Below are 127,584 nucleotides of genomic sequence, written 5' to 3'. Positions count from 1 at the left end.
CATGACTTGCCCAAAGTGATGTCCTCAAATTTCCTATTTTCCACATTATTTCCAACCAATTCTACTGATTTAATTATCCAATCTACAGGATAAATAGAATTCCAAAATTGGGCTAAATTTCACTCTTCTCTCCTCACTTCTGCTCTGCTTGAGAGGTTAAACTAGTGCTGAAGAAAACCTGTCCTAAGGCTTGCAGGCTGACTCTGAAGGTTTCTGTTCCATGTGAGGCTTTTAACTTACATGATCACACAGTTCAATTAAATGATATTTATGTATTCACTCAAATATTTATTGGGTACCTACTAATGGTTGTCACGGGTAGGTCCTGGGGATACTGTGATAAACAATTCCTGCCCTCATGGAGCTAATGACAAAAACAGAAATGAATTCATTAACCAATAACACGCTAATAGATAAACAAAAGCTGTAATTGCTCCAAGAAAAAGAACAGTGTTGTTGTAGGAACTTCATCTTGTTGGGGGTTGGGGAGGAAAGGCTCCTCTGGGGTTTCAATCTAAGATCTGAAAGTTAGGTAGAAATCAACCAGGAAAAGAGCTGCGGAAAGAGTGTTCCAGGCGAGGAAACAGCATGTGCAAAACCCTGAGGATTAAACCAGAAATATCCATTTCATTCATTCCCTCTGAATATATTTACTGCCTCTCAAATGCTTCTGAAGCGATGCCCAGAGTTTATTTAATTAATTTTATTTTTATTGTTAATATAAAAATAATTTATAATTTTAAATTGCTGTGGCTGTATTCGGCCTACGTCCCATTAGGATAAAAAAAAAACTTTTAGTCTTTAGCTCAATTGCAGCTTCAGGTTGTCACCGGCGCCCTACGTAAAGCGTTTCGTCATGACGTAGAGCCTGACCCTCCCTCCTCCCAGAGACGTATCCCACGAGCTCAGCCAATCACAGTGTCGAACCCTCAACTTGACACCACCCACCACCAATCGCAGGGCGCCTGCTCCCTGCCAACGACAGGCGGCCGAGAAAAAGCCCCGCCCACCGCGGGAATATCAATAGGGGAGCCATGGGAGCAATGGAAGCCTCGGCTCTCGCGAGGATGCTCCCGGAGCTCCCCTCTTCCCGAGGAGGACCGTCACGTGACTCGGCCTCACCCAATCCGCGCGGGGGCCGCGGGGGTCGCCGCGGTTCCCGCCAAATACGAGCGCGGCGGCCGCGGCAGTAGCGGCGCGGGCGGGAGGGCGAGCAGCAGCGGCCGCCTGAGCGGAGCCCGCGCCTCCGCCGCCTGAGGGGAGCTCGAGACGCCGCCGGAGCAATGCTGGAGGAGCCGGAGTGCGGGGCGCCGGGCGCCCGCGGAGCGGCCGCAGGTCGGTTCCGGCCCACGCCGAGGGGAAGGGGGGTCGCGGCGCGCGGCCTGTGCGGACTGAGGCGGCGGTTTGGGGGCGGACGGGCCTCCCGGCCCCGGGCCCGCTCCTCCCCGCCTGGCGTTCGGTCCGTGGAGCCGTTAACAATCCCGAGGAAGGGCCTTGCAGTCCGAAGGGCATCCTCCTTGACGTTATTGTTGCAGCCGCAACCATTTTTTTTCCGGCACTTTTGCGTCAATTTGTCCTTCCAGAGCGCTTTGCGGTGACGGGTGTGCGTGTAGCCAGGAGGGGAAGCTGAGGCCCAGGGAGGCGAAAGGGACGGGTTTGCAGGTTACCGAGTGCGTTTGTGTCCCCTGGACAAGTTGAACCGTGCAGCGGCCCTGTGGCCGGGTGGGGAAACTGAGGTCCGGGGTCACACGGGCTCGGGGACCAGAACAACTGCGTCTGCGGGTCAGGGCCAGCCCAGGTAAGCGGCCCGGATGGTAGGGGTCTCGGGTTCTTGATGCTGCCGGATATGCATGGTGAAGACCTGTCTTTCTGCTTCCTGTGTCTTGGGAGGGGGCTTTCTGGCGCCTGGCAGGCCCCCAAAACGTGGGGTGGTGAACCAAGGAAGACCAAACGGCTTGTCTCCCCTGCTTGACTCCCATTTTACCACCAGCACTTGGCACAATGCCTGGTACATAGTAGGTGCCCAATAAAGATGGGTTGGCTGAATGAATTAAGTGTTGGTAGGGACATCAACTAGTCTAGTTCAGGGTTTTTCAACCTCAGCATTACTGACATTTGGGGCCATCCTGTATGCTGTAGGGGGTCGAGCAGCATCCCTGACCTCCACCCATTAGATCTCAGTAGCAACCTCTTCTTCCCAGTTGCGACAACCAAAAGTGTATCCGAGGCATTGTCAAGGGGCCCCCTAGCTGAGAACCACTGTGCTAATTGTTTCCAGACTTCGGGATCTCAAAGAGACATAGAATTCATATAAATAAAGTTGGGACTGATTGTCATTTGACCCATTAAGCATGTTTAATTTAAAAGTTTTAAAAGCACCATCTGTTTTGACCATGCACCATAAAAGGGAAAGATGTTTTAATGCCAACTAAAATTAGGAGGGATATAATCTCAGGATAAAGAGCAGTGGTAAGTTTATACAGAAGTATTTGTTAATTTGTATGTGTACCTTTGAACAATCTGAATCCCTGGATGGGATCCCTTTTTATGTCGACCTGAGGTTGTTTCTGGGCCCCGGGTCACCTCTGTTCCACTTGCATCAAAGCTGGTGACTCAGGGCCATGCCAATAAGTCCTTGTGGTTGTCCTAAAAATAAATTTAAGTGGCTAAAGATTATGTGTCCTTCAGCTAATGGGGGGAAATCCATGTTTTTGGTAACTGAAAACTTGAGAATGATATCTTTAAATGGGTAGAAAGGAAATGTGAGTCTCTGAGTACTTTTCTTATATTCCAAGCTTGGAAGTGGGGAGAGCAGCTTCATCTAAGGGCAGCTGAGTTTTTTAAAAGGCCCTGATCTGCTTTTAAAAAATGCTCAGTTGGGGCTTCCCTGGTGGCGCAGTGGTTGAGAGTCCGCCTGCCGAGGCAGGGGACACGGGTTCGTGCTCCGGTCTGGGAAGATCCCACATGCCGCGGAAAGGCTGGGCCCGTGAGCCATGGCCGCTGAGCCTGCGCGTCGGGAGTCTGTGCTCTGCAACGGGAGAGGCCACAACAGTGAGAGGCCCGCGTACCGCAAAAAAAAACACAAAAAAACTCACTTGTATGTATCTTTTAAAAAAAAAAAAAATGTAGATTGGCCAAAATAACTGAACTAGACTTTTCCAAGCCAGATCTAGCGGGTGTCAGCTTCTAAACTTATTCTAGCCATTTGAAGTTATTTATCCAAAGATTTGGTTCTATTTATAGTCATTTCTGCATCAGCTTTGATATCGTTATGCTTTTTTTGAGATTTTTTGTGTGCGTGCAGGAAAACATTCTCCCTTATCACTTCTTGACAGCACTTGAGCTCCAGCTTGGCAAGCTTGAAATGCTTTAAGATGTATTACCTTTTATAAACTCTGTTTTGAAAGAAAATAAGCCCTATTCTAATTTTACAGGTATGTTGGTGGGGAGGGGTTGGTTTGGAGGAGGATGATTTGGGCTCATATGAATGGTGAAATCAGTGATACAATGTTTTCTCTCATCTCTACTTTTACTCAGTCTTCTTTTCATTGTCCCTGTTACTGTGTTCATTGGTTTCCCACTATGTGCCAGGCCCTGAGCCCATGCCACAGGTACAGTGTGGAACAAGTTTCCCTGCTGTCATAAAGCTGGCGTTCTGATGGTGGGGGGAGACATAAACACAGAAGTCTCAGAGTGATAAGTGCTCAAGGAAAATAAAACGAGCTGTGACGGTGTCCAGGGCAGAATTTCTCAACTCATTAACATTTTGGGGCCAGATAATCCTCTGTCGTGGGGCGCAGTCCTGTGTGTTGCAGGATATTTAGCAGTATCCCTGTCCCCTACCCACTAGATGCTGTTTGCGCCCTCTCTCCAGTCATGACACCAGAAATGTCCTTAGATGTCACCAAATGTTCCTGGGGAGGTGGGATTAGGGGCAAAATCAGCCACACTGGACAACCACTTTGTACACAGTAGGTACTGCATGTGTGTTTGCTACTTCATTATTTCCAGCACTTAATAACTTATCCTCTGACACTTATTCACAGCCATGGATTGCAAAGACAGACCAGCTTTTCCAGTCAAGAAGTTAATACAAGGTAACTTTCTGGGAATGGGTTAAATATTTGTTCCTGGTTTATATCCTTCATTGTCCTCTCAATTATATTTTCCATTCCCCTTGAGCAGAGGCCATCTCTTGGGGTCCCCAGCAGAAGCCTCCAAGGGGCTGAAGGGGAGAAAACAGTTGCATCTTACAACTGGAAGCTGGGAAACCCGTTTCATTACACTGCTGTTGGCCAGGAGCATATCCAGAGGTTGCCGCCCTTACAGTTGGATTTCTCTACTCCAGCACTATTGACATTTTGTAATGTTTTTGTCATGGGGGGCTGTCCTGTATACTGTGGAGAGTTTAGCAGCATTCCTAGCCTCATCTCCCAAGTCGTGACGTTTAATGTCTCCAGACATGGCAGGCACAGCTGCCCCTGGTTGAACAGCGTTTTACAGGAAGTGTCCCCAAATCTTTTCGCGTAAAAAGGGGGGTGGATTTACCCTTAGGCCAGGTTAGTGGCTGGACTGTATAAAAAAGGATGGTTTCTGGTTTTCAAAGCTTGGTTATCTGGTTCCCCTGTAGCAGTTTGCCTTCTCCTGTGTCAACTGATAGCAGGTTTGGTGTTGGTGGGAAACACAAGAAGGGCAACCGTCTTCTGAGGTTAAAGAATTAGGGGCAAACTGTAGAATCCAAGGGCATGATAATTTTATATACTGACCAAAACCAGGCTTGTTTGTTGAGTCTATTATATTAGAAAATAGTTAATAAGATGTTTGGGCATTTGAGTACATGTGGACTTCTTGGGAAGTCACTCACCTGAACTTCCTCACTCTCTTGAGGTGTAACTTCCTCACTCTCTTGAGGTGTTGCTGTGTATCTTTTGGGACCAGCCAGAAGGCTGGCATGCAGTGGGAGGGTACTTGTTTCATTGGCAAGAAGAGCTAACAGCTTGGGATGCTGGGAGCAGAACGAAGTCTTTCCTCAAATGGATCTATCTCTTTCGCTTTTCAGAGCCAGATGCACTTATCTTCAAACGAGATTTCCACCCATAATAAATAACTTTGGAATTTGAGCTGAATCTCAAACAGATCAGAAAGTGTCTTCTCCTTTGAAATTCTTGCAGTGTCCCTGCTATGAAAGCTTGTCAGTTTTTTGTTTGTTTGTTTGTTGCTTTTGCTTTTAATTAGGATGTTGGAAAAGTACATAATGAGAAGATAACCCCTTTTTAAACTTTAGAAATTCCCCCCACCCCCAAGCACAGCAAGGTCGATTACTCATTGAGCATGTGGAATATTAAAGCATTGATTGTCACTCTTCACACTCTCACTCAACAGACGGCCTCCTTCTCTTTTGGTTTCAGCTCGTCTGCCGTTCAAGCGCCTGAATCTTGTCTCAAAGGAGAAGACCGACGACGGGTTGGACGACATGGGGGGCGCTCAGGGTGCTCCTGTGCAGGGTCATGTCCCTGGTTTAGAGACCTCTTTGGACCACTTGGAGGACAGCTGTCACATGGGCTCCGACATAGATTTTAGGCCGAAACTTGTCAACGGGAAGGGCCCCTTAGATAACTTTTTAAGAAGTCAAGTCGAAACCAGTATTGGCCAGACTGTGGTCATAATCGATTTGACGGAGGACTCGAGTGACCCACCGGACGGCACCATGGGACACGATAAGCTAAATTCTGCAGCCTCTCCCTCCCAGGAGAATGTAAACGGGGTCACAGACGAAGCTGGAGATGACAGGGGGCTGCCAATGGTCAGTCAGAAGGACGAGCTGGCGTTTCCCGAAGAGGCCCTTTCAGACCTCCCGTGCAAAACGGAGGTGGGGGGTGCTGACTCGGGGGGCACAGAGAGGAGGGGACTTTCACAGAAGGGCTCGCCCCAAAGCTGCCCTGAGCTGACCGGTGGCCTGAGAACGTGCTCAGAGAAGGACCAGGACGGCTGGAGCGGGGCCAGGGGCATCCTGTTCAAAGGGAAGGTGCCTGTGGTTGTCCTACAGGATATCCTGGCTGCCAGACCCCGAGCCAAGTCTCCTCCTGCCACACCTCCGGGCCAGGCTGTGCCCTCCGAGAGCGAGGCACTGGAGTCCAGCCCCGAAGAGGACTCTGTCCTGAGCCATTCGTCCCTGAGCTCCTCCTCTCCCACCAGCTCACCCGAGGGGCAGTCTGCACCCGCCAAGCAGCACAGCAGCCCTAGCCCCCTCCCCGCCTCCACACCCGTCCGCAGAGTGAGTATCTCCCCCGAATCAGTGCCGTCGGAATCCAGAGGCTCCTGGGTACGGCCCCTCCCTCTTCACCCAGGGGCGCTGTGTCCCCCAGATGGCTCGTGGCCGAGCAAGTGGCGCCAGAGACCAAGTCCTGTGACTTTCCGGCATCAAAAGCCATTGGGGTGTTTGGTTGTGTGTACGTTGCGATGTGCTGATGGTTCCGTGAGTCGCCGGTGTGTCGGCGCCATCCTGGTAGCGCTGTTCACACCTAATTAACGGTGCTGGTCATCTCAGCCACTTTAGTGACTAACGGGTGTAAGCGGGCGGCTGTGACCCTTGACTCACCCTTTAGCTTCAGCTCCCTGCGCGCTTCCTGTTCCAACACAGACTCGTAGGGCCGTGGCTGTCAGTAAGCAGTCAGTAAGCGTTGGTGGAGAGACCCCAAGATGGCAGGAGAATAAAACAGGGGCATTCTTTAGGGTCAGCTCTTGTCAGCGCGACCTGCCCATCTTAAAAACCTCACCCAGAATGGCGAGGAGAGTCCTGGCACCATGTTTAAGGACCTGGACGGGTGACTTTGGAAATGCCTGTTTCTGTTACTGCCTTCCGAGTGGCACAGTGGCCGATGTCTCTCTTCTCACCTGTCCTTGAGGTCCTGTGGGTAAAACTGATAGAATCAGTCAAGAATACCAAAGCATGTTGAACAGTGTTCTTTGGGTTTTTTTGGTTTTGTAGCACTTGTGTTTGTTCACATCAGGCTTTCACATAAGATTGGATCCTGGGGTGGGTTATTCATTTGCTAACTGTACCTGCTTAATCTGACCATAAACCACCAACCTTGATTGCTTTCTAAAATTTGATCTCTAAGGGGCTAGTTATTTTTCTAGATGGTTTCATTTCTTGTCTTTTACCTCCTTGAGGAGATTGGAGAATGGGAAAAATGGCTTCCTCTTTAGGTACACAAAATATCAATCAAGAGCGGGGTCATCTTTTTTCCTTCTAAGTTTCTAAATGTGGCAGACTGACATACTCATTTTTTAAACTTCCATCTGAGCTTTTACCCAGACTCTCAAAATCCGAGTTTGAGTTTCTTGCCGTCAGCCATCTTGTTCTGTTCTGTCCATCCAGTTGCTCAGAATCCTTCCAGACTGCTGCTTCTGCTTTGCAGAGCTACTTTGTCACATGACTCATGACAGCCAGTGAACCTGGAGAGCAGGACATGTACACATGTTTCCATTCTCCTTAATAGCTTCATTTTTTTTTAAGTTTGTTTTTATGCCCATAGCCAAGCCTGAGGACTGGGGAGCCATGCAATTAGGCCTTGTCACAGAAGAGTGTTACTTCCTGTCCGCTGGCTTGAGTGGCCATGCAACATCTGAGCACATGAAACCAAGTGGGCTGCGTGTAGGAAATCCTGCCTCTGAGACACTCAATCTGGGTCTGAACACAGGCTTGGAGTTTTGAGATGTTCTAGAAGACAGTGTTACCGCACAGCTTTGCAGATAATTCATACTGCAGGTGGCGAAGGCTTCAGGCCCCCACCCCACCCCCGCCACCCAGCCTGTGGCAGGAAATCGCCCCCGTCACCCATAGGATGGGAGTAGAGCTCCGTGACTTTGGGTGACAACACAGGTATGAGAGCAAAATGGAATGATCACCAGGAGGTGCCTGAGAGCCTGGCGGAGACAGCCCACCCCGAGCCTCACACACTCAGCTTTCCAGTTTAGCTCCTCACCTTCCGCGAGTGCTGGATTTCCTGGTTGGTTGGTTGGTTTCATGGTTGGTACCTGACTTTCACACCTTTCCCTGCTGTGGGCCCAAGTTTTTCCTGACCCCTGTGACTGTGGGGAATACTATTATTCTTCCGTTTTCCCTCTCTGTCTCCTCCTCCTCCTCTCCAGACTGTAGGCAGACACTTGTTGAAGGCTTACAGGTTGTTTCCTATTACCATGTCACATGTGTGGTTTTTACTGGGCTCCGTTAGTTCTGGACTTGGAATCGTAAAATCTCTGCATTTGGAACCCCTAAGCATTTGCTGGTCCTCTATTTGTGTGTGTGTGTGTGTGTGTGTGTGTGTGTGTGTGTGTCCTGAGAGAGCTTTGTTTCGTTTTTGTTTTTTAATATATTTATTTATTTTTGGCTGCGTTGGGTTTTCGTTGCTGCGCGCGGGCTTTCTCTCTTTGTGGCGAGCGGGCTTCTCATCGCGGTGGCTTCTCTTGTTGCGGAGCACAGGCTCTAGGTGCGCGGGCTTCAGTAGTTGCAGCACGCGGGCTCAGTAGTTATGGCTCGTGGGCTCTGGAGTGCAGGCTCAGTAGTTGTGGCACACGGGCTTAGTTGCTCCGTGGCATGTGGAATCTTCCCAGACCAGGGATCAAACCTGTGTCCTCTGCATTGACGGGCGGATTCTTAGCCATTGTGCCACCAGGGAAGTCCCTGTTTTGTTTTTTAAAGTACTCACAGGTATCTAGAGTCCGACTTTGAAAAACAATTTAGGAACACCTTTTTGAGATAATCCAGGGTCTCTTGATTAGCCGGAACGTGGCTATTTGTCATCAGAGCTTTTTACCACCTAGGATAGAACCATTTCTCCAGTTTGTTTGCAGTTAGATGTGTAATTCAGCCTACATTATTGATGACTCAAGATTATTGTTCCATAAAGGATTGTGTGGATATGGTGGTGTTATTGGAATCTGTGGCTTGCCTCTGTACAGACGCTGGAACTGTTTCCCAGGTAATTTAAATTATACAAGTATTAAATTCTCCATGTTTAAAAAAGATCACTGAAACATTGCAGCCCCCTTTGGCTTTTTTCTGTCCCCCAGGCTGCCCCTATCTTCATCTTATATTTCTCTGTGTGGTGTGTGTGTGAGAGATCCCTAAGAATAAACAGTATCATTTTTGTTTCTTTACATGGGCCGTATAGTGTAAATATGTTTCTTTTTCATTCCAGGGTGTCTTAGCAATTTTTTTACATTGGGATGGAAAGATCTCTTTTTAACTGCTGTATCATACGCTGATGGTCCCGTGATGGTGTGGATAAACTGCAGTTTGCATAGTCATTCTCCTTGATGGATATTTCTGTTGTCTCTAATTCTTGGCCTTGACAAACAATAATTGTCATGAGCTTCCCTGAGTTGTTAAGTGGAACTGCAGGCTCACAGGAACGGGCGTGTCAGTTTTTGCCTGCTCTCAGTCCCCACATGCCTGGACCAGTTAGGGTTGTGTCTCCCCTCTGCCTGCTGTCCCTCCCCTGCTGTCAGGTTTCTAGCTGCTGCGGGGCCTGTCCACAGCCACCTCTCCTCCGCTCACTTACTGCTGCTTACTTGCTCTGGGCCTAGAAATTAGACCTCCTTATGTATCACATCAGAGTGAGTGGGCCCTAGGATTCTCCCGAATAAAGTGCAGGAATTTTACCTCACAGACGTGGTTATATCTGCCTTGACTCTTTGGGGTAGTTGATGTGTGTGTTTCAACCTCATTGTGGAATCCTGGATCTTGTTTTTTGGTAACTGAGTTCCAGGTCGGTAAAATGTGTGGCCTATATTTTGAGAGAGTTTTATAAATACTTGGGCCAAAGGTCAAGATTAAAATTATATCTGTTCAGTAAGGTCTATCCGAGTGCCTGGTACAGCAATAGAGATACTAGTTTTAAATAAAATCGTAACTGCTCTGGTTGTTGGATATTGTTAAGCCAGCTCTTGGTAGTCACGTCAACTCTCTCATTCCTGGACTCACAGCAAAGGGGACAATTGTGAAAGGCACTGATTCCGCAGCTGAAATTCAACAAGTATGGGCAAGACCGAACAGATGCGTCTTGCTCCCCAAACACCCTCATATAGCGGTCTGGCAGTCACGTTTGGTGCTACCATCTTTGAACACAAAGGACAACGATATAGACACAGCACCTTTACAAGTCCTGCTGTTAAATCCTTTCTTGTGGGGCTCAAGTCCGCAGGCTTGGCAGGCCAAGTGGATGCTGGAGAGGCAGATACTTTTTCTTAAGCCCTTGGTAAGACGGCTTTGGCGTTTCTGTGCGCGCCTGCGCAGTGAGGTGGGATTGCGCGCTCTCCCAATCACATGGCTTTCACATGACGGTGCGCGGCCCTCTCCTGAGGGAAGGCTTAGTCCGGAAAGGACTCAGTGCGTCCTGAGTAAGAAGGATGTCTTAATCTGTAGTTTTCTTCGGTAGGAAGTCTTAGGGCAAGGCTTTCCCAGATAGAGGAAGCACTGTTTTTACATAGTTTTGTTGGCATGTCAGACAATTTCAAGAGAAGTGGGCTTTCGGTTTTTCACCTCGTCTCATTTTCTGGCTGCCTCCTCAAGTCTAAAATGAGCCCGGGTGGGTATTTCTTTCCAGTCTGAACTCTCCCCATTGGTCTTCCATGCAATGAATGGTCTGTTCGCCAGGATTCCCTGCTCTGGAGGTAGCTTAGGCCAGTAGCCTGGACTCCTTGTGCGTATTCCTACCTGGGACCATTTAGCCAGCACGGTGAGGGAGTCCAGCCGTGCGTCTTGGTCAGTCCTTGTAGCCCATGCTCAATTTGAAGCAGGATGATAGAGCATGCTGTGCTCTAGAACACAGGGGTTCTAGACGAGATTGCCACCTCTGGCCAGCTGACTTCTCTTCCTGGGCGTTTACTTTGTGTTCTAAGAAGCAGGGCTGTGCTGGGCAGGGGGTACAAACATGGGAATCCAGCCTGTAAACGTGTCTTACTTGACTCACGGGGTGTTGATTTGTAGACATTACAGCAGACCTTGGAGATAATGCAGGTTTGGTTCCAGACCCCCACAGTAAAGCGAGTATTACAATAAAGAGAGTCGCGTGGATCTGTTGGTTGCCCGGTGCATATAAAAGTTATGTTTACACTGTACTGTAGTCTATTTAGTGTGCAGTAGCATTATGTCTGAAAAAAGAACATACCTTAATTAAAAAATACTTCACTGCAAATAACGCTGTTGTCTGAGCCTTCAGCAAGTCGTTATCTTTGCAATGGTAACATCAAAGATCACTGACCACAGATCACCATAACAAGTATAATAATGATGAAAAAGTTTGAAATGTGAGAATTACCTAAATGTGACACAGAGCCACAAAGGGAGCAAATGCTGTTGGGAAAATGGCATTGTGTTGGTGTGCCTGTATTCACACAGGAAATTTCCACTGTCAGCCTCTCCTGGGAGAAGCAGAAGGGGCAGCAGCAGTGCTGGGCTGCATGCCTGTAAGACTCCGTCCTCTGTGGCCAGGGCGCCTCCTCTCCAGGTGCCTACAGACCTACCACTCTGTGTCTCCCTGACACCAAGGCCCCTGGTTGTGGCTTCTTATTTCCAGCTTAGCCTCCTACGTTTTTTGGTTATCTGCCTCCCAGTCTCCCCTTTTATCCCCACATGCGTTGGAGTTTGTGACCCAGCTAAGAAGTTTTGGTTCTGTTTGCTGGAACTGGTACCCGGAAAGGTTTTCACTGTTGTTGTTTTACATTGTTTTCTCCTTGCCCTCCCCAAGGACTGTGCGGTATGTTAAACGTGTTAAAGTGATTGAAGCAACCCTTGTTTACAGATCAATGTCTTTCCTTTCAGATAAGTAAGAAATTGGTCAGAGGCTCTGCAGAGAAGAACAAGATGAGACCGCAAAGAGTAAGACATGTCCCCTGAAATAGAAAGTTCCCTGGGTGCGCTTTTTGCAGTAAATAGGAAGCAAAGCCCTTTGCCCTTCTCTGGCCCCGTTTTCACTCTCCCCTGCTTGTTCTGAGCATTATTTTGATTCTTGCTTCATTTTGCATAACTGGGCCTCGTGCTTATGGGTTGCATCAGTTTTAGGTTTGTTGAATCCTAAGGTTTTGCACGTAGGCTTTTCTAAGCTCTTATTATAATTAGTTCTGAGTGTCGTAATAGTTGAGCAGCCCCACTGTAGTTTAAAATTGCCTTAAAAAGAACCCAGTGGCTCTCCCTGCACCCCAGCCTCCTACGCACGTAGATTGAAGTTCCATCCCTTCCCAGGCGCTGTACCATGGTGGCCCCTACATCAGATGGGTGATTACTGTTTAGCGGTTCCCTGCTGAGTCTTCCATTCTGTTACCTGGAGGTCACCACGTTTCACACCCAGCAGTGCAGGGGCCTTCTTCCTTACTGGATGAATTGCAGTGAAGGCCGTGGCCTTCTTCCCCGACCAGCTCACGGAAGGGGCGTTGATGACAGTTGGCTGTGCACTCACCAGGCACTTCCTGTGCCGTCTGCCTCATGGCTGTGTTTGATTTTAGAGTTTATCTCATTCTTCATTGTAGTTTCAGAGATGGGCACCTGTGGGGCGGGAGTGGGGAGGGCCTGATTCCAGAAGCCTCCTGTCCTCATAGTTAGCCGGGGGAGACTCCTCCTCACCACCCGGCACTCGTGGCTGGTCTCGTTATTTACTCAGTTACTCGATCCAGACCAGCCCCTTCTTCAGGTATCCCACGGGTCACGTGCGGGGGGTACCTGGCAGGGACTTTCTCAGATCTCTACCAGCATGCCTCCATGGCTCTTGTGAAGCGAGCAAAGGTTGATCAGGGCAGAGGGTAGGATATTCTCTAGGGACGAGGGCATGATCATAGGCCCATACCAAAAGCTGAGTTGTCGGGCTTCTGCCAAAGGTGAGAAGCCCATCTTTGGTGGTTCCTGTCCTTGAGAATTACCCTGCGCTATGTTAGAAGGTAATGCCCTTCAGTCTGGGAGGTGAAACTTGTTTAATACAAAATCAAAATTATATAATAGCCCAGCGCCCCAGGCCACATATGAATTCTTTGGAATGAGGAACTAATGTGATTAAAGATGTTCCCGCTTTAAAGAATATCCAAGAAACTAGCTGTTTCCTCCTGCTGGTGATGAAATGGCACTGCCATAGTCATAGAGATCACTCTGGGTCCTTTCTTAACATCTGACCTTTTCAGATCCCAAGAAATGTTTGTTCGTTTGGTTTTTTGAGAAATGGTTTTAAAGATAAAAAGAATTTTTTCTTTTGAGAAATGGCTGTAAAGATTAAAAAAATTTTTTTTTAAATTTTTTAATGTGTTCTCATCTGTTCCCCACTGTTGTTTTTTGTTTTTGTTGTTTTAATATTTAATTAATTAGTTTATTTATTTGGTTGCGCCAGGTCTTAGTTGCAGCAGGCGGGCTCCTTAGCTGTGGCATGTGAACTCTTAGTTGCGGCATGCATGTGGGATCTAATTCCCTGACCAGGGATTGAATCCGGGTCCCCTGCATCGGGAGCGCGGAGTCTTATACACTGCGCCACCAGGGAAGTCTCAGTTCCCCCCCTGTTTTTAAGACTTGCTCGTCAGGTTCCCCCTCCTTGTCTCATCCCACTCTCCCACTTCAAGAGAAAGAAAAGAAACCCTATTGTCTGGAATAGTTTTGGGGGGACGGGAAGGAAAATGTTTTTGTTTTGAAGGTAGGGAGGCAAAACCTGTGGGTGTTTTTGTGTCTTTATTTCACCACAGCTTTCTGAGCAGAAATGCAGTTCAGATCCAACAGCAGGTACCCGGCGTAGGCAGCCTAGAGGTGCTTACTTAGTCTTTTTTAATTAAGTAAAAATTGACCCTCATCCCACGTTTGAAGACGGTGTCTTAAACGCATCTTACTTTGAATTGCCCAGAAGGTCCTGTGGCAGTCGGCTAACCCTCATCGCCTTTCTCATGACAGAAGGAAATGTAATGGACTGAAAAGCCCCCTCTTTGTAAGGACGCTGACCAGCAGGCTGCTCCCGGGGCTGGTTCCTTTGTGCCTCCCCTCCGCTTGCGCACTGCCGCCCCCGGACGCTGGCGCGGCCCTTGTGGCATCCGTGGGGCTGAGCTGTGGACCGTCTCCCGTGCAGGATAAGGAGCGCCTGGGCAAGCAGCTGAAGCTCCGGGCCGAGAAGGAGGAGAAGGAGAAGCTGAGGGAGGAGGCCAGGCGGGCCAAGGAGGAGGCCAGAAAGAAGAGGGAGGAGGAGAAGGAGCTGAAGGAGAAGGAGCGGCGCGAGAAGCGGGAGAAGGATGAGAAGGAGAAGGCAGAGAAGCAGCGGCGCAAGGAGGAGCGGCGCAAGGAGCGCCAGGAGGCCCTGGAGTGCGTGCCCCGCCCCCCTTCTCCCTCCCCTCCCCCTCCCCCTCCCCCTCCCCATGCCTGGCCTCGGGACGATTGCCGGGTGTGGGCCGGGCCTGTGCTGGTTGGTGAAACTGAGTTTGATGTCTCTTAGGGCTAAGCTGGAGGAGAAGCGGAAAAAGGAAGAGGAGAAACGGTTGAGAGAAGAAGAAAAGGTAGCATGTTCTCCCAGAACTTGCATCTTCCTGTGTGTTTGAGAAGCGGGGTCTTTTGCCTGACTACTGCTGAATATCGGATATCATCCTGGAGGTAGTGGGAAGCGGGGTGGGGGGCCCAGGGACTGACACGTGCCTGCTGGCTTGACATCCCGGTCCTTCTGTAGCTCTGACCTTTTGAGACTGCCTGGTACCCGCTTGTGGGTTTTGAGAGCTAACATCAAAATAATGCTTTCAACCTAAAAATGCTTGGGGTTCAGTTCTAGGGGCTTTTGCATGTTTTAGAACAGTTTCTCTTCATTTCTTCCTCATCCTCCTCTTCTCTTACATTGCAGCGCATTAAAGCCGAGAAGGCGGAAATCACGAGGTTCTTTCAGAAACCAAAGACTCCACAGGCCCCCAAGGTGAGCAACTGGCTTCCTTTGGCTTTACTTTTGGCCTTTGTCAGGCTGTTCCTTTTGAAAAATAAAAAGACGTCTTCTGACCCACTGGCTCTGCTTTCATCAAGAGGAGCCTCTGCTTGCCCAGGGAGCTTTGATCTCTGGTAGGATCTGGAGGTTCGATATCTTGTCATTCACTGTGTGCTCAAAAAGGCAAAAAGTGGCACGTTTGCTAAAACTGCCAAGCGTTTAGAGGTTGCTTCGTCAACAGTTTTGTGCTGGGAGCCGTGTGGGAAGGTGTAAGGGAGGAAGACCCGGTCCTCACCCTCGGAGATTTTCTGCTCAACATAGGAGACAAGGTTGAACATAAAACATGTGGGATTCAGCACAGGATTCTGCTTCCCCATCTGCCATCCGGTCACCTTCTAGACCATCCTCTGCCTGTGGAGACCCCAGACCTCCGTCCCCCGCATCCCTCCATGCTCCAGAGGTGTGACCCACCCCCTCTGATACAAGGGTGTCCTTCCAGATCTTTCTCTGGGCGCGTGCATCCCTTCGTATATTTGTGTATTTATGTAGGTAACAAATCATGAATTTATTATGTTACCGCTTTGTTCGCTTAGCCCTATCTTGGATTCTTGCCATGTTGGCCTCTCTTCATTCTTTTTCGTTGCTGCATAAAGTGTGGTGTGGGTGGCATCATCGTTGATATCCCCCTCCCCTGTTGATCCCCCCCAAGCAGTGCATGGATGTCACCAGCACACCTCTCAGGATGCGGACTTGCCACTATGTCCTGGGGACACAACGTTGACAGAGTTGTATTTGTTATTGTCCAAGTGCCCTCCCAGCAGGAAATGCTGATGGACAGTCTCCCGTCCCCACAGTGTGTCAAAATATGTCCTCTCCGCCTACTTACTGCCAGCACTGGGTGTGACGAATTTTCTTATAACTGCCGACCTGATGGGTGAAAAATACGTATCTTTGTTTCACTTCGTTTTTCCTTGATTCTCAGTGCAGTTGAACATCTTTTCATGTTTGCTTGCCATTTTATTTCTTTTTCTGTGACTTGCCAGTTCCTGTTTCTTGCCCATGTTTCTATAGGATAGGCTTTTTCCCCTATCTCTGGTTCTTTATAGTCTGGGTTTTCATTCTTGGTGGGGTACACTGCACATACTTCCTTCAGTCCATTCCTTCCCCCTTGACTTGTTGATGGTGTCTCGTTGTACAGAAATTTTTCGTTTTAATGTGAACATTTTTATTCTTTTATCGTAATTGGCTTTTGCTTCGAAAGCCTTATGTATCCTGTGGTTATAGACACGTTTTAATTTTTTCCAGTTTTTTTTTTTTTTTTTTTTTAGCTTAAGTTTTGTTTTTTTATGTTTATTTAGTTCCTTAGCTTAGCTGGAATTCTTTGTGCCCGTGGATTGGGGCGTGGCCCTAATGTTTCCCCGTACGGATACCCGATGTTCCCAGCAGCTGTTAGTGAGGAGAACAGTCTGCTGGTTCTTGGCCTCGGCTGTGTGTTGGACTCACCAGGGAGCTTTAAAAAATCACTGGAGCCTGGGGCTTCCCTGGTGGCGCAGTGGTTGAGAGTCCACCTGGCGATGCGGGCGACACGGGTTCGTGCCCCGGTCCGGGAGGATCCCGCGTGCCACGGAGCGGCTAGGCCCGTGAGCCATGGCCGCTGAGCCTGCGTGTCTGGAGCCTGAGCTCCGTGACGGTGAGAGGCCCGCGTACCGCAAAAAAGAAAAAAAAAATCACTGGAGCCTGGATCCCATCCCCGAGAACCTGATGGGCCTGGCTTGGGCATCAGGATCTTAAACAGTTCCTGGGTGACCCTACCATGCGACCCACAGCGAGGGTGCTGGCCTCAGCTGTTGTTTTCTTGCTGGGGTGAAAGGCTGGCCTTCTTATACCCAACCTCAGAGACGTACAGGCTCCTCCTGACCCCCATGTTGTCCTCACTTGCTGCCACCCTCAGGATCCGCTGACACAGACATTCATGATGCTGAAGGAGCTCTAAGAAGGGAACTCAAACCTACCAGGGTTGGGAATTTCTGGAGGTCCAGTAGTTAACACTCTGTGCTCCCATTGCAGGGGACACAGGTTCCATCCCTGGTCAGGGAACTAAGATCCCACATACTGCCCGGCACAGCCAAAAAAAAAAAAAAAACCTACCAGGGTTTACTGAGGAGGATTCTTAGGATACAGACACCCATGTTTCAGGTTCACATCAGGCTTCAGCTCTGTTTCGAGTCATCTTGTAACAGTGTGGCGGGTCACTCTCCTAGGTCTCTGTTTGCTCATCAAGGTCTAATTATCCTTAAAAAAAAAAAAAATCCAGTGAGATCCGTCCTTTTCAGGAGTACTGATCAGCAAGTCCTGACGATGTACAGGGCCCTGCAGCCACCTCCGTCATCAAGATGTAGAGGATTTCCGTCCCCCGAGACGGCTCCTTCCTTCCACCTCAGCCCTGGCGGCTGCCGACACAGTCTCTGGCCCTGTAGTTTCGCCTTTTCCAGAAACCCACGTAAATGCCATCAAGCAGCGTGTGGCCTGTGTACGCGTCTCCTCTGACCTCCCAACCTGGACGACTCGAAAGCACCAGGCCTCACTTCCGGCGGCTCCTCCTCGCCGCTGCTGTGTGTGGGTCTGTCACAGTAGAGGTGCCATCATGCCCCTTCTCCATTTCAGACCCTGGCCGGTTCCTGTGGGAAGTTTGCCCCTTTTGAAATCAAAGAGCACATGGTCCTCGCCCCTCGCTGTCGGACCGCCTTCGACCAAGACCTCTGTGACCAGTTAGACCAGCTCCTCCAGCAGCAGAGCGGCGAATTCTCCTTCCTGAAAGATCTGAAAAGCCGGCGGCCCCTCAGGTCCGGACCCACCGTGGTTTGTAACCAGAACACAGAGCTTTTTAACAGGTTAGTGCAGGCAGAGACTGCCGTTTGCCCATTGGTGATGTCAGAGAGCCCTGAGCGGCCCGGGCAGACCCCTGCGTTCTGGTCGCTCCTGTGTCCCGTGGCCTTGGCCGGTCCTCTCCCTCCCGGGCCTCAGGCCCCAGACTCGGCTGCTTCCCCAGACCTCTCTCTTCCGGCTTCCCCTGAGCCTCCAGAGTCTCCCGGGTGTGATGGCTTCGCAGAAAGCCCTGCTTTGGAGGGCAGGCTGTGTGTGCCGGCCTCCCGGCAGGGCAGGAACATTCCCCACTCTTGCCAGCTTACCCGTCACACGCCGCCTTGGTGCGCACTGTGGGGCAGCTGCTGGACAGTCGGGCTCCTCCCTCTCCTCGCGCCACGCCCCTGGAGTAAATGCTAGCCTGCCTCGGGGCAGGTGATGCCTCTGCTTTGGGGCTGCCTGTCACCGCCTGCTGCCCTGGGGGGAAGGCCGTTGGTGGTGGGTGCGCGAGCCACAGAAGGGCCTCTGAGCGGGGGTGTCTCCCCTCAGCGACGTGGTGATCTTGGAGAGTAGCAAAGTGGACGGCGTCCCCGAAAGGAGGAGGTTTGGCAGGATGAAGCTGCTGCAGTTTTCCGAGAACCACCGGCCGGCCTACTGGGGGACGTGGAACAGGAAGACGACGGTCATCCACCCGAGGGACCCCTGGGCCCAGGACCGGGTGAGCGTGCGGGCAGCTGCTCCCGACCCTCTGCGCTTCGTTCCCAGTGTGCCCTTGTCACTGGGCTCTGGGAACTCCCTGAGTGTTCTAGCCTTCGTGCTCTGCCTTCCCCTTCCACCCTGAGGACGACAGTGACCACCGCGTGTTTGCCCCCTCAGAGCCTCCTTGACTACGAGGTGGACAGCGACGAGGAGTGGGAGGAGGACGAGCCAGGGGAGTCCCTCTCCCACAGCGAAGGGGTGAGCGCGGCCGGGCTGCTTACGGCTTCCGGGCCGGGCTCCCTCACACACAGCATCCGGGTTTACGGCTGTTCTGGGAAAACCTTACTGGGTGGCAGTAACCTGCCTGGCGGTGGACGGGCCCGTCTGCTCGCTGCCTCACCGAGGGGCCCACCACTCCCGGTGCTTTACGTCTGGGCCGTGCTTATCTGTGTCCTGCCTGACCCCCACCCCCGCTGGAGCACAATGGGGGAGGGGGCTGGGTAATGGGATTTTGGCTGATCCTCAGGGTGTGCACAGCAATGAGACTGGAAGCAGTAGGAGGCTTTTTCTTTCTTAGATGTTCACAGGTTGAAATTTTACGTGAAGCATGTGTTGTTTCCACACATGAACGTACTTTTTTCTCTTCTTGAGGATGACGACGATGAGGTGGGAGAGGATGAGGATGAGGACGATGGTTTCTTCGTGCCCCATGGGTACCTGTCTGAGGATGAAGGAGTAACCGAGGTGAGGGGTGAACGGGGAGGGGATGGGTCCGGAGCTTGGTGGCCGCCGACCTGGGGGTGGTGACATAGGTCTCAGCCCACCCCCACGGCCGATTCCGCGTAGACCTCGCTCCCCACAGCCTCAGAGGCTCAGCACTCCCGCCCACCCCAGCTTTCTCAGTTCTGCCAGATGGTGGGACTGTTGAGGGAGCCATTTCTAGGGCTCTGAAGGCCTGCCAGGTAGTGGTGTCTGGGTAGTGGGGAAGCTGACAGGGCTGATGCCACTGTGGGAGTGACTTGTCTCAGAGCCAGACTTGCGGGGCCTGTGTTCTTCGTACGTTCCCAGCCAACGAGGCAGACAGGTCTCGTTGGGCCCGCAGTGTATCTGCCTTAGACAGTGGCACCAGTCTGGGGTGGGAGAGGGCCGGGCATGGTGATTTCAGCTTCAGGATCACATGTTAATCAGAAAACCCACAGTGGCGTTAAGAGGCTACTGGCGAGGTAATAAAAAATACCTGTGACTACCCAGGGATGGCCAGAGGGGGCAGACGCACCTAAGGCACCAAATGGGGGAAAGTGCCAGTTATCATTCAATCCGAAAATACTCTCTGCCTGTTTCATCACCTGTCGCGGGGTGGAAGCTGGGTGGGCGCCGTTCCTCACCGGCCCGCCCCTGCACGTGCCGTCACTGCCCCAGAGGCTGGGACCACAGGTGCCGGGGAGGGGGACCCTGAGCAAGTGTCTGCTCCTCTCTAACCTGCAAGGAGTGTGCCGACCCAGAGAACCACAAGGTTCGCCAGAAACTGAAGGCCAAGGAGTGGGACGAGTTTCTGGCCAAGGGGAAGAGGTTCCGCATCCTCCAGCCCGTGAAGATCGGCTGTGTCTGGGCGGCCGACAGGGACAGTGGAGCTGACCTGAAGGTGCTGCAGCAGTTCACGGCCTGCCTGCTGGAAACCGCGCCCCCCGAGGAGGAGCAGATGCCCAAGGCCTCCAAGAGAGAGAAGAAGGACCAGCAGAGTGAGTGCCGGGGATGGGTGGGGACGGAGGACTCGGGCTCCCACCTCCTCCAGGCCCAGGGAGTTCCAGGCCCGGGGCAGGCAGGAGACTTCCTAGGCACGTGGCATGGTAATTCAGAAGTTCTTCAAAAAAATAGCCAAAGCCAGCGCTTGTTGAGCGCGTGTGTCATTTCTGTGACACTCACGGGAGCAGCACAGGGCAGCCACTTCAGTCGGCCTGTTTGCCCAACCAGCACACACATCCCTAGCTCTTCAAAGCTGGGGAGGGCCCGCCACTCAGAAGCAGAACGTGAGGACTGTTACTAAGGAAACAGGTGCATGAAGTGAAACATGACAGTTTATCGCAACGAGTCCTGCCTCCTGGGGCTTGGGCCTCTCAGAATCTCTTCTGGAGCAAGTTCATGTGTCTTAAGTCCACCCATAAAAAGCCACCCGCACTAAACCTATCGTGGTTGGTCATTTTGTGATGTCAGTAAGCATTTTGCTGCTCACCTTAAACTTACACAGTGCTGTGTGTTGATTACATCTCAATAAAGCCAGAAGGGAAAAAAAGGCCACCCGAAGCTGACCGTGTTTCTCGGCCTCGGTGACAGGTTGGGGAACCCGGGTGCCACGTTTATCCCATCCCGCCCCGAGTCTCATCCACGTGTCCCCCTCTCCCTGCCAGTCTTGGCCCAGCTGCTCCCGCTGCTGCACGGGAACGTGAATGGCAGCAAAGTGATCATCCGGGAGTTCCAGGAGTGCTGCCGCCGAGGACTGCTCAGCAAGGACGCCGGCAGCCCTGAGCTCAGCACCGCCAGCCCCCCGAGCCCTGGCCATTCCCGCCCACAGACCCCCACCACCGGCGAGGACACCGCCGTCCCCTCCAAGGCCAGGCTTAAGCGGATTATTTCTGAGAACTCAGTGTATGAGAAGAGACCCGACTACAGGATGTGCTGGTACGTCCACCCACAGGTGCTAAAGAGCTTTGCCCAGGAGCACCTGCCCGTGCCCTGCCAGTGGAGTTACGTCACCACAGTGCCCTCGGCCACCAGGGAGGACAGTGGCAGCGTCCCCGCCGCAGGGCCCAGCCAGGGGACGCCTGTCTCGCTCAAGAGGAAGTCGGTGGGCAGCATGTGCATCACCCAGTTCATGAAGAAGCGCCGGCATGATGGGCAGGTGAGACCCCGCAGCGGCTTTGTTATCTTTAACAATCTTTCTTTTTAGAGCAGTTTTCGATTTACAGCAAAATTGAGGTGACAAAACTAACCAAAATTGAGGGGAAGGTACAGAGATTTCCCGTGTGCCCCCTGTCCCAGCCACGCACAGCCTCCCCCAGTGTCAGTGTCCCCAGCCAGAGCTGTGTAGCAGTTGCAACTGATGAACCTACGTGGACACGTCACTGTCACCCAGACTTTGTGGTTTACTAGCGTTCACTCTTGGTGCTGTGCATCCTTTGGGTTTGGACAGATGTATGAGGACTTGTATCCAGCATTACCGTGTCATACAGAATAGCGTCACTGCCCTAAAAACCCCCATGATCCGCCTATTCATCCCTCCCTCCCTCCACCCCTGGCAGCCACTCATCTGTTTAGTGTTTCCATGGGCTTCTTTCACTTAGTCGTGTGCCTTTAAACTTCTTCCCTGTGTTGTCATGGCTTGAGAACTCATTTCTTTTTAGTGCTGAATAACGTTCCACGTCGTGGCTTTTATTTAGTTTTTGCACTCATTTAACACAGTTATTAAGCACTTGCTCTGCACTAGGTACCCTGCTAGGCCTTGTAGACAGTGGTGAGCAAAACACCATCTAATGGGAGACAGAGATGGGCGTCGGTGGAGTGGAAAGCCAGCCACGTGATTGCAGCCTGACAGCGCGTGGAAGAGGAAGCGCGTGGCCCCGTGGGGACACGTGTTGCGAGAGGCCTGCCCTCGCCTGGTGGTGGGCGGGCTTCCTGAGAGACGCTGGTCCCCAGAGTGAAGTCTCCAGTGCTGCCTGGACACCCAGAGGCTGGGGCCCGAGCCTCGGCCTGGGTCCACGTTTGATTGTTCTTTCTCTTACTGGAATGTGGGCGTGAATGAGTCTCATCTTGTAGCTACTCTTACTGGAAACCTTGTGGTGTGAGCACTGGGTCCTCACTTTTTTCTTTTCTAAAGATAGATTTTATCCCTTATATTTTATTTACTTTTGGCTGCGTTGGGTCTTCGTGGCTGCACGCGGGCTTTCTCTAGTTGCGGCGAGCGGGGACTACTCTTCGTTGCGGTGGGCAGGCTTCTTAGTGTGGTGGCTCCTCTTGTTGTGGAGCACAGGCTCTAGGCACGCGGCCTCAGTAGTTGTGGCACACGGGCTCTAGAGCACAAGCTCAGTAGTTGTGGCTCACGGGCTTAGTTGCTCCGCAGCATGTGGGATCTTCCTGGACCAGGGCTCAAACCTGTGCCCCCTGCATTGGCAGGTGGATTCCTAACCACTGCGCCATCAGGGAAGCCTCTAATTTTTAAAAAATCTTATTTATTTTTGGCTGTGTTTTGGGTCTTTGTTGCTGCACATGGGCTTTCTCTAGTCGTGGTGAGCGGGGGGCTGCTCTTTGTTGCGGCACGAGGGCTTCTCATTGCGGTGGCTTCTCTTGTTACAGAGCACGGGCATGCACGCTGCAGTAGTTGTGGCACGCAGGCTCAGTAGTTGTGGTTCGCGGGCTCTAGAGTGCAGGCTTAGTAGTTGTGGCGCACGGGCTTAGTTGCTCCGCGGCATGTGGGATCTTCCCGGACCAGGGCTCGAACCCATGTCCCCTGCATTGGCAGGCAGATTCTTAAGCACTGCACCACCAGGGAAGCCCACCGGGTCCTCGCTTGAAGCAGGCGTCTCACAGACCTAGAGATGTGGGGAGACTTGATTTTACGAGGAGGAGCTGGGTCTTCCGCTCACATCCCGGGCTCTCCTCGGGGGCGCTGCCACTCCAGGAGCTGCTGCTGAAGGCTGGGTGGTGACGGAGACAGAGGGGAGCCGGTGTGCGCCCCACCCCTGCCCCCACCCCGCCCCTGCTCCTGTGCTGTTAGTGTGTGGCCATCGGGGTGAGGAGGCCGGGGGCAGGGCCGGGGGGCAACGGCTCCTGGAGTGATGTTTAGCCTTCTCCCTGCAGCCCACAGACCAATGAGGTCTCGGGTGCGACGTAAACCTGCTTCCTAAACTGTCACAGCAAGAGGGACCGTCAGAACTGTCTGGTGTGGTCATGCCGGCTGTTCCTGCCACTCCCCAGCCCCTGTCCCTGTGAGGCCTGTGGACACGGCTTGGTACTGGGGGAGCCCACCTGGTGAGGAGTTGGGGGCCCCAGCCCCACAAACACTTCCCTCCCTGGGCCTTGACCCAAAACAATCCGTTATGTGTTCAAGCTGTGTTCAAGCCGCAGAGCCTTTTCACGGTCGATGTCATTAGCCAGACAACCTTAGCAGGACCGCGAGTGTGGCTGCTCTGGCTGAAACTGGCCAGAGAGCCCGTTTGAAAGCGGCTGGGTCTGGAAGGCCTCCTTAGTGTCCTTATCCAAGCAGTGTTCGTGGGCTCCTGCCCCCATCAGCCCTCCCTTAGATTCTCGCAAGAGACACAGCTATCTTCCTGAGCCCCTCTCTGCTCTTCCTCTCCTGGTGTGGCAGTCCCCACGCGTGTTCATTGCCTGTGTGTGTTTACGTGGAAAACGACTGTTTAGCCCTTATCACTCCTCACGCCAGGCACTTGACGTGGATTCTTACGTTTCATTGGTGCTTCGTTGTTTACTGAGCTACCAGGAACGAGAAGATGCTCCCACATAAACTGGGTGCCCCTCCTCAGGTGAGAGGGGTTGATTCATGAGAGTCAGTGACGCCTTTCATCCCACGAGACACACGTGAACAGCAGTCAGTGCGGCTTCTCCCCGTTCACAGGCCTTGAAGAGGCTCTGCGGTGTGGCGGGGACACACGGAAGGCTACACAGCCGGTGGTTCTGGGTGTGCTGGCCCCAGCGGTTCTGATTCAGTGGGTGTGGGGTAGGTGCTAAAGTCTGCAGTTTAAAAGCCCCTTCTCAGGGAATCCCGTGGGAAGGCCCCAGGACCACAGCGTGGGCCAGCACAATGGGTGCATCTCAGGAAGGGAAGCTCAGAGCACCGGCTCTTCAGGGTGGTGGGGAGTCATCCCAGCTGCTCCTCTGAGTGCTCAAGGTGGGACACCCTGCTTGTGACAGCACTTGGTCCCCTGGGACTGTGCAGGCCTCAGGGATAAAGCCCCCTGCATCACCTTAAACTCATGGGAGTTTGTCTCCAGCAACAAGAAGTCCCAAGCTTGTGAACGTTGTCGTCCAGGGCCAAGCACCTCCTGTCGCACTCCCTCCTGCTTTAGTTTGTGGCCTTGTCTTCATGGTGGCAGAACGGCTGCTGCATCTCTAGCCAGCAAGACGAGGATGGCCAAGCCCACCCTGGGGAGGATTCCCGTTTGGCTGGAGGGGAGGCAGACTTCCACCTTATCTTTCTGGCTGGAATGCTCTGGCATAGCCACCCCAGCTGCAAGAGAGGCTGGTTCAATGAGACCTTGACCGACAAAATGCTGGTTGATTTGGAAGGGCGGGTGGGAGGATAGCTCTGGGTGTGCGTTGAGCAGGGCCTGTGCTGCACGGCGCCAGCATAAAGTGGGAGCCACGGGTGGAAGTTTCTGAGGTCGGGATTGGAGGAGGCCTGGGAGCATGCGGAATGCTTCCCTTTGTGTTTTGGTAAAGTCACTAACTGATCCTTCCACACGCTTGGGGGTAATTGTTGCTAAACTATAAATGCATATGAATAGTTTAGCTTGGGTTGGGCTTTTTCAATTTGTGGGAATTCTAAACTCTTTTCATTTAGAGTTCAAAGTAGCCATGCTGCCTTATGGGTTTACAAGGTACCATGATCTAGTGAATCGAGCAGGCTGAGGTCAGGTGCCAGTTCTGCCACCAAGTGTGTGTGTGGCCCCACGGCAGCTCAACCCTTCGGCCTTGGTCTTATTTTTACATGGGCAGGGGCTGCATTTGCCCTTTCCAGTCTCCATGCTTTGTGGTTCAGTGTCTTCCTACTCCGGAGGCTCACTTTCCGGCGCTACACCCTCCCCTGCAGTAGTGACAGCAGCGTGGCGAGCTGTCCCATGGCCCTCAGCGCAGCAGTACTCGGGGCGCCGTCCTGAACCCTCACTTCAGAGGCTTGAAACCTGTCGCGTGCCTGCAGGGCAGTGGGCGGTGGTTCCTCCGAGAATTCCTCATTTGTCTGCCCTTGGCTTCCTGTCTGGAGGGCCCAGGGGCTGGGGAGAGCTCCAAGAGACACATCTGTCCCATCGCTCACCCGACCCAAACCAGTGCCTCCAGGGCAGCGCGGGGGAGAGCTGCGCTGTCTGTTCGTCTTGGCCAGTCAGCTCTCTTGAAACAGGTAGCTGGAAACTGCCCACAGCATCCCCAGTGGTGCCCCTGCCTGCCTGGGGCCATTCCTGCCTCGGTGGCTCCCAGCCCGAGGAGCCCAGCGTGGAGCTTCTACACTAGCATTGAGGGGGCTGCGAGCTTGAGCCCCCTCTGCCGGCCAGACTGGGGGACCGTGGGCAAGGCAGACAGCCCCGGTGTGCTGTCGTCCCTTTTCCAGGCAAACGGAGACTTCTGTAGCAGAGGAACTCCAGGAGTGTTTTGAGAAATAGCCTCCCCGCGGAAGTAGCCCCAACTCCACCGCCTCTGCTGGCTCTTTGTTCATGTACAGAGTGTGAGCCGCGTGTGGATGGGTGATGTATAAAGTCGGTCCTGTTACTTTCCACAGTCTGTCTCTCTGTCCCCTCTGGTGGAAGCCAGTGAAAACAGCCTGGGAATCTCACTGTAAATCCCACCCTCCGTAGAGCCTTCCCACCCCTCCCAACCCCTGTCCACAGGGTGCAGATGGTGTCCTCACGGGCAGAACTGGTCGGAGCCTCAATCAGAGGGAGAGGTACCAAGCATCAGGCAGACGGGGTGAAGCTGTTGGGCAGAGAAGAAAACACTGACCAACTAATTTCTCAGCCACTTAGTCCAAATCACAATTCAGAGAAAGTGTGTGCTTTATCCATCTCTCTTTCAAACCAAACCGGAAACCCAGAGTTCTAATTCAAAAACAATAAACAAATTATTTTTGTAATCAGGTAAATAACGATTGGGGTAGTTTTCAGAAATCTGAACATAATTAGTTCATTTGAGAGAACTCCCCCAAAGTTTCCTTGGATCATAACCCATCAAACAGACTCCTCAAATTTTGTTGCCAAGATGGGCAGAGGAGGTCAGGAGTAGGGAAGTGGATGGCGGGAGGGCTCACACTGTCCCTGTCTGCTGCTGCTGCTGCTGCTGACGGCCGTGCACCTTGTCTGTTCAGGTCGGAGCTGGGGACCTGGATGGCTTCCAGGCGGACACAGAGGAGGAGGAGGAGGAGGAAGGTGACTGTGTGATCATGGACATCTCGGATGTTGGGGGTGAGAAGGGTCCCAAACCCTCCTCTTTTCCTTCAGGCTGGCAGGAAAGGGGAGAACGGTTACGGTCACTCTCCCGCTTGCCTCTTGTGACTAACGGGGACTGAGTGAGGAGGCCCTGGAAGGCGCTGGGCGGGCCGGTCTGATGGTGGTGCGGGCAGTAGGCGCCAGCCCAGGCCCTGGGCCGCCTGCCCTGGTCTGAAAGCTGCATTTAGGAAACCAGAGACCTGAAGGTTGGTGGTGATGAGCCATGTCAGGGAGGGAGGGTCCGGGGTAGGGCACCGGCACTGGTGAGGGGCAGCCTCTGAACCAAGCTTCCCAGGGGCAGTGAGCCCCAGGCCAGCCATCCTCGGCAGCATGAGCTCCAGCAAGCCACTGGGCCTTGCTGCCCACTTTCCTCATCTTTGCCACGGGCTTCCCCTGCTCAGGAGGGTCAAGGGTAAAGCCGCTGGAAAGTGCCACGGAAGCACACGGGCTCGAGGTGGACGCGGCCGAAGCTCTAGTGAGGAGCGGGCAGCCTGCCCGGCCCCACAGCAGACACGGCGGCTGAAGCTCCTCCCTCTCTTGCTTTGCAGACATCCAGGCCCCGTGTGGAACAACTCCTGGAGCTGGGGGGTCTGTGGGAATGAACACCAGTGAGAGCCTCGTGGCCTCCAGCTCGCTCGGCCCCTCCTGAGCGCCCCGACTGGCCCTTGTATGTACGTAGAATGGTTAGGGTATTTTCAATGCCACTCAGATACTTGAAAGTCCCGATTCCTGTGTAAAGAGCACTTTGTCCTGCTTTGCAGACCTCCCTGGAAGGTTGGAAAGTTTTATATAGGATGCTTGATTAGTTCTTTTTGATATTTGTAAAAATTTCCCCCCCAAAGCTGCATATTATTCTGTCCCTTAATAAAGCATTATTGTGATGTGATGACCTGCACGGGGAAAGCCTGGTTGTGCTCTCCAGACCCCTGGCAGGCACTGTGATGAGATGCTTGTAAATGGATTGAAGCCCCTTGGGTGCGGCGTGGCACCCGGACCTGACATGGATGTGTATAAACTATCGTCTAGACTGACCTAGCATGTCTGTCGTCTTTTCAAACACGTCACTTCTGTGAGTGGTGCGTCCGTTGCCCTGGGCCCAAGCCCGGCGCTCTGTGCCGTCGGGTGTCCACTCCCCACCCCGCTGCCCCGTCCCTGCCACGCATAGACCTGTGGCATGTCTATAAAGCTTTACGGTTTGCAAAAGCGCTGTCCCACCTCTTTGTTGTGAAATCCTCAACCTCCCCACTGACCTAGTTCAAGGTGAGGGCTTCTCGGCAGGTGGTTTACGCCGGTTAATCCCTCCTGCCCCTCGGATAGGCGAGCAGAGGTATTCCCAACCTCCAGGAGCTGAATCCTGGCTTCCAGAACCGACCTCTGGGTCAGGCCACCCCTCAGGAGTGTTGAAGCTGAGCAGCGTGGAGCCAGCCACGGCGCCTGCTGAGCCCTGGCCTCCGAGGCCCTGGAGCAGCCCTCGGACGGGGCTGTGATAGGCCCTGCAGAGGCGTTCGAGCACGCTCTGAGGGCCTGGGGCAGCTGAGATTTTGGCAGAATTCACAGACTCCATCGGAACCGGGCTCCTGTCTGCCGGCCCTTAACATCATGCTGTCTTTGTTGCCGCTGTTCCCGAGAGAGAAGAGTCGGCTGGCATCTCATTGTGAAGAATGGTTCAGTGTTGACTGTGGATGCACCCGAGACAGGGCGACACGACCCCAGCGACGGGGAGCTCGCCATGTGGTGGCCAGGTCCCTGCCGGGCCTACCTCTCCTGGCAGCACCCCAATCCTCCCGGAGGGGTCCCATTCCTCTCCAGCTCTGCACGGGTGGGGCTGACAAGCACCCCAGTTGTGGGGTGAGGACCCTGGCCCCATCCAGGACGAGATGCTGCACGTGGGGTGCAGCTGAGTGCCGGCACAGGGAAAGGACGCAGGTGTGACTCCACCTGTGATGTGACTACCTGCAGCGGTCACGTCGCCTTAAACCGTTTTAGTTGCCACCTGACAATTTGCAGTCGACTCCTAGTGGGAGTCGAGAGCAGGGTATCAAGCCGAGGCAGTGCTGGGTTCCGGAGATGAGGCGGCAAAGGAGGATGGGCCTAGGTCCTGCCCGCACGTGGGAACAGAGCTGCCGGCGGCCCAGGTGGGAGACAAAGCACGTGTGGCTGACGGCGTTACCAGGGAATTTTGTTTTAATCACATCTGGGGCCTAGATGCTTTAATCTCACAGTGGCCAGAGAACTAGCCACCACTGGCCTCTGTGAAGGCAAGGGTCCAGTAGGGGCCACAGCCCGGGGCCAGGCTGCGGGTGAGAGGGAGGGGACGATCCAGATGAGCAGTCAGGAGCAGGGGCTCAGGTGTCTCCCGGCAGAGGTGTGACCGGGGGCGAGTGCCCACACCCTCCAGGCCTTGGTCCCCCTGTCTGCGTTGGCTCCCCACGGCTGCTGCAACAAACCGCCAGACTTGTTCTACCGGCAGTTCTGGGGGGCGGAAGTCCGACAAGGGCCTCACTGGCTCAGAATCAGGTGTCAGCAGGGCTGGTTCCCACTGGAAGCTCTAGAGGGAATCTGTTTCTGTCCCTCTTCCAGCTGTTGGAGGCCAACCCGAATCCTTGGCACGTGGCCCCTTCCTCCACATCTCCCCATCCCTTCTGTTTTCCTCCACGCATTAGAACTCACCAGGTTAACCCAGGGCCACCTCCCATCTCATCCTCAATCACAGGCCAAGTCCCTGTGTCACATAAAGTAACGCATTCACAGGTCCAGGGAGGAGGATGTGGACATCTGGGGGAGCTTGCCCTGTGGGGCCTGCAAGGCTCCGGGGCCCTGGGAAGCGCTCAGCAGGGCTGGCTCATCAGGCCGGTGGGGACGACAATTAGGAAGGTGCAGGAAGTGAAGAGCGCCTCGGACATGAGGGGCTCCTGGGTGCCCAGGTGGCCACAGGGTGTCCGCCCGGCCCCACTTCACCGGGAGCCACGGCCGGGCCTCACCTGCTGGTGGCTCTGCAGAGCTGCCACCCTACACCGCCTCCCACGGCCTCAACTCACCACCGGGAAACTTTATTCAGGTTTAGAATTTTACACACCATGTCTTGACAGGCCCAGTGTCTCGTTCTTGTGCCAGTCACCTCAGGGCTAGCCACAGCCACCGAGGCCACAGCACATGGGGACTGGGCCCGGGCTTCTCTAAGCAGGCTACTAGAGGCTGCCCCATCCAGGTGGCGGTCTCGGCACGCATCCACGGGCCAACCAGCACCCCTCTCCATGCCTGTGGTGCCCGTGGGCAGGAGGAGGTTCTGGAGGAGGCTGGGAGGCCCCGGAGTGGTGGGGGGACTGGGGACGAGGGGAATGTGTAGGAAGCAGGGAGAGAGCATGAGACAGACCCACAGGGGCTGAAGCCAACCTTGCTTTTATTTCATTAGAGCTTCTTGATGGCCGACAGGAGCTCGGGTTTCAGGACAGATGAGTCTGGCTGGGCCCCCGCAGCCCTGATGTCTGCTAGCACGGCTGCATCCCACGAGAAGGTCAGGAGGGCCGAGGGGACCTGCAGTGGGGTAAGAAGCCTCAGCCTCGCTCTGGCCTTTATGTGACAGAGCTCCCGCTTCACGTTCAAATCTTCCTGCTGGAGCCGGGACTGCTCCCCGCCGCTGACGGCACACCCATGCACTCAGTCCATTCTCATATAACAGGGACTTCTCTGATGATGACCCGGGCTCGGGGACGCCCCCTGGCCTGGCTGAAGCCAACCCAACATCGGGCAGCAGTCAGGACTACCTGTCCAGGCCTCCCTGAATCAGGGTCTGACCACCCTCCAGCCCCCTCCTACACCCTCCCCAGTAATTCCTTGCATTTTGAATGCCACCTTGGCTCTGCACCACAGAGGACTCTTACACACTGGGCACATTCCCATTTTGTAGACACAGAGAAGTTACTCAAGATCACATGGCAAGGAAGTGGAAAGGTGGGACTCACACCCAGGGAGCCTGGCCCCAGGACCCCTTCCCCTAATGCCACCTCCACCTGAAGAGCATCCCCCTCCTCGGAGGTTTGTGCTGATTCACCAAGAACCCAGAAAACCCAGTTCCGCTGTGCGAGGAGCCCGTCGTCACTCACCAGCCCGCACTCATTGAAGGCCAGGTTCTCGTCCTCCAACAACTTCTGCCCTCCCAAGGCCAGCAGCTCAAAAGGCAGCCAGTCGATCAGCAAGGCCTCCCGGACGAATGCGTACAGTGCTGCCACCCGCTCCCGGGCGTAGAAGGTCCCTGGCGGGGGGACAAGTGTGGCGCTGGAGCTCGCGGGAGCCCCCCTGAGCCCTCGGCCTCCTCCCCCGGGACGAGCTCAGACCAGAGCAGCCTGCTCCTGCCGGCGCACAGCAGACCCAAGGCAGCATCGCCAGCACCCAGCACGCACCCTGGAGGAGGCAGCCGTCGGGGAAGCGCACGCGCAGCAGCGTGTACGTGTACTTGCGCATCTCCCTCTGCTCCTCCCGCTCGCGCATTGCCTTGGTCCGCAGCACGCTCAGCCGCTCCACGGCCTCTGACCGCAGCCGCTGCTCTCGCTTGAGCTCCTCCGCCGTGAGGCTGAAGAAGTCCGCAGGCAGGTCGAAATGGGAGGCCAGGGGCGAGGGCCGGAAGACCAGGCGCTGGCGGGCCAGTGTGGCCCGCACGGGCTCGGCGCGCAGCAGCTGCTCCTTGTGCTGCTCCAGGCTCTGGGGCTCGGCCAGGGCGGCCTCGCTCAGCACGTAGAACTCCTCGGGGCCCTCTGGGACACGTGGGCATGTCACTCTGCCGTGGCAGGGAGACCCCCCCCCGAGCCGGGCCCCTCCCACCCCTGCCCCTGGGCTCAGCCACGGCCCTTCTCTTTTTCTCTTACCCTGGTCGGGGATCGGAAGCAGCACCTTCTGGAAGCCGATGGCCTCAAAAAACTCGTGGGTCCCTTCCAGGCAGTTAATGCGCTCCTGAGAGCGGAGCCAGAGGTCATGAGGGACCCTTGAGGCCTCCTCGTGCCCCACCGGCCTCACTGCCCACCCCGCCCTTCTGGCCCAGAGTCCCCAGTCTCAGAGCGGCCGCTGCCCCTGGACAGGATGAACCCCAAAAGCTGTCTGCAGGGGTGAGCTCACAGAGGGCCTGGGATCCCAAAAGGTCAACACCAGGGTGAAGGAGGCTGAAGAGCCAAAGGACAGCGGAGGCTGGGAGTCCCCAGAAGCGGGGGAGGCAGGCCCTGGGATGCTGGATGTGGGTGGGGACCCCCAGGAGAGAGCGGGGCCCCGCCAGCTGCACGGGTACCACGAGCCAGAGTGCTAGGACCCTGCGATTTCTCCACAGAAACCAGAAGTCTGCGTTTGCGTGAAAAATCTCCCCAGCGCCGGTGTGTTCCCAGCTGATTCAAAGAAAAGTCGAGTCACGCCGTGGGTTGGTGGCGAGAGCAGACAGTGTACGCGTACTGTGCCGCTCACGAAGCCCTCCCTCCCTGCCTGGCACCTTCTGCCCACCTCAACTCCCAAGCCCTGCAGGGGCCCTTCTGCAGCCGGCTCTGGCCGCCACTGGCTGGCTGCAGCCCAGCTGCTCCCACCGCCAGCCTGGGTCCTGGGTGGCCTCACAGGCCCGGCCACGCCGGCCACCCCAGGCTAAGTCACTCTGGTGGCAGCCTTCACCTGGAACACCTTGTTCTGAAGCTTGATCTTCCGGTACTTCTCCTCCTCGGGATGCAGGTGGATGTTGTCCAGGTACCTGGGCGGACAGGGGAGAGCAGCTCAGAGCCACACCGGCTCGTGCTAAGAGTGACCCCCCGGGAGGGCTGCCATCATACCCTGTACACCCCATAGAGCCCAACCCCTGGTGCCCCCGACACTGGGCCTCCTCCTTGGTCCTGCCTCCCCCTGAGGGCACCAAGGAGCCACCGTGGTGGGGGTGGAGCAGGCAGAGCCAGAGCTGATGGGTCCCCAGAGCCGGCTTGGGGGTTGCTGAGCAACAGACTTCTGGCCCCGCCCCCGACCTGCTCCCATCAGAGGAGCTGTCGGCGGGTGAGACCCTGCCTGCTTCACATTCTTCTGATGATCCCAAAGGGAAGCCAGGGTTGGAAACGCCCGATTCAGTAAACCTCTTCATTCTAAACACTGGTAAACTGAAGCTCAGAGAGGCCAAGGCCCTTCCCCAAGGGCGAGGGGGAGTGAAGGGTGGGGCCTGGCCTCACTCCCAGGGCCGTGCTCCCTCTGGGGCCCCTCAGCCGATCGCGATGGAGGCCCAGGAGCTGGCACCCCAGTGGGAGGGGGCCACCCACTCACCTGGCGATGGTGTCCACGCCCAGCTTCACCCGGTCCCGGTCCTTGTTGAACGTGTGGATCTTCATGATGGAGGCGGCCACTGGGTCGGTGGAAAAGTGCTGGGAGGAGGGAGGAAAGCTGAGTCAGAAAGCGTCCACCTCAGGGCCTGGAGGCCATGCCAGCCAAGCAGCCAGGTCTCAGCACTCAGGTGGCAGCAGTGACACCGGTGACAACAGTAAGAACTGTCTCACAGTAGGCCCTAGCGTGGGACGGAAGCAAACTCAACAGCAGAAAAAGGAAGAGGAAAGCCCTTTTGATGACTCCAGCCTGGGGCCTCAGCCCTGCCCTCACGTCTAGGGAAAAGGGGGCGATGGCAGCCCGTGTTACGCCACCCCTTGTGTCCGCGTGACACAGACCTTTGCCTACCGCTCTGGCTTTGGTGCCCAACGCCAGCACTGAGCGCCACCAAGGGCGCAGCAGCTGAGTGCCCGGGACCCGCCAGCCACCGCGGACCTGCCGTCCCTCCTCATCCCCCATCCCTACAAGGGACGTTCTAGAAACAGACGGAGGTGGCAGAGACAGGACGCAAAAGAGGTCTGTGACCTGTGGCTGCCTGATCACTCCTGGGGGAGGCAAGATAGTGGAGACATCACTGACCAGTCCCCATGGGACCCTGCGAACAGCACCCCAGCGAGGAGAGGCTAAGAATGGAAAACTAAGGCGAGGGGCAAGACTGGGCACCAGATCTGCTCACGCTCTGGACAGCCACTGCACACAGCCACACCGTATGGTGGTGTTTCTCTGCAGCCCCAGAAAGTCACTAGTTACATGGCGAGTGGGGCTGGCACCCGCGTCAGCCCCAAAGTCATTTGCTCTGCCTGGATAATGGTGGGGGTGGGGCCTCCCTGGCGGTCCAGTGGTTAAGACTCTGCGCTTCCACTGCAGGGGCCACGGGTTTGATCCCTGGTCGGGGAAGTTCCACATGCCGCAAGGTGTGGCCAAAAAGAAAAAAAAATGGTGGGGGTGAACAGCTGGGTCACCAGAGGTGATGAATCAAGAGCACAGAAGACCTGGCCCCCTCAGATCTACCCCTGGGCAGCCCTGCAGAAGCCCAGCCACAGCTCCTGGAAGGCAGCTGTGGGGCTTCCACCCTGCCCCAGCTACCTTCCCTCAGCTACACTGGGGTGAGCCTTCAGCAGCCACACTGTGTCACTTAGTTGTCTGATCTGAACTGGGCCAGCTCTCCTGGGAACTTCAAATTGGGACCCAGCCCAGTCTGCCAGTAAGTTGCCAGGGTAGGACAAAAATACGTGGAAGGGCAGAGAAATCGGGTCTGCAGAGAAGCAGCAGTAAGATGGGGGGCATTCTCAGGACAAGGCTGAGCCAGGCTGACCGCCCCCTACTCCAGCCTCCTCAGGACAAGCACACCCACCCACCCAGGGAAGAGCTGCAGCTCCAAATGCTGTTCTCAGATGTTCCCAGGCAGCCTGCAGCCTCGTTTAAATTAGGACCAGGGTGCACGAACGGACAAGGGGACAAAAGAACAGACACATCCAGAAAGGAACCGAATCCATGTAGGGATTTACTTTGTGATAATGGCAGATTTCACGGTGGCCAAAAGACAGGTGTTTCAATAAGGATTGGGGAAAACTGGATAACGATCCGGAAAAAAAAAAGGAATAACACTAGCTCCATGTGTCCTATTCTACACAGGTATAATTCTAGTGGGATCAAAGCTTTAAACATTAAACAAAGCAAACAACAAAAGGCAAAACAGAAAAGCACTAGAAAAACCATGGAAGAGTTGTTTTAATCCTGAAGTGGGGAAGGCCTTCCTAAGTAGGTCACAAAACCCAGAAGTCATAAAATGAGACTGACACATTGAATTACATAGAGATTAGAAATTTCTACATGGCCATATGACCATAAGCCAACTCTAAAAAGTAAACAACTGGAGAAAAATATTCACAACTCAGATCCTAGGCAAAAGGCTAGTTTTTCCTAATATGTAAAGAGTGCCTACAAATCAATAAGAAAAAAAACACACCACCCAACACAAAAATGGGCAAAGGATGCATTCTCATATGAAAACACAGCCAGCCTAAGCCTAAAAAAGGAAATGCAAACTAAAACTATGCTGAGATGTTATTTTTACCAATCAGTTTTGGTAAAGACAAAAAATGTTTGGTAACCCACAGTGACAACGGGGGACAGGGAAATGGGTATTTTCTCACACACTGCTGGGCGAGTGTGAATCAGGACAACCCACATGGAGGTTCATCTGGTGACAACTCTCCAAAGCCCTACACGCTGTCCTCTGTCCCAGCAACTCTGCTTCTGGAATGGAGCCTACAGCTCAAAGTGATGTACAGACAAGGTTTTCATCATAAATATTGTCCTCACTAGCAAAAGACTGGGAACTTCCTATGCGCTTATCAACACCAACACGGGGTTGGTTAAAGAGTCAGGGAACAGTTTGCCGTGAGTCATCACGCAGTCACTGTGGAGAATGCAGGCTTTCGAACTGCTCAGAAAAAAACAGAGAGGCGTGACAGAGCCAATGGGGTAAAAATGTTAGCAACTGGCAAATGTGAGTAAGGTGGGCAGAATGACATACATATTTGTGACCTGATCCCTGGAACCTGGGAGTATGTTATGGGTCAGGGGGTGTGGAGGTGACAGATGGAGTTAAGGCTGCTGATCAGTGGACCTTAAAATAGGGAGATTAGAGATTAGCTTGGATTAGCCAGGTGAGCCCAATGGAATCACAAGGGCCCTTAAAAGGGGGAAGAGAGAGCCAGAGAGAGAAGCAGAGAGATGGCAGCTGGGAAAGACCTGGCCTGGCACCGCTGGCTGTGAAGACAGAGAAGGAGCCATGGAGTACAGACAGCCTGACTCCCCCTAGGGCTCCCAGAAGGCACACTGCCCTGCGGCCAACTTGACTGTGGCCCCGTGAGACCCAAGTCCCACTTCTAATTTCCAGAATTACAAGAGGCATGCTGTCTGGAGGCACCAAGTTCGTAGTAATCTGTCAGAACAGTAAGAGGACACTCCCACCCTGATTAAAGGATGTTCACGTGTTCTTTTTGTTCTCCTTGCGATTTTTCTTTAGGTTTGAAATTATTTCCAAATACAGAGTTTTAAGGGGAAAAAAAATGTGGAAGTTCTTTCTGCACTGATATACCTCGCAGTTTCCACATCAGGCGCGAACGGTACATTACCTTTTACGTAAAACAAACACACAGCACGTGTGGCAGATATAGATGTATCGGTAGTTTGTACATATTTGGAGCATCTCTGAAAAGGGGCCTAGACTACTTACAGCTGCTGCCTCAGGGAGAATGGCCGCGAGGTGAGTGGGAGGCGGCTTTTCCCCGCCTACCCTTCTGTATCTTGAATTCTGTCCCTCAGGTAAGTATTCCCTCTTTAGAGAGGTTAGAACAGAACCACAGCATATGCTCTGTGCCACCCGGGCTCCCGGGGGGCGGCTCTTGCACCGGGGCCGGCACTCACCGAGAGAATGGCCTCTCTGATGCAGGCGTCCCGCTGGTCCTTCCTCAGGATGGCCCCTGTGAGCGGGCAGGTGAAGTACACTCCGGGCACTGCCAGGTGGGTCGAGCCCTCCTCTTTGGGCTTGGGCACCTGGGAGGATGGGTGAGGGTGTCTGAGCCTAGACTGTGGACAGAGGCCACCCCGAGCCGCCCGAGTGCCACAGTCCTGAGAGCGTGGCCCTGGGAGCCAGACATCCTGGTCCCAATGCTGTCCCCTCTACCTATTAGCCATGGGACCCCGTGGCCCAGTGGCCAAGCCCCTCTGAGCCTGTCTTCTGGTCTGTAAGATGTCCTTGAGGGACCACCTCAGAATTCAACAAGGTAAGGAACGGAAAGTGTGGAGCAGCTCCGGACACGGTGTAAGTGCTGAATTGATCGTTCCTGCTCTTCCCGCCCCCCTACCTGGTGAGGGAGGGGCTTTGGTGGGAGAGTGAGGAGTCACGGTGCCCTGGATGAGTCCCAGCCTTGCTCTGGGCTTCAATTCCTAGGTAATATCCAGGGTCCGTTCCATTCCGAAATTCAGTGAGGCCTCACAGGTGGTGCTGCTCAGAACACCCTTTCTGCCAAGTTCTCCTTTGAGGCCTGCCTCCTCCAGGAAGGCCTCCCTGACTACACCAGTCTCCATGGTGCCCTCCTGTATCCGAGGAAGGCATCAGAGGGCAGTGCTAAGGCTAAGGGCTTTGGACTCAGACAGACTGGGGTTCCAGTCCTGCCCCTGCTGGTTTCGAAGTGCATGACCAAGGGCACCAGGCCTCACCTCTCTGAACCTGTTTTCTCTTCTGAAAAGTGGGAACTGTAACAGCACCTACCTTCATGGGGTTACAGGGGAGGGAGGGGACTTAACGGAGGTGCAGTCCCTCCCCCAGGGCCTGGGCCTGGTGTCATTAGATGCCAAGCACACAGGTCCCAGATGACACCGCCCTAAACCACGGGGATCCCCAGCGTCCTGAGGCCAGAGATGACCTCGATCCACCCCGATGTCCTTTCTGCATCTCTCCAGCACCAGATGCTTACCGCCCGGGGCTGGGCACCAATCAGACCAAACACAGAAGAGAGCCCAAGCGGGCATTCTAAGGGCTCCCAGCTCCCCTGCCCGCCCCAGGCCACCCCTTTGGTGTCATGCTGCCATCGTGATGCTTTTACCGGGTTGGTCCCTGGGGCCTCCGGGCTCCCACTGACAGTCGCTTCAGCTTGAAGTTCCTTTCTCACTGGAGGGAGAGGCAGGGACGGGTCAGTGTGTGAGCCAGGCACACCATTCCCCGGCATGGACCCTCGTGTGGGTCAAATTCTAGTCCTTCCAGCTGAAGGTCCTCCCAGCCCGCCAACCTCTCCATGCCCCCAGGCTGCGCCAGGCCACCGTGCTCCCCCCCCCCCCGAGTCCCAACCCTCCCCTCCGCAACCTCCCTGACATCTGTGCCACCCAGACCACAGCAGCCCCCCTCGGCCTTTCCACCTGCATGGCCCCTTTGTGGACTGGCTCACAGCTGTGATTTAAACCCTCCTCCCACCCCGAGTCACTGGCTATGAAATTATTTTCAGCCAGAGCCAAGCACAGGACCTGGAACGCATGAAAAGTCAAGGATCAGCCTCGAGGACAGAAGGGCAGAGGCCCGCTCCACCGCCCCCCGTACCCAACCCCGTGGCCCAAGGACGGCCGAGGCTCACCCTGGCTCCGGATGGACTCATGTGACGTGGGACCCCGCGCCCTGGGCTGCTTCTGCTCGAGCCGGGCCAGGGCCGCCGCGGCCGCCATCTGTGCCTCATTGGTAGGTCCCTGGCGGGGCTGCCGGAGCGCCGGCTTGCTGGGCTTTTCTTTGGGGGCTTTCTCCCTAAGGAGATGTGGAGGGACCGTGAGGTGACGTGGGGGCAGACAGAAGAGCTTTTGTCCCTCTCCCACTTCTGCTCCTGCCCCAGCAGACAGACATGGGCCTCTGCCCCAGGGGCCACCACGGCCACCAGACGGGTCTAACGCAGACGGAGGAGCCTTGGGAGGCAGACGGTGACTCTGCTCCCTGCCCTGCCTGCTACTTGGGACAAATCCTGCACCGGCCTGGGCCTCGGAGTCATCATCTGTCAGGCGAGGTAAAAGCGCACCTACCGTCCACAGGGGCTGATGCTCTTCACCCCCTTCCCTGCACGAGAGGCTCCACCCTTACTGTCTACCAGGGCGAGACACGGAGGCTTCATCTACCGAGCACCTACTGTGTGCCAGACAGCGCACCAGGAGCTAGCTGTCGCTCAGCTCATCTATTACGCATGGCAACGTGCCTCCCAGCGAGAGCGCCAGACGCCCTTTCACAAGCCCCAGAGGGTCACGGAAGCTTGGGCAGCGGGCCAGGCCGCACGCAGGCCCTGCATGGAGTGTGTTACAAGGGTCTGGTTTAGGGACTTCCCTGGTGGTCCCGTTGTTAGGACTCGGTGCTGTCACTGCCTTGGGCTCGGGTTTGATCCCTGGTCAGGGAACTAAGATCCGGCATGCTGTGCAGCAAGGCCAAAAAAAAACCCCAAACAAAGATCTGGTTAATCTCCCCTCCACCCTGGGAAGTAGGCAGGGTGATCATCCCACAGGATGGGCAGCTTCCTAACCCATCCTAGCTCGAGAACGACCTGGCCTTGACGTTCCAGCAGACATGGCCTTCTTCCCACCAGGGTCTGACTCACCTGCCTCACCCTTCTCCTTTCCTCAGGACCCTCTCCCGATGCCAGTAGTTGGAATCATCTGTGCTATATCTGTAGAACCTTCTCAGGAGCCAAGGCTCTGAGTTCATGGCCCTCATGCTTCCCGCTCTGCTCAGACACCCGGGCAGCCCTCTTTTCTTGTCCCCAGGCCTCTGGGAGCTTCCTGCCCATCCCGGCCCCTCTCTCCAGCCCTCCCAACAGCTGAGAGTTTCAGGTCGAAGAAAAGACAAGTCACGTAGTGCCACCCTAGCCCCATCTTTCCATAAAAACGCCATTTTTCCAAGACCCCTCACTCACCCGCTTCATGGCTCCTCTGGGCAGCCAGAGGGATCCTTCTAAAACCCAGTCACTCCTCTGCACAAAGCCCTATCATCCCATGCAGGACAGAATCCTGCAGCCTCCGCACGCTACAGGCCAGGACCTTCACAACCTGCCCCTTTCCCTTGTTCACTCCTATCTAAACTCCCTCCTGTTCTTCACACAGACCCAACCTCCTATGACAGGACCTTTGCATATTCTGTGCCTTCTGCCTGGAGTGTTCTGCCTGGGACGGACAGGCACCGCTTCAACTGTGTGTGTGTGTATGTGTGTGTGACAGAGACAGAGAGACGGGTTGATTTCCACACGGCTGAGTCTCACCTCATCCAGCTCTCGCTCAAAAGTCGCCTTCTCAGAGAGGCATTCCCAGACCACCTAACAGTCACCCACATGGCTCACTCTCTGGACCCTGTTTATTTTTCTTCAGGGCTGATCTTTCATCGTTTATGTATTGTTCTACTTGTCCACCTCTCCCCACTACAACGTGAGCCCTGAGAGGGCACGGATTTTCATGTCGTAACAGTGCTGGACACACACCCTCGCACGCACCCTGAGTCTCCAGTCCGGCTCCAGGCACATCACAGAAGCTTGGATCTCCATGTGACTCCCCTCTCCTGTCCTCCCAGGCCTCCAGTCTGACACAGCCATCAGCCCCCACCTCCTTCCTGTCACACACAGTCCAGCTGCACCAGCCCCCCACCTCCACCCACTACTTGATGAACAAATGAATGGACCCCCTTGTCTGGCCCACGGCTCTCCCTGGGCCCCTCTTAAGGTGGCCTCCTCTCCCTGTCACCGCCCCAGGCTCCCAGGACCTGCACTTCCCTCCCGTACTCATGGATCTGACCCTCATGGGCCTCGTTTGTCCCACTACTCCTTTGTCCCCTCCCAAGAACCCCAGGGGCCCCCAATCCTCGTGACAGATGCCCTGATGTCCTTGCCACGCACCCACTCTCCCTCACCCACCCCCACTACCTCATGATGCCCTCACCACCCCTTCCTGCCTCCCTGCCTCTCCTCTGACCCCCTCCCAGCCCCGACCTCTTCACAATCCCTTCCATTATGCCTCACACAACCCTCCCCAGGCTGACCTCTTTCTTCAGTCACTCCCCATCCTAAACCCCCTCGGGTCCCCCAGCCCCCTCTGTAGCTCCTGGTAGCAGCCCCAGCCCCTCCTGAACTCCCTCTTCTCATCCCATCCCCCCCAGTGGAGCCTCCTTCTCAGCCCACCGGCCCTCAGTCTGGCATCCTCACCTGCTCCGGCTCTTCACTATCCTCTGCACAGCACTGGCCCCTCACACCTGCCCATGGAGTCTCCAGTGTGGCCCCAGGCCCTTCTCTTCTCCAAGTCCTCCCCAGATAAGTCACAGAGGCCTGGAAATGCAGGCCACCTCCCCTCCCCTCCCAGGTCACCCTCGGAACCTCCAGGCCACTCAGCCATCACCCACGAGGCCCCCCACCTCCTTCCGGTAGCAGACTCCCCCAGCTCCCCATCTCCACCCACCTGCCTCCCTTCTCCTCCCAGACCTTGCTCAGCTCCTCGCAGCACCCACCACCCACCCAGTTCACCCGCACCTCCCAAGTCCCTGACCACCCTTCCAACAACACCTCAGGCTCCCTGGCCTTCCAGATCCTCAACCCGTCCTCCCTCCTGCTCCAGAACCAAGGCCCAGACCCCTATCGCCACAGAATCTAAGCCTCACGACTTTTTGCGACCCCAGCTCTACCTGTTTCTCCAGGCTCAGTCCCCAATCTCTGGTCACCAAGATTCCCCCAAACCCTATGCGATGCCTCTTCTGGGCCCCTTCTCCGCATCCCCGACCTCTCCCTTACCGCCCGCCCTAACCCCCTAGGGTCTCTCCAGGGACCCCCCCATCACTTCCTGCAGCCCCGCCCCCTCCTGCCCCGCCCCCGGAGGCCTCCCCTCTCCCCTACTCCCACTCCCTCCCTCTTGCCCCGCCCCCCGAGGTTTCTCCCCACGCTCTGACTCTCTGCAGCCCTCCCCGCCTCTCGTCTTCACTGGCCTCCCCGCCCCTCCCCCTCCGCTGATCTCCGCCCCCGGGCCTCAAGCCTCAGCGCCTGTCACGCACCCCACCGACTCCGTGAGCTTCTGCCCGGGCCCCGCACTCTTGAACTTGACGTCGGCCTTGATCTCTTGGAAGAATTTCTTCATGGTAGCGGCGGGCCCGGCGGCGGGGGCCGCGGGGGGAGGGGGGCGCAGGGGCCAGTAAGGGAGGGGCCGGTAGGAGCCAACAACCGGAAAGAAAATACTGGGCCGCCGGAAGTCCCGCCTTCCCGTGGGCAGCCCACGTGACAATCGGTCAGGCTCCGCTTTCTAGATCTCCGAGCCTTGCTGGCCCGGAGTGCGCGCTCTGCACTGTCGGGCCGCGTCTCGGTGGTTCCCCTGGACTCTGTTGCCAGGGGCAACGAGGGCGCTTCCAGCGGGAGGCTGTGATTGGGCGCCTTCCACCGCGTTCCCCAAGGAGTGAGTGACAGGAGAGGGAGGGACAGACCTACGACCCCACGGAGAAAGCGCTGGCCTTGTCCGTTTCCCTCCTCAAGAACCATCCCTGGCTCCCCGGCGGTTACGTGGTAAGGTTCCAACTCAATGTGGGGGCATTCAAGGTCCCCACAAGCCAACCCGGTGGTCCGCCCTAGTAGTCCCCCACGCACACAGTGTGGGAGAGAATGAAGAGAATGCACAGAGCTGGGGCTTGGGGACCCACGATGGCGGACCCCAAGGGGTTTAAATTAAGCAGATCGGGAGATTATCCTCAGAGCATTGACGAAGTTTAAGGAAGAATGGAAGAACCTGGTGCCGCCCAAACTTTAACCTTCCTGAATTTCAGTTTCCTATCTATGAAATGGGGATAAGAATAGCACCTGCTGGACTTCCCTGGCGGCGCAGTGGTTAAGAATCCGCCTGCCAATGCAGGGGACACGGGTTCCAGCCCTGGTCTGGGAAGATCCCACATGCCGTGGAGCAACTAAGCCCGTGTGCCACAACTACTGAGCCTGCGCTCTAGAGCCCATGAGGCACAACTACTGAGCTCGCATGCCTACAACTACTGCAGCCTGCATGCCTAGAGCCTGTGCTCCGCAGCAAAGAGAAGCCACCGCAGTGAGAAGGCCGCACACCGCAACAAAGAGTAGCCCTCGCTTGCCGCAACTAGAGAAAGCCCGCGCACAGCAACAAAGACCCAATGCAGCCAATAAATAAATAAAGAAAGAAAGAAAACAAAAAGAATCCGCCTGCCAATGCAGAGACACAGGTTCGATCCCTGGTCTGGGAAGATCCCACATGCCGCAGAGCAACTAAGCCCATGCACCACAACTACTGAAGCCCGTGCACCAAGAGCCCATGCTCTGCAACAAGAGAAGCCACCACAATGAGAAGCTTGGGCACCGCAACGAAGAGTAGCTCCTGCTCGCTGCAACTAGAGAAAGCCCGTGTGCAGCAACGAAGACCCAATGCAGCCAAAAAAATAAATAAATAAAAATTAAAAAAATAATGTGAATGCCGGGAGGCGGAGATCACTGGGGTCCAGGTTGAAGGCTGCCCACCACACTAGAGCACTGAGTAAAGCTGCAATAGATGAGACACTGCCCACTGATTTACAGTAGGTAGAAAGCATGCTATGGAAAAACAAGGCAGGGAAGAAGGGCAAAACTCTAACACTGGTTATTTGGGTTGGGGGGATTACAGAGGATTTTTCTCCTTTTTTCCCCCTAGTTTCCAAGTTTTCTTTAATGGGTTTCTATGACTTTTATGATAGAAAATAATATTTTAAAATACAAGACGAATGGGACTTCCCTGTCAGTCCAATAATTAAGACTCCGTGCTTCCACTGCAGGGTGTGTGTGTTCTACCCCTGGTCTGGGAACTAAGATCCCATATGCCTCGCAGTGCAGCCAAAAAAAATTAAGAATAAAATAAGGACTTCCCTGGTAGTCCAGTGGTTAAGACTCCACGCTTCCAATGCAGGGGCATGGGTTTGATTCCTGGGCGGGGATGTTCCGCATTAGTTTCCACTAATAGAAGAAAAAAATAAATAAATAAAATAAACTATAAGACAGTTGAGGGACTTCCATGGTGGCACAGTGGTTAAGAATCTGCCTGCCAATGCAGGGGACACAGGTTCGAGCCCTTTTCCGGGAAGATCCCACATGCCTCAGAGCAACTAAGCCTGTGCACCACAACTACTGAGCCTGTGCTCTAGAGCCCATGAGCCACAACTGCTGAGCCCACGGGCCGCAACTACTAAAGCCAGCACACTTAGAGCCCGTGCTCTACAACAAGAGAAACCGCCGCAATGAGAAGCCGGCACCACCGCAAGGATAAGTAGCCCCTGCTCGCCGCAACTAGAGAAAGCCCACGCGCAGCAACAAAGACCCAACACAGCCAAAAAAAAAAAAAAAAAAGACAATTGAATTAAGCCTCTAGGTCTAATTTATGGGAATTACAAGGGATAGACAAAGAATAAAACAGCCTCACAAGGGAATTCCCTGGCGGTCCAGTGGTTAGGACTTGGGACTTTCACTGCTGAGGGCCCGGGTTCAATCCCTGGTCGGGAAAATAAGATCCCACAAGCCGAGTGGCATGCCCCGTCCCCCGCCAAAGAAAAGAAAAAAAAAAAACCAGCCTCATGAGGAGATAGACAAATCCAGACTGTGAGACATCCTCCAAGCCGACTGACCTGTTTGCTCTAGAACATCAACGTTGTGAAAAATAAACAAGATTCTAATTAAAAGGGATTAGAAGAATACAATCTTTACTTGTAGTGCAAGAACCTTGATTTGATCCCTGTTAAGAAAGAAAGCTGCAAAAACTTCTTAGAACAATGAAGAAAATTAGAAATGGACTGAATATTAAATAATATCTTGGCATAAGTATGAATTTTCTTTGCTGTGATAAAAGTATCGCACTTATGTAATAAAACGTCCCTATTCTTAGGAAATGCTGAAGTATTTAGGGGTGAAGGGTCATGATGGATGTATGAAACTTTCAAATGTTTAAAAACAAATACGTATATATTCACACACATATATAAAGCACATACGGAAAAATGTTAACAATTGTTGAATATAGGTGTAAGGTTGTGGTGCTTTTAAAATATGTCCATAAAATCTTTGATGCTCCTACTTTCCAAAGGTGGAGACTAATTCCCCTCCCCTTGAATGTGGGCTGGACTTGGTGACTCACTTTTTTTTTTTTTTTTTTTTTTTTTTTGTGAATGGCAAAGAGGGTTGCTCTTTATTTGACTTTCTCAAAGGCTCCAGTATGCTCAGTGACGTTTCAGCTCATTCTGGGATGGAAGGAAAGGAACAGTGCGGACTAAATGTAGCATAATGTGACAAATATGACATAATGCTTGTTCAGTGGTATCCTTTGTTTTCATGGCTTGACATAGAGAAAACTAATTAAGTGGCTGAATTTGGACAGGAATCCAGGTCTCTTAACTCTCCATCAAGAAAATAGTCTTTTTTTCCCTCACTATACAATACTATTTGGACAACAGAGAAAAAAGTTTTTTCCCAAGCCACGGAGACTTAAGTTTGGCAATGCGCCAAAATCACGATCCGATGTTAGATCTCAAAGCTGGAAGTAAGTTTTTGTTTTTTAGCTCTTTAATTTCTGAAATGGCAAGTTACCTTTACAGGTTGGGACAGTATGCAACTTCCCTTCTTTAACTTGTCTCTCCAAAGGCCGAGCTATTGCCACACGCTGCACTTTATAAGAATTAAGATCCCGTTTGTAGGTCATACCAAGATCAATCTCCCCCTGCTTTGGTTTATATTCTTCTGGTGCATGGCGAGGCTGTTTGACTATTTCCTAAGGACGATCATCCGACTTAAATGTTGTTATTCCTTCCATTTTACCACGATATGCTCGAAATTCTTGCTTGGGCTTCAGACTCTGAGGTGGAAGAACATTGCCATACATAGGATATGTTTCCAAATATTCAGCCGCAGGTACAAATCTGACACAGACACCAGGTCCTCATGCTCCCGGCTCGCGGGGTTGGCTCCACAGCTCCTGCGCACCCGCAGCTTCTGCGACTCCACCGCGCCTGCCTCAGTCGAGGCAACCTCGGGGGCCCGGGGCGCCGCCGTCGGGGCAAAGGTCGTGCGTCCCCAGGTGACTCACTTTTAACAAATGGAATTGGGCCGAAGTGATAGCGTGCAGCTTCTAGACTAGATCATAAAAGACACTGCGTCTTCCTCCTTGCTCTTGCATTTGAATGACTCAGTCTGGGGGAAGCCAGCTGCCATGTGGTGAGGATGTCCAAGCAGTGATGTGAGGAGGTCCATGCTATGAGGAGCTGAGGCCTGCAGCCCATAGCCATGGGAGGGAGCTGACACGGAAGTGGCTCCTCCAGCCCCCGTTGAGCTTTCAGATGACGTAGCCTTGGCTGATATCTTTACTGCAGTCTCATAAAAGACCCTGAGCCAGAACCCCCCAGATCCCTGACCCTCTGAATCTGCATGACATAATAAATGTTTGTTTGTTTGTTTTTTTGTTTTGGCTGCACAGCATGGCATGTGGGATCTTAGTTCCCCAACCAGGGATCGAACCCACGCCCCCTGTGTTGGAAGCGCAGAGTCTTAACCACTGGACTGCCAGGGAAGTCCCAAAGGTTTGTTGTTTCAAGCAACTAAATTTTGAGGTAATTTGTTTGGCAGCAGTAGCTAACGAATAGAAGAACGTACTGTGTTCATTGTGCTACCCTTTTCATCTATTCTAAATGTTTGAAATATTGAAAATTAAAGTTTAGTACTGTGAAATAAAGGATCATATCCCTTATATTCTCAAATGAAGATAACAGACTAACCCAAAATCACACAGCCAGACAATGGCAGAGACCCACCACCCCTTTCCCTGAGAGTAAAGTGCTATCAGACTACTCTGTCTGGCATTCAATATCAGGAGGCTCCTGAGGGTCTAAGAAGCCTCATCTCTTGTCACCACCCACTTTGCCCTCTCTGCCTTAGCTACCTGGCACTATTCATTGCTTATTACCTCCAGACCTTTGTCCAGGCAGTCACCTCTGCTGGAAGAGACCTGTCCCCAATCTGTCCAAAGTAGTCCTCTTCCTCCAGGTAGGCCTCCCTGACTACTTTCCTCATGCTGGATGTAGTCTACTCTGAGCTCCCAAAGCACCTCCCTCTTATAGCAATCATTGGTAATATTTGCCGAGTGCTCTTAGTGCTCTTTACGTGCCCGTATTCTGTATGTCATCTTCATAATCTTCACAGCAGCTCTGTTTATAAATCTAACAGTGTTAGGACTCCCATTTTACAGATGAGTAAACTAAGTTCTGGAGAAATCAAATTGCTTGCTCAAGGTCACCCAGCTTTTACACGGCTTTTGATTTTTGTGTTCCAAGATATCCCGCAGTTGCAGAAAAAACTTCTCCTATATTTTCTTCAAAAAGCTTTGTAGTGGAATTCCCTGGCGGTCCAGTGGTTAGGACTCCGCACTCTCACTGCCAAGGGCCCAGGTTCGATCCCTGGTCAGGGAACTAAAATTCCAGTAGCCGTGTGGCTCGGCCAAAAATTTTTTTAAAATAATAATTTAAAAAAGCTTTGCAGTTTAATTTTTACATTTAGGTATGTGATTAACTTTAAGATTTCTTTCTGTGCGTGTGTATGATATAAGGTAGGGGTCAAGGTTGTTTTTATGTATTCATGTGGCTGTTTAGTTGTCCTAGAGAAATAGGACTTCAACTCTATAGGGTCCTTTTTTTTTTTTTTTTTTTTTTTTTTTGCGGTACGCGGGCCTCTCACTGTTGTGGCCTCTCCCATTGCAGAGCACAGGCTCCGGACGCGCAGGCGCAGCAGCCATGGCTCACAGGCCCAGCCGCTCCGCGGCGTGTGGGATCTTCCCGGACTGGGCCACGAACCCGTGTCCCCTGCATCGGCAGGCGGACTCTCAACCACTGTGCCACCAGGGAAGCCCCTTTATTATTTTTTTTAAGATTTTTTTTTTGATGTGGACCATTTTTAAAGTCTGTATTGAATTTGTTATAATATTGCTTCTGTTTTATGTTTTGGTTTTTTGGCCCTGAGGCATGTGGGATCTTAGCTCCCTGACCAGGGATCGAACCTGCACCCCTTGCATTGGAAGGAGAAGTCTCAACATCTGGACCGCCAGGGAAGTCCCTATAGGGCCCATACTTTTAATCCCTGTGGTCAGCGGAATAGTGCTCCCTAAAAATGACCATGCCTTAATCCTGAGAACCTGTGAATATGGTGACATTTGCGGCAAAAGAGATGCTGCAGATGTCACTAAATCAAGGACCTTGAGATGCGGACATCATCCTGGATTCTTTGGATGGGCCCCACGAAGTCACAGGGTCCTTATAAGAAGGAGGCAGGAGGGTCAGAGAAGATGCAATGACCACAACAGTATGAGAGGGACGTGATTTGCTATTGCAGCTTTGAAGATGGAGGAAGAAGCCACAAGCCAAGGAACACAGGCGGCTTCTAGGAACTGGAAAAGGCAAAGAGACTGATTCTCCCCTCAAGCCTCCAGAAGGAGTGCAATTCTGCCTATATTTGGATTTTAGCCCAGTGAGACCCATTTGGGTCTTCTGACCTCCAGAATGGTCAAAATAGATTTGCATTAAGCCACTAAGTTTGTAGTAATCTGTTACAAAAGCAATAGGAAATTAATACAACCCCTAGACTAAATAACCCTAGGAAACAAGTACCGATATTTCTCACCAATTTATAGGGGAGGTTGCAAAGTTCTGGATGGACTTGTTCATATCCCCGCAGCTTGCAGAGGGATGATTCAAACCCAAGACCATCAGACCCCAATCACACTTCAGTGGGTGCTTCTTGAACCATAATGCAAACTCAAATCCCATGGGGAGCTTGTTTATGTATTTTTAAAAATATTTATTTATTTTATTAACTTATTTTGGCTGCGCTGGGTCTTAGTTGCAGCACGTGGGATCCTTGTTGCGGCATGTGGGATCTTTAGTCGGAGCATGAGGGCTTCTTAGTTGGGACATGCGGACTTCTTAGTTGCAGGATCGAACCCAGGCCCCCTGCTTTGGGAGCACGAAGTCTTACCCAGTGGACCACCAGGCAAGTCCTGGGAGCTTATTTAAAGGCAGATTTTGTTGCCTCTGGTCTTGAGAGGGGCTGCGATTCTGAATTTCTGACAATACCCTCCTGGGGAGAATGAATGAGGCAGGAATGAATGAATGAATGTTACCCTCACAGCTCAGGTAAGGAGAAGCTCTGGGTCAAATGTCCAACACTCCCAGATTCCAATCCCCCGGTGCTATCCCTCTGCCTCAGTTTCCTTATCTGGAAAGCAGGGGTGAAAAATAACAACTGACGTGGGAATGAAATTAACCATGTTAAATGTTTACTATATGTGACTTGGAACATAGTAGCTGCTCAATAAATCTTAGTTATTATTCTACTTGGGTAAGTGGGCAGTAAATGTTTGTTAATCAGAGGATTGAGGGACTTCCCTGGTGGTCCAGTGGTTAAGACTCTGCACTCCCAATGCAGGGGGCCCAGGTTCGATCCCTGGTCGGGGAAGTAGATCTCACATGCCACAACTAAGACGCAGCACAGCCTAAATAAATAAGTAAATATTTTTTTAAAAAATGATAGGATTGAAAGCTGATGGCCCAGGCTGTAAACTGGAGATCAAGCCTGCAGCACACAGTAGGTGCTCAGGTCACCTGCTGATTAGAAGGAGACGTTCCATGCAGTTCTTGGCGCAGGGCAGCACCTTCCCCACCTTGTCTCCTCCGGCCAGGTGCCAGGCACCATCTCTCAGGGAACAGGAAGCAAAGTCACCTCCCCAGGTGATGACTAATGGCCCAGCCGTTGGCTTCAGTGGCCTCTGATTTGGCGGGAAGGCATGGCTCCTCTCCCAGCTCAGGCTGCCACTTTGGGGGAGTCCTCCTAACCCTCTTGGGGAACTCTGCCCTCTGGCTTCCATCAGAGCCTGGTCTTTTTTCAGCTGCTTGACATAGCTCAGTCTCTGGTTTTCTGCACTGGCTCAAGGTCTGGGGGAGAAGTTTGCACTGAATCAGGAGGGCCCTGGAGGTGGGAACCCAGAGAAGTGGCATTCTTGCCCTCAGAAGGACTGGATGTATGACCTCAGGCAAGGCATGCCCCTCTCTGGGCCTCAGTATCCCCATCTGTACCCTGGCCTAGGCCAGACCCCTCTGCACCAAGTTCCTCATTTATTGTGCAACTTCTACCTCATGTGAGGGTGCCAGATTTAGCAAATAAAAATACGGAATGCCCAGTTAGATCTGTATTTCAGATACAAATACTTTATTGTTTTATATATATAATTTAAATTTACAGGGAATTCCATGGCAGTCCAGTGGCTAGGACTTGGCGCTTTCACTGCTGGGGCCCGGGTTCAATCCCTGGTCAGGAAACTAAGATCCTGCATGCCCAGTGGCTCGGCCAAAAAAAAAAAAAAAAAAAAAAATTACAAACTTAACCATTTGGAAAAGAACTATGTATCAGATATTGTTATTTCATGATATATGCATTATTATTTATTTTTATTGTGATAAAACATGTATAACACGTTAACCATTTAAACTATTTTTAAGTGCACAGCTCAGTAGCATTAAGTACATTCACACTGTTGGGCAACCATCCCCACCATCATTTCCAGAACTTTCTCATCTTCCCAAACGGAAACTCTGTCCCCATGAAACACTGACCCCCAAGCCCCTCCCCCAGCCCCTGGTCCCACCATTCTACTTCCTGTCTCTATGAATTTAACTCCTCTGGTGACCTCCTGTAAGTGGACTCATACAGTATTTGTCCTTTTGTGACTAGTCTATTTCACTGAGCATAATGGCCTCAGGGTTCATCCATGTTGTAGAATGTGTAATAAATACTTTTTTAGTATAGGTATGTCACAAATATTGCATGGAACATACTTACCCTAAAAAAGTATTTGTTGCATATCTACAATTCAGATTTAACTGGTAATCCTGAATTTTATCTGGCAATGTTGCCTACAGCCTTTCTTCACACAGCAGCCTAAGGAATCTTTTTTATTTTTATTTTACTTATTTTTAAAAATAAATTTATTTATTGTATTTATTTTATTTTTGGCTGCATTGGGTCTTTGTTGCTGCGTGCGGGCTTCCCCTAGTTGCCACAAGTGAGGGATACTCGTCGTTGGGGTGCGCGGGCTTCTCATTTTGATCGCTTCTCTTGTTGTGGAGGACAGGCTCTAGGCGCGCAGGCTTCAGTAGTTGTGGCTCGCGGGCTCTAGAGCACAGGCTCAGTAATTGTGGCGCACGGGCTTAGTTGCTCCGCGGCATGTGCGATCTTCCCGGACCAGGGCTCGAACCCATGTCCCCTTCATTGGCAGGCGGATTCTTAACCACTGAGCCATCAGGGAAGCCCCAGGAATCTTTTTAAAAACAGCTTTATAGATATATCATTTACATATCCTAAAATTCACCTTTTTTAAGTGTACAATTCAATGAATTTTACTATATATTTACAGAGCTCTAGGACCATCACCACAATCTAGTTTTAGAACATAGGGTGATTTTCCATCACCTAAAGAAACCTCATACTCCTTTGCAGCCACTCTAGATTCCTACCTTCAGCTCAAAGCAAATACTGATCTACTTTCTGTCTTGAAAATTTTGCCTTTTTTGGACATTCTATCAAATGTCATATGATGTTGGAATCATAGAGTATGTGATCTTATGTCTGGCTTTTTTCACCGAGTATAATGTTTTGGAAGTTAATCCCTGTTGTAGTGTGTATCGGTCCTTCGTTTCTTTCTCTTGCTGAAGAGTCAGCAGTAAAATTCATCATCAGGATATACCACATTTCGTTTATCCATTTATCCATAGATGGCCATTTGGGTTATTTCCCCTTTTTGGTTTTTGTGAATAATGCTGTTATGACTATTAGTTGTATAAGTTTTGGTGTGGATGTTTGTTTTCATTTCTCTTGGGTAGATACATAGAGTTGGAATTACTGGTTCATATGGTAAGTCTTTGTTTAACTTTGTAAAAAAACCCCAAAAAAACAAAAACAAAAAAACCCCTGCCTTTTTGAGATGTATTTCACATGCATAAGGATGTTTCTTGAGATTAAAGTATTATCGCTGTACCCTGTGATCAAATCCCTCCAGGTTTTTTTTCCCCAAGAAGTTAAAATAAAACCCAAGCGTGTTACTGATATTCACAAGGCATATGATAGGTCCTTAACGGACCCTTTTGCTATCCGCTCTGCCCTAAATGCCCTCCCAGCGCCCACCTCCCTACCTGGACCTATTTCTAGTCTTCTTTGAACTCTCTGGTTAAACTACTATCTCCTCCAGAAAATACTTCTGTTCCCCCATGATAGACGAAGTCTCTGGCATTACTCAGCTTTTTTTTTTTCTTTTTCCTTTTTTTAAAAAATTGAAGTATAGTTGATTGACAATGTTGTGTTAATTTCTGCTGTACAACAAAGTGATTCAGTTATACATATACATACATTATTTTTTATGTTCTTTTCCGTTATGGTTCATCACAGGATGTTGAATATACTTCCCCGTGCTATAAAAGTAGGACCTTGTTGTTTTATTCAGCTCGCTCTTCTTTTTTTTTAAAAATAAATTTATTTATTTAATTTATTTATTATTTCTGGCTGCGTTGGGTCTTCGTTGCTACTCTACGTTGCGCTGCATGGGCTCCTCACTGCAGTGCCTTCTCTTGTTGCGGAGCATGGGCTCTAGGCACACGGGCTTCAGTAGTTGTGGCACGCTGGCTCAGTAGTTGTGGAGCCCAGGCTTATTTGCTCCGCTGCATGTGGGATCTTCGCGGACCACGGCTCGAACCCGTGTTCCCTGTATTGGTAGGCGGATTCTTAACCACTGCACCACCAGGGAAGCCCAATTCAGCTCTTTCTTAAGCATCCTATTTTACTCAGAGTTCCTTCCCTGGGTCTTAATTACAAAGAAATTAACATTTCTTTGCCCTGCAGACGTTGGATACTTCAGGAACCGGAGTAACAGCACCTAAGTACTTCCAGTATTTCCTGCTGCCAGGCACAGTTTCCAGCGCCTTAGGGGCGGTGATGTCATTTAATCCTTACTCCCCTATAAGATCTGTACCATTCATTATGAGTCCCGTTTTACAGGTTGGGAGACTGAGGCAGAGGTTACCTAACTTGGCCAGGCAGTGCTCAATACATTTTTCTCGACTGAATAAGTATGTATATTGGGTATTTTGTGGCTCTGGCATATGGTGCTCAATGGTGTCATGAGTGAAGAAATAAGTGTTTTGTGAATTTTTTGGCTGTTTATCCTCAGACCCCCACATGACCAGTCCCTACCCCTAAGCCCCGCCCCCTCGAGCAGGCAACGGCGCGTCCCTATTTTGAGTTGAACCTTGTCTCTTGCGATATCCAATGGCGGACAGCCGCTTAAGCCTTTCCTCCTGTGATAGCTAATGCCGGTTCTCTACCTTGAGCCGCTCCTCTCGTGGTACCCAATGCCCTTCAGCTCTATATTATGCCCCTCCTCACTGGAGCGGGAGGCTATCAATGACGCGCCCCCTACAGTGACGCGCCCCCTACAGTGATTGGGCCTTCTTTCCTGTGGTAATCCAATAGCATGTTTCCTACTTAAGGCCCCTCCTCCTGTGGCGTTCTATGGCCCGCCCCTCTACCCTAAGCCCGGCCCCGAAGGAGCCTGGCTGCCTGCCTCTTCTCTCCCAGAGCGCCTGTTTCTCTCCTCCTACCTTTCCTCTTTCACCTCCCTTAACCTCCGTCCCCTCCCGTTAGGCTTCTGGGTCACGCCCCCTTGGCTCTATCCGTTATCCAATCCCGTTAACGTGCTCTGCTCCAACCCCTCTTCTCATTGGTCCCCCTGCTCCTCTATCCCCCGCACGTGGTCCTGAGCGACGGCGTCGCCCGCCCGTGACGGCCGGAAGGCGGGACTTCCGGCGAGGGGCAGGCCAATAAACACGCTCCGACCCGCTACCTAGGCCGTCGCCCCCGCCCCCTCGGCGCCCTGTTCCCGCCCCCGGCTTCGCCTCCCCTTGCCGCCGCTGCTGCCGCCGCCGCCGCTGCCCGTGCCGCTGCCGCTTCCCGCGGCCTGGGTCTCCCGCCGCCAGCATGCCGCACGCCTTCAAGCCCGGGGACTTGGTGTTCGCCAAGATGAAGGGCTACCCGCACTGGCCGGCCCGGGTGAGGCCGCGAGGGAGATGGGCCAGGCGACGGGGGGTTGGGGGTGGGGTGGGGCAGTAGGGGCCCCGGGCCTGAGGGACCCGCGCTCCCGGGGTCTGGGGGACTCCGGGCCCGAGGAACCCGCGCGCCGGGGGTCTGGGGGGACCCGGGCCTGGGGGACTCGCGTGCCTGGGGGTCTGGCGGTCCTCGGCCTGAGGAACCCTCGCGCGGGGATTGTGCGGGAACCTGGGCCAGGAGCGGTCCCGGGCCTGAGCAACCCGCGCGCCGGAGGTGCGGGGGGCCCCGAGCCTGGGGGACCCGCTCTGGGGGTCCCAGAGCCGAGGGGTATGGGGTTGAGGGACCTGGGGCCTGAGGAGCCAGGGTTCAAATCGGAAGGAGTTTGGTGGGTGTGAGGGGAGCTGAGGAATCTGGTATTTGAGAAGAGGGTTCAAACGAATGGGAAGGAGGTTCTCCGGGCTGAAGGACCTCTTTATGGGGGGCATCAAGAAGCCAAGTTCTGAGGGGCTGGGGGTCCTCAGCCACGTATGAAGGGGGCCTAGGGATAAGGGCTCCAGTAAGGGAGAATGGTTGAGGGTCAAGGTTGAGAGGTGCTCAGCAGGACCAGGGCTGGAAATAGGGCTGGGTGCTGTGCTTACAAGGTCGCTGGAGCGGAGGGGACTGGATCTGAAAATGTGGGGCATCAGAGACCGGAGATTGAAATAAGACTTGTTTGGGGGACCCTGGGGACTGGTGCCGCCCGTCCCCCAGGACTCCCCCGCCAGACCCTGGTGGAGGAAGCTGGTGGGGGCACAGGGTGGAGGGAGGGCTTGGGGTGGGTGGAGGCATGCTTGAATCAGAGGCCAGCCACGGGGACTCAAGCTGGAAAGAGAGAGCCCCTGAGGGAGGGGGCTGGGCCCAGGGGACTTTAGGGATCCCCTCTGGAGGAAGCTGGGATCCAGACAACCCAGATGATTCGAGGGGTCCAGTTCTGAAGGGAGTCTTGAGCGTGAGTCTCAGAACTGCAGAGTGGAGTTTCAGGCACTGTCTGTGGGGCAGGCCAGTGTGGAGGAGGGACCAGGAGGTTGTTGCCATCCCCAGGTCTAAGTCGCCCCAGGACTGAGGTTGGTGGAATATGCATGTTAGGACTGAAGGAATTTGGAGGGGGAGGCAGTAGAAGTATGAAGCTGAAGGCTCGGCTGGAACACAAGGAGCTCAGGAGTTGCCTGGGCAGTATTGTGGGGTGCCTGGAGATTTCATCCTCGTTCCCTGCCAGACCCTCCCTCCCTCTGGGTGGAAGTAAGCAGGAGGGCATCACACAGAGCTGGGCGTTTGGTTGCAGAGAAGCCGCCACAGGATGCCAGGAGTGGGCTCAGGGACTGCTAACTAGGCAGCCCTGAGCGTGCTCCTTAACAGGTGCTGCCGCTGAGATGTCTGTGCCTCAGGCTCAGAGGCGGGTCCTGGGTGAGGTCAGAGCAGAAGCGGGCCTGGAAGGCATGGCCGGCTGGTCGTCAGGGTGATGGAGTTTGGGGATGCGTCTGTGCAGGAGCGGGATGCTTGGGATGGGTGTTTGGGGCCCAGGGCCCAAGGACTTTGAAAAGTAGCCCAGAGAACTGAGGAAGGAAGCTGGGTGAGGGGGGCAGGGAAGGTTCCAGCAGCTCCCAGGCTTTGAAGAGGACGGGAAGGAATTAATGGGGACCAGAGAACCCACCCTAACCTGATTTGCTCGGGCTTACTTTCTTGGAAGCACCAGAGTGATAAAACTTTACGGGCACTTCCCTTCCTCCCAGAGTACCAGCTTCTCCCTCTCCTCCGCGCCCCCCTCCAGCTGGCTCTCTTAAGCCCAGAATGCTTCCAAGCACCTGATTGGAAGGGAAGGGGCTGCTAGCCTCCTGTGGGGAGATGACTGACAGCTGCTGGAGCCCATGGGCCTATAGGGAGAGGGTGGGACTTCCTGGATGCTCGGGGCCTGTCTCCTGCAGCCCACCCCCCACCCTCTGCATCCTTGGAGCTGCCAGCTGCAGCCTCTGGTAGACTGATCACCGATTGCCTCTTTGCGGGAGGGGGTCCCGTGGGAGGGTCCTGGGAGTTCACGGAAGCTGGGCTTGGTCCCAGCCCCTGGCTGCTCAGAGGACCGTATTTGGCTTTGCCCAGGTGAAATACCTACCTTGGGGGAAGAGAGAGCACCCTGGGGGGAGCGGACAGGTATACAATTGGGGGGGGCACGTTGCACAGAAGAAGGCAGATGCCTAATTGGAAGGTGATGCGTCTTCCTCTGTTGAAGGCTCCCCTCCTCCCAGCGTGCTTTCCCCCAAGTAACTTGGCTGTTTTCCTGGTCACTTCCTGGGTCAGTGGGTGAAGCTGTCCCCCACCCCCCAGCCACCCCCTGACTGGCCTATCACTGCAGATCGATGACATCGCCGACGGTGCCGTGAAGCCCCCGCCCAACAAGTACCCCATCTTCTTCTTTGGTACCCACGAAACGTAAGTGTCCCCCGCTGGGGGTGGATTTTTCCCAGCTGTTGCCTCCCGGGGTGGCCTGGCTCACCTGGGCTCGGCCCGTGGTTCTTTTCTCCAGAGCCTTCCTGGGACCCAAGGACCTGTTTCCCTACGACAAATGTAAAGATAAGTACGGGAAACCCAACAAGAGGAAAGGCTTCAATGAGGGCCTGTGGGAGATCCAGAACAACCCCCATGCCAGCTACAGTGCTCCTCTGGTGAGTCGGTGCCGGGGGTGGGAGGCTGGCGGGGGTCAGCGGAGCCCAGGTCAAGCAGGCACTCGAGCACGCTGGGGACCAGAGGTGGTCTTAGCTTGTCCCACAGAGAAAGGAGAGGCCTCTGGGACAGGGCTCCTCCTGCTGGGCGCCGCTGTTGTTTGGGGCCTCATCATTCTCCGTGAGGGCGGTCCTGGGCACTGTCGGGGTTGGAGCAGCATCCCTGGCCCCACCCACTCGATGCCAGGAGCTCCTTCTTTACCCAGTTGTGACAACCAAACACGTCTGCAGACATTGCCGAGTGTCGGGTGGAGGGGTGCAGGATCCCCCCTGGTGAGACCCACTGCTCTAGGATTAGCCTGAATGTGAAACAGCATCGTTAGAGCTCCTAAGAAACCTTTTGTTTTCTAAGGAGAAAAATTTTTTTCCTTTCAGTAACACCCTTTCCTTCCCCCATTACTGCCAGATTTCAGACTCAGAAAAAGGCTGTAGTTAGTAGACGTGAGAGCTCTTGCTCAGGTGGGAAAGAAGTGCTAAGAGTCACAGAGATGACATTCTCAGTGGCAAATCAGTGTTTGGAAACATTCAGGGAAAAAAGGGAATTTAGAGAAGTTGAAGTTAAATTCGTAAAAAAGCCGTGGAAAGCTGAGGAAGGATGGCAGAGGGGTGCCTTGCTCTGGGTGTTTTGGGGCGAGGTGCAGACAAGGGGAGTCGCGGGGAGGTGGAGTAGCCTGGCCTCAGCAGGGGTGGGCTCCAGGTGGGCCGGGAGACCTGGCGAATTGACTGCAGAGCTTGGAGCTCTGCTGTTAGGGAAGAAACGGACTTGCCGCGTGGTCTGTGGGCGGGGAAGCGGGAGTCGGAGAGGGTCTGGTTTGTGTGAGAGAAGGACCGAGTAGTTTTGTAGCATCTGGTCCTGCTTGAGAACTCGGGGTCTCGAGATGGTCTGGGTGTGCCTCTCCTGTGCCTTCCATCTACCCACCGACCCGGCAAACACTCCTGTGTAGACCCCGGCCGCACACATGCCATGTGCTGCACTAGGGACCAGGAATCCTAGGTGATGCAGACACGCCTCTTGCCTTCTGGGAGCTCACGATCTAGAACCTGGGGTCCGTTCGAGAGCTCTCTCCAGTGCTGAGGGTTTGGCAGCCTCTTCTCAGGGGTCCAGGCCCACGTTTCATGTGTGTGGTGTCTTTTACCTCCCGTGATGGGTCTGGGAGATGGACGTTCCCCCTGCTTTGGTCCCCACCGTCTCTCCAGGCTTTGCACATTCTCCACTTGGGTAAACGGATCGGAAGTTGCTGAAGGTAGCTGAGTTTCATGAGACCGTATTCTGGCCCCAGCTCAAGTGCTGGTTAGTCTCGTCCTAAGCTTATTGCCTCCTGGTGAATCATCACACCATTTAATGTTTATTACTCACCCTCAGCCTGTGAAGTACCATGTAGATGCCTGCCCTCAAGGAAATGAACTCAAAAATGGTGTAACCTTGACATTAAACCCGCCCCATACAGACTCCCCAGGTTGAGAAGTAGGTATAGGTGTGAGAGCATATTACTGCTGTTTGGTTCTCTGACCCATCTGTGCCTCCAAAAGAACATTGGGTTAAAAATGCAGATCCCTGGGCCCCACCCCGAGAGGTTTAGGTGTGGTAGTTTAGGGCTGAGGCCTGGGCACCTTGAGGTGGTTCATCCCCCGAGTTATCTAGATGCTTCTGATGGAGCCAGTCCACAACAGGCTTTTGGAAGCACCGCTTGGAGTGTGCCCGGACAGTCTGTCTTTTCATCCTATAAGGTTTTACTTTAGTTTTACGTTTCGAGTGGGAGTACAGACTCCTGGTACAAGACTGAAAAGTACAAAAGGGCATACGGTGAGGGATCAGCCCTGCCTCGCGGCCATTCTGTTTAAGTTTCCTCTCAAGGTAGCCCTAGCTACCAGTTCCTTGTGTGTCCTTCCAAGATTCTTTGTTCATGTAAAACCCTACATAGCTTGCTTTTTTGAAGCATGTAATGCTCCGCTTGGCTTTATTCCCCCAATTGGTCTCCCTCGTCTGTGCAGAGAACAGCTTCATTCTTTTTGACAGCCTTAGCTCACTGTGCTCCCACCAGGAGTGTACGGCAGGGCCTGTTCCCGCACCCTCCTGCCAAGCCAGGAGGTGGAAAAACGGTATCTCAGTGCGGTTCCAGCTATATCCAGTAATCCCAAGATGGGCTGGGTAGGTGGAATCTTTTCCGTCTTACAGCTGAGCACGCTGAGGCCCGGAGTGTTTGCTTGATTGCCGGGAAGGACCCAGCTAGAACGTGAGGCCTCAGAGACCTGGACCAGGGTTTTTCAACTTCTCTCCCTCTCCGTGGGGCGTCCTAGGCACTGTGGGCTGTTGAGCAGCATCCCTGGCCCCGCCCACTCGATGCCAAGACACCCCCCCCCCCCAGCATCTTGAAAATTTGAATGTCTCTAGACATTGCTAAATGCCCCCTCGGGGAAAGAATCATCCCTTGTTGAGAAGGATTGACCTAGAAGGATCCCAGTTGATACATCCTCGTGACCTGATAGAGGAGGTAAAGGGACCTGTCCCGGTAGCTGGTTCGAGCTGAGCTGGAACTAAAACCCAGGCCTCCCGTCTCCCAGGCTGAAGTTCTTTTCTGGTCGGTACAAGCCAGGTGGGGTCCTGGAGGGGCAGGTGGGCACAGAGAAGTACCTCTACACATGGATCCTGGGGTAAGAGCCCTGCTGTGTGGATGCGTGGACCTGGGTTCGAGGCCTGGCTCTTCCTCCTGTTCACCGTGTTCTTTGGGGTTTGATTGACGTCACCTCTCGGAGCCTCAGTTTCCTCATCTAAAACAGAGGCTCAGGGTACGACAAGCTCTCATGGGGCTGTCGGGGGAACACGGTGAGCCAGTGCACATCAGGCACCCGGCACAGGGGTGCAAGGTGTTGGGGACCGAGGAGGCCAGGCTGGGCCTGACCTTCCCTTTCCACCTCTGTCACCCTCCCGACCCATTAAGACAGTGAGAGGGGGCTTCCCTGGGGCTCCAGGGGTTAAGACTCTGCACTCCCAATGTAGGGGACACGGGTTCGATCCCTGGTCGGGGAACTAAGATCCCGCATGCCGCGCCGTGAGGCCAAAAAAAAAAAAAAGAGAGAGACAGTGAAAGAGACCAACACTCATCACTCATCTCACTCAACCAGTGGGTCTCGGGATGGTTGCAGGTCAGCTGGCTCTTGGCCTTTATTTCCTGGTTCCTCTCCGAGCCACCAGTGTTCCTGGCCTCCAGACGTCTCCATGGGGATCGGATTTCCCAAAACTTTTGCTGGCAGGTAGTTAGGTCTCATGGGCCGAGCCCAGGAGATACAGAGTTCCTGGCTTTATCCCCAAAGCACAGTGCGGGGCAAGTCACTTACCTTCCCGGAGACCTTGTTTCCCCACTTAGGGAACATGCCCACTCGTCCCAGTCGCCTCCCCAGCTGTCGAGGTGCACATCCGGCCACAGTTGGTTGAGCGCTTAGCAGAAGCAAGCCGGGGTTTGTAACAGGCAGTAGCTGTGTCCAGTGGGCCAGGCTTCAGGGCCCAGCAGAGCTGGCTTGCACCCCAGCTCTGTCGCTTAGTCGCCGTGTGATCTGGCTCCATCACGCCGCCTTTTGCCTCGTCTGCAGAGTGAGAATGACAGCTCCCCACATGTTACATGGAGAGAGATGATTCCTCGTGTCTGCTAGCTCTCACTGCCACGAGGCTGACTCCGTTCCTCCCGCAGACGATCAGCAGGGTCCTGGACCCTCCATTTAGTCATTCACACTCCAAGCTGCTGTTTCCCCCGTGAAGAACCGGGGACGTCCTTTCCCTTCTCCACTCACCAGGGGTGCCCCAGAGAAAAGTGACGCCCCGGAGGAGAGGCGTGAGGGAAATCCACCTGACAGTCTGATGGTTCTCTCTCAGTGTTTCAGGTTTGGGGCTTCACCTACTTCGTGTGGCACTTTTTACCCTTTTTTTTTTTTTAATTTTTGGCTGTGCCACACGGCATGCCAGATCTTAGTTCCCCAACCAGAGATTGAACCCATGCCCCCTGCAGTGGAAGCATGGAGTCTTAACCACTGGACCAGCAGGGAATTTCCCTGTGTCATATTTTAGATCCCACATATAAGTGATATTGTACGGTATTTGTCTTTCTCTTCCTGACTTACTTTGCTTAGTATGATCATCTCTAGGTCCATCCATGTTGCTGCAGATGGCATTATTTCATTCTGTTTTACGGCTGAGTAATAGTCCAATGTGTATACGCACCACATCTTCTTTATCCATTCATCTGTTGATGGACATTTAGGTTGTTTCCGTGTCTCGATTATGGTAAATAGTGCTACTGTGAACATAGAGGTGCGTGGATCTTTTCGAATTATAGTTTTCTCTGGACATATGCCCAGGAGTGGGATTGCTGGATCATGTGGTAGCTCTATTCTTAGTTTTTTGAGGAACCGCCATATTGTTTTCCATGGTGGCTGCAACCACTTTACATTCCCCCCCCACCACAGTGTAGGAGGGTTCCATTTCCTCCACACCCCCTCAACTCTGGTCTGCTCACATGGCCGTGGTCGGTCTCCCACTAGATTGTAAGCTCCCCAGGGGCAGGGCCACGTCTGGGCGCTCCCACCTCCCTAGCACAGTGCCTGGCACCTGGCTGCTGCTCACAGACGGCAACTGAGTGTGCAGACAAGACCGGCACGCGGCTAGCACCGAAGAAGTGCCATCTACGTGTCTGCTATTTTTGCGGCTGTTAGCGCCTGAGCAGGCATTGTGGCTAAAACAGAAACAGAAGTGCCTGGAAGTTCGCGCCCAGAGGTCCTGTCCTAGGTCATTTTCCTCCTCATTAGTAATTGCAATAATAATCATGTTTACAAAAAGCAAACCTCGATGGACCTCCTGCCAGTCTGGGCACTGTCCTCAGTACATGCCAGTTCTGTCTCACCCTCGCCACAGCCCTGTGAGGCCAAGGTGGTGTCAGCCCCATTGCTCAGATGGGGGATGAGGCACACAGGGGCTTAAGTCACTGGCCCAGGGTCTGCCCTCAGATCCTGCAGTGCTTGAATCCTAGTGGCTAGCCCACACGTGCCCATCTCGCCCTGCCGCATCAGTCCTCAGAGCTTTCTGTTTTGTTTTGTTTTTTAATATTGTTTGGCCGTGCCGCACGGCGTATGGGATCTTAGTTCCCCTACCAGGGGTTGAACCCACGCCCCCTGCATTGGGAACACAGTGTCTTAACCACTGGACCGCCAGGGAAGTCCCCCTTGGAGCTCTCTGAGCCTCAGTTCCTGCATTTGGAGAGCGAGCAGGCCAGACCCTGACACTTGAGACCCGGCCAGTGGCTGCTGCCCTGTGGGCCATGCCTGGTGGTGACCTGCTGTCTCTGTCCCCACCCCCAGCCGGTGAGCTCCTCCGACAGTGAGGCCCCTGAAGCCGATCCGGCAGTTGGCAGTGAGGACGACGAGGACCGGGGGGTCATGGCGGTCACAGCCGTGACCGCTGCAGCCGCCAGCGACAGGATGGAGAGTGACTCGGACTCGGACAAGAGCAGTGACAACAGCGGCCTCAAGCGGAAGGCGGTGGCCTTGAAGGTAGGGGCGCGGGGGTGGGGCGGGCACAGCCGGCCTGTGGGGGGCTCCCTGCTCCCTCCACAGGTTCCGTCTGGCCGTCTGCTCTTCTCCTTCTCCGGCCTTTGCTTCTTTCAGTTTTTAGTACATTCACAAAGTTGTGCCAGCATCCCCTCTGTCAGTTCTAGAACTTTCCATCACCCCAAAAAGAAACCCCGTCCTCACTGGCAGTCCCCCCACATCCCCACCCTCATTCCCTAGTACCCAGGAATCTGCCTCTGTGGAACTTGTCTGTTCTGGATGTTTCCCATCAGTGGAATCACACACTGTGTGTCCTTCTGTGCTGGCTTCTGTCACTGAGCATCGTGTCCTCAGGGTCCATCCACGTGGTAGCGAGTGTCAGGGCTTCTCTCCTTTTCATGGCTGAGCGATATTCCCGGGTATGGCCCGACCACACTTTGTTTATCTGTCATCCGTTTATGGACGTTCGGGTTGTTTCCACTTTGGGGCCATCACAAATAACGCTGCTGGGAACATTCGTGTACAAGTTTTTGTGTGGATGTGAGTTTTAAGTTCTCTTGGAGAGATTCTCTTTCCTGCCTTTTTTCCCCTCTCGTCTGCCTTTTGACTGCTTCCGAATATTTCGGTGCAGAATGAAAGGACCGGGACCTAGCAGCAAATTCTTTTTATAGAGTAAGGCATTGTTTCTATGATTTTTAAAAATAACATTTGCTTTTGGTTCCATTTATAACAATAAGCCATGCTCATCGTAGATAAGTTAGAAGATGTGAAAAGCATAAAGAAGCCGGTGAAAAATGCCCGAACTATCTGAGGGGGTTTCTGCGCCAAGGACTAGAAACATCCTGATGTGTTTCTCTGTGATCTTGTGTGTGCCTCACGGGCGGGGTGGGTATGTAAAGTATGGAATTGGCAATCACGCACGTAATGTGTCTTGCTGTTTTTCCACCTAATAGATGAGCATTTCCTTGTCCTTAAACGTTATGATTATTTTTTAATATTTTATTTATTTATTTATTTGGCTGTGTCGGGTCTTAGTTGTGGCACGCGGGCTCTTCGTTGTGGCGTGCAGACTTCTCTGTAGTTGTGGCACGTGGGTTCAGTAGTTGCAGCACGTGGGCTCTCTAGTTGTGGCGTGTGCCGGCTCTAGAGCGTGCAGGCTTAGTTGCCCCGCAGCATGTGGCGTCTTACTTCCCCGACCAGGGGTTGCACCCCCGTCCCCTGCATTGGAAGGAGGATTCTTTTTTTTTTCTTCTTCTTCTTTTTTCTTTTTTCCTTTAACATCTTTATTGGAGTATAATTGCTTTACAATGTTGTGTTAGTTTCTGCTGTATAACAAAGTGAATCAGCTATATGCACACGTATATCCCCATATCCCCTCCCTCTTGCGTCTCCCTCCCACTCTCCTTATCCCCCCCCTCTAGGTGGTCACAAAGCACCGAGCTGATCTCCCTGTGCTATGCGGCTGCTTCCCACTAGCTGTTTTACATTTGGTAGTGTATATAAGTCCATGCTACTCCCTCACTTCGTCCCAGCTTACCCGTCCCACTCCCCGTGTCCTTAAGTCCATTCTCTACGTCTGTGTCTTTATTCCTGTCCTGCCCCTAGGTTCTTCAGAACCTTTTTTTTTTTTTTTAGATTCCATATATATGTTAGCATACGGTATTTGTTTTTCTCTTTCTGACTTACTTCACTCTGTATGACCGATTCTAGGTCCATCCACCTCACTACAAATAACTCAGTTTTGTTTCTTTTCATGGCTTATTCCATTGTATATATATGCCACATCTTCTTTATCCATTCATCTGTCAATGGACACTTAGGTTGCTAGAAGGCAGATTCTTAGCCACTGGACCACGAGGGAAGTCCCTGGCATCGTTTAGAAGTCCCTGTTGTTTCTGCTTACAGCTACTGAAGGAGTTAGACAGAAATATCTTGAAAATAAATGGCCCCCCCATCCTACCTCTTAGGTATTAACCACTACTTGTAGGTCAGTATGTATTCAGGTTTTGTTTTTTTGGGTTTTTTGGCCAACTTTGCGTTAAATGAATATAAGTCATTATTACAACACCTTTCCCCCACACTAGGGAGGCATTTAGATGACCTCTTCCCTCGTAACCCAGCACCCTAGCTGGGAACACACCTATTGGTGTTCCTTTCCCCATTTTGGGGGGTGTGGCTATGGCTTTCTGCCAGGTCAGCTTTGTGCTCTCTCTCTCTAGTTAACGTTCTTTTGTCACTGTTTTTCTGTGTGTCCACCATCTCTTCACGTGGTCTCCTTCTGTGCATTTCTGTGTCCTAATCTCCTCTTCTTATAAGGACCCCAGTCATATTGGGTCAGGGCCACCCTAATACCTCATTTTACTTTAATTATCTCTTCAAAGACCCATCTCCAAATAGTCACATTCTGGGGTCCTGGGGGTCAGGTCTTCATTGTATGCGTTTTGGGGGAACACAGTGCAGCCCATCGTACCCTGGCCTTGGTCAGGCCCCGGAGGAGGTGAGATGCTCTCAGTAAGTGCTTGTGACGAGAACCAGCGAGTCTGGGCTGTAACGGGACAGAGGCAGAGGTGCATCGTACCTAAACCCACACCCTGACGGGGAGGACCAGGCGTCAGTGGGCTGAGATCTGTGTCCAAAGCTCAGTCCTCTTTGCCTCCTCAGTTCTTCCTTTATACAGTTTCTTAAATTGGCTTCTTTGAGTGAGCATCTGGGAGTCTGTGAACCCCTGAAACCGAATTCAGAATTGTATGTATGTGTGTGTTTAAAAAATCTTTCTTATTGAGGTGAAATTCACATAAAAAAATTAACGGTTCTGAAACGTACAACTCAGTGGCATTTAACAGAAGTGGTACAACCACCACCTCTATCTAGTTACAAAACATATGTGTATGTGTTTTTCTGGGGGAAGGATTCCTGGTTTGTATTCTTTATTTTTTTTAATTGTAGTAAAATACACACAACATGAAATTCACCATCTTAACCATTTTTAAGCGCACAGTTCAGTAGCATTTTACATTCACATCGCTGGGCAACCATCCCTACCATCCATCTCCAGAACTTTCTCATCTTCCCAAACTGAAACTCTGTCCCCATGAAACCCTGACTCCCCCTCCCCCTCCCCCCAGCCCCCACCATCTACTTCCTGTCTCTGTGGCTCTGACTCTCTAGGGATCTCCTGTGAGTGGGATCACAAAGTATTTGTCCTTCTGTGTCTGGCTTCTTTCACTGAGCATCATGTCTTCTAGGATCAGTATCCCTGGTTTTTATCAGATTCTCAAAAGGGTCCCTGCCCTCCTCCCCGCAAAGTTTCCCGAGCACACGGGCTTTCTCAGTTCCTGATGTGTCCGGGCTGCTCCCCTTCCAGATGTCGGTCTCAAAACGAGCTCGAAAGGCCTCCAGTGACCTGGATCAAGCCAGCATGTCTCCATCCGAGGAGGAGAACTCGGAAAGCTCCTCCGAGTCAGAGAAGACCAGTGACCAGGTGAGCAGCTGGCCGGACCCTGGGCAGGCGCCCAGGGGGAGGGATGCACGGGGGGGGGGCGGGGGGGGGGCGAGGGGTGGCCGGCTGGTGGGCAGCACGTCCAGCTCCCTTCTCTCTGCCCAGGACTTCACCCCCGAGAAGAAAGCCGTGGTCCGGGCCCCACGGCGGGGTCCCCTTCCAGGACGGAAGAAAAAGGTACGGGTGTTTTATTTTGTTCCCACACACCGGCCGGTGGAAGCTCCTCAAGCATCTCCCCACGGTCACCAGCCACCGTCTGAGGTCGGGGTCAGTCCGTTTTGGAGGAGGGGAGGCTGTAGGCCCCAGGGAGACCCCGGGGCCCGCTGACATCCGCCTCCACCTTCACTCATGGCTTTGGCCCATGGTTTCCAAGCGCCGTGTGCGCGGAGCACCTCCCCGGAGCAGGAGGCCGCTGCTGCCCCCGAGAGGGCCTTAGAGGCCGGTTTGGAAAACGGGATGCTGGCATCGGAGGGGGGCAAAGCACTCTGAGGGGCCCCATGAGAGAGAGAATGCACGCGTGCGCACACCCGTGTGCAAGTGTGATGTATGTGCGTGTGTGTTGTGCGCAGGCAGGCATGTATGAGCGTGTACAAGTGTGTTGTGTGTATTGTGTGTACACAAGTATGTGTGCATGAGCGTGTGAGTGTGGGGTGTGTGTGTGTGTCTGGGGTTCTGGGCCAGAACGAAGGGTTGTGGGTTTGGGCGGGGTGGGGCGCTGCAGGCACGCCTGGGGTCGCCCTCGCCCTGGCTGCTCTCACCTCCCCGGGCCTCCCCCAGAAGGCGCCGTCAGCCTCCGACTCGGACTCCAAAGCAGAATCAGACGGGGCCAAGGCTGAGCCTGCGGCCGTGGCGAGGTCGGCGTCCTCCTCCTCCTGCTCGTCCTCCTCCGACTCGGACGCGTCCGTAAAGAAGCCTCCTCGGGGCAGGAAGCCAGGTAGGCCGGCTGGGGGGTGCTGCCCTGGGCCTGCGCCTGGCCTGGCGGTGGGGGGGGAACTCCCACCGAGAGACGCGGGAGAGGCCACCCCGCCCCCGCTCTTCCATAGCCGAGAAGCCTCCCCCCAAGCCCCGTGGGCGGAAACCGAAGGCTGAGCGGCCACCGACCACCTCGAGCAGCGACAGGTGGGTGCGGGGCCCTCGGGGCGGGGGCGCGGGCAGGCCAGGACGGGAGCCCTAACCGGTCCTCACCCTCAGCGACAGCGACGAGGTGGACCGCATCAGCGAGTGGAAGCGCCGGGACGAGGAGCGGCGCCGCGAGCTGGAGGCGCGGCGGCGCAGGGAGCAGGAGGAGGAGCTGCGGCGGCTGCGTGAGCGCGAGAAGGAGGAGAAGGAGCGGCGGCGCGGGCGGGAGCGCGGGGAGGCGGCGCGGGCGGGCAGCGCCGGAAGCAGCGGCGACGAGCTCAAGGACGATGACGAGCCCGTCAAGAAGCGCGGCCGGAAGGGCCGGGGCCGGGGCCCCCAGTCCTCCTCCGACTCGGAGCCCGAGGCTGAGCTGGACAGAGAGGTGCGTCCGGCGGCGTCCGTGCAGCAGCCGTTGTGTGCGGGGCGCCAAGCGGTCAGGGAGACACAGAGAGCCCGCTGTTAAGGAGCTGACACTTGAGGGAGGGGGACAGGCAGCGGACCACCTGAGGATGGTGTGTGGTGCCAAGGAGATGGAAGCCAGGGCGGGGTGTGAGCTGCGGGGGCGAGAGGGTTTCCATCGCAAAGAGGGCAGACCTCAGAGGCTTCAGGCGGGCAGCCGACCTTAAGTAAGGATCTGAATGAAGTGAGAAGATATCTTGGGGAGAGGCATTCCTGGCCGAGCGCACGGCCCGTGCAAAGGCCCTGGGGCAGGACCGTGCCTGGTGTGTTGGAGGAACAGCCAGGAGGCCCGTGTGTCTGGAGCAGAGTGAGCGAGGGGGAGAGAGTGAGGAGGGGAGGGCAGGGAGGGGAAGGGGTAGGTCGTACAGGGCCTTGTGGAGGACTTGGGCTGTTACCCCAAGGGAGGTAGGTGGGACCCTGGAAGGCTGTGGGCAGAGGAGGGGTGGGTGCTCACAGGTGCCCTCTGGCTGCTGCGGGGGAACGGCTTGTGGGGTAAGCATGGGAGCAGTTCGGCCTCTGGTGCATGTTGGTGGTGACCCTTAGCACCGTGTGTGACCGCAGGGCGTCAGCTCCCTGTCCTCCTGGCTCTCACAGGCCAGTCTGAGTCCAGGAATCCGAGCCCCCCGGGCCCATCACCTTCTGGTCCGAGCCCAGGATCCCACTCGATAGGGGTGGGGGAGCCGAACAATGCCCTGTTCTCTCTCCACTGCTCTCCATTTTGTCACAAAAGGGGGACCAAGTTCCCTGGCACAGGTGGTGTGTTGCTCGGCAAGAGGAATGCAGTGGGGCTGCCCCACTGTTGGGTGATCCTTTCAGACCCTGAGAAGCTGCTGCCCGGGGATGGACTGGACACGGGATCCATCCTGCCCAGTCTATCAGCTCCCATCAGGCGAAGGTGATAGCAGGGAATGTCACACTGTGTCTCTAAGGGAACAGCTCAGGGGTCTGGGGCAGCCCCACGCCGCCTGCCGCTCCAGCCCCTCCCTTTCTCTGGTTGCTACAGGTGAAGAAATCAGTGAAGAAGTTGCACCTGCAAAGCACAGAGCCCGCGCGGAGACCCAGCCAGAAGGAGAAGAGAGGGCGCCCCGAGGAGAAGCCCCGGGCCAGGTCCGTTCCTGCACTGCCACTCCTCCCATAGCCCCCTGGGGGTCCCCACATCTCAAGGGAGGGCCCCAGCTTCTGAATCTAGTCTTTGAGACTGAATCCAGTTGAAGTGTCTGGTTCTTGGGGCCCCATCAGGTTATGTAGGAGTCACTGCCAAGGTCTGTGGTCCTTCCCCAGGGCAGGCCTCTCCCCCCAGGGTGACCCTGCTCCCAGGGGACACCAGGCAGTGTCCTGGGACATCTGTGGTGGTCACGTGGGGGCGGTTCCTGGGATCCAGTGGGTGGAGCCAGGGAGGCTGCCCCTCTCCCCACAGTGCCCAGGATGGAGCCCCACAGAGGATGACCCGGCCCCCGTGTCGCCAGTGCTCAGGGGGCGAGACTGTCCCCAGACCAGTGGTTCTCAGGCATTTTAAAGTCCAAGGCCCACTGAGGTGGGAGCACAGAGCCCATCTCCCTGCCCACTTTCTATGTGGAATCCCAGCCATCAGTAAACAAACCTGCCCCGTGGGAATATGGCAGCCAGGCTGCCGAGCAGGATGTAGAATCGAAGGCTCGGTGACATGCCAGCTGCCGTTTCCCAGCATCATATCAGAGTAACTCATGTGCTGGGGTCTACGTAACTAGCCACTCACCCTTAACCACCTGTTAAAAAAAAAAAAAAAAAATTCTGGGCTTTCACATTATTTACTTCCTAGAGGAAGGGTTATGTCTTGGGTCCCCTCGGGTGCTGCCCTAGACCAGGTCAGGCGGGCCTTGAGCCTCCTCCTCCCAGCCTCCCGGGCCTCCTGATGGTTTCCTTCTGCAGCGGCCATGGGTCCCCCCACAGGCCCCCGGCCCTCAGTGGGGGCATTGGTCAGGGGCCTTCTAAGGGTGCGACTCTCCACAGGCCCGCGAAAATGGAACGGACCCGGAAGCGGTCGGAAGGGTTCCCACCAGACCGGAAGGTTGAGAAGAAGAAAGGTGAGGGGCCAGCTGCCCAGCCCTGGTTGCAGCCTGAGGTCGCCGAACGGGAGGAGGGACGGCCCTGGAGGAGCCGGCTCCCATCACCAGGGACCCCGCTCAGGCCTGGGCGCTGCCTTCTCTCTTGGCCACAGAACCTTCCGTGGAGGAGAAGCTTCAGAAGCTGCACAGCGAGATCAAGTTCGCCCTGAAGGTTGACAATCCGGTGAGACCTTCCTCGGGGTGCAGAGGTCATGTCTCAGTTCCCCTGCCCCCTCATCGCTCGAGCTCCCTTAGAAGTCTGGGGACGCTGAGGCAAAGCCAGGCCGCACGCGCAGGGCAGGGTCCTTGTTCACATGGGCGCCCACCAGATAAGGGCCCAGCTTGGCCTCCTGGGTGCAGTGCTCTGCGTTCCCACCAGGTGGTGCCACACGAGGCCCCAAGACCCCTCGAGTTCTGGGTGCTTCACCACTGTCCCCGGGGCTCCCTGTTGCTCAGCCCAGGGTGTCCTTCTCTGCCCTCTTGGGCCCCCTAGAACCCCCGCAGCTAGGCGCTGGCCCTCCTCACTGCCCTTGCTGCCCTGCAGGATGTGAAGAGGTGTCTGAACGCATTAGAGGAACTAGGGACCCTGCAGGTGACCTCACAGATCCTCCAGAAGAACACGGACGTGGTGGCCACATTGAAGAAGGTGTGGCGGGAGCCCAGGGGTTGAAGGGGCTGGTGGTGGGGCTACGGGTCTGCTCGGGGCGCTGGGCTTCCGGCCACGGCCGCCTGTGGTCAGCGAGGAGGAAGCCATGAGCATGGGAGGCGCTGCGGGGTGCGGTGATGGGGGAGGGTCTCGGGCGGGGGGTGAGGAGGCTGCGCCCCCTGAGCCAGGCCTCTTGGTGGGCCAGATCCGCCGCTACAAGGCCAACAAGGAGGTGATGGAGAAAGCTGCGGAGGTCTACGCCCGGCTCAAGTCTCGGGTCCTGGGACCAAAGATCGAGGCTATCCAGAAGGCGACCAGAACTGGGCCGGAGAAGGCCGAGGAGATACTGGCCGGAGAGGAGGCCCCTGCGGAGAGGGCGGAGGACGAGGCGAGCACTGGTGAGGAGCTGGCAGGAGGGGTGCCGAGCAGACTGCCCAGGTGGCGCCATCTGTTGGCACTCGCTGCGCAGGCTGGCTGTGTCCCCAAGGCAGCTGGTGTCTGGGCCACACGCCCCTGTGCTGCTCATAGGCTCCATCCAGACCCTCAGAGCCAGGTAGCAGGGGAGGCTGTGTGTGTGTGGCCAGGTGCGCGAGCGTTTCTGGGACGGGCGGTCGCAGAGGTCTGGGAGGGGAGGGCCACAGGTGGGCTGAGAGGAGCAAGGGCGTCTGTGGCAGGGACAGTGGCTGCGGGGACAGGAGAGCGTTCTTTCCTGCTGGGGTCATGCGGTCCTGGTGAGACATGTTTGGAGCAGCCCTTAAGACCAGCACCGAGAGGGCTTAGCCGAAGCCGAGGCTGCCCGGGGGAGAGCACAGAGGGGGCGTCTCTCCTTACGTCTGTTTGGACACGGCCGTGGCAGGCTTTTCCCCAGTGTTGCCCACGGCCATTCGTTTACTGGCCCCTCCCATCTCCAGGCCGCGTGGACGGGCCAGGGGCCGGCTGGAGGAAGAGCCCCACGCGGCCGCGGCCCCCGTGTGTCCGGTGGCTCGGAGGTGCGGGTGAATTCAGGTGCACAGGCGGGTGCTTGCACGCTGCTCGCTCTCTGCAGGCAGGTTGCCCCACAGCGTCCCACGAGCCTCTCTCCCCACAGATCTCTCGGCCCCTGTGAACGGCGAGGCGACGTCCCAGAAGGGGGAGAGCATGGAGGACAAGGAGCCGGAGGAAGGACAGAACTCAGAAGAGGGGCCAGGGGGCGGCTCCTCTGAAGATCCATCACACAACGAGTAAGTGTCGCTGGGGCCGCAGAGGCGACTTCCGGAGAAGGCAGCCCGGTGTCTGAGCTGCTCCCAGTTGGGTAAGGCCCGAGGGACATCAGTCTCCCGCACGCTGACTGACCCCCAGGCCCCTCGGAGGGAGCTCGGGGCCAGCTGGCCTGGGCCTGAGCTGTCGGAGGGTGGCTCCCTCCTGACACCCGCCACGGGAGCCGGGGCTGCAGGCAGGCAGGGGGAGGTTGGGGGCGAGGGCTGTTGGTCTCTGTAGGTGGAAGGAAGGAGACAGACGGCGAGGGGCCTGCTCACCCCTGCCCGCCCGTGCTGTCCTCCACCAGCAGCGCGCGGGAGGGCCCCGACCTGGACGGGCCTGGGAAGGAGCGGCAGGAGCGAGAGAGGCTGCGGGTGGACTCGGAGTCCCTGGACGACGAGGACAGCTGAGCCGGGTGGCCAGTGGCCGGGCCCCGCCGCCACTCGCAGCTGCCCCGAGGCCTGCCTGGCTCCTTCCCGGCACCCAGGGAACAGAGAACTGTTGGGGAGACGCTGTGTTGTTCGTATTTGTCCCCCTGGGGTTTTTTTCTGCCTAATTTCTGTGATTTCCAACGGACATGAAATGACTATAAAGGGTTTTTTTAATGAAAAAAGTTGCTTTTATTGGCTTGGTTTTCTAGCATCACTGGTTTGCAGTTGTCAAGGGGCCATCCAGGGACAGAGGGTTTTAAGCCATAGGGTCACCGTGAGCGGCGAATATATTTTGGTTCTGACGGTGCTCCAGGCCCTGCAGGGCTGACGGGGGCAGTGAGCAAGGCCTTTCCAAAAGTACCAGGAGGGATGCTGAGGGCTGTCTGTTGTCGTCGATGTGCACAGGGCGTGGGTGTTGGGGGCAGGCCTCGCTGTGTGACCTGGGCCGAGTGACGCCCCACACTCTGGGCTTCTCTGTGCTCACCTGTCGCTTGGATTCAGATGGGGGATGTGTGTGTGTGGCGCCCAGCCAGGCACCTGCACATGGCGGTTGCTGGTTAAACGGTGGCCTCGACCGTGTGTCCCCTGTCCTGCCGGTGGCTGAGCCCCTCTGTCCCGGCTGAGAGAGAGGCGTGGTGTGGTTTTGCTCCCTGGGCCTGGCGTACCGCCCCCGCCCCCTGCCCTTGCCCCGTTTGGTTTGGTCTGGTTTGGTTGGATTGGAGGCTGTCGCTGAGCTCGGTTTCCATGAACGACTGTTTCCAGTGTCACCCCCTCCGATGGCTGTCCGTGATGGGGAGTGAGGAAGGAAAGGCTCGGGGAAGTTCCCGGACTGGTCCCCGTGTCTTGCCTCGGCCAGCTCCTGTGGCGCAGGGCCCCTTGTGGCCCCTGGCAGCCGTGGTGACCCTCTGGGGAGAGCTGGCCCATCCGTCCCGGGGCTTGGGGCACCTGGTGATTTCTGAGAAGCAGGGCCGCTTCGCTTCCTCCGTCAAGGAGGCGGCCAGATAGGGGGGGCTGCAGGCGTGGAAAGGGGGGGCTTGACAAGCCTCGGGCCGCTGGACTTCTGACGCAGCAGCTCCCTCAGCATCTCCCGGGGAACAGGGGGACGGGCCCGCTGTTGTCCCACTTTCCCATGTGCAGCCCACCTCGCAGGGCGCCCCAAGGATCCAGGGAGAGCACGGCAGGAAGGAAGGGGCCCTTGTCCAGGGGCTGCTTGTCTCCGGCCTGGAGCACGTGACTGAGACCTGAACGTGTGTTGAGCACGTTTTTCTGTGTTTTTTTTTTTTGGCCGCGCCTTGTGGTTTGTGGGATCTTAGTTCTCCAACCAGGGATCCAACCCGCACCCTCGGCCGTGAAAGCACAGAGTCCTTACCACTGGACCACCTGGAGTCCCTCGAGCAGATTTTGTCACGTGCTCCCTAGGGCCCCATCCCGTGTGAGGGAGCCCCTTTATTCCTTCATCGGCAGCCTCTGGGCCCAGGGACCTGAGAACATCATCTGTGGGGGTCCTTGTGATCACCCAGGACCAGGGGGCGCTGCCGGGTGAGTGGGCTGCAGCAGGAAGGGACGTGTACTCACCCCACCCCGCCCGGACAGTCCGGTCCTCAGCTGTCAGTGGCTGCTGCGGCTTTGCCTTCATGAAGCCCCTGGGCCAGGCCGGGGGTCGGCAGAAGCGGTGGGGGCCTACCTGCCTCAGGATGATGGTGGCGTTCTGGTACCTTCGGGCATGTGCTGTTTGCTGAGGGGCGTGGGCTTTCAGAGCGAGGACGGAGCTGCCTGGAGCCCAGGATGGAGGAGCGGGGCCGCCTGCCAAGCTGGTATAGCTAGAGGGCCCAGGCTGGGGTGGAAGACCCCCCCCCCCCCAGAGGTAAAAGATAAAAGGGCCCTACTGGAGGTGCTGAGTGGAGAACCTTCATGACAGGCACAACTCCCCTTCTTGTTCCTAAATGAAGCGCTTGCTTGAGATCTTCAGGAGAAGCCTGGGCCCCCCCGCCGCTGTCGAGGGTCTTAGCCGCCCCGGGCTCCTCGGCCAGGAGAAGGGCCAGCCGTGCTCAGGGAGAAAGGTGGGGTGCCAGCTGGCAGGGCCCGGAGCTTCCGGGGATTGGGGCTGGTTTCGGGTGGGGGAGGGGCTCCTACAGCTGCTGCCCATTGGGGTGCAGGGTGAAGGGCCCCACCAGCCAGCTGAGCGGAGGGCTGTGCTGCACGCTCTCCAGCAGCTGCTCCAGCCCCTGCCACGCCTGGCGTACGCCCTGGCGGCTCTGGGCCAGGCGCTCGGCCGGCAGCTCTGCCACGGAGGCGGCAGAGGAGACAACGCTGTGGAGCTCGCAGAGGCTGTGCCGCGCCTGCCTGAGCTGCCACCGGAGCTCGGCGGGGAGGCCCTGGAGGCCGGAGGCCAGGCTGCTGTAGGCCACATGGAGCTGCTGGACAAGGCTGCAGACCCTGGACAGAGCCCCGGCGGCTGGCACCTGTGGGCGGAAGGAGGGAGGTGAGCGGGGCTGGAGGGGAGGGGCAGGAGCGCCGGCCCCCTGGTACGCACCTCTCGGGCGCCGGCTTGGCTGCTCAGATCCTGGTCCGGCCACGGCTGCCAGTCTGGAGCCTGCTGGGCCTTCTCAATCTGGAAAGAGCCCAGCAGAGACATGAGGCCTTCTTGGCAGGGACCTCCCCGATACTCCCCCGGGGGCGGCATTCCCAGGCCTGGCCTGGAGCTTCGTGTCTACCTTTCCTGTGGCGTGGTGGAAAGGTTTAGGGCCAGCTGCACCAGGATGGTTCACGTAAAGAGGCAATAATCCAAATTTCTCATGAGGTTGTCAGGGAGCTCAGCAGAACGGCAGGGGCACCATGTCGCACCCCAGCTCAAAATCCTCCCACGTCTCCCAGTGAGTGGCCTTTGGACCGAATCCAGTTCCTCACCATGGCCTGTGTGGCCTGCTCAGGACACTTGCAACCTCACCTCCTGCTGACATCCCGCTGTGCTCTCTGCTCAGGCCACGCTGGCTTCCTTTTGTCCCTTGAGCACGTCAAGCATGTTATTGCCTCAGGGCCTTTGCACGTGCTGCCCACTCAGCCTGAAACATGCTTCCTCTGGCCCAGTACGGTGGCCCCCCCAGGCCCTCCCTGCCAGATCTCTGTCTCTCCTCAGAGGCCTATCACTGTCGAGTTACCGTGAGTTTCTTTGTTGTTTATCTCCCACCCTTGGGTGGGAGCTCTGTCAGGACCTTTTTCTCCTTGCTTTTTGGGTCCCTAGCACATAGGAACCCCCCCACCCCCATTGACTAATCTTCCTTTGTCCTCCTGAGAGCTCAGCAAGTGGACCAAATGTTGACTCCAACTTTCCATCACCCTCCCAGCTCTTAACCGCGGCGACTCCATCAGGGGGCCTACTAGTCATCTCCAGGTTACCCTGTCCAAGACCAAGCCTTAAGGTTCACCACCCACCCACCCAGGGCATTTCTAGGTGTCCCCTGCTAAAAGTCCCCAAGGCCTCATAGGGTCTTTTCTCTCTCTCACGTCTCACACCTAAGCTGGTAGGTCTGCTTTGGAAACACATCCAGAACCCAACTGCCTCTTGCCACCGCCGACGCTACTCCCAAGGCCCCCCTCAGCATTTGCCAGGATTTTTTCAGAAACCTCACTCATTTCCTGGCTCTGGCCCTTGACCCTGGTGGCCTGTCCTCCCCACAGTAGCCAGAGGGATCCCCTTAAATAAAATGTCTGTTGCATCAGGCCAACCCTCAGCCCCCAGTCCTGGGCGCTGCGGGGTGTGGAGCAGCCTCCCTGCTCCCACCCACTCAATGCCAGGAGCCCGCCCGCCCCCCCCCACCCCCGCTGGGTGACCACCACAGACATCCCCAGGCATGGCCCAGTGTCCCCTGGGGGCACGACTGCCCCGTTGAGACCCTCTGGGTTGGAGCAGTGGTCCTCAAATTGCGGCTCACCACAGACCCCTGGGGCACTGATGGAAAACACAGATGCCTGAGCGCATCCCAGGGATCCCCACTCAGGCAGCATGGCTGGGTTCCTCGCCACCTGTGTGGATGGGGCTGTTCGACACTGACGACCCGTGACCTTGAGGACCTAGAGGTGCTCAGACCTGGGGGTCCATCACCGTCTGCATCAGCCATAGACGGGAGGCCACTAAACTTCCTACCGCAGGCAGGTCAGCCCCAGCACCCACAAGGAGCCAGCGTGGGTGTCAGTGGTGCTGCAGGGGGAGAAAGCCTGGGGCGGAGGCGTGAGTGGGGCTGGCGAGAGGGCATGACCCCGCTGGCTCGGTGCTTGTCCCCACGGTGCTGTTCAAGTCACCTTCCGCTGGGCCCTTCCTTGCATCACTGAACCCCACCCAGATCGCATCGGTTCCCCCTACCCTGTCAGCGCCTTCACTTTACCCTCCCCTGCCGCTGGCCGCCCTTCTGCTCCTTGGAACACACCTAGCTTGTTCTCAGGCCACTGTCTGTCCTTGCGGTCCCCACTTTCCACACGACTTGGCTCAAACAGACACGCTCCTGCCCTGCCCCTCTCTGCACGACTGTCTTGTTTCCCTCTCTGCAACCCCGTTGGTGGCAAGTATTGGGTCTTGTGTCCATCTTCCTCCCTGGAATACAAGCTCCTTGAGAGCAGACCCGTGACTGAGTGGCCGACGGCCATTGTCTACTAGGTGCTCAGTATGTGTCTGTCGAGTCCCCCCCGTGTGGCTGAGGAAGGCACTGGTGGAAGGGAGGGCTCTTACCAGCCAAAACGCGTCCTCGAGCTGGGCCAGCACGTCCAGGGCCTGGAACTGGCCTTGCTGCAGGTGGCTCAAGGCGTGCTCGAAAGCCCGCTGGCGGAAGCTGGGGTCCAAGTCGCCCAGACGCACGAAGTAGCTGCTTTGGTCGGCCGTGGCCTCCCTCAACCGGGGCTGGGAGGCAGCCAGCTGAGCTGAAAGGGAAGACAGGGTCGCTCGACCCGAGAGGCCCCTCGGGCGTCAGGGGCATGTGTTGGACAGACGACCGGGCCCCTGGGAGCTGGGACCAGCCTGTCTTGTTCTCACCTTGCTCCTCGGCGCTCATGGGCTGGAAGATCTCCCCCAGCTCCTCCAGTGCGTCCCGGAGTGTTGCAAAGCCCCGGGCTCCTTCCTGGCCGCAAGTGGTGGCCCCAGGCCCTACGTCATCCTTCTTGCCCAGGGCGGCCTCTGGGGTGAAAGTCACCTCAGCTGACACGAGGCCCTTGGTATTAGTGGTGGCTTTCCCAGCAAGGTCTAGGCGTGCACACAGAGTGTCCGGGGGCCTGGAGACCCCACAGGACTGAGCCTCATGAGGGTTCAGGATGGTTTGTTCTCCTTCATCTGGGGCTCCGGAAGTGGCGAGTCCACCAGAGGCAGCATCCTGGGAAACAGGTAACCAGTTCTGGATGGTTCCGAGACCAGTCTGCACACCTCCTCGGGCCACGTTCCCTACCCTGGTGAGCCCAGTGGACATGGCGTCTTTGGTGCCGGTGAGGACAGCCTTCGAGGTGTCCAGACCCCACTGAGCAGCAGCATTGGCCACATTCACGGCACCAGCCATGCCACTGGAGATGGTGTTCCTTGTGCCAGCTGAAACATTTGGGGTTGTATTCAGCCCAGTTTGCACAGCCCCTGTAGCCACAGTCACTGCCCCAGTGAGTCCTGTGGACACTGCATCTTTGGTGCCTGTCAGGACGGTATTGGTGGTGTCCATGCCAGTCTGGACGGCCCCCTTGGCCACGCCCATTGCTCCAGTGAGGCCAGCGGACACTGCATCTTTGGTGCCTGTCAGGACGGTCTTGGTGGTGTCCATGCCAGTTTGGACGGTGCCCTTGGCCATGTTCACTGCCCCAGTGAGCCCAGTGGACACTGCATCTTTGGTGCCTGTTAGGACAGTCTTGGTGGTGTCCAAGCCCGTCTGGACGGCCCCCTTGGCCATGCCCATTGCTTCAGTGAGGCCAGCGGACACTGCATCTTTGGTGCCTGTCAGGACAGTCTTGGTGGTGTCGACGCCGGTCTGGACGGTTCCTTTGGCCACGCCCATTGCGCCAGTGAGGCCAGTGGACATTGCATCTTTGGTGCCTGTCAGGACAGTCTTGGTGGTGTCCATGCCCATCTGGACGGTTCCTTTGGCCACACCCATTGCCCCAGTGAGCCCAGTGGACACTGCATCTTTGGTGCCTGTCAGGACGGTCTTGGTGGTGTCCACGCCCGTCTGGACGGTTCCTTTGGCCACACCCATTGCTCCAGTGAGCCCAGCGGACATTGCATCTTTGGTGCCTGTCAGGACGGTCTTGGTGGTGTCCACGCCCATCTGGACGGTTCCTTTGGCCACACCCATTGCTCCAGTGAGCCCAGTGGACACTGCATCTTTGGTGCCTGTCAGGACGGTCTTGGTGGTGTCCACGCCCATCTGGACGGTTCCTTTGGCCACACCCATTGCTCCAGTGAGCCCAGCGGACATTGCATCTTTGGTGCCTGTCAGGACAGTCTTGGTGGTGTCCACGCCCATCTGGACGGTTCCTTTGGCCACGCCCATTGCTCCAGTGAGTCCAGCGGACATTGCATCTTTGGTCCCTGTGAGGACAGTCTTGGTGGTGTCCACGCCCGTCTGGACGGTTCCTTTGGCCACACCCATTGCTCCAGTGAGTCCAGCGGACATTGCATCTTTGGTCCCTGTGAGGACAGTCTTGGTGGTGTCCACGCCCATCTGGACGGTTCCTTTGGCCACGCCCATTGCTCCAGTGAGTCCAGCGGACATTGCATCTTTGGTGCCTGTCAGGACAGTCTTGGTGGTGTCCACGCCCATCTGGACGGTTCCTTTGGCCATACCCATTGCTCCAGTGAGCCCAGTGGACACTGCATCTTTGGTGCCTGTCAGGACGGTCTTGGTGGTGTCGACGCCGGTCTGGACGGTTCCTTTGGCCACGCCCATTGCCCCAGTGAGTCCAGCGGACATTGCATCTTTGGTGCCTGTGAGGACGGTCTTGGTGGTGTCCATGCCCATCTGGACGGTTCCTTTGGCCACACCCATTGCCCCATGGAGTCCAGTGGACACTGCATCTTTGGTGCCTGTGAGGACAGTCTTGGTGGTGTCCACGCCCATCTGGACGGTGCCCTTGGCCATGTTCACTGCCCCAGTGAGCCCAGTGGACACTGCATCTTTGGTGCCTGTCAGGACGGTCTTGGTGGTGTCCACGCCCATCTGGACGGTTCCTTTGGCCACACCCATTGCTCCAGTGAGTCCAGTGGACATCGCATCTTTGGTCCCTGTGAGGACGGTCTTGGTGGTGTCCATGCCAGTTTGGACGGTGCCCTTGGCCATGTTCATTGCCCCAGTGAGCCCAGTGGACACTGCATCTTTGGTGCCTGTCAGGACGGTCTTGGTGGTGTCCACGCCCATCTGGACGGTTCCTTTGGCCACACCCATTGCCCCATGGAGTCCAGCGGACATTGCATCTTTGGTACCTGTGAGGACGGTCTTGGTGGTGTCCACGCCCGTCTGGACGGTGCCCTTGGCCATGTTCACTGCCCCAGTGAGCCCAGTGGACACTGCATCTTTGGTGCCTGTTAGGACAGTCTTGGTGGTGTCCATGCCCATCTGGACGGCCCCCTTGGCCACACCCATTGCTCCAGTGAGGCCAGCAGACACTGCATCTTTGGAGCCTATCAGGACGGTCTTGGTGGTGTCCATGCCAGTTTGGACGGTGCCCTTAGCCATGTTCACTGCCCCAGTGAGCCCAGTGGACACTGCATCTTTGGTGCCTGTGAGGACGGTCTTGGTGGTATCCATGCCAGTTTGGACAGTGCCCTTGGCCATGTTCACTGCCCCAGTGAGTCCAGCGGACATTGCATCTTTGGTGCCTGTTAGGACAGTCTTGGTGGTGTCCACGCCCGTCTGGACGGCCCCCTTGGCCACACCCATTGCTCCAGTGAGCCCAGTGGACACTGCATCTTTGGTGCCTATCAGGACAGTCTTGGTGGTGTCCATGCCAGTCTGGGCAGTGCCCTTGGCCATGTTCACTGCCCCAGTGAGCCCAGTGGACACTGCATCTTTGGTGCCTGTCAGGACGGTCTTGGTGGTGTCCACGCCCATCTGGACGGTTCCTTTGGCCACGCCCATTGCTCCAGTGAGCCCAGTGGACACTGCATCTTTGGTGCCTGTTAGGACGGTCTTGGTGGTGTCCATGCCAGTTTGGATGGTGCCCTTGGCCATGTTCACTGACCCAGTGAGCCCAGTGGACACTGCATCTTTGGTGCCTGTGAGGACAGTCCTGGTGGTGTCCACACTCATCTGGATGGTTCCTTTGGCCACGCCCATTGCTCCAGTGAGCCCAGTGGACATTGCATCTTTGGTGCCTGTCAGGACAGTCTTGGTGGTGTCCATGCCCGTTTGGACGGTGCCCTTGGCCATGTTCACTGCCCCAGTGAGCCCAGCGGACACTGCATCTTTGGTGCCTGTGAGGACTGTCTTGGTGGTGTCCACGCCCGTCTGGACGGTGCCCTTGGCCATGTTCACTGCCCCAGTGAGCCCAGTGGACACTGCATCTTTGGTGCCTGTCAGGACGGTCTTGGTGGTGTCCACGCCCGTCTGGACGGCCCCCTTGGCCACACCCATTGCTCCAGTGAGCCCACTGGACACTGCATCTTTGGTGCCTGTCAGGACAGTCTTGGTGGTGTCCATGCCCATCTGGACGGTGCCCTTGGCCATGTTCACTGCCCCTGTGAGTCCAGTGGACACTGCATCCTTGGTGCCTGTGAGTGTGGACTGGGTCATGCCCAGGCCTCCTTGGACCACGCCTTTAGCTGTGTCTACGACGTTGGCCATCCCACACGAGAAGGCATCCTTGGTCCTGGTCATCTTGGACCACACTAGGTCATTTGTCCTGGAGATGACCTGATGAGGAAGGACATTCGTGATCAAGCAGAGAGTGCTAGACACCTCACTCCCCACCCTTCCCCAGATCTCCACCTCATCCCTAACATGCCCCGGGGAGTGGGACCTTCCTCCCAGAGGCCCAGCCTGCTCACCTCCCACCCCGACATACCTCCCTCCCTGGCTTCCAGGATACAGCCTACTGAGCTCTGTCACAGCGCCACATGGTTCCCCTGACACAATAGATCCCCCACTGCTGACAGCTCTTCCCTAGCACCTCTGGGACCCTCCTTGCTCAATATCCCTTAGCCTTGTGCTCAGTAAGCCATTGACTTACATGTTTTCTTCATCTTGCCTAATCCCTATGGCAATTTTGAGACAGGTTTCCCCATCATGGGGAGAAATTTGAGGAGGCCAAATGCTTGTTAGCACGAACGTATTCAAGTAAGAGAAGGGGATCTGGGTATCTATGTTTAGAAAAGTAATAACTGGAAAAGTACAGGGCCAAGTATTGGGTTTGAGCCATAGGAAACTGTCGATAACTCGGTAGGTCAAAAATGAGGGCAGTTTCCCTCTTGTTCATCCAAACTGCTGAAGGGCTGTGATGGCCTCAGGGTTGCCACCACCCAGGTTCAACCAGCAGTTTCCTATTTCCAATTCAGGGGTTCTTAACCCAGGGTTAGGGGTGACCCAGGGTGATCCTGCCCCCCTCCCCTCCAGGGGACACTGGGCGATGTCTGGGGACATCTGTGACAATCACAACTTCAGGGAAGAGGGTGCTCTTGGCATTGAGTGAGTGAGTGAGTGAGTGGGGTCAGGGATGCTGCTCAGCAACCCCCAGTGCCCAGGACGGCCCCACACAGAGGATGACCCGGCCCTGAGTGGGCAAGACGACTGAAGTTGAGAAGCCCTGAAATGTTATTCTCACCACCTGCCTCCTGCCCAGCATCGTCTCAAGTGGGCATCTTGCCCACAGAGACCTGGGTTCAGCTCTTTCCCACACTTGCTGTGTTACCTCAGGCAAGCCACATCCCCTCTCTGAGCCTCATTTGAAGAGTGGCAATTAAAACAGCACCTCCTGGACTTCCCTGGTAGTGCAGTGGTTAAGAATCCGCCTGCCAACGCAGGGAACATGGGTTCGAGCCCTGGTGCGGGAAGATTCCACATGCCACGGAGCAACTAAGCCCGTGCGCCACAACTACTGAGCCTACACTCTAGCGCCTGCGAGCCACACCTACTGAAGCCCGCGTGCCTAGAGCCCGTGCTCCACAAGAGAAGCCACCAAAATGAGAAGCCTGCGCACCGCCACGAAGAGTAGCTCCCGCTCGCCACAACTAGAGAAAGCCCATGCACAGCAACGAAGACCCAACGCAGCCAAAAATAAATAAATAAATAAATAAATAAAATAATCCCCTCCCAGCCATTTAAAAAAACAAATAAACAAAAACAATAAAAACAGCACCTCCTTCAAAGATTGGCAGAGAAAACTGAGTCAAGGTGCCTGAAGCACTTTGCAGGGAACAGGTGCTCCATTAATGCAAGTGAAGAGGGGTGGAGGGGGAGGAGTGAAAAAGTGGGGAGGGGGGCCCTCAGCTGCCGGGGTCCATTTTAATTTGTGCCACAGGGTGAGCCCGGTGGTTCTTTGCCCTCTGAGATGCTCAGCTCTGGCCGAGCTCAGGGCAGAGCGGAGTCGAGGAAGACTCCAGTGTGGGGTGTGTGCTGGGCGGAAGGGTTGTATCAGGGCTCTGTCATCCTGCTATGGCCCTCAGCAGTCTTACATCAGCCACTCGGCTTGCCCTGGCCCTGGGGACGTGGTTATATGGGCGGTCCCCGGTCATCCAGGACCGACGGTGGATGCATCGTTGGCCACTGTTCAGCCTCTGACTGCCCAAGGTTCAAATCCCATGCTACAATGTCTTGCTGTGTGACCTGCGGCAGGTGGCTTGGCTTCTCTGTGCTTCAGCTTTTGTGTGGGGTTCTATTGCTCCCTTCCTCGCAGGATGGTTGGGAGGCTTAACTATTAAGCAGCACATGTAAACACTGAGCCCAGAGCCTGACACAGGGTGAGTGAGTTACCACTGTTTGGGTCGTAATGTGCTAGGCACAGAACTGGAGTGGGGGTGGCGGGTGTCTGTAGACCGGATGGAGCCTCATGGTGCCAGGCAGTAAGGCAGTACTGCACCCATTTCACAGATGTAGAAACAGAGGCTCAGAGGGGAAGACTGGCCTGGAATCCCACTGGGGTGTCTGCCTGCTCCTTGGCCTATGACAACCCCCAGACGGCAGGAACTGAAACATCCCAGGAGGAGGTACCCAAGGGGAGGCGGAGGCCATTAGACCAGACCAGGCTCTACCAGCCCCTCTCACCCTGTCTGAAAGCGGCAGCGTCTTCTCAACGCCCCTGGTCGTCTGATCCGGGTCGGTGGCCACTGTGGGGACAAAAGACAATCAGGCAACCCAGGGAGGGACACGCGCTGGCATCAGCCACCCTGAAGCCCATTGCACAATCAGTGGGCACAGCCCAAAAGGTCAGGAATGTCCCAGCTGCCCTGCCAGGGACGGCAGAAGGTGACATCCACGGCCATGGGTCTGGCTCCCTTAATCCCCAGGGGTGGTCTCCTGGAGCAGGGGTTCTCTAGAGTTTTCTCTGCCTGGGTCCTGGGTGCTGGACGCCCACCCAGGGTGATGCAGGGAGAGGACGTGGGGCCCCGCCCTGCCCCACTCCACCACAGCTGGCAGCCGCCTACCGGGCCTGGGTATGTGGAGCAGAAGTCAGCTGCCTCCGGCTCCGGGCCCAGAGCGGCCGCCCTAGCCTGAGCTCCCCTGCACCAGCCCCGCTTCAGGACTTGGAGCTAGGGCTGCCCCAAGCACCCCAGCTGAGCAGGCTGTGTGGCGCCAGGGAAGCTGCTGCCCCTCTCTGGAACCAGGATCAAAATCTTTGATGAGCTTAGACATGCAGAACGCCCAGCCCCTGGTCCACAGGGCGTCAGAAATGGGGTGATGGAAGGTGGACGGGGGGGTTGAGAATGTGGGGGGCATTGCTGGCTGTGCCCCCTTGGGCCACTTATATTTATGCCTCAGGTCCCCATCTGGAGCTAAATGAGCACGCCAGCTGCGTGGGGTCTGTTGAGGTGACGCAGGCACCTATGAAGCACCCCCAAGATGGGCAGAAGTCCCTGCAGGGGTCCATCTCCAGAGCTCCCGCCTCCATGGAGCTGTCCACTCACCCTCAGCCTGGGGCTGGGCAGTCTCGGCGGCTGGAGCACTTGTGGGATGGGCGACCGGCTGGGCCTCTCTCGCTGAGCTGTGGGCGTGGGCCACCGGGTTCTGGGCAGAACTGAAGCCAGGCAGGGACCCAAAGAAGCTGCCCAGGGTCTACATGGGGTGGGGGGCAGCATGAGCAGAGCCAGGCCGTGGTGGCGGTGGGGTGAGGGGAGCATCAGAGAGCCCTGGGTTCCCAAACCACCTCAGGCCTTGCTCCTGGATGACCTCGGCCACTCTGAGCCTCAGTCTCCTTGCCTGAGCAATGGGCAGGTTCAGCCTGCCTCCCATGGACAGAGAGAAAGTTCATCCTCTAGGTCTCTCTCCTTTTCCTTCCGTGGCCCACATTTCTCAGCTGGGGAAACTGAGGCTCAGAGAGGGGCCGAGGCTAGCACAGGGTAACACAGCAAGGAAAGAACTGAGGCTTGAGTGCATCCTCCCACCCCCCACCCTCCAGCTTGGGACCGGAGGGAAGATTGGCACTGTGGCCTTCAGAGCCCTCCCTCCCCCACACACCCCCAGGAAGCCCCTCCAGACCCCAGGACTGTGGAGGTCACCTTTCCAAGGTTCTGGGGTCTCTCCAGGCCCCAGTTGTGATCTTTCCCTCCCACGCCTGCCCTCACCTTGCCCTTGGGTTTGGGGGGATCCCGGCGTCCTTCATCTTGAGCAGACATGGTAATTCTCTAAGCAGCTGGAAGGGCAGAGAGGGGGCATGAATGGCGGGTCCCGGGCCTCCTGCCCCACACCCATAACCCTGAGAAGTCCCCCGATACCCGCCCGGAGGCCAGCCTCACCCTGGCATTGCTTACCTGGGTCGTGTGAGGGTCCCCTGGAGTGACAGGCAGCACAGCTCTGCTCTCAGCTCCCAGGCCTTATAGGGTCTGGGGTGGTGCAGGCCTGGCCGGCAGAGGCAGGCGGCCAGTGGGCCAAGGGAGGGCCCTGGATAGTCACGTGCCTGCCCGCTCCAGCGTGGGCCCCGGGCCCAGCACCTTTCCCCTGCTCTCAGCACTGGGCAGCCTCTGCCTGTGGCACCCACCCCCACCAGGCTGAGTGATTCACGGGCCGTCCTGTACCCTCAAGGCACAGCCTGCACACTCTCGGCCTCTGATTTCCATCTGTGTGATGGGCATGGTTCAAGTCGCTCTGCTGGGCCACCTTGGCCAGTTACCATCCTTGTGCTTCAGTTGCCCCCTCCAGACTCCTCACCGTGGCCCACAAGGTCTTACCTTCCTCCCTGCCCTCATCTCCCTCCCTCTCTGCCCCCCTCACTCACCATGCTTCAGCCACACAGGCCTCCTCTCTGTTCCTCCAAATCTCCAGGCATGGCCCTGCCCCAGGACCTTTGCACCTGTTATTCCCTCTGCCTGGAGCATCTTCCCCAGACACCCACACAGCTTCTTCCCTCACCTCCACCAGGCCTGTCTTTTGTTCACTGCTGTGTCCCCTGCAGTAGAACAATACTTGGCACACAGTTGGCAACTTAATAAATGTTCAGCTAAACGGACCAACCCATAGGGTAGTTGTGAGCGTGAAATGAGGTCACGCATGTAACCTGTTAACCCCAGTGCCTGGTACCTAGCAGGTGCTCAACAAACATCAGCTTAGCATTGTCCAGGCAGAAAGAGAGGAGCAGGGTCTGTCCTGAGCAGTGAGGGGACATGTCACTCTCCAGAAGGGACTTCCCTTGAGAAAGGGCCTAAATACAGACCAAGACAGGACACCAACAGAACTGGAGGTGCCCTAGAAGTGAGATCCAGGCCTGGTGGGCTTGGGCCAGCCGAGGGTGGATTCCTGGAAGAGGCATCCTTTACCTGAGGCCACAGAGCTGGGAAGTGGCAGAGACGGGATTTGAACCCAGATCCAGAGCCTATATGCCAGCAGGCTGTCTGTGGGTGGGTGTGCAGGCAGAGAAATGACTGCTACGCCCTCCTTGAATGCCCCCTGCCCGCCCCTGGGACAGGGATCCCAGCTGTGTCCAGTTGATGACTCTGGGTGCTAAGCTGGGAGGAGGGAAGGTCCAGCCACTGGGCCTGATGACCCCCAGGTCGTTTCCTTGGAGCCATCACTGTGTTTGCCAAACAGTTGGGGAACAAAACAGGGGTGTCTCCCAAACTCCTCAGCCAATGCTTCCCAAAGGTGGTGGCAAAGGGGGGTGGGAAACCCAGGGTGTGCCTCTCCCCTCCCCTCCCCTCTCCGCAGGGCTGCCACAGCATAGCAAAGGGGGAGAAACCCAGCAAAAATAACAAAAATCATAAACACCGAGTCAGGTCCCTTCCCTCCTCTGCCCACAGCCCTCCAGGGCTCCCACCACCCTCAGGGTAAAAGCCAAAGTCCTTCCTGTGGCCCACAAGACCCACCCTGTCCCCTCCCTGCCCTCCCCTCCTCCCTCTCTTCCCCTCGCTCACTCTGCTCCAGACACACGGGCCTCCCGGCTGTTCCTCCAACACACCAGGCCCGGTCCTGTCCCAAGACCTTTGCACCAGCTGCCCTTTGTGAGGAATGCTCATCCATCTTTGCACATATGTCACCTTTTCAGAAAGGTCTTCCTGGACCCCTCCTCTCCTATTTTAAAAAATATCGCCCTCCTAGAGGGCAGAATTTTTCTGCATTTTCCTCACTGCCGTGCCCGCAGGGTGCAAGACTATCTGGCACACAGCAGGCGCTATTTAATAACTATTTGTTAAATGAACCAACGAATGAGTGAATGAACGATAGCTTCCACCGGTGAACGGCCTACTAGGATTGAGAGCTGCTACCTTACTCCTACTTTCATACCTGTTTCAGAGGAGAAAACTGAGGTCTGGAGAGGAGCAGTGGCTTACCCATCCATTTGTAGGCAAGGGAGGGACTCAACCTCAGGGCCTTAACTACTGCTCCCTCCCCCCAAATTCCAGGACTTACCTCAAGCTCTTTCCCTCCCCTCAGGGCTGGTCATACTGATTCTCCACTGCCATGCCTTTGCCTGAGCCGATCCCTCTGTCACCTGCCCCTTCTGTGTGTCATTCAGCTCATCCTCACCAAGCCTGGCCCTCCAGGAGCCCCCAGCCTTGTGAGGGAAGAGAAGGCAAGGCTGCCTGTGGTTTATGTCCAGGTAGAAAGCAACTTGGAGCCCCAAGAAGGTGGGCTGCAGAGGGTTGGAGCTATCCCACCAGGGGAGAGTCAGGGAAGGCTTCCTGGAGGAGGTGTCATTGGGGCTGGACTTAAGAATGGATGAGATGTAGCTGAGAGATGGGGGGAGTGGGGGAGGCATTCCAGGCACAGCCTGAACAAAGGCCCTGAGGTGGGGGAATGTGCACAATTCAGTGGGACTGCAGCAGTGTCTCTGTCAGCCCAAGGATGAAACCAGAAGTCCTCAAGTGCCAGGGTGAGGAGCGTGGACGTTTGGTCTGAGGGCAAAGGGAGCCACAGACATTCCCGAGGAGGGGCAGGGAAGTGAATCTAACTGGTGGGAAGTGGTTGGGACTCCCAGAGCCACCCCTGGACCAGGTCCCAAGGAAGCCAGGGAACACCCTGACCTCACCACATCAGACTGTGCTTTCCCAACACCCTGCCCGGCCACAGGGGAGTTTAAGGGACAGCGAAGAACACGGTCAGAGGACAGGGGGCCCCCACGAGACTGGCCTGTGCCCCTTACCCTGCGTTTGTGTCCCCCATCCTGACCAGTGCAGCCAGAGAAGCCACAGCAAGTTCAGCTCCTACAGGTCCAGTGAGGAGGGCATAGGAGGGGCTGCTCCCCCTCAGCCCCCTCCTCTTGATCCTTTGCAGTTTCCAAGAAATTCATTAAAGTGGGAACAGCTTCCATTCCAGGAACCTACATCTGAATGCTTAACCCGGGTGGGTGGGGCACTAACCGTGGAACTCCGGACAAGATGTCAAGTTGGTCAGGGACGCATCACTCCTTTCAAATTTCGAACCCTAGCTTGTGCCATACGGCCGCACACCTCTGAGGCCCCCAGCACCCCGCCACTGAGACCCACCTCGGCTGGAACAGAGGCCACTGGCCTTTGCGCAACACGAAGCACCTTTATTCTGGAGAGCAAAACCCCAAACAGCAAAGCAAGTGGGTGTGGCAGGTCCAGCTGTTGAAGCATCTTTGGGGACCCCTCAGTCCAGGATAGACAAGCTGGGGGAGGAAGGGGACACTCACTTTTCAAAACCCCAAACAGAAGCGTGTGCTTCTATCTGGGCAAAACGTGCGACTCTCTGGGGAGTTTTGATCAGCTTCTTGGGGTGGGGCAATGCGGGACCACAGCCAGTGAATGCAGCTTGGGGCTAGTCAGACCTGAGTTAGGTTCAAGTCCTCATATGTCCAAGGGAAAGACTGGGGAGGGTCTAGTATCAGTGAAGCTGGTCTAGGATTCAGAGTTAGGTCCCCAGCCCCCAACTCTGCCTGGGCCAAGGCCAAGGCATCGTCTAGTAATGCTGATGCATGGCCGCTAGGGGGCAGCAGGGATCTCGGGGTGCAGGACGGCCTCCAGCTGCCTTCGCTGCCCAACGGCCCCATCGGGTCAGAAGTCCAGTTCTGGCATCAGGGTGTGCTTGCGGCGGCTGGGGGCCTCAGGCTTCTCCTCGGGAATGTCCCCGGGGAGGCCCATCCCGTCCCCGTACTGGGCTTGCCAGGCTCTCTGCTGGGCCGGCCAGTTCAGGTGTGCCCAGCGGGGGTCGGGGCCCCCCACGACCTCATCCACCAGGGCCTCCAGGTCGGGCGGGGGCCCGGGCCGCTCCACGAGGATGGGCGCGAAGGGCCCGACCAGCCAGGGCAGGGGCACGGCCTGCGCCACCAGCTCCAGCAGCTCCTCCACGCACGTGTAGGCCCGGGCCACGCTGCCCCGGCCCTCGGCCAGCACGGCCGCCGGCACATCCTCGAAGCAGCTGGCGTCGGCGAAGGCGGCCTGCAGGGCGTCCACGCTGCGCCGCACCTCGGCCACCTTCTCCTGGGCGCTGGGGGGCAGGCCCCGCACGCTGGTCTCCAGCGCGTCCACGGTGCTCTGCAGCTCCCGCATCAGGCTGCGGGACAGCATCAGGGTCTCCAGCTCTGCCTGCGGGGGACAGGGTGGCGGGGGGAGAAGGGGGAGTAGGGAGAGTAGGGAGAGTAGGGAGAGAAGGGAGAGAAGGGAGAGAAGGGAGAGAAGGGAGAGAAGGGAGGGGAGGGGCCTGGGTGTCCCGGATGGACCCCCAACAGGACCCCCGCCCTGCCTCAGTTTCCCCACGGACTCTCCAACCAGCTGACCTCAGTACTTGGTTGGAGCTGGCTGGAGCCCCGCCCCTGGCAACCCCTAGCAGATCCAGAACCCCTCCCACGCCCCCCCAACCCCCCTTCTCCACGCCATCTTACCTGACTGCGGCGGCCGTTCTCTGGGGAGTGCTGGCTCCAGCCCTCCCACAGCTCATGCACCTTCCCAGGGTGGGCTGGGGTGATGGGCGTCACCCCGCACTGCATGTGGTCAATCTGTGGGGACAGGGACCATAGTAGTCAGAACTGGAGGATTTGGAGTGTTGGGGGAACCAGGACCCTAGCGTGGATCTGGCCTCAATAGGCACTTACAGAACATCCACTGTATGTAAACCTTCCGTGCCTACTGATCCAGCCTGGCTGATCTGCCCATTTTCTCCCCTGCCCATGGCCAGACCTGAGACCTGTGGTTCCCCTGAAACTCAGACTCACTGCCAGGTTTTGCCCATGCTTGTGCCTCTGCTAGGAACACTCTCCTCTCCATCCCATCCCGCTGCCTGGTTCACTTCAGTTCAAGTCTCACTGTAGACGTCACCCACTCCAAGAAGCCTCCCTTCCCCGGCTCCTGGCTGGGTGGATCCCTCCTCCGGGTCCCAAAGAACTCAGCATGCTCTCCCATCATGACCTTAGTCCCCCTACTGGACTGTGCGTGTCCTGAGGGGGCCACTGGGCCTTCAAGTGCCCAGGAGAGGGCAGGTATTAGAAGATTAATAGAAATAAACTGTGGTCCACACAGTAGAACACAGTCTGACCTCCGTATCCGCGGGCTCTGCATCTGCGGATTCAACCAAGATTCGCAGTTGGTTGAATCTGTGGATGCAGAACTGTGCCATTTTACAGAAGTGACTTGAGCATCCTCGGATTTTGGTATCCGTGCGGGGTCCTGGAACCAATCCCTCACAGATACTGAGGGATGACTGTTATTCAGCCTTAAAAAGGAAGGAAATTCTGAAACACGCTACAACATGGATGAACCTTGAGGACACGCTGCTCAGTGAAAGTAGCCCACTCCGGTGCTCACAGGTGCCCTCTGGTGGCTGCTTCAGGAAGGACAGACTGTGGGGACCAGGATGAGAAACCAGGACCATGGTTGAGTAATCATGACTGGACCCAGGTGGAGCAAGAGGAAGGAGGAGATGTAGGCGGGTTCTGGGTAGACTTTGAAGGTAGAGCCAACAGTACTGGCTGATATGTCGGATGTGGGACAGGAGGAGAAGAGGGAAGTTGAGGGTGACTCCCAGGTTTTGGCCTGAGGCCCTGGAAGGACAGGGCTGTCATCAGTTGAGATGGGGAGAGGGATGCAGCAGGAGCAGGTTAGGGGCGTCTGAACTCATCAAACTCAGAAAACAGGAGCTGTTATGTTCCTCTGGAGCAGGGAGCGATGCACAGCGGGGAAAGAAGCTGGGTTATCAGCTAGAACCTAAAGGCTGGGAAGATTGTGATTGGTGATGGGAGAGCCCGGGAAGAGGTACCTTCACTCTCTTCCTATCCATCTTAACCGCCTATAACTTCCCCTCCTCCACAAAACCTCTTCCTGCCTCCCCAGGCTGAGCCTTGACCCCCACTGAATGCCTCCAGCCCCGGGTCCCTCCTCTGCCCCAGCCCTGCACATACACGGTTCCGCCTCCCCCTTTCAGACTAGCAGGGGACCAGGTAGTCCGCGGGCACTCAATCCACGCATGCTGGCCGACATCACGGGGTGGGAAAGAGGGGCAGGCAGAGGGCTCTCACCAGCTCCAGAGTCTCCTGCAACTGGGCCAGCGTGTCCTGGGCGTGGTGTTTCCTCCGCCTCAGTTTCCCCAGAGAGTGCTCGTATGCCAGGTGGCGGAGCCGCGCCGACAGGGAACCCAGGCGTACAAAGTAGCCCTGATGTCTCCGCTGCTCTTCCACGGAGCCCACTTCCGGGCCCTCAACCTCCGCTGCCAGCGCCGCTGGAGGACGGGATGGGGAGGGGAGTCAGCGTGGCCACGCCCTCCGTTTCTGGGTGGACGCGCCCATGGGCTCCCACAGCTTGTATATTTCCCCTCTACAATATCAATTCATGCGACCGTCCCCAAGCCCTCCGATGTAGGCACTATTATTAGCTCTATTTACAGATAGGAAACCCAAGGTAAAGAGAGGTGAAGTCCCACAGGGTGCAAGAGGCCGACCTGGGATTCGAACCCAGGCACTCGTAACCACTTTACTGACTGCCTCGGTGCGAATCCCGGGTCTCTTTACCTTGATTTTCCTCACCTGTGAATGGAGCTTATAATAATGAAAGAGTCACTTACAAGTGTTTGGCCCACAGAAGGTGCTTCAAAAATGGCTCACAGCCTTTCTGCGAAGGAGGGGGCACGCCCCATGTTCCTCCAGTGCCATAAAGCAGGGTTTGGAAGTCAGATTGTCTCCAGGGTCAACGGACTAGATGCAGAACACTGGAGAATGGTGGGGTTCAAGGGAACCACGTAAAGGGGAGGACGCCATTCAACCCAAATATTTGATTTTTCAAGGCAAGTTAGAAATCAGGATTTGTAGGGCAAAACCTGATTTTTAAATGCATGTGATGAATTAAACCATTTTAAAGGCATTGCACAGGCCAAATACTACAGTATGGAGGGCCACCAGCTGGAGGCCATGGCCCTCAAGTCTATAAGCCCCATATACTCTCGGGGCTCTGGGCAGTCAGATTTCTAGTAGGATGTGGGTTGGGGGAGGTCAGGCCTGGGCTGGAGCTCCATGTTCCCTACTGATCTGCTATGTGGCCTTGGGTGAGGCCGGGACCTCTCTGATCCGTAACCTCCAGGGATGGGTAGGAGGATTCAGGGGCGAGCGGGGAGGGCTCTGGCCTTACCAAGCTCCTCCTCAGTCATGGGCAGAAAGTGGTCCACCAGCTCCTCTGACTTGCCCAGCACTACGTCCACGGCGTGGCTCATGGATCGTTTCAGCTCCACACTCCAGCGGCGGCCTTGCCGAGCCAGGCCTACCATGCCTGTCACGCCACTAGCCACCACGTCCTTGGCCGAGGTCACCACCTGGCGGAAGGGGCCCAGCTCCAGTTGCTGTAGGTCTCCGGTTCCCTTCCCCTGCCCCCAGCTCCCTGAGGCTGCGAGGCAAGGACCCCTGGCCCCTGTTTGGCTCTGGGCCACAATTTCCCCTCTTATAAAATGGAGGAAAATCAAATCTTCCTCACAGGGCTGAAGGGATCCCCAGCACCAGCTGGCACATATTATGTGCTCAGTAAACACAGGTGTCAATTATTTTCATCTGGTGGCTGTTTTGTTCCAGTTGACCAAAGCCTGACTGGGTCCTGGAGTCCAGCTGGCCCAGGTGTTCAGGCTGCGTTTCTCGCTGCCACCTCCACCCCCTACAGCTTCCCCACCATCTGGTGGTGCTGGGTACCGTCTCTGAAGGTTGCTGGAGAAAGGGCAGCTTCTCCCCCAGCTTGTCCAGGCCCCTGCAGGCGAGATCGTTCACTGTGGCCACTGGAGACAGAGAGGCAGCGAGCGAGAATTGGGGAGATGTCAAGGGAGAGAGGGACACAGGGACATAGAGGGAGGGGATGCTGGAGGGAGAGGCAGAGAAAAAAGGAGACACACACACACACACACACACACGGAGGGAAAGACAGAGGGGGCACCTGGCTGGCCCCCTGCAAGGGGCCGGGACCCTGAGTGTGTGGGTGAACCACCAGGCTGGACCCTGTCTCTCTGCCCTTCCCGCCTCCACCCTGCCACCGCTGCTGCCAGCACCAAGGTGACTCCTCACCCATGTCCAGCTCAGATGCCCCAGCGAGCAGGCTCAAGGTCACACAAGCCGGCTGAGAAGGAGGCAGGCGAGGCCCTGGGCTGGGACCCTCAGGTGATCCCCTTCCTCGGTCAGATGCGAGGCCGAGGGTCTCTCTGTCCCCCAACCCCACTGCTAGGTTGGACCCCCTGAGCTGGTCACAGGCTCAGGACAGGTGGAGGAAGGGGCAGACAGGGGAGGGAGATTGGACAAGGAAAGGGACCCAAGGCACATCAGGCTAGCCAAAGGGAGGAGGACAGTGAGACAGACAAGATGGGGACAAAAGGAGGGGGGGGCCCAAGGAAACAGCTAAGGGCAGATGGGCAGGTGATCAAACTACAGAGGGACAATAAGCAGAGACAGAGGGCACGAGGGATGCAGGTAGAATGGGGGACGGGACAGGCAGAGAATGGAGGGTGAGATGGCACAGGCAGAAGGACCAAGAGAGGGGATGACACAGGTGGATGGGGGACAGGCAGGTGGACAGAGTAAAGGCACACAGCATAGGTGAGACTGCAGAGGGACACCCGTCTCAGGGGGTCCACTGCAGCAGCTGTCATGCAGATGGAGCATGAGAGGGTGGGGCAGTGGGGCAAACCACAGGACCCAGGACTCTGGCCAGGGGGACTCACGCTGGGGCTGCAGGTGGCTGAGCAGCGGCTGGGCGTGGTCCAGGGCACGCGTGGTCAGGCCACACATGCAGTGCTCAGCCAGGCGGCAGGCGGAGCCCAGCAGCGGGTGCCTGTCCTTGGCGGCGCTGTAAGCATCGGAGACTGCGGTGCACGTGGCCCTGACCAGGGGCAGGGCCGCCACACGCTGTACCACGTTCTGCAGGAAGGGGTGGCGTCAGAGGGGTCCCAGGTGGAGCGGGGGAGCTCAGCCACATGCTAGAGAGCCCACTCACCCTCTCTGGGCTGGGACGAGGGGCAGGTGAGAGGGGTGGGGGGGAAGTATATTGAGCGCAGCTGCGCGCAGGCCATGGACACCCGCACCGAGGTGCGCCTAGAGCTCCTTTTCTCAACAGCATACACAGAGCGGGACCGGTTCTGAAAGACTCAGTCTCCTTGAGGGAAGAGCCATTAGTGTCTGGTCATTAAGGGCACAGCCTCTGGAGCAAGACCACCTGCATTCAGTTCTGGTTCTCCACTTCCAAGCTGTGTGAGCTTGGGCAAGTGCGTGAACAGCTCTGTGCCTCAGTCTCCCTATCTGTAAACTGGGTTTCTAGGGCTGTGATGGGGATCCAAGGAGTACAATATGTGAAGCGCTCGGAACAGTGAATGATGCAGAGTATAGGCCGTGATTGCTATTATTATTGTTGTTGTTAAGAGTGCCATGATGGTGGACACAGAAACAGAGAGATACACGTAGAGACCCAGAGATGGGAGTGGGAGAGAGTTGGGCAGAGGCCAGGTAAGCTGGCTGAGAGTGTCTGGAGAGACACACCCCAGAGACACACCCTTCCCTGGGCCTCACTTTGCCCCTCTGGGAAATGGGTGGAATGTGCCTCCCCCAACCATGCTCCAAAATGCCCTCAGAGTAAGGTGCTCGAAGCAAGGGCAGGGGGACCCAGTCTGAAACTGTCCCAGGAGGGACTGCCCACCCCCTCCTCCCGTGCCGAGCTCCATGGGAGGTGCAGCCCCTTACCTGCTGGTCCTGCTCCCACAAGCTGGGTCTGGGGGCCTGAGCCGCCTCGTCTTCTGACATACCGACTGCAAACAGGGTCACCCTGGGGGCAGGACAGAGTGATGGGCCCTTGCACGCCAGCCCTCCCGGCTCCCACCCAAGCCCTGGGTTCTGTCTGGCTGGGCTTGGTGACCCGGTCAAGTCTCCTTCCCTCTTGGGGCCTCAGTTTCCTCATATGCAAAATGAGGTAACGATAATGCCTACCTCAGAGCGCCCTTTTCAGGGACAATGCATGCACAGGGCTCTGCACACAGCAGGTGCATAGTAGAGAACCTCTGACAAAGTGGAGGCCCTGCAGTGATTCAAAGCATGGGCTCTGGGCAGAGAGACACCTGAGTTCGAGTCTGACCATTACCTGCTGTGTGACTTTGGGCAAATGCCTTCACCTGTGTGGGCTGTTGCCTCCGTTGCAGTTAGGGAAGATCCCTGTTGCCCTGGCCCAGGATGGAACCGTGCAAGCAGCCCCCTGCGGGGGTGCAGGTGGTCGCCGCAGAATCCCAGTAAACCCACAGTCCAGTTGGATACACAGGGAAACTGAGACAGACAGTAGGTCCATGGTGGGCCCAAGGTCACTCAGCTAAGTAGACTCAGAGCGGGACTTCGACCTCAGACTCCCCGTCTGCAGTTCTTCCCCCGTCCGCACCCAGCGCCCTCAGAACCCCAGCCCTCTCCCAACTGGGTCCTAAGCTTTTGCCAACTGGGCCAAGGGTCTCAGCCACCTGCTCCGGCCTGTCACACCACTCCTCTCCCCAAGCCGCTGAGCTCTCGCCCTCCCGCCCTCCCACCCACCCACCGCGCCCCCGGGCCTGCTGGGCACTCCTGAACGCCGCCTGCGACGCACTCACCCGGGCGCGTTCAGCTTCAGCCCAAAGGTGCTGCAGCAGACCCCAGACTTAGGCTCCAGTCTCCGACCCCAGCCTTCCCCGCCCCCCTTATAGTGACTTGGGGGGCGGGACCTTCGGGGACCGACCAATAGGGAGAGGCCTGAGGGGGCGTGCCCTGGGCGGGGCTCCGGGGCCCCTCGCCCTACCCAGGGGCTCCCAAGCTCCCCGCGGTTGCTATAGCAACTTGGGGACGCTCTATGCCAAGGATTGAGTTACTTTCCTTGGCTAAGTTTGACCACCTGTCACCCTCACTGCTGTTGCCGCAGAGACGGTGGAGAGCGATCACAGCCCCCCACCGCTTCGCCCAGTGACCTTGGGCAAGTCCTCACGGTCTTTCTTTTTACTTTTTAAAACCTGCCGCTTAACTAAGCCGGAAGACAGGCCGGCCCATTCACTTGGATCCCCATTTTACAGATGAGCAAAGTGAGGATCAGAATACTTAAACCACTTGCCCTGGGTCGCCTAGCGATTGAGGAATGTGATTCAAACACAGCTCTGCCAGACTGCAGAACCCTGGCTTTCATCACCACACCTGGAATGACCACCAACGTGGGCATGACCCTCCTTCCAGGGAGCTGCAAAAACCGAGCATGCCCCAAACATCCCAGGGTCCCCCCAGTCTGACCTCGACCCCCACCATGCCCAACATTGTGTTGGAAGGTGGCCCCGAGGTTCTGGAGCTGTGAAAACACAGCCCCCAGGGCCTCTGCCCAGCTGTTCAGCCCCATCCAGCCTGCCCATGCTCGTCCTGGGCAGCTGCTCCCCTGGTTATCACAGGCCAGCATGAAAAATTGTTTGGAGCCCTGAAGCAATCTGGTTTAATTTAAACCTTCCCCAGGACACAAGCTCTGGAAGGAATCCACTGGTAAAACGACACCTTGGGCAATGGTCAGGGTTTTATTACCAGTTAAATCCAAGGATGGGGAAAGGGGGAGGAGCAGACACAGCCATCAGATCCCAACTGCTATCGATTTGGGATTTCATGGCATGCCTCTCCTTTCCTTCTACTTCATTCTGGAGACCTAGGAATTCGCCTTGGGAGAATGCAAGGAACACAGCAAATACATCCAATTCTGTTCAACAGTTATTTATTAACCCCTTCCAGTCTGACCTCAAACCGAGTGATGCCGAGTAAGAGGGAACCCAGCCCCAGGCCCTGCACTCAGAGAACCCCTGAAACTGGGGGAGACAGAGCCAGATTGAGCCAACCTCAGTGTGTCCAGGACAGGTTGGAGGAGCCAGAGACCAAGAGACCCGGGAAATAGGGGAAAGAGATTTCTGGAAGAGGATACAGCTTGAGCAGAGGCAAGGAAGCAGAAAGAGCCCGAGGTGTGTTTGGGGCAACATGGGCGAAACAGGTCCCAGCAACCATGGGAAGCCCAGCCTCACCCTTAGAAGGTGGGATTATTTGCTAAGTGGGGTGCGGCATCCTGCCAAGCCTTGCCTCCCCACCCCGCCCCCAGCCCCAGGCTTCAAGGGGACCTGGCCACCACTAGGAGCATCTGGCCCTTCAAGGCTTTAGGGCCAGCACAGCGTGTGTCATTGCGGAAGAACATCTTGTCTTCGTTGGCCACCAGCCACTCAAAGAGGTCGTCCAGTTTCCGGTCGCAGATCCAGGGATTACCTGAGAGGTCAAAGCCGTCCTTCATGTTCCCGGCAGCCTTCCCCAAGGACATCCAGAGCCCCTCGGGCACGGTGGTCAGCAAGTTGTTGGAGAGGTCCAGCATGTCCAGCTTCTGCAGACCTCGGAAGGCGCCGGCTGCCACCGTGGCCAGCCTGTTGTCGTTCAGGAAGAGGTAGCGCAGTTTTGGCTGGTGCGCCAGGAGGCCCTTTCCGAGCTCCTGCAACCTATTGCCCTCGAGGTGCAGCCGTTCCAACCTCAAGGGGCCGCTCAGAAGGTCAGGGCGCAAAGTCTGCAGCTGGTTATTGCCAAGGTCAAGGATGAGCAGGTCGGTGAAACTGGCCAGCAGCCCAGGGGGCAGCGTCTGGAGCTGGTTCCCGGATAGGTCCAGATGCCGCAGGGCTTTCAGGCTGTGCAGCCACGAGGCCTCCAGAACTTTCAGCTGGTTTTCCTTCAGCACCAGGGTGTGGAGGGCAGCTGAGACCTGGAAGAGGCCAGGAGGCAGCCGGGTCAGGGCGTTGCGGGTCAGATCAAGCACCTTTAGCTGAGGTACAGGCAGCAGGAACTTGGCGGAGAGGTCCTCCAGCTGGTTGCTGGAAAGGTGCAGTTCCTGGAGGTTAGGGATGCCCTGGAGGGTGTTGGCAGGCAGCTGAGTCAGGTTGAAGAACTCCACGGCCAGGTAGACGGTGTCAGCTGGGAAGTAGTGGGGGAGTCTGGCAGGTGGTTGGCAGGAGATGGAGCTGCCGTTACCCGAGTGCGACACCAGGCAGGCGTCTGGATTTGGGGTGACCCCCTGGGCTGAGACCACAAATAACAGCAGCAGGAAGAGGATTCTAGAAAGATGGGAGTCCCAGCCTACTGGGCTGCAGGCAATGACAGAAAGTGCTTAATAAGTCAAAATAATGATATTATATACCCAGCAAAGTGAAAATATACCCAGAATCTGCCTGCTTCTTCCCACCTCTACTTTCACCCGGCCTCATTGCTGGCCTGGACTAGTGTAGTAGTCCCCTCCTCCTCCTCTCCTGGCTTCCACCCTCAACACCCCCCCACACACACAGCTGCCAGAAGTAGCTCCTGTTCCAGGAAGAATTCTATGAAACCTGAGTTTTTTAGTCTGACCGCTACATACTACCCTTCCCCATTGTCAGCCCAGCCCCAATGGACTATTAATTATTTGCAGTCCAACTTGCTAATTTCTTCTGCTCTCACTTGTTTTCTGGGTCATTTCTTGTCTCCCTGGCTCCATGTTTTGAAGGCAGAGCCTATGAACTCTTACTCGTCCTGCAAAACCCCAGCTCCAATGGCCCCCTTTCCACAAAGCTTTCTCTGACCCTCCCAAGCAGAATTCTCAGTTTCCCCCATCTGGGCTGCTCCTCTTTCTGTCTAGCCCTGTCTAGGTTATCTGTGCCCAGCCCCACCTTGCTCCAAAGTTCTGGACTCCAGTTACAGACGGGACTCTGAGCATGAAAAGTGCATCCTGCCTCGTACAGGTCTGGAGGGAGGCATTTGGTTTTGGGATGGCGAGATTTACAGTTGGTACTGGAATCCTTCGAGAGCTGGGGCTTCTGTTCCTCCCGGTCCCTCCAGCAGTAATGCCCTAGCCCAGCAGCCCTAGAGACCGCCTGAACATCCTTGGTTACTACAGCCCATGGACCACCTGGGCCTTCTGCAGGGAGTGTGTGTATGGGAATGAGTCTGTCCATAGACGTAGCCTGAGGGTCAGTCTGTTCCAGCCTGCAGGCCTACGTCTGGCCCTGTGACTTCAGTGGGTCAGACGGAATGTCCATGGATCTCTGCACTGCCTGGTGTCCGGGGCCTGCCCAGGGTGGGCGGGGTGGGGACCTACCTCTGTTTTCGCTCTAGGCTCCAAGAGGACATGGCGGCCTCTCTCTTTTCCATCCAGGTTCCCTTGGTCTGGCAAGGTGGCCTTATACCTGCCTGGGCTGGGGACAGGGGCACCAGCCATTGGGAAGTCTCCACCCACATCCTGTTCCCGTTAGTGGCTGGACCTGAGCCAGGCAGGGGAAAGGGAGGGGTCAGGATTGCAAAATTGCTTCCTGGCAGAGGGAGGACAGAAGGTGGACTGCCCACCGCCTTCTCGACCCTGTTTCTACCTAGTTTTTCTTTTCCCTGAGTCCTGCTTTTGGGGAGTGGGTACCCAAGAGTCTCTGAGGCTGAGTCCCCACTTTCCCCAATCTAGGAATCAAGGGTCAAGTTTGTAAGGCGCCAGTCTGTCCTGGGAGATGGGGACAGCTCTTTGAGCAAGAGGTACTATTTATAATAAATTTGAGCAACCAGGAAGCTCAGTGAAGAGAACAAAAAAACACTTGTCTTATATTCATAACATATTCTTATTTTTTTTTAGTAAAATAATTTTTAAAAAAAGAATTCAAAAGCAAGTGATGCTAAAAGTCTCCACAGTCTTTGAACAATGGTCTGGGAGGGACTAAACCTGGTTCTGAATCCCAGCTCTTCTGTGACTGCTCTGTTTTGTGAACTTGGGCAAGTGGCTTAACTTTTCTTGGCCGCAGTTTCCCTATCTGTGAAGCTGAACTCGGTCTCCGAGAGCCCCTTCCATTCTTTCTTTCTTCAGCTGAAGCTGATGTGCTATTTGTTTTGGACTTTTCTCATCTCCTAATAAGTGCATCTGAAGGCTCACACTTCCCTCTGAGAACTGTTTGACTGCATCTCACAGGTTTGGCTATTCAGTGCTTAAATTCTTGTTGAGTTCTAAACATTCAGGTGTGATGTATTACCCTTATCCGCATGCCTGGCTATGGCCTCTTTTTCCCAGCCCAATCTCTGAAGGGTTTTGTCCCTATTCAGCTGTGAGGATGACTAAGCATTCTGTCTTAGTGGACATACGGGCTGAGAGGGAAACACACAGGCTGGCATAGACCGGCACAGATAAAGAAAGACAGATAACCACCTGCGTGAAATACACGGACATACATAGTGACCAAGAGACAGGGAAAAACACATAGACCCAGAGACACAGACAGGGCAGGACACACAGGAGAGAACAACATATCTGCAGAGATGGACACACAAAAACAGACACACACACAAACAGGAAAAGGACCTGAGTAGACGTTTTTCCAAAGAAGACATACAAATGGCCAACAGGTACATGAAAAGGTGCTTGACATCACTAGTCATCAGGAGAATGCAAGTCAAAACCACAACGAGATGTCACCCACACCTGTTAGGATGGCTTCATCAAAAAGACGAGATAAGAAGTGTTGTGAGGGTGTGGAGAAAGGGGAACCCTTGTGCACTGCTGGTGGGAATGTAAATTGGTGCAGTAGGGAGTTTCCTCAAAAAAAAAATTAAAAATAGAACTACCATATGATCTGGCAATCTCACTTCTGGGTATGTATCCAGAGGAAATGAAACCAGTATCTTGAAGAGATATCTGCCCTCCCGTGTTCATTACAGTACTATTCACAATAGCCAAGACGTGGAAACAACCTAAGTATCCATTCACAGATGCATGGATAAAGATGTGGTGTATATATGCATAATGGAATATAATTCAGCCATAACAAGGAAGCAAATCCTGCCCATTTGGGACAACATGGATGAAACTTGAGGGCATTATGCTAAGTGAAATAAGTCAGGCAGAGAAAGACAAATACTGAGTGATCTCAGTTATGTAAAATAACCAAATTCATAGAAACCAAGAGTAGAATGGTGGTTGTCAGGGACTGGGGGGGTGAGGGAAAGGGAGAGATGTTGGTCAAAGGATATAGACTCCTGGCTATAAGATGCATAAGTCCTGAGGATGTAATGTACAGCGTGGTGATTAGTTAACAAGACTGTACAGTATACTTGAAAGATGCTAAGAGAGTAGATCTTAAATGTTCTTACCACACACACACAAAGTAACTATGTGAAGTAATGGATGTGTCAAGCTTATTGGGATAATTATCTTACAATATATATCAAACATATCATCAAGATATGCACCAGAAACCTACACAATCTTATATGTCAAATATATTTCAATCGAGCTGAAAAAACAGACACACAGGTACAGGAGGAGCTGCTAGATGCCGTCATGGTGTTTTGTGTTTCTTTGTTTCAATCAGTCTCCCCATGATAAGCGGTGGACAGGGGTTCTGTCCTGTTCATTGTTCTATCCCCAGAGCCCAGCACACAGTAGGTGCTTAATCGACATGGGCCGGAAGAGTTGTGAATTGTAGTGACATAATGATAAAGTGATCTCTTAAAGTGAAATCAGATCATGTCCCCTGCTTAAAACTCTCTGATGGCTTCCTGTCCCACTTAAAATTCATAAGGCTGGAGGGAGCAGGGAGTGGGGAGTTAGTGTTTCATGGGGACAGAGTTTCAGTTTGGGAAGATGAGCAAGTTCTGGAGATGATGGTGGGGATGGTTGTCCAACAGTGTGAGCGTGCTTAGTGCCACTGAGCTGTGCACTTAAACATGGTTCAAGTGGTAAATTTGATCGTATATGTTATTTACCACAATTAAAAAAAAAAATTGTACTCCTCACTGGTGAGGCCCTGCCTGCTTGGGGCCCTGTGCTCCTCTCCCTCCTTATCTCCAGCTGCTCGCCTTTCACTCACCTAGTGTGGCTGCTCCAGGCATACTAATGGCCTGGGCCCTCCTCCAAGCTTCCTACCTACCGCAGGGCCTTTGCACTGGCTGTTCCCTCTGCCTAGAACACTCTGCACATCTCCCCACAGCTGCTCCTTCTAGCCCATCTTATTTCAGCTTACATGTCACCTCCTCTGGCAGGCTCTCCTCAACTCCCCCCCACCATACACAATCACCCCCTACCTAACACATTATCTGGCTTTTTCTTTATTACACATATCGCTAATTCAAATCAAGTCCTAATTTGCTTTTATGCGGTTGGTCTTCCCCATTAGGCTGCGAACTCCATGAGGACAGGGGTCTTTGTCTCCACACGGTAGGTGCATAATAAATTTTTGCTGAAGGACCAGAGACTGGCCCCCATCCAGATGAAGACTGGGACCCCCGCGACTCTCCACATTTCCACACCCAGCTCCCCATCATTCTGTTTGCTGCAGTGACCCAGCCAGGACTCTCCCAGGTGCTCCCAACTGCCCCAGGCCAGGCCAGGCCAGGCCACTGTCCAAGTCCCACCCCCAGGAGACAGAGCAGACCCAGAGCCTTGGGGGCCGGTGGTTGTAAACAGTTTTATTGACAGGGGGTTGGGGGAGGCAAACTCCAGAGAGGGTCCAGGACTCTCAGCTGGCCACTCAGCTGGCATGCATGGTCAGCTGGAGGTCAAGGGGGAGGTCACAGAGGATGGGTGGCATGGGACCCTCTGACCACCCTGGGGCCATATTTACAGGGGGGCCCGCCCGCCTTCGCCATCTCCCAGACCGCCCGAGCCCTTAGACAGCCGCCAATACGACTTCTGGGCAGGCCGTCCTGACCCCCTGCCTGAAACCCCTGCCTCATCACCCCTCAAACTCCTAACCGGCACCTTGGAGGCCCCCGGCTTTCTGGAAGCCCCGGCGTCGGCTCAGCCAACGCCCAGGCCGCTGGGGCCTCCGCGCTCGCACACAGACACACACACCGCACGTGGCCGCCCCCACGCACACGCCGCAGCAGCCCGCGGGCACACGCGCACGCCTCCCTCCCCTTCCCGGCCCCTTGCACACGGACACGGCATGCACGCGCGCGCGCACACACACACACACACACACACACACACATACATACATGCCGGGGGCCGGGTCGAGGAGGGACCTCTGGGTGGGGCGGGGGCGGGGAGCTGGGGGAGCTGGGGTCTGCAGATGTGCCCCCTCCCCTTCCCACCGCCAAGCCCCCGGCCGCCACCCCGAGAACGGAGTTGTGCAATTGGTTAGAAAACTGCAAAAGAAACGCAAATTGGAAAACAAACCAAAAATCCACGCGCAGAAGGTCAACCTCAAATCCACAGCACATTCCGCCCGCCCGCCCGCCTGCCCCAGACCGCCTCAGGGTCCTGCGGCCCCGGGGCGCGGCGGGGCGGGGAGCCGAGCCCCTTGTGCTTCCGGGCGGCGGAGGGCGCCCCCCACCCCGCGCGGCTGGGCCGGGGGTCTGAGCACCCACTCGGAGCTGGCCCGGTCTCTCGCTCCTGGTTCCCGTGGCTGGCACCGCCGAGGCGCGCGGCCCCGGCCTAGGGCACGGGGGGCGCAGTCCTGTCCGGGCCCCCGTACGAGAGGAGGTGGGCCAAGTCCGTGCCGGGCCGGGTGTGGCGGCCGCGGGGCCGGGCCTCGCCGCTGTTGATCGTGTGCGTGCGGCGCAGCGCGGCGGCGGGCGGGGCGTGCGCGCCCGGCCTCCGGAGGCTGCCGGTGGGCGGTGGGCTCCAGGGCCGAGGGAGGCCGTCGGCGGCGGAGCTCGGGTCCAAGGGGCCCGTGGGCGCCGACACCACCCGCCGGCGGTCCGGGCTGGCGTGGGGGGTGAGCGGGAAGTCGCCGTGGGAGGCGCGGCCGGGCCGCGCGACGAAGAGGCGGGCGTCGGGGGCCGGCTCGCCGGGCGCGGGGGAAGCCTCGGGGACGCGGGCAGGGGCCAGCAGCAGGAGGGAGGATGAGAGGGAGGCTGTGAGCAGCGTGTGGCCGTGCTCCCAGGCGCGAGGGCCCAGGGCGTGCGGGTGCGGGGTGGGCAGGCGCTTCTGGGGCAGCGGCGTCTGCTCGGGCGTGGGCAGCAGCCCCGAGTCCAGGTCGTGGGAGCCGCCCTGCAGCAGCGTGGCCTTGGCCCACCCGTTCTGCATCAGGGGCGCCAGCAGGGCCTCGGGGGGAACCCCGGGCCCGCCGCCGCCCCCGGCCCGGCCCCCGGGGCCGCCCGCCCGGCGCTCGCCCAGGCGGCTCACGCTAAGCACGGCCTCGCCGCCCCCGTGCGCCAGGATGCCCTCCTTGTCCTTGCGGCGGGCCAGCTCGCGCCGCTCGCGGAGCCCCACGTACCAGCCCACGCTGAAGCCGGACACCACGGCGCCCACCACGAAAGCCGCCACCGACGACGTCACCAGCAGGTTCACCGACACCAACCCGGCGCGCTCCTCCGAGAGGCTGGCCCCTAGGAGTCCTGGCCCGGAGGGTGGCGTGTGAGGGGCCCGGCCGGGACGGTCCCTGCGCACCTCTCGCAGCCTCCGGCTGGTCTACGCACTCAACGTCTGTCTGCTTCTCTGCTTCGTGGCGCCTCTCTGACCCTTTCAACGCCCGTCTGCCCATCTCTTTGTCCCCTGGCGTCTGTCTTAAAGTTTGTCTGCCCATCTGTCTCCTGGCCTCTCTCTCTGCGGTCCCCAGCGCCCCCTCGCCATCTGTCGGTCCTTTTCCCACCTCCCTACCTGGAAGTGGGGCCCCCTGCCCTTCCCAAGCCCTGACGGTAGCCAGTACCGCCCCCCCCCCCCCGTGTTGGGCATGGGCGGCAGAGGGTGTGAGAACCCTGGAGGACCAGGACTCTGAGTCCCCAGGCCTCCTCCCCTCTCCCTTGCTTACCTGTGCAGTCCCCTAAGCCTGAGGTGCTGGCCCCGGACACATCCTGCTCAAAGGTGGCTCTGATGAGGGCAGGGGGGCAGAGAGGCGCAGTCAGCAGAAACCTCTCGCACAGAGCTGTGGTTGGGGGGGTGGGAACTCCCGATCATCACGTGGGTCACATACCCGCCCCCCACCTCCCTCGTCCCCAGTACCTGGTGCCAGGGCTGAGGAAGATGCAGGAGCCATCCGGGGCCCAGCCGCAGTAGGGGTCCTGACTGCCAATACAGTTCCTGGAGCAGACAAGGGACCCGGAGGGCAGATCGACCACAGCCCCTTTTGAGGCACCTCTTACTGTCAACTCTGGGAGTTCTCAAGGTACGTCTTAGCGGTGGGGGCTATTTCTTCCCCATTTTACAGATGAGAAAACTGAGGCTCAGGAAAGTTTACTTTTGCCCAAGGGACAGAGCCAGGGTTGGAGCCCAGGCAGGCTTGCCCCTGAGTCTGTGCTTTGGGTGTGTGCTATGGCATCATTATTGCCAAGTCGGCGGGCACAGGGTCAGGTGCTCTCCAGTGTGTGGAGGGCACACTGTGAGTCCAGAGATGTGCCAGTGTTTTATCTGCATGTGATCTTCCCACCCATTTTATTTATTTTATTTGTTTTTTTGGCTGTGCCACGCGGCATGTGGGATCTTAGTTCCCCGACCAGGGGTTGAACCCATGTCCCCTGCAGTGGAAACGCGGAGTCTTAACCACTGGACCCCCCAGGGAAGTCCCTCCCATCCATTTTAGAGGCAGACAAACAGCTGTCTCCCTGGTCCCCAGCTTCTGCTCCTGATGCTCTTAGAAATGTCAATCACATCCCATCCTGCTCTGCCCATAGACCTCCAGGGCTCCCACCTCACTCCAGGGGTGGGGGAAGGAGCCCAAGTACTCCCCACAGCCCACAGACCCTGCACGACCTACCCCCGGCCCCGTCCCCTCCCTGACCTCCCCTCCTCCCTCTCTCCCCCTCGCTCATTTTGTTCCAGCTATACAGGCCCCCTCTCTGTTCCGCCAACACACCAGGCCCAGTCCTGCCCCAGGGCCTTTGCACATGTTCTGCCCGCTGCCCTGCTCATGGTTCAGTGAGTCAGGATGCTGTTGGGGCCTGGACTTGAACTTGACTCTCTCCCTCTTCCTGTGCTCACCTCCCCTCACTTCCCCTGCCCACAGCTGGCCCAGGAATACTCACTTCATGCATCCTGAGTATTGCTGGCAGCGCGCCACGGGCACTCGGACCACACAGCGGGGGAAGGCCGCCAGCAGGCCACCCGAGGCCGCATCCAGCTCCAGGCTCAGCAACCGCTGCCCTGTCTCGCCACCCCCAGAGCGTCCACACCTGGGGGTGAGCAGATTGGTAAGACTCAAGGGGCACGCCCTATCTCCCTGCCCACTGGCCCTGTCCCTTGACCTCTGCCCGGCCTCACCTGTCCGGCCGGTAAGTCTCAAACTCCTCCAGGAAGACACTGGGCCCGGTGGTGCCCGAGGCACTGGCGTTGGGCCAGACAAGGAACTTGAGGACAGTGCCCGCCTCAGAACCCAGGAAGACGACAGTCTGGTTGCCCCAGGGGCCGGCGCCCACGTCCACGGCCACTTGCGTCAGCTGGTACCTGGGGCCAGGGTTGGGCAGAGGTCAGGCTGCCTCCCAGCCCCCTGGGGTCCTGGGCGCACTCAGAGACACCACCCACGCCCAGCAAGGTGGACATGGGCGTGGCTCCAAGGGGGCACATCATGGAGAGAAACACACCCCCAAACCCGACTCCTACCTGGGCCTGCCTGTCTCTCTCCCTGTCTCCCTCCATCTCTTTGTGTCAGGTGGTCTCTCTCTCCCTCTCTCTGTTTCTCCCTCTTTCTGGGCATCCCTGGAGCCTCATGCCCAGCTGTCTTGAGTGTCCGGCTTCCCCCTCGTGTCCGAAGTTGGCCCTGTGCCTCCCTCCTTGCCCACCACCCTGGCCAGGGCTCTCCTTCCCACCCAGCCCGGCCACCAGGACCCCGGCCCCGTGTAGGGACTGACCGCATCAGAGTCCGAACAATCCAGGGTGCGTGGCCCAGTGAGGGCACTGCCTCGTCCATCAGGGGGTGTGTCTTGACGAAGTTGAGGATCTCGTCCGGGAAGGCGCTGGAGGCATTGTACTGCATGCCAGGAGCTGCACAGCACCCGGGCCTGGGTGGGGACGAGGGGGTGGTCACGGTGGACATGGAGGCCCCCACATAGGGGCTCTGATTCACCAGGGGACCTGCTGCCCTGCCCAAAGGGCCTCGGTTTTCCCCACCTGCATAATGGGTACAGCTGAACTCGGCAACAGCTATTGAAATAACTAACTGCCTGGAATTCCAAGCCCTTGGTCCAGGGTCAGGATCCTACCCAGGCACCTGTCTCAGGGTCGAGGGGGCTCTCACCGGGGCCGTGGCACCTGGTCCTCCGGCACGGGTGTCCAGATAGACTCAGGGGACTTCTGCTCACGGAAGCGGCCCTCAAACACGGCAGCCACCTGTGTCATGTCAAAGGCGCAGACGGCCGAGCCGGGGATGCTGTGGGTGGGGGCAGATGAAAGGGAGCAGTGAGCCTGGCCAGGTGTGGGGTGGGGGTGGGGGACTGCCCTGGGCAAGCAGGTGGAGGAGTGTTTGTCCTCCGGAGCTGTCACATGTTCAGTTCCCTGGGCCAGAGGTTGCTGCCCCCCCCCACCATCCAGTCCAGTCACTTCACCTGCTGAACAGTTCTCAGGCTGGATCGTAGTTCAGCCCCTCCACAGCTACCCGCGTCCAGGCCCCCCCTTGTCACTTGCCTGCATATCCAGTCTCCCAGGTGCCACCCTTGCTCCCTTTCAACCCATTCCCCAGGGAGTTTTCCAAAAATGCAAACCTGACCTGGTCCCTCTTCTGCTCCTTACTCTCCCATGGCTCCCTAGTGCTCTCAGGATAAAATCCAGGCTCCTCCCCACAGCCCATCACCTCCCTGCCCTCATATCCTCCGCTCTCCCCCTTGCTTCCCTCCAAGCCAGCCACACGGGCCTCCTCCCTATGGTTTAAACATAGCAAGCTCATTGCAGCCTCAGGGCTTTTGCACAGGCTGTTCTTCCAACTTGGAATGCTCTTCCCGCTTCTTCCATCTCACAACCATTGATGCCTCCTCCAGAAAGCCCTCCCCGACCCCTCCTCCAAAGGCAGAGGATGGGGACGCCCCCCCACCCCCATCTGCCAAGTTCTGGCCAAAGGGCCTTGGAGGGTCAGTGTCTGGCTTGGTGCCCCCTGGCCTGGGACCGAGGCTTCCCGGGAGTCGAATCTTGCCCAGTGCAGGACCCAGGGGATATGTGGTGAGGTGACATGGGAACTCTCCACCTGTGCCCACCCGGTGCTCCCAGTCTGCTCCCGACGGTGCCCGCTGACCTGTTGCTGGGCGTGGAGAAAACAGCAAGGACCACGGGCCGGCCCCCCAGGCTGACCACGCCCGTGACGGCCCGCAGCACGTTGAAGTAGAAGTGGGAGTCCCCTGGCACCGAGCAGTTGAGCCGTGCCTTCAGGAACGACGTCCACTGCTTCTCCAGCACGCGAGGGGAGCCGCCCACGTCATTCTTGCACACCCGGGCCACACGGGACACCACCACCTGGCACATCAGCAGGCGGGGGGTGGGGGTGGGGGCTGAGCCCTGTGTTCTGCAAGGCCTGCCCGCAGGTCACACTGCCCGCTACCCAGGATGGGATGCAGGAGCCTGGCCCTGGGTCGCTGTGGGTGCCCCAGCCAGTCACCTTAGCCCCCTGAGCACCAGATTCCCCAGCGAAATGTGGGGATGACGAAGATCACAGCCACCATGACAAGCATAATCATCATTGCTCCCACTTCCAGATGACTCATTAAGTACCGGGCACTTTATCCTCCTCATCTCTCACGTTCCTCCCAAAGCTCTACAGAGGAGGGCCTACTGATATCCCCGGGGTACAGAGGGGAAACCGAGGCACAGCGAAAGGAAAGTGACCGAGGCCCAAGGTCACACTAGTAGTAAGTGGCAGTCTGTGCACTTAAATGTCTCCGTGGATTGAGGGATGGGATGGATGTATGGATGGATCAGTGGATGGATGGATGAATTTGAAGGACACAGTGATGGACAGTGAAGGTAAGGAAGAAGGAGATAATCAAGGGATGGATGAATGGGTGTGTGGATGGATGGGTGGCTGGCTGGATGGTTGGATGAGTAAATGGGTGTGAGTCTGCATGAATGGATAGATGGGTAGATGAATGGGTGGGTGGGTGGATGGATGAAAGGATGGATGGGTGGAGAGATGGATGTGAGTGTGGATGAGTGGGGAGAGATGGGTAGAGGAATGGATGAATGGCTGGATGGAAAGGCAGATGAGGGAGGTAATGACAGATCAGTGGATGGGTGGATCCATGGGTGGATAGAAGGTTGAATGGAGTGGATGAGCAGGTGATGAGGAGGAGATGGGATAGACAATTGGATTATGGAGGGGTGGGCAGGTAGGTGGAGAGATGGATGGTAGATGGATGAGCTGATCAGTAGGAGGATAGCTCAATGGATGGTTAGGTGTATGAATGAATGGACAGGTAGGTGTATGAATGGATAAAGAAGTCAGTGAGTGGGAGGTGGGTGGATGGATACATAGGTGCATGGAAGGGTAGATGAGTGGACGGATGGATGGAGGACGGCTGAGTCGGGGGGTGGGCGGATGGATAGGTAAGTGGTTTGACTGGAAGTGTGGGTGGGCTGAAGAACAGATAGGTGGGTAGGTGAGAGGGCGGTTGAGTGGGAGAGTGAGTGGGCAGACAGATGGGCCGTTGAGGAAGGATGGATAAATGATGGTAGATGGGTGGGTGGACAGGTGAACAGCAACGGCACTGGGACTGGAATCAGGGGTGTATCTGACTTCAGACCCGGGACCCTCACCCAGGGCTGCTCCAGAAATGTCTTCAAGCCCCAGGGGCCTGGACCCGGCTAGAGTGGAGGGCCCTGAGGACCAGAGGGACCCTCTCGCCCCAGGTGGAGTTTCATGGAACCACCTCTGCTCCCCACTTCCCGTGATCAGAGCCTCTCAGCTGCATGCCCCACTGCCTGGGCCTCTTTGGGAGGGGAAATAGGGCCCTACCTTTTCCAGATAGTTAAACTCCATTGCGATCTCCCGGAAGAAAAAGTAGATGTGGCTGCCCCACTCCACCACGTGGACAAAGTAGGGCTCTGTAGGAGACGAGGGGTCGGAACTCAGCCCGTGACAGGAGAAAGGGAGTTTCTGGGGCTGGGAACACAGTAGCCTGGGTGGCTGCTTTTACAGTGAAGGGGGGGAATATAAGCTGATTACCCAGGCAAAATAAAAGAGACTGAAGTTTTGGGGGTTTTTTGGAGGGAGTAGGTGTCAGAATCCTAAAGTCACCGTGTCTTCTTTCCACAGACAGCAACGTCTACTCTTTTGTCACCTTCCTCCTTCATGTGCTGAGCTGAGCTCCTACCATACCGCTCATGCTGTTCCATTTCAGGTTACTAAGCCACCCATTTCCAGCAGGTTCTACTTTAGATCCAACTTAAATCTTTCCTCTAACTTTATCTTCAAAGAGGCTAGTAGGTTCCAAAGATGAGATGGGAGTTCCCTGCCTGTCTTCTCTGGGACTGTTATTCTGGTGGGGGAATTTGATGAATGTCAGCCCTACCAGGTCTGCCCCTATCGCCCCACCTTTGAACCACTTGGAGTCGTGTTTCACGGTGCGCAGAGTGGGCCGGTCCCCGAGGCTGCGGTAGATGACGGCGTCGATGGCTAGGAAGTCGGTAACGGTGGCTGTGAAGAGCATCCCTTCTGGATGGGGGTGAGTCAGGGGGAGGCAGGTGAGAGATTAGATCATAGAGGCCGGAGGCTGGGTGGGTCAAAACTTGACTTCAAGACTGAGCCCTGAGCCTAAGTGAGCCCTAAGCCCCAGGCTGAGCCCCAACCCTGCCAAGGCCCTGACTTCAGGCTGATCCCCAACTCCTCAGCTCATCCCCAACCTCGGCTGAGCCCTGCCCTTGAGATTCTGCCTGTTTCATAGCTGGAGAGATGGTCTCCCAGCCATCTTCTAAATGACCTGACTCCAAGAGTGGAAAATGCCATGTCTTGCTGTGGACTGGGGCCCCATCAGATGGTCAGAGTTGGGGGCACTCACCAGAGAAGAGGGCAACATTGGCGTGTTTGGGGTCGTATGGGCAGCGGGCCATGCCACTGATGTTGTCCCCGAGGGGCTGCAGTGTGTCCATCTGCAGGGGGGACAGGGACTGAGTGACAGAGCTCCTGTCTATACCTAGCAGCCCCTGGCTCCCCCAGCCACCCTCTCCAAGGGGACTCCTGGCACCACCTTGGATGTTGTGTGACTTGGTCAGTCATTTAACCTCTCTGGGACTCAATTTACTGATCTGTAATAAATGAGTCTGAATCGATCCTAATTCATCCTATAACTGGTTTGTAGTTTAAGTTGTTGCAGCCTGTACAGGCCTCCTTTGGAAGCCTCCTCAGGAGCTCCGGGTGAGGGGTCTGGGAGGGCATATCCAGTAAGGCTTCCTGTAGGAGATGATGTGGCCTGGGGATAGGGCATGACCAGTGGAGGGCCAGTGAGCAAAGGCGTGGAGGTTGAACCTGGGGCAGTCAGGGCTTCGAAGAGCGGTGACTCACGCTGTAGTTGGCACACACGGGGTTGAAGGCATTGGAACCACACACGAAGAGGGTGGATTCGTCCCGAAGTAGAAGCACCTTTACAAAATTTCGACACTCGCCCTGGATTGGGGCGTCGGGAAGAGAGAAGCCAGGGTGGGTGTGGTCACGGGTGTGGGCGGGGTCAGGAAAGAGGCGGGGCCTGCAAGGAGGGGCCAGGGATGTGGGCACGGCAAAATCAGGGGGCTAAACTAGGACTCGGCTGGGGGCGAGGCCATGACTAAGGGAGGGGCCCAGGCAGGGAAATAGGGCACTTGAAGGGGTGGAGCTATGGCAAGACGAGGGCTAAGGGCACGGCCACGACTGAGGACCACCTTGGGGGTGTGGCCAGGCTCTGGGAGTAGCCAGGGCAACACCAGGGCCCTGGCTTAGAATGAAAGCAGATTTGCCCTGGGGGGTGGCCAGGACGGATTGGGGCGTGGTTGGAGGCGTGGCCAGGGCCCACTTACCTCCTGCTTGCCCTTCATCCGACACACGTTGATGTCGCTGGGGTTGGAGCGCCAGGTCAGCTTCTGGGACACAGAGAGCTGGTGAGGTGAGCGGGGTCCTTGACAGCCCTAGGAACCCTGCTAGGGAGGCCCGAATCCACCTTGCTCCCCAGCTCAGTGTCTGGGCCCCCTGGCGGGAGCCCCAAGCATTGCCCCCTCCCCTCCCTCCTGCACCCCCTCCTCACCCGCTGGTACCGCAGCTCCATGGACGTGGGGGGCTCCAGCTCCACCCGGTACAGGTTGTCCCTAGAGGAGGGGTGTAGTTAATGAGATCGGAGAGCCTCCCCTCCCCGCCCACTATTCTGACAGCAGACGTGAGGCCAACACGTGCCAAACAGGGGCGTGCCAGCGCCTCTGCCATGTGCAGCTCCACATGTGCATGCCCTGACACGCCTCCTCGTGCCCTAAAGTGAGCCACGGGTTCTGGCACACCCCACATGCCTTACCACGCCACCTCACGCTTACACACCCCATGGCCTACACCCAACACAGCGCATTGTCTGATGCCTTTACATCCGCTGTCCCCGTCTCAGCACCCCTCAGTCTCCCCCAGGCTCTCACCGCTCCCCCCATGCCACAGAAACTGCCCTAATCAAGGTCCCTGGCCCCTGTTAAGTCCAGCGGTCACTTCTCTGTCCTCCTCCCCCTCTCCACAGCGTCTCCCCCGGCCAGTCCACCCTCGTCCTGGGACCTCCATCCTCACTGGGTTCTTGGACCCTGCACTCTCCTGGCTTCCCTCCCACCTCTCCGGGCCCTCCTCTCTCCCTGGTGGGCCCACACCTGAGTCCTCTGGCCTCTTCCCTCCCCCATCCATACCCCTCCTGGGCCGCCTTGTTCACTCTCAGGGCTGGAACCACGTCTCTGCCCGGATGACACCCACAGTCCTGTCTCCAGCCAGGGCCTCCCCTGAGCTCCAGATTTGGGGTCCAGCTAACCCTCAAGGTCTCCACGAGGGGGCTCAAAGGTATCTCATACTCTGTCTCACACTCAGCTTGGCCACACGGCACCCGACCATCCCCCAAATCTGCTCATGCCCTGTCCACCATCTCGGCTGAGGCAGCTCTATCCCCACGACGTGGGAGTCACCTTCAACTCCCTTCTCCTTCCCTCCCAATATGTCACCTCTGCCTTCAGTATCTAGCGAGGGTTCACCCACTTCTCACATCCTCTATGACCACCACCCTAGTTCAGCCCCCATTACTGCCCACCTGGACCAACATTGTCCCCTCTGCCCTAGTCTAGTGGCTCCTGCCCTCACCAGTACAGTCTGTCCTCCCCCAGTCGCCACCAGAGGGCACCTGTGAGCACCCGAGTCAGGTCCTGTCCCTCCTCTGCCCACAGCCCTCCAGGGTCCCACCTCCCTTGGGGGTAAAAGCTCAAGTCCTCCCCTGCAGCCCACAAGGCCCTGCCCTCCCTGCCCCGTCCCCTCCCTGCCCTCCCCTCCTCCTTCTCTCCCCCTCACTCACTCTGCTCCAGCCACACGGGCCTCCTTGCTATCCCTCCACCTTTCCAGGCAGAGTCCGGCCCCAGGACTTTTGCACGGGCTGTGTCCTATGCCCTGACTTCTCCCTCTCCCTCAGATTTCCTTATAGCTGGCTCCTTATCAGTTCTCAACTCAAATGTCACCTTCTCAGAAAAGCCTTTGGGGTGCCACTTCAGCACCCCCTCTAGCACCCAGTGAATTTTGACCAAACAGCTGTCCCTACCTGGTAACACATCATAGCAAGCTCTGGGCTCCAACCACACCCAGAGTTCAGCACCCTTAAAAATCCCAGGGACACACATTCACACTCCAGCCAAACAACAGGCCCCAGCATGCAAACCTCCCTAAAATGCTACCACCTACTCCCCCACACCTCACCCTGCACACTCTGCCCGACAGTCCCTCGTACCTGTCCCCGATGAAGAGCGTCCTGTTGACCCGCAGAACCCGCTGGATGTTGAGATCGTCGGTGCCCTCTGCGGGGGTCAGGTGTCCTGGCCCGCTGCCCACGAACACGGGATAGTGGTTCAGGTCTGGGGGGAGGGCGAGGAGGGGTGTGATCCAGGGCCAGGGTGAGCCTGGCCTGGTGAGCCCCCGGGGGAGGGGGCAGCAGATCCAGCTGGGGAGCAAGACCCTCCCTCGGGACTCCCCCTCTCCAGGCCCCCCACTCACAGTCCCTGGGGGCCACGCTGAGTGGCGGCGGCTCCTCGGGGAAGAGGCCGTGGGAGCCTCCCAGTAGCAGCAGCAGGAGCAGTAGGGCCGGGCGGGGAGGGGGCGCTCGCGGAGTCCGCATGGCGAGGTCAGGGCGACAGGAGGTGACACCTGCAAGCGAGGGGCCATGCGGTGAGCCGTGTGGCTTGCAGTCCCCATTGCTGCCAGCAGAGGGAGCGCGAGAGCCGCGGCGGCGGGGACCTTCAATTTCCAGAAAAATTCCCCATTGGGGGGTAATCATTTAAAAATAACAACAATCATGGCAACAACAATAACACCAGCACTTATTAATTACCAGAACAACTTTCTGACCACATTTTAGTGAAAGCTCAGGAAACGGTTTCTAACAAAAAATGGATAATCATGAGAATATTTATTTTAAAAATTAAATGATTTTATATTAAAAATTAATAATAATAATAGATAAACAGGGACTTCCCTGGTGGCGCAGTGGTTAAGAATCCGCCTCCCCAAGAGGGAAGAGATATGGGGACATATGTATATGTATAACTGATTCACTTTATTATAAAGCAGAAACTAACAACACCATTGTAAAGCAATTATACTCTAATAAAGATGTTAAAAAAAAAAGAAGAATCCGCCTCCCAGTGCAGGGGACACGGGTTCGAGCACTGGTCCGGGAAGATGCCACGGAGCAACTAAGCCCGAGCGCCACAACTCCTGAGCCTGGGCTCTAGAGCCCACGAACCATAACTACTGAGCCCACGTGCTGCAACTACTGAAGCCCGCGCGCCTAGAGCCCGTGCTCCGCAACAAGAGAAGCCACCGCAATGAGAAGCCTGTGCACCGCAACGAAGAGTAGCCCCCGCTTGCCGCAACTAGAGAAAGCCCGCGCACAGCAACGAAGACCCAACGCAGCCAAAAATTAAATAAATGAATAAATAAATAAATTTTTTAAAAAAAAGAATTCTTAGAGTTAAAACACAAAAACCTTGAAATGAAAGTCTCAAAAACCAAAAATTCAAAGGCTCTTGGAATTTTATAAACCACAATCTGGGAACTGCAGTACTTTAGAATAGCAGAATATTCTAGCTGGCCAGGGACCTCAGAGGGCCCGGTAAGTCTGACTTCCTTCCCGATAACAGCCTTTCTGTCCTCTCCTGGAATACCTCTGTGACAGGAGCCTCACGACCTCTTCAGGGGGCCTGTTTCCCGCTCCCGCTCAAGGGAATTTGGAGAAACTTCCAGGTGTGTAGAGTGGAGACCACCCCCCACCCGTCCCAAGTGATGATCTGGTGGGCGGTGTGAACAGAACTCACCCTCTGGAACCCAGCCCTCCACGCCCCTCCCAGAAGGAGTGCAGTCCGGAGGCCCCAAGAAGACACCCGCAGCCTCTGGGCAAGCCCCGTGCCTCAGTTTCCCCGTCTGAGCAGCAGGTACCTCTCCGAGCCCTGCCCCCAGCCTTGGGGTGCGGGGATCCCGAACCCGTGGAGGTGGACGCGAGGCGGGAACTTTGGCCCTGGAACGCCTGCCTCTGAGGATTCAGGGCCAAAAAACAGGAAGGCCTTGCGTGGAACAGCGAAGTTTCCTCTCTGTGACCCTGAACTTCCAGGATTTGTGACTCAGCGGACGCCAGGATCTCACGTGTGCGCGGATCTGGCTCTACTTCCTTAAGAGTTTCCTTCCCCGACTCCTCCCCTTCTTAGCAACGTCCCGTGGCTCCCAGCGACCCCCGAGCCAGGCCCCAGACACTGCATTCAAGACCCACAACGGGATCACCAGCCCCGCTGCTGCCTACCCCAGCCTACAAGCTTCCTCTTTACAACACCTGCCGGGGCACCCCGCCTCTGGTGTTCTGTCTGCTCTGTTTCTTCTCTTTGTTTTAAAAGATTGATTGATTGATTGATTGATTGATGTATTTATTTACCTGCCGGGGCACCCCGCCTCTGGTGTTCTGTCTGCTCTGTGCCTTCTTATTTTTTTTTAAGATTTATTTATTTACTTATTTATTTTTGGCTGCGTTGGGTCTTCATTGCTGGGCGCTGGGCTTTCTCTAGTTGCGGCGAGCGGGGGTTACTCTTCCTTGCGGTGCGCAGGCTACCAATTGCGGTGGCTTCTCTTGTTGCGGAGCACGGGCTCTAGCTGCGTGGGCTTCAGTAGTTGCAGTGCGTGGGCTCAGTAGTTGTGGCTCGTGGGCTCTAGAGCACAGGCTCAGTAGTTGTGGTGCACAGGCTTAGGTGTTCCGCGGCATGTGAGATCTTCCTGGACCAGGGCTTGAACCCGTGTCCCCTGCATTGGCAGGTGGATTCCTAACCACTGCACCACCAGGGAAGTCCCTAAACATTTTTTTTTAACATTGTGGTAAAATGTATAACAAAGTTTGCCATCTTAACCATTTTTAAGTGGCACTAAGTATATTCACATTCTTGTGCAACCATCCTCACCATCCACCTCCAGAACTTTCTCATCTTCCCAAACTGAAACTCTGTCCCCATTAACTTGACTTCCCATCCCCTCCCCCAGCCCCTGGTCCGCACCATCTACTTCCTGTCTCTATGGCTGTGACTCCTCCAGGGACCTCACACAAAGTAGAATCAGACAGTATTTGTCCTTTTGTGTCTGGCTTATTTCACTGACCATCATGTCCTCAAGGTTCATCCATGTTGTAATGAGTGTCAGAATACCTTGACTTTTTAAGGCTCAGTAATATTCCACTGTGTGGATAGACCACATTTTATTTATCCATTCGCCTGTTGATGGACACTGGGGCTGCTTCCACCTTTTGGCTATGTTGTGAATGGGTGTGCAAACATTTCTTTGAGACCCTGCTCTCAATTCTTTTGGGTGTATGTGCAGGCGTGGAATTGCTGGATCGTATGGTGATTCTATGCTTAACTTTTGGAGGAACTGCCATGCTCTTTTCCAAAGCGGCTGCACCATTTTACATTCCCACTGGCATTGCCCATGCGTTCCAATTTCTCCTGCCAACACTATTTTCTGTTTTTTGATAGTAGCCATCCTAATGGGTGTGAGGTGGTGCTCTGTGCCTTTTACCCCATGTCTTATCAGAATAATTTTTTTTTTTTCTCCTTCCTTTGGTACGCGGGCCTCTCACTGCCATGGCCCCTCCCGCTGCGGAGCACAGGCCCCGGACGCGCAGGCTCAGCGGCCACGGCCCACGGGCCCAGCCGCTCCGCGACACGTGGGATCCTCCCGGACCGGGGCACGAACCCGCGTCCCCCGCATCGGCAGGCGGACTCTCAACCACTGCGCCACCAGGGAAGCCCCCCAGAATAATTTTTAACTTCAGAAACTTCAGGACAACAGCTTCCACTCGTGGGCCATGCAGCATTGTGGTGAGGGGAGGGGCTCCAAGGCCATTAAGTGTTCAAATCCCAGCTCTGCTATGTACATGCTGTGTGACCCTGAACAGGTCACTCCACCCCTCTGGACCTCAGTTTACTCATCTGTGAAATGGGCATGGTAACAGTATCAACCTCACAGGCCTGTGGTCGGTGTTAGCAAAGTGCCTGGCATGCTGCAGGTGCTCAGTAAATGCTAATTATTATTATTATTGTTGTTGCTGTTGGTATATTGAGTATCAGAGGCCGGGCTGGGTGGTTTCCAGGAATTGCTTCATGGAGACCCCTGATGGCTCTAGTACGGTTGGTATAACATTCAGTCCATTTTGCAGATGGGGAAACTGAGGGATTGATTGAGGGGCCATGACCCACCAGAGAGGATGTAGCAGCTGGATTGAACCCAGGGCTCTCTGCTACCAGGATTTCGCTCCTGGGGGTTGAGTGTACGAATGGTCACGGCAAGACTGATAATCACCCGTTCCGCCATCCCTCAACCCAGTGAGGCCAGCAGTTATTTAACACCCAGTTCACAGATGGGAAGACTGAGGCCCCAGGTTGGGATGGGACCGCACGGCTCATTGTTTCTCCTGGTTTTCATAACTTTGTGATGCAGCGACTCGGGGCTAGAAGGCTGTTGCCGTCCTCCCTCTGTCCACAGCTGCCCCCAGCCCCTCAGAGCCACCCTGGGAACCCTGAAACCCAAACTGGGCTTTTCTTACCAGCCCCATTGTTCCTGAGCCAAAGACAAGGGTGTCGGCCTCCCAGTCCCTCCCCTGCCCTGAGGGCCCCATAGCCCAGCTCCCACCCCCTAGCTGGTCCCCTGGCTTCCAGTCCCGCCCCTTCAGTATCCTCCTCAAGGTAGCAAAGGAATCTCTCTAGAACCCAAATCTCACTTGTTTCTTCCCTGATCTAAACCAGGGTCTCTCCCCTTCGGCACTGCTGACATTCAGGGCCAGGTCATTCTTTGGGGTGGGGAGGTTCTGGGCGCTGCCAGGTGTGGAGCAGTATTCCTGGCCCCCACCCACTCGATGCCAGGAGCATCCCTCAATTGCGACAACCAAAAATGTCCCCAAACACCGCCCAGTATCCCTTGGGGGGCAAAACCACCCCCAGCTGAGAACGTCTGCTCTAAACCCTTCTATGGCTCCCCAGTGCCCTTGAAATGAAGTCCCCTCCCTTCCATCTCCACCTCTGAGGATCTGCACATGCTGTTCCCTCTGTTTGGAACACCTTCCTCCTGCTTCCAGTAACCTGGTGAACACGCTCGCTCGTCAGGTCTCAGACATCTCCTCCAGGAAGACTCTCCAGATCCGCCCGGATTGACTTCCTCTGGGCTCCTGCCTGCCTGTGCCGGAGGGCCCTGCTCACCCTATCTTCCAAGTGCCTGGTTAACTGTTCATCTTCCCCACTGGACTCTGAGCTCCCCGAGAGGGCGGGACTGAGTCTGTCTTGGCCACCACTGTGTCCCCACTGCCCAGCATAAGGCCTGGCATTCAGTAGAAGCTCAATAAAGAATAAAAGTAGCAAACACCAAGCACTTGTGATGTGCCAGGCACTGTCCTAAGGACTTAAATGAACTCATTTGATCCGCACAACACATCGGAGAGGTGGGTGCTGTGCCCCTTACACAGATGAGGAAACTGAGGCACAGAGAGGCGAAGTCACTTGCCCAAATGGAAACGGTGGAGCCAAGACTAAACCTGCTCAATTGACATTTGTTAGTTTGACGATCATGCAGAGCTGAACCCCACATGCTCTTTGGGGGAGTCTGGGTCACGTCGGGGCCAACCCACTGCACCTGGCCTCAGTTTACCCCCCTGACCTGGGGTTATCGGAGAGGTGGCACCTCTCCCACCCTTCCAAGACCATCTGCTTCTCTCCATGAAACTCGAGGCATCTCTGCCAGCAGCTGTCCGGCGCCCACCTGCCTGGAAGTGGCCCCACCGCCGGCCCTGGCACCTGGTCACTGGGAGCCGCACTACCTCCCAACCCCGGGGCCAGGCGTGGGGAGCTGCGTGGCCAGAGTGTGCACCCCTTGGCGTGCAGGGCACCCATGTGTCTGCCTACCTGCAGCCCTGGAGACGTGCATCCATGCACATGGGGGTGGGAGGGACGGCCATAAAGAGATAGAGGTCCACCCCCAGCCGGGAGGGCTCGCGCTGTGGCACGGCCTCTCTGCCTGACCTCCCAACCATCACTCCAAGCCTTGGTACAGTCCCACTATACAGATGAGGAAACTGAGGCAGGGATGGAAACTCCCCCCAGGCCACCTGGCTTCACCCTCCCATCGACCTTCCCAGGTACCATATGGCCTTAGCTACTCTAACTTCATCAAAAGTTCAAATTTCCTTCTGGAACATTTTTTCCCACCTGGCCAGGGCTACCTGGGCTACCCCAGGGCTTCAGCATACATTTTAGGATCAGCTGGTAAGTTCCAAAACAAATAACATAAAACATAAAACATGTTGGGATTTTCACCGGAATGGTGCTGAACGCATAGACCAAATTGATCTATTGACGGACAGGCTCCCTGTCTCCGCTAATGGTTCAGGCCCCACCTGGGAGTCACCCCCCCACCAGCTCCCTTCAGCACCGGCCCCTTCTTTTCTCACCCTCACATCCAATGCCAGCAAGTCCTGTGGGGTCTTCCAAATTCATCCATAATTCTCACCCCTCTCTAGTCTGTTCCTTGGTCGACCCCCAGCATCTCCTGCCTGGACCCCACAGTCCCCTCCACCTGGTCCACAGCTCCCACCCTTCATCCCCAAAGTCTGTTCTCCCCGCAGCCGCCACCAGAGGGCGCGCGTGAGCACCCGAGTCAGGCCCCGCCCCTCCTCTGCCCACAGCCCTTCAGGGCTCCCACCTCCCTCCCAGTAAAAATCGAAGTCCTCCTGGGGCCCACAAGACCCTGCGCGACCTGCCCCGTCCCCTCCCTGCCGTCCTCTCCTTCCTCTCTCCCCCTCGCTCACTCTGCTCCAGACACGTGAGCCTCCTCACTGTTTCTCCAGCACACCAGGCCCGGTCCTGCCCCAGGGCCTTTGCACGGGCTGTTCCTCACTCCTGAAAGCCTTTTCTCTCAGATACCCACATGGCTCCCTCCTTATTTCAGGTCTCCACCCCCACCCCCTGGACTCTAGCAACCCCTTCCCTCCCCATGCACCCACCTCCCACCTGGGGTCCAATGTCACACTCTCAAAGGGTCCTCTTAGACCCTCTGTTACTTCGAATATGGTCCTCAGACCACCAGCAGCAGCAGCCTCACTTGGGAGCGGTTATAAATGCTGAGTCCTGGGACTTCCCTGGTAGTCCAGTGTTTAAGACTCCATGCTTCCATGGCAGGGGCATAGGTTCGATCCCTGATCGGGGCAGTTCCACATGCCGTGAGGTGCAGCCCCCTCCCCCCCAAAAAAAGTCTACACGGGGATGCCCCCTCCTCCAGGAAGCCTTCTCTAACTGCCTTCCCTGGGGAGCTCCGTTTCCCCCGGCTCCCCCAGCCATGACCCCGCCCTCAGCTCCACCCAACCTCACCAACTTGGGAGCATCTGCGACCAGCTCTGGCTCTTTGTACCTCAAATTGGAAGCTATTCATTCACTCATTGGATGAGCAATTACTGAGCACCAGTTGTGTGCCAGACACTGTTCCCAGCATGGGGCCGCAGCGATGGCCAAGACAGTTGCAAAGCCCTGCCTTTGGGGGGTTCCCAGTCCAGTGGGGAGATAGGGGTACACACATTACCAGAAAATGGAACTCAGCTTCTGACAATAATATCGAAGCCTGAAGATGAAAATGCAGAGAATGATGGAGAGTGATGGCAAAGGGGCTGCTTTGGCTGGTGGTCAGGGGACCTCCTGGAGAGGGAACTGAAAAGGCAAAGCCCTGGAGGCTGGAACCATCAAAGGAACAGCAAGAAGATGCCGATGGGCGGGGAGGCTGCCATATCGTAACAGAGGAGCCCTGGGACTTTCCCCCTTTTCCAGACAAGACACAGAGCCTCAATTTTCTCATCTGTAAAATAAGGCACTAGAACAGGGCCTGGCACACGTGTTTACTCTCTGTGAAATGACCTTGCTGGGTGACCTTGGGCCAGCAGCTTGCCCTCTCTGGGCCTCTCCATACCACAGCAGGTGACTCAGTGACCCGAGGCCAGGCTCGGAGCCCCTGTTTCTCCATCTGCCGTGGTAAGGATGGGGGCGGGATGCCCGTCTCCAGTTCCATGGAAGGAGCTCCTGTCAGCCCAGCCGCCCCAGGATTCCAGCTCCGGGGCCCGGCGTCCCCGAGCGGATCGAGTAACCTGGCGAGGCAGCCGGGCCCCTGCGTCGTCCAGGTCTAGTTACCAGCTCTGCTTACAGCTGCCTCCTCCACCTGCCTCAGTTGCCCCCAGCGCAGCCCAGCCGGGCTCTGGGGCTGTCTAGGAACTTGGCAGAGTAGCCAGAGGGAGTCCCTTGGGGCCCAGGCCACGGGGGCGCTGAGGAGAGGGGCTCCCTCGCCCCGCAACGTTCGCACCACGCTGGTTAACTCATCCCTCCCCAGCCTGGGAGGTGGCCAGCACATCCTCTTGGTCCTCAGCCTTCCTCCCTGTGTTCTCGGTTCCCAGAACCTCAGCTTCCCCATCAGTGACTTGAGCACGATAACCATCCCCAACAGGTTATCATGATGGGTAAATAAGCTCCAGATAGTAGGTGCTTAATAAACTATTGACTGCTGTGCGGCCCAGGGTTACATCCTTCCCCTCTCTGGGTTTGCTTCTGCCTCTGTAAATCAGGGATGAGAACATTGGCTCCACGGGGGCAAGGGGTCTGGTGCACAGTAGGCACTCAACAAATACCGGCTGAATGAATGTCCCACAAAAAGATCCAATTTATGAAAGAGCTACAAAGATCTGTTTATTCCAGACTTCCTGAGCACCTACCGTGTGCCAACATGGCCGGGGATTCAGCCCTGACCGGGATCATGCACAGAGCCGGGCATGCAGTAAGCACCCAATTAATGCTGAGCATCTCGTTTAAAGAGGATGGTGCTCAGAGTACCCGAGTCGACTCCCCGGTGCACCCCACAGCAGCCCAGCAGGGCAGGGATTTAAGCTAAAATTTGATGAAGCCCCTACTGTGTGCCAGCTGCTCGACCAAGCCTTTCACATGTTTGAACTGGTTTCCTGCCCACGCCAACCCTATGAGGCAGTGACCAGCACCATTATCCCCATTTCACAGAGGGAAAAACTCAGGCTCAGAGAGGTTAAGACACTTGGCCAAGGTCTCACAGCACAGAAGGGTGTAGTTGGGATTCGAACCCAGGCCACGTGGCTAAACTGCCTCTGTCTACCGAGTGCCCACAATGTGCCATCTGTCAACGAGGCTGCACAGCCTAATTGCACATCTTGCAGATACGCAAGCAGAGACCCAGAGAGAGGCTGCCCCAGTGCCAGGCCACTCAGAGAGCCAGTGGGGAGACCAGGTGTCAGAAGCAGGACCTTGAGTGGGGGACATGGACAGGTCCCCGGGGCTCCCAGCCAGCCAGACAGGGGGCACTCCTGGGTAATTAATTTTAATCACTGTTTGGAAATTGGGCTGCCAGGAGGCAAATCGGAAGCAGCAACTTGTAATTAGGAATGGGGAAGGGGGGCGCTGCTTTCTTGGTGATGCGGCGACCATTCCGAGGAAATTAAACTGTCATTTATACCCAGCGGGTAATTAGGGGGCCTGGGAGGGGGCCACTCGAGGGGGCTGGGGGCTCCTAGGGAATTTGGGATGGCGCTGGGAGTTGGGGGTCAGGAACCCACAGATTCCCAAGTGGGGGGCCCTGAGCTGGCCTGGGGGCAAACGTACTCTGGTCTCAACCACAATTTGGAGGAAACACAGAAGAGCAGGGTGCTGCTCTTGGGACCCAGCTTTGGGAGACAGAGGGGAGTAAGGCTTGGCTCTAGGGGGCTCCACTGTAGGGAGGGCAAACAGATCTGGTCCCTGCCCTTGGGGTCCTCGATCTGGAGGAAGCAGAAGATGGTGAGCCCGGCCCCTCTCACTTGGGGTTCTGGGAGCCCTCCTCTCCCCCAGTCACTGTCCCTCTCTAGAGGCCCTGTCTGGGAGGCCACAGGGATCCCCAAGTGGGATGAGACCAGAAAGGCAGGTCTGGAGGGGGACACCGCTGAGCGATGCTGGGCGGGAGGCAGGCGGGGCCCTGCCAAGTGCTGCTGGGAACGGAAGACCTGGCGATGAACTTGAAGAAGACAAAGGCGGGAAATGGGTCCTGGGGTCCTAGAGGACCACAGGTCCTAGTGAGTCAGGGCTCAGGAATGGTGGAGATGCTGGCAGAGTGACGTGGGTTCTGGGGGCTGGGGCGTGAGAACAGTGCATCAATGGAGCAAAACGGCGAGGGGACAGGGGCCCCCGTTTTGCTGGGTGACCTCGGGGAATCTGCCACCCCAATCTGTGCCTCACTTCTTCCCAGACCCTGGGACTTAGACATTCAAAGGGAAATAACAGCAAACATTTATAGAGCATCTATTGTGTTCCAAGCCCTGTGCAAAGGGCTTTGAAGAAAGTACTGGTGGGGTAGGTAGGAGGGGTTTCCTCACCATTTTACAGGTGAGGAATTGCAGGCAGCCCAGAGTGGGAAAGTAATATGCCCAAGGTTGCACAGCTAGGAAAAGGCCAGACTGGGTTTTGAACCCAGGCCATATGGTCCAGACACCACACTCTTAACCTTAGCACTATGTGCCCCCAGAGAAAGGGGCTCTCAGTCCCCTACATCTAGTAAGTCCAAAATCTATCCTGATCCACCCATTTCTTTTCCCCTCTACTGCCTCACCCTGGCTGGCCCCCATCATGGTTCATCTGGACCAGCGCAGACGCCTCCACCCTGGTCTCCCAGCTCTGGCCCTTGCTGCCCACAGTCTGCTCCCTGCAGCAGCCGAAAGGCGCCTGTGAGCACTTAAGTCAGGCCTTGCCTCTCCTCTGCCCAGAGTCCTCCAGGGCTCCCACCTCATTGGGATAAAAGTCCAAGTCCTCCCTGTGGCCCACAGGGACCTGCATGACCTGCGCCGTCCACTCCCTGCCCTCCCCTCCTCCCTCTCTCCCCCTCGCTCCCTCTGCTCCAGACACAGGGGCCTCCTCACTGTTCCTCCAACACACCGTGCACGGTCCTGCCCCAGGGCCTTTGCACGGGCTGTGCCCTCTGCCCGGAAGGCTCTTCCAGTTCTCTGCATGACTGGCTCCTTTTCATTTTCCAGGTCTCAGCTCAAACACCACCTCCTCAGAGACACCCTCCCTGACATCATCAGCTAAAACAGCCCCGCCCTTCTCAGTGTCATTCCTCGGGGCACTTGTTATGCTCCATTCACTTTCTCTCCTGAGTTAGCGTCCATGGTCCCATCTAGTGTGAGCTTGGCAAGGGCAGGGCCTGGTCTGCCTTGGTCATTGCTGGGTTCCCAGCACCTGGCACATAGTAGGCAGTCATTAAACATCTGTCAACTCATGAAATGACAGCAAAGACCCCACAGCTCTCAATGAGATCAGGACCAGAGGCCACACGCTTCTGCTTTTCAAAATTATTCCTTTTTCCAGAGTAAGAAAAGAACAGGTCCAGACCTGGCACCTTCCCTGCATCCTCTTGTTTAAATGTTCAACCCTAAGGGAGAGAGAATAGCATCCATGTTTCACAGATGGGGAAACTGAGGCTTAGAGACGGGGCATGAGGGAGTGAGTGAATGAAGAGATGAATTCCAACCCAGGTAAGTCTGACCCAACTGTTGTGGCAACCTCTAAAGGCAAAAATTCAGAGGGGCTGTCTCAACTGCCCCAGGGGATTCTTACTGGGCCTTCAGGAAAGGGAGAAGGTTCTGAAACTATCAGAAAACATGTCGCTTCCCCCTGGTGAACTCCTACACATCTGTCATGGTCCTAGAGGCAATGCCCGTCCTCGATGCATCTTCTCTGATCCACTGGGAAGAGCCATATTTCCTCAGCCCCATTTTGCCCCAACTCTGATCCCATGTAGCCAAGAGGGCCAGGGTCTGCCTGTTTCCCCTCCCTGAGCCTGGAAGACCCTTGAGGGCCAACCAGGCACTAACTAGAGCTAAATCTCCCTCTCTGCAATCCCAGCATCACCCAGCCCAGGGCCAGGCACACAGAGGCCACTGGGAGCATCTGTTTAGTGACTGACCTTCCCTACCACTCTAGACCAGGTCTCCCCCGGGCCCTCCTGAAAACCCATGTACCCACAATCCTCTCTGGGATCCTGCAGTTGGGAAGTTCTCTCCTAGGTCAGCCCTTGGAAGGCAGGCTCAGCCTGGGACAAAATGCACCCTGGGAAATGTAGTCCTCACTAGACTGGGCTTCCCTCCCAGCAGACCCTGGGGCTACCACCTTTGGACCCTGGGGCTACCACCTTTGGACCCTGGGGCCAGCGAAGGAGCTTCAAGGGTGGCTGGTAGGAGGCCACCCCTGTATCCCTGCCCAAAGAGATGGAAGAGGAGGTCCTTGGCCTCCCAAGTCACCTCCTTTGCACATTCTAATGCCTGCCACTTCATCTGGACATCCCTCAAGGGCAGGTGATGAACGACTGTGATAATAAGAGAGAATTATGTGGCTCAGGCCCAGACCTCTCAGGCCACACATCAAACCCTGGCTCTGGCAACCTACACCGATCACAATGGTGGGGGTATCTGGCGTGTGGGTCTGTCCCCTGAAGCCGACTCCTAGATAATTTGACCACGGGATGTGGGGCAGGCGGCCGGGGCCCCCTCCCAGGCTGCCATGAGCCTCAGTGTCCCTGTTTCTGCTAAATGAGGCCCCACCCACGGTCAACCCCAATCACCACTGGGTCTTGGATGAATCAGTCTGAGAACCTGCAGCCCCTTAAATGGCTTAGAATTTTGGAATCACTGTATCCTAAACATTTTCCCAGCATTCTGGAAAACCTGTCTCCTGGTAGCTATCCTTCCCCACGGCTGCTCAAGGTCTGAAACGTGGCCCATTCCCTCCCCTGCTCTAAGATCTCCGATGGCTCCCTATTGCCCTCGGGATAAAGCCTGCTCCCCAGCTTGGCATCCGCGGCCCCTGTCACCTCTCAGGCCTCATTGCTTATTGTCTCCCACCCTTAAAATAGCCCAGTCACTCAGGAGTCCCCCAACACACCCCTCCATGGTTTTCCCCACTGCTCCCTCCACCTGGGATCCCTGTCCCCCCTCGCCTCCTGGCAACCGCCTTCTCACCCCTCAAGGCCAGTGCCAGCATCCCCTCCTCCAGACAGGGGATGCTGGCACTGGCATCCCTGCTTCCACCTGTCCTGACCCTGGCTGAGTCCTCTCTGGGTTCCCCATCATCACCTGGCAAAGGGCTGGGCACACAGGACAGGGCCACACCACAGGGTCAGTTAGGGACACCCTCCTTCCTGGGAGATGGGCAGCGACTGGCACATCCTTCAGCCCCGGGGGACCCAGCTTACCTGTCCCGCCAGCTGACGTCAGGGTCACCTTTGCAAGGACAGTTTGATTTCTATCTTCCTGGTCCAGCCCCCGGTAACCCCAGCAACTCTCGGCTCAAGCCCTGGGCAGCCACTGCAGATGACAAACCCTCCTGCAGCTCACATCTCCAGCACCTTCTTTGACCAGAGGACAGAAGTGAATGGCCCCTCCCTGGTGACTCAATACCTCCGCTGGGAGTCGTGCTCTCACCTCAAAGCAGAGGAGGCGACAGGACCCTTAGGCCCCATGGGTGCTCAGCCCTGGCAGAAGGCAGGTGGGGACTGGAGGGAGAGGTTACAAATCCAGGGTATTCCTTGGGACCTCTCTCTGCCTTATCTCCCTCCACTCAGGTCCTAAAACCTTCTGGGGAGATCGCAGCCCAGAGAGGGCTACAGACCTGTCTGAGGCCACACAGCAGCACCCCTGCTTTCAGGCCCCAGCCTTCTCTATGATGCTTTTTTTTTTTTAGAGAGAGGTGGGGCGTTGGAAGCTCCAGGTCTAATTTCTGCCCTGCCCAGGTTGGCTGGGTGGGGAGCCAGGGTTTCCAAGGAAACCTTTGGGCTGGCATTTTGGGTTTCAGCAGATGTGGAGGCTCCGTTCCCCCTTGACCCCGTCTAACAGCCCCAGCAGTGGAGAGGCCTGGCTTCCCTCTCCACCCATTCTGGGCCTCAGTCTCCCTGTTTGTTCTTGGGAATGGTCCAATTCAGGGTGGACACGCTACAGTTTAACGAGTCTCCTGCCAGTCTGCCACCTACCCAATATCCAAGGTCCTCTGTGCCACAGGGATCCCCCAGCTACCTTCCCAAAGAGCTCAGGACCCCCTCCCAGGAGAATACTGACCCCACCTATGACTCTCAGCCTCTCCCCACACCCTGTACTCTGTCTAAATAGAGTTTCAGCAATTGCTCAGATACATTCAAAAATTTCAAAATTTCATCCTTGAGAGAAAACATATGTACTAGGATATGGGAAAGGGACTGGCCAGCGTCTGTAGGGGAGGGATGCCCCGGGGGTACTGAACTTTGATTTTGGAGAGTGCGCTGTACCCTTGAGAAGCTGAGGGAACCCAGAAAAATATGAAGTAATGCAATTTTGCAAACTGGGGGGGGGGGCTTTTCTGAAGCCCCAGCCATTAGTCCCCCCTTCCTCCTTAAACCCAAAAGAGACCCCCAAAACTTAAGGGCCCAATCCC

General features: G+C 55.9%; 7 protein-coding genes and 1 non-coding gene across 14 annotated transcripts; 3 read left to right on the top strand and 5 right to left on the bottom strand.

The window, feature by feature from the left end:
• The first annotated feature begins 1,010 nt into the window (after positions 1-1,010).
• CHAF1A (chromatin assembly factor 1 subunit A) lies at positions 1,011-28,479 on the top strand. Of its 2 annotated transcripts, XM_022557250.3 has the most exons (15): positions 1,012-1,335; positions 4,047-4,097; positions 5,409-6,274; positions 11,828-11,884; positions 14,097-14,326; positions 14,457-14,517; positions 14,853-14,921; positions 17,592-17,818; positions 18,339-18,507; positions 18,666-18,746; positions 19,140-19,232; positions 19,975-20,227; positions 20,894-21,384; positions 26,572-26,668; positions 27,241-28,476. In XM_022557250.3, the coding sequence occupies exons 1-15, from the start codon at positions 1,284-1,286 to the stop codon at positions 27,339-27,341; spliced, it is 2,898 nt and encodes a 965-aa protein (XP_022412958.2). In that variant the 5' UTR covers positions 1,012-1,283; the 3' UTR covers positions 27,342-28,476. The 2 variants fall into 2 exon arrangements, with proteins under 2 accessions (XP_089761747.1, XP_022412958.2); XM_089905621.1 differs by lacking the exon at positions 26,572-26,668 and having other exon boundaries at positions 1,011-1,335; positions 27,241-28,479.
• Positions 28,480-30,075: 1,596 nt separating this feature from the next.
• Positions 30,076-41,760, bottom strand: UBXN6 (UBX domain protein 6). Its single transcript, XM_022557253.2, has 10 exons — positions 41,583-41,760; positions 38,161-38,324; positions 37,639-37,703; positions 36,458-36,586; positions 32,966-33,063; positions 32,336-32,411; positions 31,555-31,639; positions 31,093-31,443; positions 30,796-30,944; positions 30,076-30,226 (listed from the first exon to the last, which is right to left on the bottom strand). The coding sequence occupies exons 1-10, from the start codon at positions 41,663-41,665 to the stop codon at positions 30,101-30,103; spliced, it is 1,326 nt and encodes a 441-aa protein (XP_022412961.1). The 5' UTR covers positions 41,666-41,760; the 3' UTR covers positions 30,076-30,100.
• Positions 41,761-48,980: 7,220 nt separating this feature from the next.
• TRNAG-CCC (transfer RNA glycine (anticodon CCC)) lies at positions 48,981-49,053 on the top strand. The gene has a single exon. It is a non-coding gene; the product is annotated as a tRNA-Gly (tRNA).
• Positions 49,054-53,507: 4,454 nt separating this feature from the next.
• Positions 53,508-71,640, top strand: HDGFL2 (HDGF like 2). Of its 3 annotated transcripts, none has more exons than XM_022557338.3 (16): positions 53,508-53,691; positions 56,075-56,151; positions 56,246-56,384; positions 61,788-61,979; positions 65,341-65,457; positions 65,581-65,652; positions 66,256-66,409; positions 66,519-66,594; positions 66,667-66,976; positions 68,057-68,160; positions 69,043-69,116; positions 69,251-69,321; positions 69,682-69,783; positions 69,989-70,181; positions 70,871-71,003; positions 71,327-71,640. In XM_022557338.3, the coding sequence occupies exons 1-16, from the start codon at positions 53,620-53,622 to the stop codon at positions 71,427-71,429; spliced, it is 1,989 nt and encodes a 662-aa protein (XP_022413046.2). In that variant the 5' UTR covers positions 53,508-53,619; the 3' UTR covers positions 71,430-71,640. The 3 variants fall into 3 exon arrangements, with proteins under 3 accessions (XP_022413046.2, XP_022413045.2, XP_022413044.2); XM_022557337.3 differs by having other exon boundaries at positions 66,253-66,409; positions 71,330-71,640; XM_022557336.3 differs by having other exon boundaries at positions 53,516-53,691; positions 66,253-66,409.
• Positions 71,641-73,485: 1,845 nt separating this feature from the next.
• PLIN4 (perilipin 4) lies at positions 73,486-85,050 on the bottom strand. Of its 2 annotated transcripts, XM_022557137.3 has the most exons (8): positions 84,187-85,050; positions 83,530-83,677; positions 82,670-82,731; positions 81,306-81,308; positions 76,474-80,323; positions 76,174-76,361; positions 74,027-74,061; positions 73,486-73,985 (listed from the first exon to the last, which is right to left on the bottom strand). In XM_022557137.3, the coding sequence occupies exons 1-8, from the start codon at positions 84,235-84,237 to the stop codon at positions 73,580-73,582; spliced, it is 4,743 nt and encodes a 1,580-aa protein (XP_022412845.2). In that variant the 5' UTR covers positions 84,238-85,050; the 3' UTR covers positions 73,486-73,579. The 2 variants fall into 2 exon arrangements, with proteins under 2 accessions (XP_022412845.2, XP_089761760.1); XM_089905634.1 differs by lacking the exon at positions 81,306-81,308 and having other exon boundaries at positions 73,486-73,912; positions 73,984-74,061.
• A 2,524-nt stretch (positions 85,051-87,574) lies between these two features.
• PLIN5 (perilipin 5) lies at positions 87,575-94,347 on the bottom strand. Of its 2 annotated transcripts, XM_089905620.1 has the most exons (8): positions 94,206-94,331; positions 93,194-93,389; positions 92,178-92,260; positions 91,630-91,810; positions 90,528-90,727; positions 88,865-89,012; positions 88,732-88,833; positions 87,575-88,619 (listed from the first exon to the last, which is right to left on the bottom strand). In XM_089905620.1, the coding sequence occupies exons 1-8, from the start codon at positions 94,263-94,265 to the stop codon at positions 88,072-88,074; spliced, it is 1,518 nt and encodes a 505-aa protein (XP_089761746.1). In that variant the 5' UTR covers positions 94,266-94,331; the 3' UTR covers positions 87,575-88,071. The 2 variants fall into 2 exon arrangements, with proteins under 2 accessions (XP_089761746.1, XP_022412680.1); XM_022556972.3 differs by lacking the exon at positions 88,732-88,833 and having other exon boundaries at positions 87,575-88,602; positions 88,899-89,012; positions 94,206-94,347.
• A 1,852-nt stretch (positions 94,348-96,199) lies between these two features.
• Positions 96,200-98,718, bottom strand: LRG1 (leucine rich alpha-2-glycoprotein 1). Of its 2 annotated transcripts, none has more exons than XM_022556976.2 (2): positions 98,599-98,718; positions 96,200-97,612 (listed from the first exon to the last, which is right to left on the bottom strand). In XM_022556976.2, exons 1-2 carry the CDS (start codon positions 98,649-98,651, stop codon positions 96,601-96,603), a joined length of 1,065 nt encoding a protein of 354 aa, XP_022412684.1. In that variant the 5' UTR covers positions 98,652-98,718; the 3' UTR covers positions 96,200-96,600. The 2 variants fall into 2 exon arrangements, with proteins under 2 accessions (XP_022412684.1, XP_022412685.1); XM_022556977.3 differs by lacking the exon at positions 98,599-98,718 and adding an exon at positions 98,171-98,481.
• A 1,910-nt stretch (positions 98,719-100,628) lies between these two features.
• Positions 100,629-118,383, bottom strand: SEMA6B (semaphorin 6B). The gene is made up of 16 exons (XM_022556968.2): positions 113,573-118,383; positions 113,310-113,433; positions 111,603-111,663; positions 111,379-111,441; positions 110,891-110,992; positions 110,388-110,478; positions 109,925-110,044; positions 109,346-109,434; positions 107,633-107,850; positions 106,646-106,777; positions 106,260-106,409; positions 105,673-105,855; positions 105,438-105,584; positions 104,419-104,496; positions 104,228-104,286; positions 100,629-103,814 (listed from the first exon to the last, which is right to left on the bottom strand). Exons 1-16 carry the CDS (start codon positions 113,850-113,852, stop codon positions 102,910-102,912), a joined length of 2,802 nt encoding a protein of 933 aa, XP_022412676.2. The 5' UTR covers positions 113,853-118,383; the 3' UTR covers positions 100,629-102,909.
• Positions 118,384-127,584: the final 9,201 nt, after the last annotated feature.

The sequence above is a fragment of the Delphinapterus leucas genome, unplaced genomic scaffold (assembly GCF_059928025.1).
Source record: "Delphinapterus leucas isolate spDelLeu-1000000601 "Yukka" unplaced genomic scaffold, BTC_Dleu_Yukka2 spDelLeu_asBTCV2_sq25, whole genome shotgun sequence".
NCBI lineage: Eukaryota > Metazoa > Chordata > Mammalia > Artiodactyla > Monodontidae > Delphinapterus > Delphinapterus leucas.
The sequence above is the reverse complement of the archived record's forward strand: the minus strand, read 5'-3'. Positions and strand labels throughout refer to the sequence as shown.

Excerpts from the sequence above, each read along its gene's own strand:
- CHAF1A (XM_022557250.3), top strand. The coding sequence starts at position 1,284 with ATGCTGGAGGAGCCGGAGTGCGGGGCGCCGGGCGCCCGCGGAGCGGCC. Across the intron at positions 1,336-4,046 it reads CGCCCGCGGAGCGGCCGCAG|CCATGGATTGCAAAGACAGA; the intron begins GTCGGTTCCGGC and ends ACTTATTCACAG. Across the intron at positions 14,518-14,852 it reads GGTTGAGAGAAGAAGAAAAG|CGCATTAAAGCCGAGAAGGC; the intron begins GTAGCATGTTCT and ends CTTACATTGCAG.
- UBXN6 (XM_022557253.2), bottom strand. The coding sequence starts at position 41,665 with ATGAAGAAATTCTTCCAAGAGATCAAGGCCGACGTCAAGTTCAAGAGT. Across the intron at positions 38,325-41,582 it reads AAGCTCACGGAGTCGGTGGG|GGAGAAAGCCCCCAAAGAAA; the intron begins GTGCGTGACAGG and ends ACATCTCCTTAG. Across the intron at positions 33,064-36,457 it reads TCAGAGAGGCCATTCTCTCG|CACTTTTCCACCGACCCAGT; the intron begins GTGAGTGCCGGC and ends CCCTCCTCCCAG.
- HDGFL2 (XM_022557336.3), top strand. The coding sequence starts at position 53,620 with ATGCCGCACGCCTTCAAGCCCGGGGACTTGGTGTTCGCCAAGATGAAG. Across the intron at positions 66,595-66,666 it reads ACCACCTCGAGCAGCGACAG|CGACAGCGACGAGGTGGACC; the intron begins GTGGGTGCGGGG and ends CCTCACCCTCAG. Across the intron at positions 69,322-69,681 it reads CCCTGAAGGTTGACAATCCG|GATGTGAAGAGGTGTCTGAA; the intron begins GTGAGACCTTCC and ends GCTGCCCTGCAG.
- PLIN4 (XM_022557137.3), bottom strand. The coding sequence starts at position 84,237 with ATGTCTGCTCAAGATGAAGGACGCCGGGATCCCCCCAAACCCAAGGGC. Across the intron at positions 83,678-84,186 it reads CCCCCAAACCCAAGGGCAAG|ACCCTGGGCAGCTTCTTTGG; the intron begins GTGAGGGCAGGC and ends CACCCCATGTAG. Across the intron at positions 73,986-74,026 it reads CAGGCTCCAGACTGGCAGCC|AGGTGCGTACCAGGGGGCCG; the intron begins GTGGCCGGACCA and ends CCGGCGCCCGAG.
- PLIN5 (XM_089905620.1), bottom strand. The coding sequence starts at position 94,265 with ATGTCAGAAGACGAGGCGGCTCAGGCCCCCAGACCCAGCTTGTGGGAG. Across the intron at positions 93,390-94,205 it reads TGTGGGAGCAGGACCAGCAG|AACGTGGTACAGCGTGTGGC; the intron begins GTAAGGGGCTGC and ends CCCTTCCTGCAG. Across the intron at positions 91,811-92,177 it reads TCCAGCAACCTTCAGAGACG|GTGGTGACCTCGGCCAAGGA; the intron begins GTACCCAGCACC and ends CCCTTCCGCCAG.
- LRG1 (XM_022556976.2), bottom strand. The coding sequence starts at position 98,651 with ATGGAAAAGAGAGAGGCCGCCATGTCCTCTTGGAGCCTAGAGCGAAAA. Across the intron at positions 97,613-98,598 it reads AGCCTAGAGCGAAAACAGAG|CCCAGTAGGCTGGGACTCCC; the intron begins GTAGGTCCCCAC and ends CATTGCCTGCAG.
- SEMA6B (XM_022556968.2), bottom strand. The coding sequence starts at position 113,852 with ATGATTACCCCCCAATGGGGAATTTTTCTGGAAATTGAAGGTCCCCGC. Across the intron at positions 113,434-113,572 it reads CAGCGTGGCCCCCAGGGACT|ACCTGAACCACTATCCCGTG; the intron begins GTGAGTGGGGGG and ends CCCTCCCCCCAG. Across the intron at positions 109,435-109,924 it reads CGACTCCAAGTGGTTCAAAG|AGCCCTACTTTGTCCACGTG; the intron begins GTGGGGCGATAG and ends CGTCTCCTACAG.